At 39.6% G+C, this 144,179-nt stretch overlaps 3 protein-coding genes and 2 non-coding genes across 5 annotated transcripts; 2 read left to right on the forward strand and 3 right to left on the reverse strand.

Moving 5' to 3' along the window:
* Nucleotides 1-18,916: 18,916 nt before the first annotated feature.
* Nucleotides 18,917-19,023, reverse strand: LOC141635990 (small nucleolar RNA R71). Its single transcript, XR_012540637.1, has one exon. It is a non-coding gene; the product is annotated as a small nucleolar RNA R71 (small nucleolar RNA).
* A 23,445-nt stretch (nt 19,024-42,468) lies between these two features.
* Nucleotides 42,469-43,426, reverse strand: LOC141633037 (uncharacterized). The gene is made up of 2 exons (XM_074445534.1): nt 43,255-43,426; nt 42,469-43,025 (listed from the first exon to the last, which is right to left on the reverse strand). The coding sequence occupies exons 1-2, from the start codon at nt 43,424-43,426 to the stop codon at nt 42,469-42,471; spliced, it is 729 nt and encodes a 242-aa protein (XP_074301635.1).
* Nucleotides 43,427-65,805: 22,379 nt separating this feature from the next.
* Nucleotides 65,806-66,633, forward strand: LOC141633038 (uncharacterized). The gene has a single exon (XM_074445535.1). The coding sequence runs from the start codon at nt 65,806-65,808 to the stop codon at nt 66,631-66,633; it is 828 nt and encodes a 275-aa protein (XP_074301636.1).
* A 47,649-nt stretch (nt 66,634-114,282) lies between these two features.
* LOC141634779 (small nucleolar RNA R71) lies at nt 114,283-114,389 on the forward strand. Its single transcript, XR_012539501.1, has one exon. It is a non-coding gene; the product is annotated as a small nucleolar RNA R71 (small nucleolar RNA).
* A 10,584-nt stretch (nt 114,390-124,973) lies between these two features.
* LOC141633039 (uncharacterized) lies at nt 124,974-125,651 on the reverse strand. Its single transcript, XM_074445536.1, has one exon. The coding sequence runs from the start codon at nt 125,649-125,651 to the stop codon at nt 124,974-124,976; it is 678 nt and encodes a 225-aa protein (XP_074301637.1).
* Nucleotides 125,652-144,179: the final 18,528 nt, after the last annotated feature.

Raw genomic sequence — 144,179 nt, forward strand, 5'->3', positions numbered from 1 at the left:
ATTTTATTACATTTTTATGACTAAAATGGGAATTAAAATGCTAAAAATAGTTAAATTTCGTTTCTGACCTTGGAAATTTTATATGACCTCACATGCATATTTTACAAGTTGTGTGTAAAAGGAGGAGTTAATTTGATTTATATTGCATGATTTATGTTTTTTATGAGATAAAGATGGATTAAAAGAGGTAAAATGGTTAAAAATAGTTTAATATCGAAATAAGCCATGATATTTTAATATGATGTCACATGCAAGATTTACAGAGTGTATGTAAATTTGTAGATTAAGAGATCTTCTTTAGCATGATTTATGGATTTTTTAGTAAAAATGGCATAAATAGTGACTATTTTAGCAAAAATTAGCTAAAATGTATTGCATGGCTTGAGAAAATTATTTTAAGTTGCATTAATATCTCACTAATTAGATCTAAAGTTGTAAAAATTATTGGTTTTATTTTCGTATACTTTATACATTTTATGAGATAAAAACGATAAAAATGCAACTATATTTTCTCAAAATTAATTCGAAAATTTTAACCATGATTTTTGACATTATGAGTGTCATGGATTTATTCCAGAATGTTCAAAAATTTAAAATTCAAATTTTGAAACTTTTATGATTTAGTTTGGATTTATTTCATAAATATTGTGTTTTTAAGGTCATAAATGAGCATAAAATTAAATCAAGTTGAATTATTGTCAAAAATTTAGTGATGACTGATTTTTGAGTCCTAAAATGTGTTAGGATAATTAACTTGAGCTTACATGTGATTTAAGTGTTAATTAGTGATTTTAAAAGGTTATTATCACGTATTTCCATGAAATCGGGTTATATGTACGACATAAGTTAAATAGGACGATTTGGCACATGATTTTGCATGATAGGTAAATATTATAATGCTGCATATTTCAATTTTTGAATGTCTTTTATTTATATAATTTTGAATTATGTAATTTTATCTTAGTATGGCCTTAGTTTTAATTAATATTACCCGTAATGAAAGGGAATATTGATTCGGTTGTAATTTAATGTGATCTCGTATCACTTTTATTTTTATTTTTATTTTTATATTATTAGTTTTTCCATTTTACAAATGTATAATAGGAATAGCTTTGTATTTTATTATTATTTGTAATTATGGAGCATCTTCAAAGATGGTGCCATTCGGAAAGGTGATCCGACAAAGATGGTGTCTTGGGAGGCGTGCCACTTGAAGATTCAAAGGGACCAAAGGAGTTGGTTTCCGAATATGTAATAGATTATTTGATTTTCTATTTTAGGAAGGCCATACTAGGAATTTTATTTATTGCTTTGCATTTCTTTTAATATGTTGCATGCATTGCCAAATCGCCATAACAACACATTCAAATCATATCGAGTCATCGACCGTGTCAATTATAATTATCGTAGTTCACCGCTTTAGTTCACTTAAAACGTGATAGATAATAAATTGACAAGACCTCTCACATATAATAATTGAGAAATAGCCTTACCAAAAAGTAGAAACCCATGAAGTACCAATTTCACAAGGGAGTTAATCCGGCTTCACCGTAATACAAACCTTGTTACGTTGGCGAAGTGGGGTAGTAAAAAGTTATTACATCGAAATTTGGATTGAGCTCAACGGAAGTATTGTTGACCGTAGTCGCATGTGTTCCGGGCTAAAGATAAGAATTAGAGTAATTTTATCGACCGAGAGTTCTAAAAGTAGAATCGATTAAAGAGTTAATCCACCGAGTTATATTAATAAAGGTTGAATCGGCTCACCGTGCCCGAGTTGATATGAATTTGGATCTCGGAATCATTTATGTAGTTGGGTGGAGGTCACTATATAAATGCAATGCTTGTAGTTATATTTACGAGTATTATTAAAACGATAGATGTTAATTATTTCATTCATTTCCGTTTTTGTAGTTGATTATACGCAATGAATTCATCTAATACTCCTACACCAATCACCGTTGAAACATGGCTCCAATCATACGATGACAAATGCTCCGATTATGACAATGAAACGATTAGAGAATTACGCATTGGCATTGGTCAGGATGGAAATTTTTGCTTCTTTACCACCTCCACTCCACCCTCTCCAATATTATTGCCCACCACCTTGGAAAGAAAGCCTTGTGAAAAAAGATCTTATAAAACCCAAGGATTCCTTGTTTGAAGAAACAATGAAAAATGTTAAAATCAGTGGGAGTTCTAGCAAGAGTGTCCTTGCAAATGAAAGGAGTGTTGGTATTATTAAAGGGAAGGCAAAAATGGGCGAGAAACCCAAACCTGATTATAAATTGGAAATGGATAGTGGAACTACCAAGACCAAGACCAAGAAGGGTGCCAAATCCTATGAGGAATGTCATTATTGTAATGTTATGGGCCATTGGAGGCGAAATTGCCCCAAGTATTTGGAAGATATCAAAGTTGGGATTGTTACTCCAAGTGGGACTTGGAAATGTGGAAAACAAGAGTGATATGAATCTTCGACAATGAAAGGGAGCTCGGGTAGCCGCCACTTCAAGAGAAATTTATATACTTGTTTTTGCTAATTACTTTGAGTTATGATTTACATAATTGTTATTATGTTCCCACTTAGTCTAAAACATTATTTCCATGTGAGACATGAAAGGATCTATTTTTTGTCCTCAAAGACAATTGTTGTATTTTATTGAAAATAGACATGGATGTGAGCCATGTAACTTATCTTTATGATACACAAGTTTTAGACAGTTCCAACTCATGTAAAGATATCTACATAATACGCACCAAAAGACTCATAACTGGTAATCCAAATGATATGTACATTTGTTTTTTTTTTCAATTAGGTTACGTAAATGAGAAACGCATTAAACGCTAGTGTCGACTAGAATTATTGGACCATTTGATTTTCAATCATATGGAATATGCGAATCTTGTCTCCTTTGCAATATAATCTGTACTTGCTTTAATGGTAAAGGGACACAAGCAAGTGATTGTTGAGACTAATACATGCCGATGTATGTGTTCTAATGAGCATCACCGCAAGGGGAATTTATGACTACTTCGTCACTTTTACCAATGATTTAAGTAGATAAGGGTATATTTACTTAATCAAATATAAAGTGTAGCATTTAAGAGATTTGAGAAATTTCTAAAATGACGTGGAGAAGCAATTGAATAAAGTTCTAACCATTACGATCCTATCGTAGTGGCAAAGATCTAAGTAATAAATTTGATTTATTAAAGATGGGTTATGACCTAGTGTCACTACCCATAAGATCAAACTAATATGAGTTAGGTTTGAGTTGTTGAACTCAATTTTGGGAATTTGCAATCCAAAACGGACAAGTAATTCTCAACGGATGGTTAACCATGAGATACCAAGAATAGAGAGTCTATTAAACAGATGACATGGATAAGACTCGTATATAATCAAGCTGCCATGTTAGGATGGCCTTTTAAAAGCTAATACTAGTCTATGTAAACTCCTAATACTCCGTTAAAAATATATGTTTGCGACTCACAAAGCTATCTCTCATGAATATTGATATATTTCTGAGAGATAGAGTGGGAGTAGTTTCAATCGTCACAAACATCTCTTATAGTTGAAATGTTACTTTGTGAAAGTAATAGAATTATAGAGTGGGAGTTGGTATTGAACTATTATCTATGAAAATAGTATGAGAGCATAGTTCAGTGGGAGTTTATCGCACATGTCTTATTGTTTAAAAATATTACTTTGTGAAAGTGATAGTATCATAACCTTGTTACATACGAGTCGAAGCATTACAATCCGAAAATTGTTACTCAAGAGTAGATTTACTTTAAGGCGCGAGTCTCCTCAAAAGTAAATAGAGCTCCAGAGTACACAAATGCATAAGATTTACATGAAGATGTTGATCAAGATAAATTGTGTTAGGAATTGCCGCATTTCATTTTAATGCAGGATGGCAAATAAAAATCCGCTTTTCTAAAATGGGAATTTAGAGAAGGAAGTGTTTGAAACACAAAATCTTAGAGGAAGATCTAAGAATCCTAACATATTATGCGTAGCTTTCTTAAGTGATCTTAGAAAGGTCTTAAGCAAGCTTTAAAGGATTATACTTTTCGTTCATGTGATTATAGTGAATTGTTTCATTCACATGATTGAAAAATCATGATATACATGAAGTAAAGTGGGAGCTAGAATTATTTTTTTTCCATGTTTTATATGTTGATAACATATTAATTATTGAGAATAATGTACCAATGCTCTCTTCTGGCAAGAGTGATTGGGAGACTAAGAAAAGGTGCAATATACTTTAGATTACCGAATCTATGTGAGAGTATATTGGCATAGAGTTGAGAGTCTTATGAGGATAAGTTCTTTCGTATCTGTTTAACATCAACAAAGTTGAATGGCTTATTCATGATGATGAAAGTGGAATTACTATGATGAAATCATAGTCGTTCACTGAACCCATTAAGTTGTTGATTACATGAAATCGATTTCTAATGTTTCCGCCATTAGAATGATCATATATGCCAACAGACGCACGTGCGGTGATGAAACATATGCCTAGGGCATTATAAGTCAATAACAAGATAATTCCAATCATATGGCTTGAAAGAGCCTTAATGAACATCCTCGAGATTCTTTAGAAGAATTAAGGATTTGTTCATATGTTTGGAGTATAAACTAAGTTACGTTTTGAAGGGTTACACAAACTTTTGTTTTCAAACCAAAAGGGATTTGGTGAAATCCTAGGATGTCTTATTGACAAAGGAGTAAGAGACTAAGAAAGGTGTTTTAGTTTCGCGCATTGCAAATATCTACAAAAGGAATCTGAGTAAATTGTGATAAAATGGTCAACGTAGGGATTAAGAATGAGTCCCTCTACAAATGATTTTGTCACAAGTTATGTGATAACAGTGGGAGCATCTTTCAAGTTAAAAGCCCATGTCTAGCGATAAGCCTAGACAAATACTTAGAAATGAATTCATGTCATTAAGAGATGACATTCAATGGAAATAGCAATTAATAAAGTTGGAATATATGGATATCGGGTATATCCACTTGCCAAGCTTGTATTGCATTTTAACTAGTGTTATAATACACTAAAGATTATAGAATATGAAGTAGTAATAGTGTATTGACTATTCATATGTGATAATCACATTTATCGTTTGAGTTTTATTAAACTCACCCGCTACCTTGTCGTATCCGAATGGGTTGTAGATACAAATTGAACCCCATTAAAGTGAACTGGATTGACATGGTATTCGCCCCTAGTTACTTATATGAGGTGACATCTCCAAGTGACTAGAGTGTGATGCGATTGATGGCAAGTTCAAGTGCCATAGAGTCATATGGGATGACTAGTCGATCACATTGGCAGACTGTATGGGACAATCTGTCGGGCAGTGACCGCTTATAGAGTTCTGGTAATTCATAAAGCCTGGTCGTGGCAAGAGCTACTATAGTATTCTTATGAGTCAATTCTTTTGACTAGAGACTATTCGCCCAAGTTGGCACAACTTCTGATTAGCTTTGATTTATACTCTACGATTTCGTAAATGAGGTCAAACTGGGTATATTTTGGGTTATGATGGACTGTGGTTGAAGGAAGGGAATAGGGCGATAGGAATTGTCCACCCCTTGTCAGGGTTGTTTGAAATCTCAAGGCCACTCGTGGAGTAGTTAACTGGAAATGCGTGGCCACGCTCGGAAGGTATCTATGATAGATAATTCCGGTCAGACAGTTAATCTCCAGATCGAGAAAACCACTCAAGATATGATCAAATGTAAGTACGACCTGCAAGACACCTTGCATTGAGTGGGAGATTGTAATAGGACAAGAGAATTGGTGACGCACACTTGTCGAGGACAAGTGGGAGATTGTTGGGAAATGTGTCCTCAACAATATTGCGATCACATGATTTAAATATCATTATTAAATCTCATATAAAGAATACGTAAGGGATGATTCAATTATATAGTCAACTGATCAACATTAATCGGTAACGATTGGCTTGCTAGAGTTTGACTTTACTGTCGTGGGACGGTGGTGGTCAATTGATCTTTTAAGGTCACACCTAAAAGATGATGCCCTTATCTATAAAGTTAATTAATTGTATGTCGATACAAGTTGATTAATTTCTTAAAAATGAACAATTTATTTTTAATAAGAGGAAATATGTATCTTATGTTAATGTGATTAAATAAGATCATATTTAGTGGATTAATATGTTAATTCACTAAATTATGTTGAGGTTTTATAAATGTTTCGAGGTAGAGGTAATTAGTCATTTACATTTACAAGAGGTGGTGAATTTAACTAACTAGCTATTATGGGACCTATTATATGTTGATATAATGATAAAATATTACTCAATAAGTTGAGTGAATATATGTTTATTAATTTGTGTCATAATTGTTGTATGATCAAATTAATATTTAATTATGTAAGATAATTAAACATAAGACTTATAAGCATTTGTGGGACAAATATTATAAGACAAAAATGGACCATAATAAGTGCATAGGCACTGATTTTTGGGAACATATAGGACACTTGTCCTAAGTCTTCTATTTTGTCTAAAAAGCTTATGACAACCACAACACTTGTCATGCTCACTCTACCATATAAGAGACTATCCATAAAGCATTTGTAAGAGAGTTTTGAGAAGTGAAATTTGGTCTTATTAAGAGCATAGGGCCAGACCACTTTTAGTGGGAAGGAGCTTTTGTTTTTCTAATTTTTCCCTCTCTCATACTCTCAAAATATGCAACATGCAATAAAAACCTCTCTCTTGTTCATAGTTTTTTCCTCTAAAACTTGTGAATTTTGATTCAAATTGTTCAATAAAATTACTAATATTATTAGTGTAATATATGAGTATTAGTCATCAATATTAAGGTAAACTACTAAACAAATATCTAGCAAATATTATTTAGTGGGGATAAGGGATAATATTGGGTGCAATCAAGAGGAGTGACTTCTATACTTGAGGTCTTTGGAGGATCATCCTAATACTCATCATAGCTCAAGAACAAGTGAAGGTAGGAGACCTTACTTGTGCCCATAAACCGAATTTTACAATGTAAGAAACATTGTTTTTCTTATAAATCTTTCATTTAGTTATGCATGCACTAGATCTAAAGAACAAATAATTAACAAGTTAATTAGTTCACTATTAGAGGAGTCTAATAATAGGTATATGAACCTAACAAGTACGTTCTTCACTTTAATCGCATTGTTAGAAAATCCCGGAGTTTGGAAGGTCGGATTTCATCGTTCGTTATACCGTTGAGATCCTTGCGTCGAGGGTAAGACCTATGTACCGTTTTTATAGTATTTCCTTTAAGTTGTTTAAACCCTAATATGGGGATTTGGGGGTTTTGTGTAGATTGTGATTTGGTAGTGTTTATGTGTTTGTATGATAAGAGGAGGTTTTGTAGAAGTGGCTTTTTGATACAGCTCTTGAGACCGTCTGATAGTTGTGCTTTCCAGGTAGGATTTCCTACTCAGTATTAGTCCCATAATGTGATGTTGATGTGTTGTGGTTGATTGAATAATATAGTAATTTTATTGTGACGGTTGTGATTGTGATTGTTTGTTTCTGGTTCTCGAGACGCGTTCTCGACTGAGTGGAGTCACTTGAGGGAGTGGCTTCACGCCCCAGTTTCGCCCTTCGTGGAACCCGCCACGGAATGGGATGTTCACATTAATGGACAGGGCTGGTACAGTGGACAGTCGGTGATTGAGATTGATGGGACTGATGTGATTGTGTGTGTGACGGTGTGAGATATCTGTTTATCGTATTGTTGATATATATATAGATTGTGTGATTAGTACTGACCCCGTGTTGTTGTTTGTAAAACCTGCGGTGATCCATTCGAGGATGGTGAGCAGAAATTGAGCAGGTTTGAGTTGAGTCACATGGGATTGCTGGGATTGCCACTGTCATATGATAGAAGTCTTCTGCTGTAGCTTAGTCGTTTAATAAACTTTACATTTAGTTGATTAGACAGATGGTTTGAGAACTTGTACCCGTATTTTGGGATTTGGCTTGGTTTGTACTTTTCACTAAAGTTATACAATTAAATGTTGTTTCGTTATTGTCTTATGATTATCATGCCTCGGGTAACCGAGATGGTAGTATCCTTATACCTGAGTGGTCCTGGTAAGGCACTTGGAGTATGGGGGTGTTACAAATAGTATCAGAGCGGCGATCCTGAAACCTGTAACCAATAAATCTAATGAATATAGGGAGTCAATTAAAATGAACCCGGGGTAAAGGTTGTAGGAGCTAATGCAAAGGCTTGGGAGACGTCCTGAAGTCGCGAACTTGCCCTACAATTTTGAACCGGTCACATGGGGGGTCTATGTCGAGGTCGTATGCGTTGTTTCTTAGTTTGTGTGTGGATGTGATGAAGTATGTGTAATTGTTGGATGTTGGGAGTAGAAAGTTGAGAATGTGAAAGAAAGATTGAAGAGATATATAGAACTGATGTTGGAATGAGAAGCATGATGCATGTTTACTATGTGGCGTTTAATAACATGATAGAGTTATTTCCGTGATCGTATGAAGAGTTGTGTAGCATTATATGCTTAGTTATGATATAATGTTGGGATTTATAAAGTTGTTTATAATGTTGGAATATGATATAACATGCGGGTAGCGTTTTTGAGTTAGCATGACTCGATCGAGTGGGACTGACTTGATCGGGTGGGTACTTGACGATTTTGAATCCAGAATCGTGTTTTTGGGCACTCGATCGAGTACCTCGGGCACTCGATCGAGTATGGGGTCACTCGATCGAGTAGCCGGGCTACTCGATCGAGTATGTTAGAGGTCAGAAGGTCTGTTTTGGGTCTGGAGTCGGGGCACTCGATCGAGTAGCCTGCTACTCGATCGAGTAGGTTAGGGAACTCGATCGAGTATGTCCTGGGCAGCTTGCTTTCGTGTTTTGAGTTTTTGGTACGTATGTTTATATCCACCCCTTTTCTGATATATTTTCAAGATGCCGCCCAAGAAGAATGCTTTGTATGCGAGAGCTGAGCTTATGAACATAGATGATATCTTTAAGATGTTGGAGCATCAGGATGCTCTTACGGAGGCTTTAAAGACGGTGGGAAAGGATAAGGATAAGGAGAAGGAGGTTGATCACTCTAAAATCAGCCTCTATATAGCGAGGTTTAACCCGAAAGAGTACAAGGGGTTGGGGAGCCTAACCTTCTTGATAACTGGCATAGAGAGATGGAGAACATACTAGATTTGGTTCACTATCCTGATGAGATGAGAGTAGAACAAGCTGCGTTCTACCTGTGGGAAGCAGCTGGTAAGTGGTGGGATACGGTGAAAGTGAGTGCTAAGGAGTTGTATGCGAACCAAGGTTTACCTGCTATACCTTAGGAAGAGTTTCGTAAGGCTATGAGAAAAGAGTTAAATTAGGAGCATGTGAGGAGTAAGTTGAGAGAGGAGTTCGATGGGTTTAAGATGACATCGACATGTACGTGGCCGAGTACTACGGGCGGTTTAATGAGAAGTCTAGGTATCTTTGAGGATATGGGTTTGAGTGAGGAGAACACGGCGGCGAGGTTTGAGAGGGGTTTGACCCCTAAGATCATGGATAAGTTACCGTGGGAATCCTTGCGACGTTAAGGAAGCTTATGAGAGAGCTGGAAGAGCGAGAGGTTAGTAGAGATGGCTCGGGAGAGAGTGGGTGTTGAGAAAAGAAAGTCGAGAGTGAGGGTGGTGGCCAATCTAGTCACAAGAAAGGCAACCACAATCAAACTAGAGGGTTTTCTTCTAGGTCAGGGTTCAGTGCTGGGGCTTCCTTTGGGCGTGGTCGTGGAAGTTTTAGTGGTAGTTGGGGAATGACCTGCTATAGTTGTGGTGGCGTAGGCCACAAGAGACATGAGTGCACAAGTGCACCTGGAACTTTCCGAGAGACTGCTTGAGCTATGCGACCAATAGACCGACTGGATCATGGTCAAACCGGGGAAGTCAGAGCTATCAGAGTGGAGGTAACCGCAACGGCGGTAATTCTTATCAGAAACCACCGACGAACAATAACAACAATCAAGGGTCGGGTGCTAAGCCGACCACATTAGCCAGCAATGTCCAGGGAGGTAGACAGAAGACCAGTGGAAAGCTGTTCATGATGGAGAAGAAAGCAGCTGAAGATGATGCACACGTTATCACTGGTACTTTTCTTGTTAACGGTATTCATACCTTTGTTTTGTTTGATTCGGGGGCGTCTCAGTCGTTTGTATCTTCGAGTCATGTTAAGCGGTTGGGTTTGAGGGTATATGAGTCTCTTAGTGAGGAAGTTTTTATACCTTCGGGTGAGTCTGTATCATGTGGGAGGTTATATAGGGATGTACCTATGATAGTTGGACAAGTTGATCTACCTGTAGACTTGCTAGAGTTTCCTTTTAGCGGTTTTGAGATGATAGTTGGGATGGATTGGTTGGGAAAGTATAAAGCTAAGAGATTTGTCATCAAAAGAAAGTGTCTTTAAGAGGTCTAAGGGCGTTAGTGTGTCTTATCGTGGGTTTCTGGTCAAACCCAAAGTTAAGTTGATTGCAGCTGTTACTTTGAAGTCTTATCTGAGGAAGGGATGTCCTTTGATCTTGTGCCATGTGAGAGATGACCGGATAGAGAGCCCGACAGTTGATCAGATACCAGTGGTGGGAGAGTTTGAGGATGTGTTTTCGGATGAGATTCCGGGGTTGCCACCGAAGAGAGAGATAGATTTCACAGTTGAGTTGAAACCAGGGACGGGGCCAATCTCTAAGGCACCGTACCAGATGGGTCCTAAGGAGATGGAGGAGCTTAGGAGGCAGTTCGATGATCTGATAGAGAAGGGATACGTTAGACCAAGTGTATCGCCGTGGGGAGCACCAGTCCTTTTTGTGAAGAAGAAAGATGGGAGTTTGAGGTTGTGCATAGACTACAGAGAGCTGAACCGAGTGACAGTGAAGAACAAGTATCCTTTGCCAATGATAGATTACTTGTTTGATCAGTTGAGTGGTGCATCAGTATTTTCCAAGATTGATTTGAGGTCGGGGTACCATCAGGTGAAGATTAGAGAGATGGACATACCAAAGACAGCTTTCACATCGAGGTATGGCCATTATGAGTATGTGGTGATGCCGTTTGGGTTATCTAATGCACCGACAGTGTTTATGGATTTGATGAATAGGATCTTCAGACAGTTTTTGGATATGTTTGTGGTGGTGTTTATCGACGACATCTTAGTCTACTCTAAGACTAAGGAGGAGCATGAGGAGCATCTGAGGATTGTGTTGCAGACTTTGAGGGAGCATGAGTTGTATGCTAAGCTGTCCAAGTGCTAGTTCTGGTTAGAGAAAGTTGCTTTTTTGGGCATGTGATCTCTAAGGAGGGAGTAGCTGTGGATCCGGCGAAGATTGAGGCCGTGATAAAATGGGAAGCACCAAAGAATGTTGCTGAGATCAGGAGTTTTCTGGGTTTAGCTGGGTACTACCGACGGTTTGTGAAAGATTTCTCTAAGATAGCTAGACCGATGACAGCATTGATGAGAAAAGAGAACAGGTTTCGTTGGGATGAGAGTTGTGGGATGGCGTTCCAAACATTAAAGGAGCGTTTGACCACAGCTCCTATCTTAGCATTGCCTGAAGGGATCGAGAACTTTGAGGTTTATACAGATGCCTCAAAGAATAGGTTGGGATGTGTGTTGATGCAGAACATTAAGGTGATTGCCTATGCTTTTAGGCAATTGAAGCCTTATGAGGAGAACTACCCTACTCATGATCTGGAGTTGGGTGCAGTGGTGTTTGCTCTCAAGATATGGAGACATTACCTTTATGGAGCAATCTTTAAGGTATTTTCTGATAACAAGAGTCTCAAGTACATTTTCACTCAAAAGGAGTTGAACATGAGACAGAGGAGGTGGATGGAGCTGATTGGCGATTATGACATGGAAATTATCTACCATGAAGGGAAGGCCAATGTTGTTGCAGATGCTTTGAGTAGGAAGAGTGTACATTCTTTGTGTACAGCTCTATCTTTGATGAGGTTGAGAGATGAGGTAGCGAGGTTTGGGATACATATGTTGCAAAAAGGAGATGCCATGGGAGATTTGACAGTGCAGCTTGATCTTTATGAGGATATTCGAGGTAAACAGGCGTTGGATCCTAAGATGGTTGAGTGGAGAGCTGGAGTAGAGAAAGGGACAGTGTCTCGATTCTCCATTCAGACAGATGGTAGTTTGAGGTTCGATGGTAGGTGGTGTGTCCCTAATGATGAGGAACTGAAAAAGACAATCATGACAGAGGCACATTGTACACCATATTCAGTACATCCAGGTGGTGACAAGCTATACAAGGATTTAAAGAACACGTTTTGGTGGCCTGGGATGAAGAAAGAAACAGCAGAGTTTGTGGCCCATTGTTTGACATGCCAGACCTTGTGGTCGTCGCTGTTCCCCTTTAACTCTCTGGCATGTCAAACAACGGGCCACAAACTCTGCTGTTTCTTTCTTTATCCCAGGCCACCAAAACGTGTTCTTCAAATCCTTGTATAGCTTGTCACCACCTGGATGTACTGAATATGGTGTACAATGTGCCTCTGTCATGATTGTCTTTTTCAGTTCCTCATCATTAGGGACACACCACCTACCATCGAACCTCAAACTACCATCTGTCTGAATGGAGAATCGAGACACTGTCCCTTTCTCTACTCCAGCTCTCCACTCAACCATCTTAGGATCCAACGCCTGTTTACCTCGAATATCCTCATAAAGATCAAGCTGCACTGTCAAATCTCCCATGGCATCTCCTTTTTGCAACATATGTATCCCAAACCTCGCTACCTCATCTCTCAACCTCATCAAAGATAGAGCTGTACACAAAGAATGTACACTCTTCCTACTCAAAGCATCTGCAACAACATTGGCCTTCCCTTCATGGTAGATAATTTCCATGTCATAATCGCCAATCAGCTCCATCCACCTCCTCTGTCTCATGTTCAACTCCTTTTGAGTGAAAATGTACTTGAGACTCTTGTTATCAGAAAATACCTTAAAGATTGCTCCATAAAGGTAATGTCTCCATATCTTGAGAGCAAACACCACTACACCCAACTCCAGATCATGAGTAGGGTAGTTCTCCTCATAAGGCTTCAATTGCCTAGAAGCATAGGCAATCACCTTACCATTCTACATCAACACACATCCCAACCCATTCTTTGAGGCATCTGTATAAACCTCAAAGTTCTCGATCCCTTCAAGCAATGCTAAGATAGGAGCTGTGGTCAAACGCTCCTTTAATGTTTGGAATGCCGTCTCACAACTGTCATCCCAACGAAACCTGTTCTCTTTTCTCATCAACGCTGTCATTGGTCTAGCTATCTTGGAGAAATCTTTCACAAACCGTCTGTAGTACCCAGCTAAACCCAGAAAACTCCTGATCTCAGCAACATTCTTTGGTGCTTCCCACTTTATCACTGCCTCAATCTTCGCCGGATCTACAGCTACTCCCTCCTTAGAGAGCACATGCCCCAGAAAAGCAACTTTCTCTAACCAGAACTCACACTTGGGACAGCTTAGCATATAACTCATGCTCCCTCAAAGTCCGCAACACAATCCTCAGATGCTCCTCATGCTCCTCCTTAGTCTTGGAGTAGACTAAGATATCATCGATAAACACCACCACAAACTTATCCAAAGCGCCCAAGATCCTATTCATCAAATCCATAAACACTGCCGGTGCATTAGATAACCCAAATGGCATCACCACGTACTCATAATGGCCATACCTCGACGTGAAAGCTGTCTTTGGTATGTCCATCTCTCTAATCTTCACCTGATAGTACCCCGACCTCAAATCAATCTTGGAAAAGACTTATGCACCACTCAACTGATCAAACAAGTCATCTATCCTTGGCAAAGGATACTTGTTCTTCACTATCACTCGGTTCAGCTCTCTATAATCTATGCACAACCTCAAACTCCCATCTTTCTTCTTCACAAAAAGGACTGGTGCTCCCCACGGAGATACACTTGGTCTAATGTATCCCTTCTCTATCAGATCATCTAACTGCTTCCTAAGCTCCTCCATCTCCTTAGGACCCATCCGGTACGATGCCTTAGAGATTGGCCCCGTCCCCGGTTTCAACTCAACTGAGAAATCTCTCTCTCTTCGGTGGCAACCCCGGAATCTCCTCCGGAAACACATCCTCAAACTCTCCCACCACTGGTACCTGATCAACTGTTGGGCTCTCTATCCGGTCATCTCTCACATGGCACAAGATCAAAGGACATCCCTTCCTCAGATAAAACTTCAAAGTAAAAGCTGCAATCAACTTAACTTTGGGTTTGACCAGAAACCCACGATAAGACACACTAACGCCCTTAGGACCTCTTAAAGACACTTTCTTTTGATGAAAGTCTATCTTAGCTTTATACTTTCCCAACCAATCCATCCCTACTATCATCTCAAAACCGCTAAAAGGAAACTCTAGCAAGTCTACAGGTAGATCAACTTGCCCAACTATCATAGGTATATCCCTATATAACCTCCCACATGATACAGACTCACCCGAAGGTATAAAAACTTCCTCACTAACAGACTCATATACCCTCAAACCCAATCGCTTAACATGACTCGAAGATACAAACGACTGAGACACCCCCGAATCAAACAAAACAAAGGTATGAATACCGTTAACAAGAAAAGTACTAGTGATAACGTGTGCATCATCTTCAGCTGCTTTCTTCTCCATCATGAACAGCTTTCCACTGGTCTTTTGTCCACCTCCCTGGACAGTGCTGGCTGATGTGGTCGGCTTAGCACCCGACCCTTTATTTTTGTTGTTGTTCGTCGGTGGTTTCTGATAAGAATTATCGCCGTTGCGGTTACCTCCACTCTGATAGCTCTGACTTCCCCGGTATGACCATGATCCAGTCGGACTATTGCTCGCATAGCTCTGCGCTGGTCTCTGGAAAGTTCCAGGTGCACTTGTGCACTCATGTCTCTTGTGGCCTACGCCATCACAACTATAACAGGTCATTCCCCAACTACCACTAACACTTCCACGGCCACGCCCAAAGGAAGCCCCAGCACTGAACCCTGACAAAGAAGAAAACCCTCTAGTTTGATTGTGGTTGCCTTTCTTGTGCCTATATTGGCCACCACCCTCACTCTCAGACTTACTTTTCTCAACACCCACTCTCTCCTGAGCCATCTCTACTAACCTCTCAGCTCTTCCAGCTCTCTCTTAAGCTTCCTTAACATCAGTAAGGATTCCCACGGGTAACTTATCCATGATCTTAGGGGTCAAACCCCTCTCAAACCTCAGCGCCAGGTTCTCCTCACTCAAACCCATATCCTCAGCATACCTAGACCTCTCATTAAACTTCATGTAGTACTCGGCCACAGACATTTCAGATGTCATCTTAAACCCATCGAACTCCTCTCTCAACTTACTCCTCACATGCTCCGGTACGAACTCTTTTCTCATAGCCTTACGAAACTCTTCCCAAGGTATAGCAGGTAAACCTTGGTTCGCATACATCTCCTTAGCACTCACTTTCACCTTATCCCACCACTTGCCAGCTGCTTCCCTCAGGTAGAACGCAGCTTGTTCTACTCTCATCTCATCAGGACAGTGAACCAAATCTAGTACATTCTCCATCTCTCTATGCCAGTTATCAAGAAGGTTAGGCTCCCCAACCCCCTTGTACTCTTTCGGGTTAAACCTCGCTATATAGAAGCTGATTTTAGAGTGATCAACCTCCTTGTACTTATCCTTATCCTTATCCTTTCCCACCGTCTTTAAAGCCTCCGTAAGAGCATCATGATGCTCCAACATCTTAACGATATCATCTATGTTCATAAGCTCAGCTCTCGCATACAAAGCATTCTTCTTGGGCGGCATCTTGAAACTATATCAGAAAAGGGGTGGATAAAAACATACGTACCAAAACCTCAAAACACGAAAGCAAGCTGCCCAGGACATACTCGATCGAGTTCCCTAACCTACTCGATCGAGTAGCAAGCTACTCGATCGAGTGCCCAACATACTCGATCGAGTCTCCCGACTCCAGACCCAAAACAGACCTTCTGACCTCTAACATACTCGATCAAACCAAAACACTCAACCTTCATCCCTCTTATTTCGGTCACCATCATCATCATCCACCATGCGACCCACAACCCGATCAAACACTAAGACACACTCATCCAAACCCAAATGCAATACTTCCAATGGCCCATCTCCTCACCCATCTCCCTCTGCCAACCCAAAACCGTTCAATTCCAACCAAAACCGGAGTTCGCCGGAAGTCGAGAGCAAGAAAAGGCGATTAAGCAAGGGTAAAAATAAGGCACATGTTGAGGAAGACGATATGGAAGAAATTCAAGAAGTAATAACTCGTGACGGCGCTAAAAGGACTCTGTTTCGGCACTCTATGCCGAAAGCTACTGTTATGGGTCTTGATCGTCTCCGCCTTACCAAGAAGGAACGGGAACTTGTTCATCATGTGTCCGGTTACGACATACATGTCGGGCGTTCTTACTCCAAAAAGTGGTATGTTAAGTATGAAGCCTTAAAGTTCTTTGATACTTTCTTGAATTTTCAAGGGTGGGTTACAATCAGTGAGTTTTCGGGTCCTGTTTACCCTATTGAAGTCATTCAATTTTATGCAACTGTGTCAATTAGAGGTGGTTGTCTGTTGATGTGTGTCTTTTATATGATGTTTTGCACCTCATTTTACACGCATTTCAGAGCTCATTTGTGTAGTTTAAACTGCCATTTCCCCCATTTCCGTCTACTTTCGTGTTTTTGTACTTTATTGCAGAAATGTGAAGAATTCAACGGAAATTAAGCTAAACCCGTCCCCGACTATCCTGCATTGAAATTGACGTGAAGTATTGACTCGAGGAACGAGCTTGGTGCGCATTTCAAAGCCCAAAAGACAAATCCACGAGATTATAGAAGTCAAGTAGCAGCTAAAGCAGTCGATCGACCACTACCTTCAGTCGATCGACCAACACGCGGGTTCCAGAAACTACTGTACACTGCATAGCAGTCGATCGACCGGTCATCTCAGTCGATCGACCACCCCGCTACTCATACGAGAATTAAAAGATCGAGGAAAGCAAGCCCATTATGTTTAGGTTTTGATAATAAGTTGTTACGTATGTTTGCTATGTAACGTAACCTAGAACATCAGATAAAGGCATCCAGTTTTAATTAAGTTTTTATCTAAGTTTCACCTTCAGCTTTAGAATATCATAGTTAGGGTTTGGAATATTGGTTGCATTGGATTTTCATTCATACTTCTAATCATTCTGTTACTATTCTTCTGCAATTTTCGGTATTCCTTCTGTTCTACTTTCAGTTCATCTTTATTACGTTGTTAGATATAGAATTGTTAGTTAGAATCCAAGCCAATTATCGTTTATGTTAATTGTTTGTTCTACTATTTTTAGCATGAATTCAGTAGTCTTTATCGTCAATATTATTGTTATTTTAGCCATAGCCATGAGTAGCTAAATCAATTGTGCTAGGATGTAGGGGAATTATAGCGTAGGCGGCGTAGTATTAATTTGGACTGAAATCGCGTGTCGTCGATCGATCGATCGCCGGTCGGTCGATCGACTGACCACGTGAGGTTACCTTTCGTTTTAATTGATTTTAATGTTGTATTTAACGAATCGAATGCATGCGACCAGTTAGATGCTTAATTTATGACTGACCCATTAGATCGAAAGATAGGGAAAGTTGTTAGATCACCAATTAAAATGACTAAACTATGCTGAGATCGAAAGATAGGTAAAGTTTAGATTATTAGTCACTTTTCAGGACGAGAGTCAGTATTAGTGATATTAGGGACCTATAGCGAGATCGAAAGATGCTATTTGTTAAGAGTGGACCGAGAGGAACTCTTTATTTCCCGCCTCATGTGTTTGATTTAGACCTGTTTAATATGCTGCCGCTGAAACTATAACGAACCGACCATCCTAGTACCTCTTTTTACACTTGATTTTATATATTTCATTAGTTTACTTTTCTTTTATTGTTATTAGCTATAGACCAAACCCAATCAAACCCCCACCTTTTGTTACCTAAGACCGAATTTAAACAACTAGAAATTACGTCTGCCTCTCTCTGGTTCGACCCGACTTCCGCTAGCTATAGTTGTAGTTGGAGTTTATAAATATTATTTTTGACACCTCACGACGGGTATCAAATTTTGGCGCCGTTGCCGGGGAGGCAATTGTTCTAATTTTTAGTTGTTTTTATTTAGTCTTTCTTTAGTTTAAGGGACTTCCGTTCCTTAAACTTTTCTTATATTCTTTTTGTAGTTTCTTCTTATGCGCAGGTCACAGGGTGGTGAACTAGTACCATTTAATCCTGAGATCTAGAAATCCTTGCGCGAGTTGAGACGATCACAAAGGGATTACCGACAGAGGAAGAGCTGAGTACTCTGTCAAGCTACTATGAGAACGCTCTGTTCGAAGGAGATCCACCTACATCTCCTACTTTAATTTCTTCAGCTGAGACAGTTACTTCTCCAGAAATCCCAGTCATGGCTGAAGAAGCAACAATTGCTAGTCACTCAGAGCCTACAGCTGCAAATCTCTACAAAGGATTCGAACTACGGGGAGGCGAGAAAATTCGAGCCAAAGCCTTCCTATATTAACCTGGTTGAGAGGAACAGTTGGGGAGCGCAAATGAAGATGCAGCCAAGCACATGGAGATTTTTATTGATTATTTTTGCTCTATACCTCCACCGGCCGGTGTGACCCAAGATCAGATCAAGGAGACCATGTTCATTTTCTCTCTTCGTGATGCTGCAAGGGAGTGGTATAGAGATCTGGATCGAGCCGCTCATGGGATCACCGACTGGAATTCCTTATCCCTGACATTCTACAAAAAGTACTTCTCTGCCTCAAAGACGAATGCCATTAGAGCTCAGATCACGAGCTTTAAACAAGGGCCTGATGAGAACTTTCATGAAGCATGGGTCCGTTTCAAGAAAATGGTGCGAACCATACCGCATCATGGGTTCGAAAAATGGAGTCTTTGCAACCAGTTCTGTAATGGGCTGTATGACGATCAGAGGGCTATTTTGGATGCTGCAGCCAATGGCCGATTTGCGGAGAACATGGGAGAGACTAAGGGGTGAAATATCATCGATGATTTGGCCACTCATAAGGCTGAATATGGGAATTAAAGAGGAAACTAGAGGAGAGCTGATGAATCTTCCTCTGTTGCTGCACTAGAAGCTCTCACTGCAAGGTTTGACAAATATGAATTGGGAGGAGCTTCTAAAGGTGGGATATACCATGTTAACGCTTATTTGTATTTTGACGGTCCTTTCGTGCCGTAGAAGATGTGGAGCCGAGGGGCATGTCTCGTAAAAATTGTTCTGTCCCCTTTGAGTCTTGTCGCCTTTCAACACTATAGGCAGACAAACACGTACTATGAGCCGAATGTCCACCCCAACTTGAGGTGGAGTAGCCAGAATGTCCTGAATCCGACTCAACCTCCACAACAGCAGCAGCAGCAACAAGCTTATGTGCCCCCTCATCACAAGCAACAACAATACCAAAAACCTCCTTATGTGCCGCAGCAGCAACAATAATCCCATGGTTCTGATTTTGCTGAGTTTAAGAACTTGCTGTGAAGGAGTCCCAAGCTAGAGAGGCCGGGATGAAGCTACTAGAGAGCCAAATTGCTCAATTGGCTAGTAAGAGTACCACTCGAGCTCCCGGACACTTACCCACTCAAATTGACCAGAAAGAGACCCTGAATGCCATTACTTTGAGGAGTGGGTCTACCCTGGAGGGGCCTGCTATGGTCGAGGATGCCCCTGAAAATAATGAGGCGGAACCGAGTCAAAAGAAAGCTTTAACGAAAAATAACAAGAACAAGGCGTCTACCAGGTATATCAGTCGATCGATCGATATGCGTCGATCGATCGACTGATATGCGGGTTACAAGAGCTTCTGGAACTGTACATCTCAGTCGATCAACTGAGCAAGGTGGTCGATCGACTGAGACCCTTGCTGATATTGAGAAATTTCGTCCTTCAATGCCCGATAATTTAAGAGCCCATTTATTCCGGGGTTCGACAACTCCGAAAGTATTGGGGCAAGACCCGAGTGCTGATGGGTCCGTCCCGATTCTGAAATTCGACCCAATGTCGGTCAATGGCTCACATTTGAGACGGTCTGAGGAGGGTACAAGCTTCAATAGGGAGAAGATGTTGGACTTTCAGCCTAAGTCCACGGATGCCGGCATGCGAGACTTAGAAGAGAGGGCTAAGGTACTTCTCTCATCCCCATATCCAGAGAGACTAGTGCCGGCAAAGGAACAGGTATCTTTCAATAAATTTGAAAAGGTTATTCGTAGTTTGAATGTACAAGTTCCTTTCCTTGAGTTGGTCAATCAAGTGCCTGGCTACACTAAATTCATGAAAAAACTCTTGTCTAAGAAAAAGTCACTTGAAAATGTGCATACTGTCGCATTAACCAAAGAGTCATGCTCTTATTTGTCTCATACTGCACCCCATAAGCTAGAGGACCCGGGTAGCTTTTTTGTTCCTTGCAATATAGGTACCTTCTCTATTGAGAAGGCATTATGTGACTTAGGAGCTAGTATAAGCGTCATGCCTTTGAGTCTAGCTAGGTAGCTTAAATTGACTAGGTTCGCAGTGACAGATATGACAGTACAGATGGCTGACCGATCTGCGGTCCAGCCAATAGGAGTTTTAGAGGACCTCCCCGTCCAAATAGGGAAGTTTTTCTTCCCCGTCGACTTCGTTGTACTTGACATGCCTGAGGATGCCCACATTCCCATTATTTTGGGTAGGCCATTTTCGCACACCGCTTGGTGCAAGTCATAGATGTCGGTCTAGGAACCTTGACTTTTAAAGTGGGCAAGCATTCGTTGTTTTTTTGACCATCTAAGAAAAAGGACCCCATGTGGCTGTGACTTGTAACACGGTTTCGACAAGAAATCGTACTTTGTGCTTCCTGATTTACCTATCTCTATTCCTGTTGTAACCCCTCCGCCCCAGATTGGGAGCAAATTGGAGGAAGATTTGTCTATTTCTGATACTGCAGGAGTTGGTTTGGGGAAGGAAGAGCTGCAAGTCACTCCAGCCGCAAAGAAACCAATCGTTTCACGAGGAGGTCTTGGTTGCCTTAGCTATGCCACTGATGAAGAAGTTGATGACGAACCGGTCAAGGCACGGAAGTCCGACTTGGACTTTGATGAGCAAGAAGAGGTCATTGACTGGGGAGATGACGAAAGTGTATATCCGTTGAGCCATACGGACGTGGAAGCTAAGAAGGGTGCAGCTGAGAAGATAAGCACCGTTGAGGCTACCTCTAGTAGCCAGAAGCCGACGAAGTGGGCCTTTCCGTGGCCGTTCTTGATCAACTACTAGTTGATCACATGTTTTCCAAACTTTTTATTTGCTTTTGTTAAACACTTTTTATTGCTTTTGTGCGCGCGAAACTTCGCATTTTATTTTGCTTGCTTAGGATTTTATGCGTTTTAGACTTTATTTTGGGTTTTGCGCAATTTTGGGCGCGTATTATTGTGCATTTGCAGGTTTTTAGACCTCTTTAGCTCAAGTAATTGAGCAAATACGAAGAAATAAGAAGTAAAAGCAGTATTTTCAGTCGATCGACTGGGTGATGTGGTCGATCGACTGATCTGCAGGTTCCAGGAGCTACTGTTCCTTTCACCTCGGTCGATCGACTGGGTGATGTGGTTGATCGATCGACCTGCACTGCTGTACCTGTTTACAACCTCTCTCCTGCTATGTTTGGTCGATTTGCGGAATTAAGGGAGTTTTCTACTCCACTTTATCTTCCGTCATTTATTTATTTCTTCTTTTTTTTTCTCAATTTTGCACATAATACCGCTTTATTATTGTCTTTCTCGATTTTATGCGTGGTACTTTGTTTGTCTTTTCAGGTACTTATTAGTAGCACTGCTGGCTACTGAAACCTCGTAGCTCACGCTGGTTAGGGGAGGTTTCCTTTGCTGCGCTTAAAGTCTTGTAAGTTCCCGATTTCCACTTCATGTCATTTTTATTTGTTTATTTTCCCGCAAATTCCCATTTCTCTTTTCTTCATTACATGATTTTGCACAATGGGGACATTGTGTGATTTGGTTTGGGGAAGGGTTTTGCGTCGCATATCATTTGCTTGCATTCACGTTTACATTTTGTTTTGCATTGTTTTATTTCATTCTTATATTCAAAAAAATCTCAAAAAAATTGAAAATTTCACAAAATTTCAAATAAAATGCATGTTTATTTTAGCATATAGGTCGAGTCGGAACGATAGTATTTCAAGGATGATATTGCATTTGCACCTATTTTTGCCTAAGCCTTGCTTGATTAACATGTTATTAGTAGAATCATATATGCATAGTCTACGAGTTTTCGTTAATATTTTGCTGAAACTTGAGACTTGACTTAGAAAATTGGCAAACTACATCATATTTCTGAGATTTAGAGCCTATAACTGGTGACATCTATGACTGGTTTATTTAGGAATGTGAGTAGTACTCCTTATAAGACATGTCATATCAATTTGCATAAATATGATCTTAATCTACTTAATACCTGTATTGCATTCGGTCTGTGGTTAGTTGACACATGTGGTAGAGGTTTCCCCTTAGTCGTTTTGCCCATGAACCCCACACTGCCAAAAATAGCCTTTTTGTCCCATTACTACATCCTACATATAGCTTGTCCTTTGTCAAGCTAGTAGTCCGTGTCCTTGGGATTGTTACTTAGTTTTTGGTAGTAAATGCTCTTATTAAGATTTAGTTGGGAGAATGAAAAGAAAGGAAGGAAAGAAACAAAGTTGAAAAGAAAAGAAAAGAAGTGAAAAAAAAATTATTCGAAAAAAGAAAGAAAAAGAGAGAGTTCTGTACTGTTCAAAGCGGTCGATCGACTAGCAAAATTGGTCGATCGACTGGATGGTCCGAGAAGAGAAGAAAATCAATTCGCATAATTCAAATCCGTATCTTTTGGCGATTTTTGCTCCCATGTATTATCCATATCTTATGGGGAGTTAGTTGATTACCTTTATACCTGGAGATTGTGAGATTTGTGCTTGCTATAGCACCGTTTCATTTGTTTTTGAGCAAGAAGTTGGATGTTGCCATATGGTTCCGTTTCGGTACTAGCTTGATCACCTGTACCTCCACTTTTCCATAATTGTTTTGCCTCTTCTTACCCATACCTCACATATCCACATATATACCTCGGCATGTGTCATGGTCTTTTGTTGGTTGGAATGCGTATGTACGGTCATAGAGATTGCTTTCATATTATATTGCAGGCATGTTCTTATAGGTCGTAGTTAGGTGAGTGTCACTACAAATGAGATCTTTCTATCTTTACATTATTCACCTGTGCTTATTTGAGTGATATGAGCGACCCGTAAGAGTCCAATTTGATAAGTCTCTACAGTTGACGGTTCAGTAGTTTTTACGACTCCATAACTCGTTTGCATGATTCATTTGCTAATTGATTGTTGGTTGTGCATTAAACTGGTTTAGGCTTTACATGTTGCATTTCGCTCTGAGATTGAACTCGTTCCATTAGGTCATTAGATCGAGTCTTGTTCTTGCTTGGGGACAAGCAAGGGTTTGGTTTGGGGAAGTTTGATGCGTGTCTTTTATATGATGTTTTGCACCTCATTTTACATGCATTTCAGAGCTCATTTGTGTAGTTTAAGCTGCGATTTCCCCCAATTCCATCTACTTTCGTGTTTTTCTACTTTATTGCAGAAATGTGAAGAATTCAACGGAAATTGAGCTAAACCAGTCCCCGACTATCCTGCATTGCAATTGAAGTGAAGTATTGACTCGAGGAACGAGCTTGGTGCGCATTTCAAAGCCCAAAAGACAAATCCACGAGATTATAGAAGTCAAGTAGCAGCTAAAGCAGTCGATCGACCACTACCTTTAGTCGATCGACCAACATGCGGGTTCCAGAAACTACTGTACACTGCATAGCAGTCGATCGACCGGTCATCTCACTCGATCGACCACCCCGCTACTCAGACGAGAATTAAAAGATCGAGGAAAGCAAGCTCATTATGTTTAGGTTTTGATAATAAGTTGTTACGTATGTTTGCTATGTAACGTAACCTAGAACATCAGATAAAGGCATCCAGTTTTAATCAAGTTTTTATCTAAGTTTCACCTTCAGCTTTAGAATATCATAGTTAGGGTTTGGAATATTGGTTGCATCGGATTTTTATTCATACTTCTAATCATTCTGTTACTATTCTTCTGTAATTTTCGATATTCCTTCTGTTCTACTTTCAGTTCATCTTTATTGCGTTGTTAGATATAGAATTGTTAGTTAGAATCCAAACCAATTATCGTTTATGTTAATTGTTTGTTCTACTATTTTTAGCATGAATTCAGTAGTCTTTATCGTCAATATTATTGTTATTTTAGCCATAGCCATGAGTAGCTAAATCAATTGTGCTAGGATGTAGGGGAATTATAACGTAGGCGTCGTAGTATTAATTTGGACTAAAATCGCGTGTCAGTCGATCGACTGCCCTACCTGGTCTATCGACTGACCACGTGAGGTTACCTTTCGTTTTAATTGATTTTAATGTTGTATTTAACGAATCGAATGCATGCGACCAGTTAGATGCTTAATTTATGACTGACCCATTAGATCGAAAGATAGGGAAAGTTGTTAGATCACCAATTAAAATGACTAAACTATGCTGAGATCGAAAGATATGTAAAGTTTAGATTATTAGTCTCTTTTCAGGACGAGAGTCAATATTAGTGATATTAGGGACCTATAGCGAGATCGAAAGATGCTATTTGTTAAGAGTGGACCGAGAGGACCTCTTTATTTCCCGCCTCATGTGTTTGATTTAGACCTGTTTAATATGCTGCCGCCGAAACTATAACGAACCGACCATCCTAGTACCTCTTTTTATACTTGATTTTATATATTTCATTAGTTTACTTTTCTTTTATTGTTATTAGCTGTAGACCAAACCCAATCAAACCCCCACCTTTTGTTACCTTAGACCGAATTTAAATAACTAGAAATTACGTCTGCCTCTCTGTGGTTCGACCCGACTGCCGCTAGCTATAGTTGTAGTTGGAGTTTATAAATATTACTTTTGACACCTCACGACGGGTATCATCTGTGTGCGGTCGTAAGTGGGACTGAAGTCAAGACCTCCATTGATGATTTTTGTGCTCTGTTTTCGGTTCCTGATGATGGGGCCGAAATCAATCCGAGTGGTTAAAAGCTATTTTGAAGTTTATGCTAAGGGTGGTAGTCGGTTGTTGGCGGGTAACTTGTCACCGAAATTGAAATTCCTTCTTAATGTTTTATGGAATACCGCCGTGCCTCGTCGTGGTGGTAGGGATAAATTGTCGACCTATGAGATGGTTGTGGTCTATCATTGGATGGAGGGAAATAAAGTGAGTCTTCCCTTGTTAGTCTTTCACCGTATAATACAAACCGCTACGCTCGTCACCGAGGACAAGGTTTATACAACTATTGACTTGCCTTACGGTATGTGGGTGTCTCGGCTTTTGGAGGAAAAGGGGGTGGTTAGTCCAAATAGCTATGGTGTGAGTGCTAGGGATGAGATGAGTGATACTCATTTCAAATTGATGAAAATTTCTGCTTCTGGTCCGGAATTGGTCTTTCTCGCAAAGGGTAACACGGATGAGAAATTGGAGGGTTTTGAGGCAATGGAGAAAAAGCTTGATGCTTTTATGATGTCGGTCAATGAAAAATTGGAAGGTCAATCCAAATTATTTGAGGGCTTGGTCTCGGGAATGGCAACAGGAAAGGGTGTTGGATCGTCTAGCTTGGGTGTTACCACTGATGACTTGTTTGCAAGACTAATGGCCTTCGAAACAAAATTGGCCGTGACTCTTGCAGCTACGGATCGTCAATCAAACACAGTTGCGGATTTTACAACTCAAGGCGGAGCTTTGTTGCAACTTGGTTGAGAGGTGCGAGAAGAATTGGGCCAACTTTATGAGGTTATTCGGGGTTTGACTCTAAAGATTACAAATTTTGACATTTGTTTGACGGCCCTAGCAAATAATGTGCGCTCGTGCTTTGATAGTCTTGATTCTCTCGAGTTTCGGACTCGACCTGGTTATGTTGACCCTACCCAAGTTCATCACCCCTAAGCCCATTTCCCTTTTCCTTTTTCCTTTCTCAGCCTAGCACTTTATTTTGCATATTTCACTATTCGGCCCATTTTGGCTTTTGTTCATTCGGCCCACTATGGCTTCTCATATTCAGCCCATATGGTTTATTTTAGATAATATTATGTTGTGTGCTTAGACTACTTATTCTCGTTTTCGTAATTTGTGTTTGCATGACTATTTCTTTCCTCAACTTATATTATTCTAGTTGTTTTATGTCTTGTTCTTGTCTTTTCGATGATGTCAAGAGGGGGAAGAAATCGTATGATTTGAATTATTGCTTAAGCTTGCTCCTTGTCAAGATCTTTAATCTTATAAGGGGTTCCATGCTATAACTTTGAATACAAATAGCTTGTTCTTGCGATCAACTTACTATAACTTTGTTAGTAGCATGTTGGGGGGGGGGGGGGGGGGGGGGGGAACTTGACCATTAGTCACAAATCATAAGAGACTTGCCATCATCAAAAAGGGGGAATTTGTTGGACCATATTTATATAAGTTTTGATAATGACAAGTATTATGATTTGTAATATATACACTTGTGCTTGTAATTGTTTGTTGAATGATGCATATCTTAGTTAACAATTACCTGGAAAGCATGATTGTGGTTATAGCTTATGATGGAATTATCATGAAGAAATTGGAGCTTGGTAATCAAGTTTGGTTATGGTTGTTTTGCCTATAACCATAGAAGACTAAATCAAGCAAAACAATATATTATTTGATGTTCAAGATGAAGAGCCTCTAGATCAAGATAAAGAAAGAAACCTATATTTGAAGATCTCATGAAGATTAGGGATATAGGATCTCATTCTACTAATGGTATGAACAAAATGGTTTTTGAGAAAGTACGGATATGGCTATTTCATCTTTAACCTTACCCATCAAAGTTCTTGGTTATAGCCATGTTATCTATAACCATGAACGATTTATAAGAGAGCACAATCTAAGCTTTAGATTTATTTATTTTTTCGAAAATTAAAGTGATATTTTTACTATATCTTTTCTAGATGAAATTAGTAATATAGATTATGTTAATCCTACTGATTTATCATACAACTTATGGGTATTTATGTAATCTAGGGTTCCTAATGATTTAAAACTAATTATTATTAGGGTTTCAATTAGAGTGAAATGGATTATGGCCATATCATCTTCTAGTCGAAAATATCCTAGTAGTAATTAGGGTTTTAAATAAAAGGTATTTTGTAGATAAAAATAAAAGAATTGACCTAGCCCACTTCATGGATTTTCGAACATAAGGAAGGTGGCTAGGGTTTCGATCTTTTGACCTAGTTCTAGGTTTTTCTACTCCTATAAATACCTAAGTATTTCATTAGAAAAGCAAGACACTTATTTACATTTTAATTAAGAGAAACCTTTGCAAAAAATCCAAGCATAACTCGAATTTAGTTGTTCAAAATTGCAATTGTTTTGAAAACCCTAATTGTGTCTAAAGCAAAAAATTTGGGTGCCTCTTTAAGTCAATCATTCTCGTTCGTTTCATTAATAGGATAATAGTACTCATTGTATTCATACTCATTCATTAACGTGAACACTAGTAGAATCTAGTAGTACTTTCTTATTAACGTAAGATAGAAATCGAGTATTTAACGATACTCAAATTGAGTTACAACTATAGTTAGTTGTACGAGATAGATTGATAATTTTTTAATCCGTAGTAAGGTAGTAAAGTTATTAATCGAGAATAGTGGACGTAGGTTTCGATTTGTGAAACTGAACCACTTCAAAACTTCGTGTGTCTCCTTTATTTACGCATTTATTATTTCATTTTCACACATACGATAAATTAATTAGTCAAGTTTAATTGATAAACTTCGAGTGATTAATAAATTATCAATAAATCGAAAAAGTGGGCAAGAGTTTTACATACTAAATTCACCCCCCCCCCTCTTGAGTATATCGCTATATAGACTCTTCAGCATGCATAACCAAATCGCCGTAACTACACATGCATTTTACTTTATCGAGTCATCGACCGTGTCAATTATAATTACCGTAGTTCACCGCTTTAGTTCACTTAAAACGAGATAGATAATAAATTGACAAGACCTCTCACTTATAAATAATTGAGAATTAGCCTTACCAAATAGTAGAACCATGAGTCCCAATTTCATAGGGAAGTAGGCTCGGCTCACCGGGGTGCTAAATGTGTTACGTTGGGTAAGTGGGTAGTAAATTGTTATTACATCGAAATTTGGATTGAGCTCAACGGAAGTATTCGTGACCGTAGTCGCATGTGTTCCGGGCTAAAGATAAATATTAAAGTAATTTTATCGATCGAGAGTTCTAGAAGTATAATCGATTAAAGAGTTAATCCACCGAGTTAAATTGATGAGGGATGAATCGGCTCACCGTGCCCGAGTTAACATGAATTCGGATCTCGGGATCATTTATAATAGTTGGGTAGAGGTCACTATATAAATGCTTGAAACTTGTTTAAAATGTTTACAAGTATTATTAAAACAATAGATGTTTATTAATTCCTTCACTTCTTGTTTTGTAGTCGAAATCGTTTTCTAAATTGCAATGCCAACTCCAATTTCATCCGCGACCACTAGGTCAAACACTCTCACCACTTCGCTTGGCCGCGGAGGGTGACGACAAGCTTCGTTACCTTACCGAGGCCTCTCCCGCCGCACCTACCGCTAGATCTAGTCCCGCCCCTAGGCAAGCCTATGAGACTTACCAAAAGGAGTCGGCCGCGATCAAAAATGTATTGATCTTCTCTATGGAGGCCGAACTCCAAAGGAGTGCTATAAAGATTAGCACCGCCTATGAGATCTATATGAAACTTGTGACCATGTTTTCACTAGCTCCGAGGATTATTCAATATGAAGCGGCATCCGCATTCTTTGATCTCAAAATTAAGGAGGGCCAAAAAGTTAGCCTTCATGTGCTCAAGTTGATGGAGCATGTTGAGACCTTAAAAATGCAATAGGTAGAACTTCCCGAGGAACTTATCATTGATCGAATTCTTCATTCCTTGAACAAGGTTAAGGCATATGTTCAATTCAGGGTGAATTTTAATATGCAAAACTTAAAAGTTTCCCTCGATGAATTGCACAAAATGCTTGTGCAAGCCGAGAGGGACATGGGGCTAAGTGTTAGTACCACCAAGGATGTGCTCAACATTAATCAAAAGAGCAAAGAGAATTTCAAGAAAGGTGGCCACAAGGGAAAGAAGCAAACTCCCTACAAGAACAAAGGAAAATCTTGTGAAGCTAGCTCCTCTAAGCCCAAGCAGAGTGCCCCGTCCGGAGACAAATGCCACTATTGTAATGGTATTGGGCATTAGAAGAGAAATTGTTCAAAGTACCTTGGCGATATAAAAGCTGGAAAAGTAAAAGTTATTCCAGTAGGTATATTACTATCCCTATCTTTTATGTTTCTAGTCTCAACTTTGGTATTTTGATACAAGTATGATATTTACCCTTTTTATTGTAATTAGGGCATACTAGAAAGGACAAGGTAAAGAAAAGCAAGCCTAGAAGATCTTGAGGGAAGCTAGATGTAGCCGCCCATGGTGCTAGATCGGTGGATGCTTAGGTTTATTTTGTTTGTCTTTAGTTTCATGTTGTATTTTGAAATTTTAGAACTATTTAGATTTCCTCGTTCGACTTGAAAATTTGTTTGTTTCCCTAAACAATAGTTGTATTTTGGATATTGGTCACTTGGTTTGCAACCCAAGTCACTTATTTTATCGTATCGTTTGTTCTAAAATTTGTCATAATACACTACTTGCTTCGAGAATCATTAAGATTTTATCAACTTAAATTGATTATTAGACAAATATAATGATCAAGTCATTATATGTCCATGACCTATGAATTCGATTCTCCTCATGCCCTTGTGACTAAGGTCACAACTTTCTTATGTAAGATCAATTATGAAGTTATGATTGAGTTGTTGAACTCACACAAGGGAACATTACCGACCTTATTTTATACACCTATCAAAATTTAAATCATCTAGTCTATATTATTTTTCCAAATTGTCTCAAACAAATCACTATAAAGTTGATATCTGATATGTTTTCCTCCTTCACCATCATTGTTTGTGGCTCAAAAGCTATCTTTGGAGAAAAAGGTTATTTTTCCTAAAGATCTTCTTGTAGTGGAGACCAAAAGAAGATGTTCTTGAGGGAACTACATGAGGAGACCAAAAGTAGATGTTCTTGAGGGAACTACGTGAGGAGACCAAAAGAAGATGTTCTTGAGGGAACTACGTGAGGAGACCAAAAGGAGATGTTCTTGGAATGTAAGATTTTGATCTATGAAGGGATATAACTAGAGATTTTAAAATTCGAAATTTTACTTAAGAGCCTTATGAAATCAAAATGGTATCTATGCAAGTACATAGATTTATTTGGGATTGTTGAGACGAATCCAAAGTAAATAGAAATTTATGATTATGAGTTGCATAGAGAGACATGTCGATATCTACGAAAGCTAAGTTAATTGTTAGCTATGCTAAAGATTCAAATACATTGCTATACCTCATTATGAAAATGAATAAGTTAGATATTAAAACCTCTTTCCAAATGGGCATTTTGAAAGAAATATGTGAGTGACATATATGGTTTTATCTAAATACTTAGTAAAGCAATGATTATTTCAATTCATGAAATGTTTCGAAAACATGTGGAATTGAGTGGGAGTCGGTGACAGTCATGCTTAGACATGAAGTTTAGCGGGAGCAATCATCCTTCATGAATCACATAACATATTACTCATTGAGAATGACGAGCATATACTGTCTTTTATAAAGAAGTATTTAGGTTTTCAATTCGGGATGATATTGGACATCATGTGAATCTATTAAAACATGGGATGTTGGATTGGCACTTAGATAGGTATCTTATGTTGATAATAATCCTTCATCTTAAAGAAATCAATCAGTTAAGCAGGTTATTCATGTCGATAAATATAGAATTACCATGATAGAGTTATGGTTAATTACTGAACCTAAGAACTGTTGTCTGCATAAATTCGATAACCACTGTTTTCGCCATTGGTATAATCATAAAATGCCATTATACACATGTCCTAGATGAATCACATGCTTGGAGCATGATAAGTCGATTACAAGTTAACCCATATGAGAGTCATTGATAAGCCTCAAGGAACCGACATGAATTCTCAAGAAGAATTAATGGTCTGTTCTGAAGTTTGGAAGGATACTTAGTTGTGTGCTAAGAGGTTACACAAACTCAAGTTTCCAAACTCATTAGGATTTTTAAAAATCCTAGGCTGGTTTTATTGACCTAAGATGTAAATGACTAAAAAGAGTGTTTTATTGTCATCCATTGCAAGATTCTACGAAATGAACCTAAGTACGTTGTGATTAGGCGGTGTACTTTAAAAACTACAAGTACTGTTGTCCACCCAAACCTACATCACAAGTTATATGATCACAGTAAGAGCTTCTTTTAAGTTAAAGAACCTAAGTATAGTATGAAGTCTAGACATGCACTTAGTAAAATTCATGCTATAAATGATAACATGAAATTGAAGGAAATCGCAACTCACAAAGTTTGAACACATGGCATGTTCACAAGCTAAAAATTTTATTACGTTTGTCAAGTGCATAAGTACACTTAATATTATAAGACATGGAGTAGCAATATGGTATTGACTACTCGGGTGTGATAATCACATTTATTGTTTGAGTTATCGTTAACTCATCTTGTACTTTGTTACATCCAAATGGGTTGTTGAGATAATATTGAACCCCATTAAAGTGAACTGGATTAACATAGTATTCGCACCTGGTTGCTTATATGAGGTGACATCTCGAAGTAACTGGAGTGTGATGCTATTGATGGCAAGTTCAAGTGCCATAGAGTCATAAGAGATGACTAGTCGAGCACATAGACAGACTGTAAGGGACACTTTGTTTGGCTAATGACCGCTTGTAGAGTTCTGGAAATTTTTATAGCCTGGTCATGGCGAGAGCTATTATGGTATTCTTATGAGTCTATTTTTCGACTAAAGGTTGTTCGCCTAAGATGTCACAGTTTCAGAGTGACTTTGATTTATATTCTGCAACCTTCGTAATTGGGGTCTAATGGGCATGTTCTGGGTCATGATGATGCTACTAAAAGGGAAGATTGCAATAGGAATTGTCCATCCCCGTCAGGGTTATCTTATATCTCAAGGCCACTCGAGGAGTAATGAACTAGAAATGCGTGGCCACGCTCGGAAGGCATCTATGGTAGATGATTCCGGTCAAACAGTTTTTCTCCAGATTGAGGAAACCACTCATGATATGATCAAATGCAACTACGACCTGCAAGACACCTTGCATTGAGTGAGAGATAGTAATAGGACAAGAGAATTAGTGACGCACACTTGTCGCGGACAAGTGGGAGATTGTTGGAGTATGTGTCCTCGACAATAATGCGATCACATGTTTAAATCTCATATAAAGAATACTAAAGGGAATGTAACATTTTATTGTCAACTGATCCACATTAATCGGTAATGATTGGTCACTAGAGTTTGACATTACTGTCCTATGACGGTGGTGATCAGTTGATCCCTTAAGGTCATACCTTTAGGGAAACATTCTTAATTGATTAATTAATTAATTGTATGACGATACAAGTTAATTAATTCCTTAAAATTGAACAAATGATTTTGTGAGTAATAATACGTATCTTATTGTAATTCGATTAAATAAGATTCGTTCTAAGTAATTAAATTATTTTATTACTTAAGGTTTATTTATTGTTTATGAAACAATTAAAATAAAGAATGAATTGTTTATTATAAATACAAGTAGTTGTGATTTATAATTTTATGACCCATTTTAAGTAATTGTAATTATGAATTACTAGTTAATTTTTGTATGTGATTTATTTTGTTAATATAATGATTTTTAATTTGTTAAAAATGCATTATTTAATTAACATGTCTAGTAACATGTCCAATATGTCACATTACACAAAATTGACATTTGACAAAGTTAAAATGGATCCATATTATCCATGTGTGCTGTGAAAATGAAAGGGAAGGGGTTTATTGTGCCTTAATTATTTAATTAGTGGGAAGCATCATCATTACCTACTAATTATAGGCTTTCATGCATATACTCTTGTGAAGAGCAACTAGCAAAAGCATTGGGCACTCTTCCCATACATGTGTAATTTCCGGCCACCCCTAGTGAATTGGGAGAGTTTTTCTCTTCTAATTCACATAATTCATTTTACATAAGATATAGACTTTGAGGTTAACTTATCTCTCTAATTTTTAGTTGTGAACATACTGGAAAAATCTCACATATCTCTAATATTATTTCTCCATTACTAGAAGTAGTAATCTTATAATATTAGTAATAATTTAAGGAAACTTATACTAATTCTAGTAACAAATTAGTATTTGTATTAAGAGTGTCTCCTTGGTACAAATCTGTATGGAGTAAATCTTGAAATTAGATCTAGGGTTTTTGGGGCATTTGGATTATTCTTTAAGAAAACTAATTTGGTAGGAGACCAAATTAGTATAAACCACTCGGCCCTCTTTGTAAGAATAATCGTTTTTCTTCTTACTTTATAATTTTTGTTTTGCATGAGTAAGTTCCTTTTAGTTTATGACTTAACTAATAAACACTTAGTTATTAGAGGTGTCTAATAAGAGACTAATGAATCTTTCAAGAGTATCCTGTCATTAGAGACTGGATTATGTGTTGGCAGAAGAGCCAACGGTCTTCTTACGACACCTGCAGGAGGAGTGTCAACGCCGTGCAGCTTGACAGTGTAAGCATTCTTCTTGCTCTTGATCTTTTACTTGTCTTTTGAAACTATAGTGATCATAGGAATGACCTCCTGGCATCCTTTTTAGTGGGTGCCGCGACCTTCGGAGGACCACACTGGCGCTCCAGCTTTCATAGCCGACGTTCTTCATCCTAGGACGATTAGGCTTCTTCTGGCGAAGCCCATGGGACCTGTGTGGTACGTGGGTGAGCGGTTGGCTCGGCGGTGCCTCCGAGACGCTTTTGTGGTTCCCATCGATCCTCCACGGATGATGTTTAGGAAGCCTTCAGAGGCTGAGAGGACGACTGACCTCGCAGGAGCGCGTGGTGACACTCTCTTTCTTCTCGAGCTTGAGTACTCTGAGTTTGTACGGGGACGTCCGACATACTGGCCGATCGTGGTAACTGTATCTCTTTTTAAATATTCGAAACTCGAAATGACATATTTGAATATGACTTGAAAGTGATAATCGTATCTTGGCAGAAGATCGAGGTGGCGGGCGTCGAGCCCCCAACTTTTCCTGAGACACTCGAGTACCCTGGGCCAGCTGGCACGACAGTGTTGATGGAGATCCCGTCTTTCACTGAGGCGGTGACAGAGGCTGGACTCGACGAGTGGCAGCATGTCGTGAGGAGGGTAAGCCCCCAGTTTAGGCTTGTACCCTTTTTCTATCTTTTTCAAATAATTGTGTAAGAACACTGTTTTTATACTCGTTTTGAAATATAGGTGACACCGTCGAGGCACGCGGAGATGTGGTGGATGGCCAACCGGCTACCAGCGACGGCCATGGAGGCCCTTTCGAGTGGCCCGCGTCGGCAGGTATGAACCTCCCCTTTTCTCTTTCTTGATATGTATGAACATTTGAAGCATTTTCGGAACATTCCCTCTCTTGCTTGTCATTTATGAATTTTCTTCCTTTTAGAGGGAGCGTGAGCTGGAGTGCGAGCTCGAGGAGTCGCGTGAGGAGACGGCTCGCTTGTCGAGTGATCTAGAGGTTCTATATGCTGACGTTGCCATCCTTGAGGTGATGGTGGCCAAGTTGACGGGTCACTTAGCTGATCATCCGACTAGTCTTGTATTTGGTACATTTTACGCTTTTGGACATGAGCCCGAATTTTGTTGTAAATATAAATGTTTTTGTTGTATATATGGTATGGCCTTCGAGCCATTTCTTGATGCTGGGTGTGAAATGTGCTGGTACCTGCAGGTTAGCTTGGAAACAGGTTTGGCATTTTGACGGTTTACGCTGTCATGCTGCCGAAATTCATATAGAAAAAGCAAGCATAGCACGAAATTTTGATTTCAAATAGAAAAAATGCAACTTGATCAAGTCGAAAAAAGAATAAAAAGATAAAAAGTGCCCCATTTAGTGAGCAAAACGAAACGACTCGACGCACGACGGATAATACGAGTGCTTCCCCCTAAAAAAAAGAAAAAGAAACGCAAATAATTTTGAAAGATTTGAGACTAGGAAATAATGGAAATGATTCCCCAAAATAAGAAAGAATAAAAAATGGATAAGTTTGCATTTTGACGAAATGTGAAATGTCGACATCGTCTCGAAAAGCAAACCCGCATTGAAGTAAGATTCCATAACAAATTTGGAATAAGTGAGGAAATAAGAATTTCCGTAAAAAATAAATACGTATCCCAATAAGAATAGGAAAGTTCAAGCCAACCGAATTTAGGAAAGATCCTTCGCGGAAATTGCAGAAAATTGAGCTGGGGAAGAGGCGCAACAAGAGCTGAGATTCTTCTAAATGGCGCAGCAGTTGCTGCGTTTTCTCCCTAGGTGTTCTCTTCCTGAACGATTTTTGGAAAGGTCGAATACTATAAATAGAGGCCTCGGTTAGCTTCTATTCTCACAATTCTTCCTTCTATTACTCCGTAAATCTTCAAATATAATATTTCTCTAAAAAAAAAATCTTTCACAAAAAAATGGATGCTTTCGAATCCCGACTCAAGGAATGGGCCTATGAGCTTTCAAGCGTGGAAAAGTATGATATGGGTATTATCGGATCCATTATGAGTTTTAAACAGGTGAAGGCGGTAAGACCCTTTCTAGATGCTTGTCTTGCATATTGGAACCCGGAGTATCATGTTTTCGCCTTTCCTAGAGGTGAAATATGTTCTTTTCCCGAAGAATTTGTAGCAATTGTAGGATGGGATACCGAAAGTCTCCTGGTGTTGCCATGTAGATCTGAAGGGTATAAGAATAAGTTTAGGGATCTTCTTGGGGTAACCAAAGCTGAAGATGACCGTCTTATAACTTCCAAAGGTGTCCGGATTTTCGACTTTATTGACCGTTTCATAGACAGGGAAGACCCTTCTATTTCTTATGCTGCGAGGCGCAGAGCCTTTGGATTTTGGCTTCTTCATTGTTTTATCTTGAAGGGTCATGTTGACGCGGAGATGAGAGTTGACCCGCGGTTTTTAGATGTCATCGAGCAAATGGAGCTGCGCAAGAGCCCAGCTTGTCTGGTGTTGGAAGAGATTATCTTGGGTTGGATGGTCGGAAGTCCAATCGTGCGCTCCCGTATCTTGGAAGTCTTATCATTTTACAGGTAAAATGCTCCTGTTTATTCTCTTTTTTGTTTGTTTTCCTTTTCGATAATGGAGACATTAACACTCATGACCTTTCTTGCAGATTTGGTTGATGGAAAGGCTGCGATTAATCAAGCCCCTAGTTGATATGTCTGTATTTCGATCACGATCGATCGTGATGAGGACGAGGTTGTATATGGTTGATTTAACTCGAGTTTGCAACTACTAGGAGAAAAAACTAAAGAATGAAGGAGGTCCGCTGATTAGATGGATTATCCCTTGGTGGAATCTTAGGGCATTGACAGGAGTATCATCCCTTGTTCCCATTCGATCCATTCGTGTCCTAGGATTGGAGTTCATGGTTCATATCTTCCCGGAGAGGCTAATGAGGCAAGTTGGTATGAAGCAGAAGATCCCGAAGCTTGGCACTATTCCACAAGTGGCTTTGGCACATATGTCTAAGACTTGCCGTGAGTGAGCTTTGCGTTGGACTCAAATTAAAGGAACATGTGGTTTATTCCTATCCCGTTTAGTTCACTGTGGGTGTCAGACTCTTATTTGCAGTGGGTCAAGGCTAGCACCTTGGAAGAGCACGAAAAGTTGAGGAAGCATGAGCATATTGAATACAAGATCCGCGAGGTGGCGAAGGAGAATCAGAAGTACTTGACTGCAGAAGAGGAAACCAAAGAATGCTCCTGTTGAGAAGGTGATTGTGGATCAAAATGGGAAGACTAGACCGCGAGAAAGACCGTTGGTGATTACGCAAGAGCGTCCCCCTGGAGGTCGAGACAAAAAGTATGATCAAAATGACAAAGGCAAATGGAAGATGGAAGAACAGGAATAGCCTTAGTCTTTAAATTATTTATTATTATTACTATTGTTTGTAATAAACGGCAGGATTTTTAGAATCCTAGTCTAACATTTTATTTCAGCATTTCATATATTATTTGGCGTATCAATAATAGATGAATTTATCGATTGCTTTCAGTTAGGAACCTAAAATTAGCTCCCTTTATTTATTCTTTCGAATTCCAAGTGCCAAAGAAAATGTTCTTCTATTTACATTTTGATCGGAAATTAATTGGGTTGTGTCCCATGAAGGATTGCCTAGGTATTCATTGAAAATGAAATCAAACCAGAACATAGTTCGAAAATAGAAAATGTAAAAGAATAAATGTTCAAAGCAAGAGCTTGTAATAAATGTAGGGAATAACCATGGTGCTTTACTTACTCTTAGAAAATGCAATTTAGATAGATGACACTGAGGATGAAAAACAAATAATGCCAAAATGCAAGAGCAAGGTGGAATGAATCTTTGGCCTTGGCCGTGTATTTGGTGTCGCAGAAGCGGCACGTGGGTCCCACGTGGCGCGTTTCTAGTCCTATTCTAAGGTAGTATCGTTTTTGTTAGTCTAGATTGGTCGGGTTTGAAAACTCATTTCCGTCTAAATCCGTTGATACCCCGTCGTTGTGAGTACCAAAGATAAAATTTATAATTCCTATTAAGACTAACCTAGGCTAGTGGTAACAGGGTCGAACCACAAGGAGGCAAATGTAAATTCTAGTTGATTTATATTCAGTCTAAGGTAACAATTGTGGGGGTTGAGTTGAGATGGTCTATAGCTAAGAACAAATAAAGATAATAAACTAAAAAGACGGTTTAACAGATAAAGAAAGGGGTACTAAGATGATCGGTTCATTATAGCTTCGGCGGCAAACAAACTAAGTCGATGCGAGTCAACACACGGGTGAGGCGGGAAATAAAGAGGTCCTCTCGGTCCACTCTTAACAAATAGCATCTTTCGATCTCGCTATAGGTCCCTAATATCACTAATACTAACTTTCGTTCTGAAAAGTGACTAATGGTCTAAACTATATCTATCTTTCGATCTTAGCACAGTTTAGTCGATTCAATTGATGGTCTAACAACTTTCCCTATCTTTCGATCTATTGGGTCAGTCATAAAAGGGTATCTAACTGGTCGCATGCATTCGATTCGTTAAATACAACAATTAAAATCAATTAAAACGAAATAGGCTCACGAGGTCAGTCGATCGACCGGGTAAGGTGGTCGATCGACCAACACGCGGGTTAAGGCCGTGTCTAATCTAATGCCGCCTATGCTACAATTCGCCTACATCCTAGCACAAATTATTTAGCTACTCATGCTAAGGGTGAAAACAATAACATTGACGATGAAACTAGCTACTGAATTCATGCTTAAAACGGTAAAGGAAGCAATTAACATAAACAATGAAATTGGTTGCGGGAAACTAGCTAGCAATTCTAAACTATTGATAAAATAAAGATGAACTAAAATTAGGGCAGAAGAATACCGATTTGCAGAGGAAAGATTAGTTATTAAGAACCGAAAATCCAATGCTCAACAATCCCAAACCCTAACTATCTATCAAGAACCTTATGCGGAAACTTAATGAAAATTTCTGAATAGAACTTAGGTTTTAAAACTGAATGAAAACTGAATGAAAAACTTGATATTCTCAGTTATGTTATATAGAAAGTAACGTAGCAATTATTCCAAAACCTAAACTTAACGGGCTTCAAGTTCCTCGGTCTTTTAATTCACGTCTGGAACAGCATTGTGGTCGATCGACTGATCATGGTGGTTGATCGACTGGTCCTCAGTGGACAGTAGCTTCTGGAACCCGAACATTGGTCGATCGACTGAGGGTGATAGTCGATCGACTACTTGAGCTGCTACTTGACTTCTTAAAACTCGTGGACTTGTCTTTTGGGCCCTGAATTGCGCACCAAGCTCGTTCCTCGGGTGAATACTTCACGTCAAATGCAATGTAGGATACTTGGGGACGGATTTAGCTCGATTTCCGCTGGATTCTTCACATTTCTGCAATAATGTACAAAATACGGAAGTAGACGGAAATAGGGAGAAATGCAGCATAAACTACAAGAATGAGCTCTGAAATGCGTGTAAAATGGGATGAAAAACATCATATAAAAGACACGCATCATCCGTAATTCTAACCGCACCCTATGAGAGCATGGTTTTGACTAAATATGAACCGGCCCAATTAGGTTTGAATTTTCCCCTTGGGTCGATTGGTAGAAGAGCTCGAACAGATTTAAGCACTAGATATCCCTCCTTGACGTTTCGAGATTTAACTTTCTTGTTGAATGCTCTTCCAATTCGTGCTGATATGTTTGAACATTATGCAAGGCACGCAGTCTTCGTTCGTCAAAGAGGACGAGTTCTTAATATCTGTCTCTATTCCATTCCGCTTCCGAGATCTAGCTTTCGAGTAAAATCCGTAGAGATGGAATCTCTTTTTTTGGTGTAATGTAAGCTTTTATTGATGATCAAGAAAACATAAGGCATTGGAATACAATGTTGCGACTACTACTTTTACAAGAGATGAACTACTAAAAAATTACATATTCATATCCAACTGTAGTAGCCATCTACGATCTCTATTAGGCAAAATAGGACTAATCTTCTACATTATACGAGCCCTAATCATATTCTTCAAATCAGTAATCATCTTATCAGGTAGAGTAAGAACTAACTTTAGCCTGCAAGAATTCCTTTCCTGCCAAATGTAGTACCAGCAAGCCACATATGCCATTCTGCAAACAGATTTCTGAAGTTTGGAGCAACCAGCATGAGCTCCTTCAAGGCTCATATGTAGCCATTGCTCAATGCCACTAATAATCTGGGAGCTATATGTGCATAACATAAACAAATGTGAATGAGACTCCACATCCTGCTCACATAAGACACAACTATCCTGATCACAAATACCCATTTGCATTAGCTTCTCCCTGGTCTGCAATCCCTTCTACATAACTAACCAACCATTGAAGGAATGCTTAGGCACATTCCAAGAATCCCACACAGTTTTATACCATTGGACATAGAGCGTGGTCTCTGCAGCCAGTGATAACCATTCCCAATAGAATACCCTTTAGAATCAGGCATCAATTGTCCATTAACATAGCCTCCTCTCAAAGTATCCTTGACTCTTCAAATATTCCTCCAATTCCAATTGGAATCAGGAGGAGGTGTATAAGAATGCCATTCTGTACCTTTTAGATAAACATGATCAATCCAAAGGACCCAAAGCCTATCAGCCTTAGTATAAATCCAGTTGACCAGCTTCCCAACAGTTGCAATGTTCCACACCCCTGCTTCCTTTATACTCAAACCTCCCTCTTGCTTACTGCAGCAAACTTTATCCCAGGCTACAAGAGGAACTCTGTGATACTCACTGTCAGCACTCCATATATAGTTCCTGCAGATAGCTTCTATCCTTTTGATAACACTTTTAGGGATTAAAAAGAGAGAGGCCCAATAACTATGGAGAGTATTAAGTACAGAAGTAATGAGCACAAGTCTACCTGCATAGCTGAGTTTACTTGCACCAATACTCCTCACTCTAGTTACAATTCTTTCCAACAGGATGTTACAATCTTGCCTAGTCAATCTCCCTGGCTGAATTTGAATTCCCAAGTATTTAAAAGGCAGTATTCCTTCCTGGAAACCTGAAACGTGAGTAATTTCTTGTTTCCGTTCCTCAGAAACTCCATTGAAGACCACCTCAGATTTAGAGGCATTAACTTTTAAACCAGATGCAGCAGAGAAGGTAGACAAAGCTCTGAACACCAGAATAATGGATTTTGGATCACCCTTACAAAACATAAGGAGGTCATCAGCAAATAAGAGATGGGTAAGCTTCAAACTTTTACACAAAGGGTGATATCTGAAAAACTATTTATCAGTTGCAAATGCCATAATCCTTGATAAATATTCCATGCAAATACAAAAAAAGGAGAGGTGAGATAGGACCCCTTGCCTCAATCCTCTCTTCCTCTTGAAAAAACCAAACTGAGACCCATTCAAGCTAAGAGTATAAATAGGAGAGGTAATACAAACCATAATCAACTGTCTAAACTCCTCAGGGTAATTTAGAGCAATAAGCATGTGATCCACAAATGACCATTCAATAGAATCATAGGCCTTCTGTAGCTGCAACTTAAACATACACCTAGGGGAGGCCATCCCCCTATTATAGAGCCTAATTAAATCCTGACATATCAAAATGTTCTCAAGTATACACCTCCCTTTCACAAAAGATCCTTGGTTCTTACTAATGATATCTGATAAGATCAAGGCTAGTCTAGTGCACATAATTTTAGAAATAGCTTTGTAGAGAACATTACAACAGGATATTGGCCTAAAGTGCTTCACACTAGTTGGCCTATCCAGTTTAGGGATCAAGGTTATACTTGTAGCATTAATCTGAGCCAACATTTTGCCAGTATCAAAGAAATTCGCAACAGCACCACATATTTCATCTTCTAAAAAATCCCAAGAATCCCAATAGAACTGACTAGTGTATCCGTCAGGTCCAGGTGATTTCCCTTTTGGAATACTGAAAACTCTTTTTAACCTCATCTGCAGTGACAGGTTTAGACAAGAGTTCCCAGTGATTCTCTGTATAACAAGGACCCCTACCAACAACATGATTCTGTACTGCAATAACATCAGTGTGATTCCCCAATAGCCCCTGATAATACCTTAGAAAAGCACTTTGAATAGCATCTCCCTCAGTGCAAAACATACCATCCTGGTCTTCAATCTGAAACACTTTATTCATCATCAAGCTCTTCTTAATAGTACGATGAAAAAACGAAGTATTTAAATCTCATTCAATAGACCACTGCACTTTAGCATTCTGTGATAAGAAACTGTCTCTAGCAGCAATAAGTTCTTTCAAATTGTGAGCCAAATCCATTTCCTGTTGGAATAACTCAAGATTCCCAGGGTCACCCACCAACTCCTGCTGAATATATTCCAAGGCAATACTGGCAATGTTGGTAGTATTTTCAATATCAGAGAAGCAATGCTTATTTATAGCCTTAAGGACAGGCTTAAAAGCTTTCAACTTTTTAACCACATTAAACATTTTAGTGCCTTAATAAACATGATTCCAAACACCTTTAACACTGCCCTTAAAACAATCAGTTGTCCCCCACATATTAAAGTACTTAAAACTCTTTTTACCACCAATATCAAATCTTGTATCAACCAGTGTACAGGGAAAGTGATCAAGCAATCCCTCAGGGTGAAAATTAGCAATGTAATCCCCAAACAGTTCCATCCATTCCAAATTCCCCATAGCTCGATTAAGTCTACTATAAACTCTTTCAGTTGCCTCATGTTTATTAAACCAAGTAAATAAGGCACCAGTAGCTGTGATATCTTCCATAAAACATAAAGAGACACATTCTTGGAAATGTTCCATCTCAGCATCAGTTGTATGTCCTCCAAGTCTTTCCACAGGAGACAGAAAAGTATTAAAATCACCCAGCCAAAGCCAAGGATCAGAACAGTGATTAGCCACCCCCTTCAGGAAATTCCATAACTCAATTCTATCATGGAGATCATTAAAAGCATATATCATAGTGAGAAGGAATTTCTTCCCATCTGTCTTAGAATGAACCATCATATGAAGAAATTGAGCACCATAAGCTAAAAATTGAATATCAAAACACTGAGATCTCCAAAAAATCCAAATCCTACCTCCTTTGTGCCAACAACAGTTAGTAGTCACACTCCATCCATCACAAAGAGAAGTGTCTCTCTTGAGCAAAGTAATAGGTTTTAGTTTTGTTTCTAATAACCCAAAGAGACCAACTCCTTGATTGTGCATAAACCATTTGACCACTTTCTGCTTATTCAGGTCATTAAGACCCCTAACATTCCAGAAACCAATGATATGAATTGGTATTGATATAAGGAGGATCCTTCCCACTCTTCACTACCCCTCCTCCAGGAGTAGCTGTGCTCTTTAATGCATCCACAAAAGTATATTGACTTAATCTTCCAGACAATCTGACTCCAACCATTCCACCTTGTCTATTCAACCTCATGATATGTTTAGCAGGGGTAGATTTAACTAATGGAGTAGCTCTAACCTGGTCAAGTGGGGGGAATAAATGAGGTGTAAAAATAGGAGGAGACGATTCAACTGAAGGCTTAGGTCATAATTTGGTCATTTACTATCTTTAGTTTCTCATTTTGCATATTCTTTGAGGTTTTGTCCTCTTTGGTAGGAAAGAAGTGCTAACCTTGCATTTATGAGGCGGAATGGAGCTAAATTGATCATATCCAATGACCAAGCATCAAAGAGAAGACAACACTAGAAGGCCTAAGTAGATAATAAAGTGAAATGTGCAATGATGAAAGGATCCGTGCATCCTCGAAATGATCCTTGCGGATTGTTAAGGAGGAAAAGAAGAGAATCAGTCTGCCAAGGAATCTGAGTGGATCAGGCACGACCCGAGCGTCCTGCAGCACCAAGATCCGGGCATCTTCTGCCCAAGACGAGCGGATTGCAGTGCAAAGATCCGAGCGTCTTCCCCTAGGATCCGCTCGGAACACAAGTCAGAGAGCCCGTGCCACAGCACAGGACGGGCGGATCGTGGCAAGACTAGCACGGGAATCTGCTCATTTCCTTCGAGAGAAGCATTTCCTCAAATATTCTTAGGGACTTAATAGTCATTTAAGCCCTTAGTAACCCTAATCTTTGTACCTAATCTTTAGTATAAATACCCCTTTGTACTACCTAGATTAGCATGCTCTCTTAAGCAATTCTAATCCATCCTTAATCACATTGTAATTCTCTCAAATGATTCTTAATTTAGTTGTAATAAAATTCTCAATATTAATCACATCTTAATCTTTCTTTAATTTCTCTATTCTTCTTCCTTCATTTTGGGTAATTAGAAGATTATTTGGGTTTATTTGGAGGATTGACAACCTTCCATTAATCATCAAGTACTTCTATTATTCTTTGCTTTATTATTTGGAATCATCTTCATAGGTATAATTCTCTCTTAACCTTGTTTAATTATTGTTAATCACTTTTATTTATTCATCATGTTTTGCCTTGTTAGTGATGTGACCATAATTTGAGCATATTTAGCCCCCGAATTAGCCTTGTTCCCATGCTTTTTAGTGCATATTTGGGTCATTTATTATCTTTAGTCCTTTGTTTTGCATATTCTTTGAGGTTTTGATCCCTTGGTAGGAAAGGAGTGCAAACCTTGCATTTTCATGGCAAAATGGAGCTAAATTGTTTGAATTCAATGACCAAGCATCAAAGAGAAGACAAGACTAGAAGGCCTTTTTACATACTATAGTAGATGGGCAATGATGAGAAAAGATCCTTGCATCCACGAGGAAATCCTCAAGGATTGTATGAAGAGAAAGGAAGAAAAGAAGAAAGGAAGAAGCTGACAAAGAATCCGAGCGGATTGCCCACAGTCCGCCCTTCCAGAACAAGCAATCCGAGCGTCTTCTTCAGCTGGACGCTTGTCCAGAACCACCACAATCCGCCCGTCCACCCCAAGAATCCGCTCGTCCAAAAGACCCACAATCCGCCTGTCCCGTGCCCTGGACGCTCGGATTGTGTGACAGCTAATCCGTCTTCTACTTGTTCAATGAAGGATGCGTATATTTTTCAAAGACCGGCAAAAAGGAGACCGGAGTATCTCTTGAGACCGGCGATTCCTCAAGGACTTAATCATCATTTAAGCCCATAGTAAACCCTAATTTATGTACCTAATCCCTAATATAAATACCCCATTAGTCTAATTAGGTTATGATGTTCTTCTTAGCAATCTCTAGTGTAGTTTATATCAATAAAATCTTTCTTTAATCTTGTAATCAACATTTAATCAAGTCTTAATACAAATATGATTTCCTTAATCTCTCTTCTGTTCATCTTTCATTTTGGGTAATTGAAGATTATTTGGGTTATTATTAGGTGATTGACAACCTTCCAATCAATCAGCAAGTACTTCTATTATTCTTTGCTTTATTATTGGAATCATTAGTAGGTGTAATCCTCTTAATCCCTTTTTAATTATTGTTAATCTTCTTCATTTATTCATCATGTTTTACTTTGTTGGTATGATTGACAACCTTGCTAGCATGTTCAACATGATAATGAGTGAGTAGTTTCCTTAGCTAGGGTTAATGGGTAATTAGAGGAAACCAACATGGGGGATGATTCATGCTTAAATTAATATGTTTTCATAGTTTATTTGCTTGCTTGTTGTGATCTCAACTTATGCACATGTTATGTTTGATGAAATGCGAGCCTATGAATCCTTGCATTTTTTGCCCATCACCTATCTTGTCAATGAGACTTGTAAGACATAAACCAACTCGAGTCTCATTAGACCATCCATATAGTCGAGTAGGGAAGATTAAGTTGACTTGTAGGTGTTGTACAATCTAATCGATTCGGCTCCGGGACCCAAACTTTCCTAGGATTGTAAGATATAAACCAACTCGATCCATCACAACAATAATTACTTGCTTATAATTTGAGAATATGTTTGTATGATCAATTCCCATGAATCCCCTATGACCCCATGACACCCTAGTGCCTTTTATCAATTGTTTACATCCCTTTTTAATCATCTTGCTTGTATATTTTTATTTCTATTTAGTTTAGTGATCTTCTACATCAAACCCCAAATTTTGACACCCCTAGACACCACTAGTTGCAATTGAAAATCTCATCTCAATTCCCGTCCCTTGGGATCCGACCTTTACTTGCCTCTTTACTAATTGTAGAGTTGTTTGTGGAGTTATAAATTGTGTTTTGGTCTAGGTGCTTCTAACGACAAGTACCGAAAACTAAACCTCCCAAGGGAGTCCGACCAAAAATGGCGCCGTTGCCGGGGACGGTGTTAACTTGATTTAGATTTTCTTAGATTGTTATTAGTTGTGTCTTTCTTTGCCTTGGGGAAGTAAAGCTCCTCAAGGTTTGTTCTAATTATTTTCGAGTTGTTTGATATTTTGCATGTCTAAAAGATCACAAGGTAACTTGTTACCCTTTGATCACGAAATTAAAAGGACTTTGACAAACAATAGAAGACTTGCTAGGAGAACTTTGAGAGGTATTGGTGGGGTTGGAGATATTCAACCAAACACTATTGAGTTCATTCTCAACATGGGATCAAATGGTATGTTCACCGAAATTGACGACAATCAAACTTGGAACAAGATTGAGGAAATGGCGGTCCATAATTCACAATATAGTAGACCTCGCAAGGCTACTAGAGGAGGATAGCATGAAGTGGACTCTATTACTCAATTGGGTGCTCAACTTAGTGCTCACATTGATACCATCAATTTGAAGTTCGAAAAAGCTATGGCTAGACTTGAAGAAGCCTCAAAATCACCAAAGCATCATGTTAATGCCATGACGGCATCTTCATCAATCCCAAGTGGGATATGTGAGAATTGTGGAACTTTGGGACATGACCAAAGTGAATGTAGGGGAACAAATGAACAAGTGAATGCTTTTCAAGCATACAAGAGTGGTACCCCTTATTCAAATTATTACAATGAAAACACCAAATTCCACCCAAATCTCTCATACAAAAGCAAAAATGTTCAAAACCCTCAACCAACATACACCCAACCTCCCCTGAGAAACCAAAATTAAAGACCCTTTTACAACCAAAACCAAGGTTACCAAAATCAAACTCCATACAATCAACAAAGTGACCAAGGTTTGATGTTCAAAAAGCAGTCCTCCAAATGCAAAAGAATTTATACGTGCATTTTATATAGTCTTATTAGCCTATTTTATGCACGTATTTCTATGCCTTTATCGTGGTTTTATGCTACGAAATGCCCCGAATATGCTACTTTGGGTTATTTGTCTTATTTGTAGGAATGAACCCGGAAGGAGTGAAATCAAGCTATTTACCGTCCGTTAGCATGCATTTGGAGGAAGAGATAATTTGGAGCGGGAAATATTGCTGTCTTGGGATGCGTGAAGGTGTTTTGGGCGCTAAAAGGACAAGTCAAAGTCAAACTGACGAGAATTATAAGCTGCTGAAGTCAATATCCACTTGATCGAGTAGTTTACCACTCGATCGAGTGGCTCTAGGTGCAATAATCAGTCGATCGAGTTGTTTGCTTAGTCGATCGACCAGTTCCTTTATAGCCTTACTCGATCGAGCACTATTCTAGGTCGATCGAGCTGTTTCTGAGTCAAGTTCACTCGATCGAGTGATTTAAGTGGTCGATCGAGTGGCTATGCTGACGGGTTGGGCTTTTAAGCTCTAATTCTGTCATTAGGTTTAATCCTACTCCTATTTTCTTATAAATAGGAGTAAGGGTTGTCATTTGTAAGGATCGAAGGATCACGTTGCTCTTCTCCCTTTCTTTATACACTGTTACTTCTATTCCTGTTCATTTCCGGATCTCTTTAATTCAGTAATTCTTTCTTCCTTTCTCTCCTTTTTAATTTAATGTTTATTATTCTTATTTCCTTTATGCTTGTTTCCCTTAATTCCATGTCTAGCTAAATTCCCCCTAGTATGTTAGGATTAGGGAAGCCGTGGTAGCAATGCTTTAATTGTATTAAATAGATTAGCCCTGCGATAAGAATTGTATTAGGCAATTTAACTGTTATCCGGTCGAATGAATGCATGCAGGAGACCATAAATCTAGTTAACCCCGACCTAGATCAAAAGATTGGAAGGGAAGGCTTGCTTAATTACAATAGGGTATTGCAGTGAGGGCGAAAGTTAAGCTGTTTACGCTCTAGGGCGGTTTAAGGACCGAAAGGTGACGACCATAGCTCTTCTTATCAATAGTCTAATCGCCTTAGTATTCCCGGTAGTATAAGATCTGATAGCTGCCACGGTGGACCGACTCTTAGCATACTCCCTTCTCTTACTGTTAATTCTCTTACTCATTTCCCTTGCCTTAATCTCTAATTTAGTTAAATCAATTCAAAACCCCCATTTCTGTGGCACCCTGACAGACCGAATTAAACAGATAGATAGCAACTTAGCCTCCCTGTGGAGATCGACCCTACTTACCGCTGACTTCTGTTAGTAGTACTTAGGTATTTTATTTTTGGTACGAAACGACAGTATCAAATTTAAGCGCCGTTGCCGGGGAGGCGACGCTTTTTATCTGTATTATTTTGTTTGTCCTTTCGCCTCAAGGGAAGACTAAGTACCTTGAGGCTGTTCTTATCTTTTTCTTTAGTCTTTGTTTTGATAGGCTCACAGGTCTATTAGACAAAGCACGAGGGAGATTATCGAAGGGAAGGCTTGAGTACCTTCGATCCCTCTTGCCAAGATGACATCTGTCTCCCGACTAATTGCTCGGTTTGAAGCCCAAGTGAAAAACCGCTAGTTGGGAAAGGAAGAAATCTTGGGATGTGGTCTTCTTGAGCACAATGCATTTGTAATTGTGCCGCCACATCTACCCCATCAATGGCCACCGCAACAAGATCCTCGTGATATACAGAAAAAAGAAATCGCGGAGTTGAGATCCTTAGTTTCGGGAATTTGGTAGACATATGGGTGCTCAAGTCACCGAAATTCTTTGAGTTGCGAGTCTGAAATTGCTCGGTTAACATTTGGGTTGGTTGCTCGGCAACCAAAAGAGGTGTGCTTGACCAAGAGCGGTTTTTCCCATGAAGAACCCGCTGCCCAATCTTGAAAATGATTTCTATATTTCGGATGACGACTTTCTATCGTATTTCTAGAGTGTATGCAAGGATACCAAAGATCAGACGGGAAGAAAGTCCTCGATCGAGTAATATTTCTTCTCGATCGAGTGACATGCATGAGGAAAGTGCTCGATCGATTGATTTTATTACTCGATCGAGTGAGATGCGGGAGGAAAGTGGTCGATCGAGTGACTATTCTGCTCGATCGACTGAATTGGCCATGGGGAGCTTTAATTCGTCACTTGGGTTCATATTGGATGACGAGTTTGACGATGATGAAGGTTACGGTGAACCTCCCTTACTCACAGCCGAGTCGGTTACACTTGAAGCTGCGATTTACGGGATGGATTCCACTGAGGAGGTTGATGAAGAAGCAGCTGAAACGGTAATTGCTCCTAGCACGGATGAGGTAATGCATTCCTTTGTCAGTGATTCCGTCGTTGAGAGCAACCAACCCGAGGTAGTAAGCGATAATTTCATTATTGTTTGTTTCAACAGTATGTTGCCTCGTTTAATTTGTGCTCCTTCTTTTAATGCTACACCTTCTCATATGTGGACGCATAATTTAACGAATTTTCACCGTCCTTATCATTTCAAGTTTGCTAATCTGAATCGGGACCCCCATATATTGACAATTACTCCCGCACTCCTATATTTTGTGGATAAATTTAGGAGCGCTCACAGGAAATTTGTTCGGCTTAAAAAGTTGAACATTTTCATTTCCTATTTCTTGATTCCACTTTGGTGCTACTTATGCTGTTGTGTAGCACATGCGCAGCTATTTGACAGGTTGCTGCGCGCTTTGAGCTATTTTGATTGTAATTAATTAGAGTGGCTCGAAGAAAAAGAAGGTCGAGCTGGGACCTGACTGAAGCTAGCGCTACCCGGGAGGCAACCCGGCGATTTATTTCTGCATTTTTATTTACCTTAAGTTGTAATAAATGGTTTTTATACCATAGACTATCTCAGTATGCTTGTCTTGTTAGTTGCGGGTTGTTTACATTGCGTTTTTGCAGGAAATACAATGAGAATTACTCGATCGAGTAATTTTTCTACTCGATCGAGCACCTTTGCTGAGGGATTCATTCGATCGAGTGGCAATTCCACTCGATCGACCACCTGCAGAACTGGAACCACTCGATCGACCTAGTTTCTTTTCGATCGAGCTGTTCTTGGATGCCCACTCACTCGATCGACCAATGTTGGACGGATATCGAGTGTTTTTGACTTGGATTAGCTTCATGAGACGGTTTTCCGGGCCCTTAGCAACCTCCCATGTTCATGGTCGGTTTGGGGAGGTCCCCTTATCCGCGCTATTTTGTGAGTTTTTCCGCTTTTACTCTCTTTCTCCTTCAGTTTGCATTTCCTTTCCATGTTTTGGTACAATGGGGGCATTGTACGGTTTGGTTTGGGGAGGTTATGCATCCATATCTGTGTCTGCATATTGTTTTTATTGCATTTCAGTTATCACATTTAATTTATGTTTGCATCGTTGTTTATTTTCATAAAATCCAAAAATCCCATAAAAATAAAAAAATAAAAAATTTGTTAAAATTCAAAAAAAAAAAAATATTCACGTTTACTTTAGCATATAGGTTGAGTCGGAACGGTAGATTTCAATGATGATATTGCACTGCAACTGTCTTTTTGCTTAAGCCTTGCATTAAACTGTTATCTTTTAGCTTTGTCTTTTGCATAATCTACGAGTTAATGTTTAATTTAGCTGAACGAATAGACTTGACCTGAAATTTTGGCAACCTACTTATAATTTCTAAGATTTAGAGCCTTATAAACTGGTGTCATTTGTGACCGGTTTCATGTAGGATTGTGAGTAGTTACTCCTTGCATAACATGTTCATCAATTTGCACGTATATGAAATTCAATTGCTTTTTGCCGTCATACATTCGGGTTAGTGGTTGGTGTCACATGCAGGGAGGTGCTTACATTCCCTTTCTTTCATTTTTACCCATTTAACTCCACATTAGCCAAATTTGCCAGTTGACCCTTTAGCTACATCCAAATTTAGCCTGCCTTGTCAAGCTAGTTTAGATTGTTGTTCTGCGGTATATATTTCATTGTATCAAAATATTGGCGCATACTCTATAGAATCGGAGTTGGTAATCTATGAAGAAAAGGAGGATGAATTGAAAAAAAAAATAAAAGTGAAAGAAAAAGAAAAAGAAAAAAAAAGAAAAAAGAATTGAAAAATGAAAAAAGAAGAAAAAAGAAGAAAAAAATCAGAAAACAAGAAACCGAAAAAAAAAGAAAAATAGAAAAAAAAAGAAAAAGATGTTTAATTATGAGTCGGTTTCTGCTCCTATGTTCTATCTTATATCATTTGAGGAGTATGTTTGGTTTGGTTTGGTGAGATTTTATGCCAAATGAAGGGCATTGTGCTTATTTCATAATTGAGTTGGAAGTGGATGCTGCTATATGGTTTTGTCTAGGTACTAGCTTGATCACCTATACCTCCACATTCCCATAAATGTTTTGCCTTTTCTTACCCATTGCCTCACTTTACCATATTTTTGTAAGCCCTCGGCTGTGACAGGACCTTGTTTGGCTGGAATGTATGTTCGGTAGTTAGAATTGTCTATCATATTAGCTGCATGCATGTTTATGTGGGTCGTAGTTTAGGTGAGCGACTATTTTTCTTTCTCTCCTACATATATATGCTTACCCTTTGCTTCATGAGAGAAGAGTGACCCGTGAGAGTCCATTATTAAAGGTCTTGCAAGGTCGACGGTTCAGTTTTATTATAAACATCTTATAACTCGTTTGCATTTGACTGTTTAGCTATAGGTGTTAGTTTGTCTGCATTAAATTGGCTTAAGTGGGCATTTGTAGCTGGCTCTGAGTTATCTTTTCCGTCCCTTTAGTTGCATTTTAGTTTACTCGGGGACGAGTAAAGGTTTGGTTTGGGGAGATTTGATACGTGCATTTTATATAGTCTTATTAGCCTATTTTATGCACGTATTTCTATGCCTTTATCGTGGTTTTATGCTACGAAATGCCCCGAATATGCTACTTTGGGTTATTTGTCTTATTTGTAGGAATGAACCCGGAAGGAGTGAAATCAAGCTATTTACCGTCCGTTAGCATGCATTTGGAGGAAGAGATAATTTAGAGCGGGAAATATTGTTGTCTTGGGATGCGTGAAGGTGTTTTGGGCGCTAAAAGGACAAGTCAAAGTCAAACTGACGAGAATTATAAGCTGCTGAAGTCAATATCCACTTGATCGAGTAGTTTACCACTCGATCGAGTGGCTCTAGGTGCAATAATTAGTCGATCGAGTTGTTTGCTTAGTCGATCGACCAGTTCCTTTATAGCCTTACTCGATCGAGCACTATTCTAGGTCGATCGAGCTGTTTCTGAGTCAAGTTCACTCGATCGAGTGATTTAAGTGGTCGATCGAGTGGCTATGCTGACGGGTTGGGCTTTTAAGCTCTAATTCTGTCATTAGGTTTAATCCTACTCCTATTTTCTTATAAATAGGAGTAAGGGTTGTCATTTGTAAGGATCGAAGGATCACGTTGCTCTTCTCCCTTTCTTTAAACACTGTTACTTCTATTCCAGTTCATTTCCGGATCTCTTTAATTCAGTAATTCTTTCTTCCTTTCTCTCCTTTTTAATTTAATGTTTATTATTCTTATTTCCTTTATGCTTGTTTCCCTTAATTCCATGTCTAGCTAAATTCCCCCTAGTATGTTAGGATTAGGGAAGCCGTGGTAGCAATGCTTTAATTGTATTAAATAGATTAGCCCTGCGATAAGAATTGTATTAGGCAATTTAACTGTTATCCGGTCGAATGAATGCATGCAGGAGACCATAAATCTAGTTAACCCCGACCTAGATCGAAAGATTGGAAGGGAAGGCTTGCTTAATTACAATAGGGTATTGCAGTGAGGGCGAAAGTTAAGCTGTTTACGCTCTAGGGCGGTTTAAGGACCGAAAGGTGACGACCATAGCTCTTCTTATCAATAGTCTAATCGCCTTAGTATTCCCGATAGTATAAGATCTGATAGCTGCCACGGTGGACCGACTCTTAGCATACTCCCTTCTCTTACTGTTAATTCTCTTACTCATTTCCCTTGCCTTAATCTCTAATTTAGTTAAATCAATTCAAAACCCCCATTTCTGTGGCACCCTGACAGACCGAATTAAACAGATAGATAGCAACTTAGCCTCCCTGTGGAGATCGACCCTACTTACCGCTGACTTCTGTTAGTAGTACTTAGGTATTTTATTTTTGGTACGAAACGACAGTATCAAGAATCAACAAGAGTTTTTCACTCAAATGTAAAAGGATATATAGTCAAGCAAAGGAAATCACCATCAACAACATCCTAGCCGACACCAAAATTTTGGAAACCCAATTGACTCAACTAGCATCTTCAAGCTCACAAAGACAAAAGGGGCAATTACCACCTCAAAGTAATCCCCCGAGACATGAAACGGTTAGTGCCATTCACTTGAGAAGTGGTACGAGGTATGAAGCACCGAAGAAGTAAGTTGAGGATGAATTTGTGGAAGCTAGTGACAAAGAAGAAGTTGTGCAAAACTCCAAGGATGGAGAACCATCAAAAGAAGAAGTTTCAAAGAAAAAAGAAGACAAGGCCAAGGAGAAGGAACCCATTGTGATTAGACTTCCTTTTCCAAGTCGTCAAGCTAAGCCCAAATTTGATGACCAACTTGGAAATTTTATGGAGATTGTGAAGAATTTGGAAGTCTCGATTCCTTTCACGGAATTAATCAATCACGTGCTGGCCTATACAATGTACATGAAAGACATCCTTACGAAAAAGAGGTAGATCCGGAAGCTTGAGACTATCGCCTTTACTAAGGTGAGTAGTGAAATACTTCAAGGGAGTTCACCTCCAAAACTTCAAGATCCGGGAAGCTTCTCAATACCGTGTACCATTGGCGACACCACGATCAACAAAGCCCTATGTGATCTAGGGGCTAGTGTGAGTGTTATGCCGTAATCGGTGAGTAAAAGGTTAGGGATGGGAGAGCTTATATGCACCAATATCACACTCCAAATGGCCGATAGATCGACGAAGACACCATTAGGGATATGGAAAGATGTTCCCGTAAGAGTTGGGAAATTTTTCATCCCGGTGGACTTTGTCATTGTTGACATGGAAGAATACTCCAATAATCCAATCATTCTAGGAAGACCTTTCTTGAACACCGCGGGTGAGGTGATAGATGTGAAGCATGGAGAGCTCACTCTAGAAGTGGGAGATGAAAGCATAACTTTCAATCTTGACAAGACCATGAGAGCTCCCCATTTGCATGAACCATGTTTTATGGTTGATCATTATAGCCGGAAAGATGATAGAAAGAAGTTGGAATTCCAATGGAAGAAGAAAGTCGAAGATGCTCCATCAAAAGAGCAAGTGAATTGTAACAAAGGGAGCTTGAATAGCTCACCAAAGTCAAGCAATGAAGAAGAGGGCCTCATTGGCCAAAACAAGACTGTGGGAGAGTTGTCTCTATCAACTCAAGAGATTTTTAATGATCAAGTAGACGAAGTTTGTGGTCTATGGGACGATGACTTTGAAGGATTTTCAATCCCTACATCGGTAATGATATCGATCAAGACCAACATGAAGGACAACAAGTGCAAAGATCTATTAAGGATCTTTATCATGACAATGAACAAGCTTTTGACTACTTCTTCAAGTTGTTGAGTAACATCAACAACACCTTGGACATGCCCCCATGACATCTCTCTAAGGATGAGAGTTTGGTGGAGTCCTCTCCAAACCACCATTTGTAAATATTTCTAACTCCCTAACTTGCATTTTAATTCTTACATTGCATTTTTGTCATTTTTGGATTGTTATGCCTTGATCAAGATATTTATCATTTTTTGAGAGAAGTGAGGGAGGGACTAATGATTTTATTGATGTGTAGTGCTTTAACTTAGTGTGGGGATAGCAATTGCCTAGGCTATTCATGCCTTCGTAGTGCCCCTACAATGAAGAACACATGATTTGAAGAATGAAAATGACACGGGATATGCAAGTGCATGGATGGTCCTTAATCCGGGTAGACCAAGAGGAATCTGAGCGTCTTTAACGGTAATCCGCTCGTCTTGTAGGAATCCGAGCGTCTGTGGAAGAATCCGTCCGTCCAATTGAGCCGCAAAATTGAAAATTTTGGTCTGTTAAAGAATCTGAGCGTCCCAGCTGAGAAGACGCTCGTCTGAAAGAATCCGCTCGTCTTTGCAGAAAGACGCTCGTCTTTTTGCCAGTGCAGATTAAGAAAATTCGCTGTAACAGAACAGAATCCGCTCGTCTTTAAGGAAATCCGCTCGTCCTGAATTGCAGAATCCGCTCGTCTTCACTGAAAGACGCTCGTGTTTAGGCAAGATTTCCTGAAGCCAAATTGAGCAGAATCCGAGGGTCCCGACAGGAATCCGCTCGTCTTCCCCCTGTAGTTTTGAAAATTTCGGATGCTTTAAATACCCCTTCCCACATTCATTTCATTCATTCATTCATTCAAACACTACCCAAAAACCCAAAAACCCCAAAACCTTCATCCTCTCCATCACCAAAAACAAAATTTCCTCAACCAAATTCAAGAAAATCAAATCAAAACTTCCTTACAACAACAATTAATCACTCCTTTTACAATAATAGTCAATCCAAACACCAAAATCTTCAACCTTTGAGTCGATTTTTGAAATACAAAGGTAAATTCTTTCATCTTAAAATGGATTTGGGTATAATTGAAAATTGAAGATTTTCAATCTTTTCTTAGTATAATCATCAATGGCAAGAACAAAAGGAGCAACAAAGGCACTCAAGGCAAAGGCACTCTCAAAAAGGCAACAATGCCTTCAAGCAAAGAAATTTTCAATGGCTATGGTGGTTGCTAATGCAAACTTGGAAGTTCAACAACAACAAAATCCTCCCTTGGAAGCAACAACATCAACAACTCCGGAAATCGCTCAATTATCAAACTATCCGGATGTAATTTTCATTTCAAACTCCCATAGGGATACATTTTCCAAGTATGCTAAGAAATCCATTCTACCCACCAAATTCATATGTGAAAATGCCTTGAACAAATTGAGTGTCCCTGAACAAACAAAAGCCTTATTTGAAGCCATGGGGTTGGGAAAATTGTTTACTACAAGAGAATTGACATACCCCTCCCTTACCTTGGAATTCTTATGTTCATTGAAAGTGACTAAGGTAGAGACTAGAACATACATCGAGTTTCGCCTTGCCAATGTGAATAGGCGCATCACCTTTGATGTTTTGAGTAAAGCATTAGGCCTTAGTGATACACCTTATTATCACAAGATGCCCGAAAAGTATGACCCCGCTCCTCTTTGGGAGGCAATTTCCGGGAAGAAATTTGTGAGCTTTCATGCTTGTCGCGCTCTATTAGTGCACCATCCGGGCATTAGAGTGTGGCACAAGGTCATCGGGAATACTATAATTGCAAGAAAAGACACTAATCATTTTACCAAACTCGATTGTGTTCTACTTGAGTCGGCCTTAAATGTTGGAAGGGAATTCACTAAGCCTTACAATGCTCTAAGGCTTTTGGTGGAAACATCGCTCAATGTTGATTGTGGTAAAGAAGGCACCGCTTTTATCGTAAATGGAGGTCTAGTTACTCTCTTGGCCAAGCACTTTGACGCAAATTTCAACAAGGATAACACCTATGTGGCGATCAAAGGGGGTCATCTCATTGACATGGATGCCATGATTAACAAGTACAAGTGGGTCAAGCATAACTCTCTTGACACCAACTATGAGTGGCTAACCAATGATGCTAGATCTTTCACTTTGCCTTCCAAGATATGCCGCTTGAGTGCTCATCGAACAAACTACCTACTTCCACTCTCCATGGGCGCCGAATACATCATCCGTCAACAAAGGGGCGAGATTGAAGAGCCCTCCTCCTCCATTGTCACACCACCCTATCCATTCAAATATCAAGAGTTCAAACCCAAAGATGTCGAAGTGGGCAATGACTACATGACTCTACTTATGCAAGAGATGCATAAACAAGCTTACAATGATCGAGTAGATGCATACTTGGCCCAATATCCACCCCTCCTTCATTTAGCTAGGCAAGGACTACTTGATCCTTCATGTCCTTTGCCTAGTTGGGCGGATAGGGAAGTCTTCTTTCCAAGCACATCTAGTGGTGAAAGACCGGGTGAAGATGAGAATGCCGATGATGAGGTTATTGATGATGAGGGTGTTGATGAAGAGGTAGATGAAGAAGAAGAAGAAGAGCCTAATGAAGATGAGCAAGGAAATGCAAGTGAAGATGAGAGTGGAGATGAGTCCGCTTCTATGGAGGAAAATGATGACAATGATGATATGGTGGAGGACTAGCAAGCTTTGGAGGCTCCTACCCTCTTGAGGTTTGTCTACTTCTTTATTTTTTTTCTTTTTTTTTTTTATCTTGATCATAGTTTGGAGAGTCCTAGCAACATGAGGACTAATACCTCGGCTACATTGAGGTGTTCTTTTATTGTTCCCATTTGAAAAATCCAAAACGACAATATATAGTTTCATGCATTGCATCTTGTGTGCATGAACTACCCCAACATTTAAGACATTAGAAATAATGTCTATCTCGGTTTGGGGAAGTACATGCATACGCAACGGGAAGTAATCTAAATTACGCACTCCGTCACAAACAAAAACTCCTTGGCTACCATTTATTCCAAGGTGGTGCTTGCCTTGGTTGGGTTGGATTTGGAGGGATGAGGTAGGATGGGATTGGAGACAAATGTCCTCTTCTCGGAGAAACTCGTGGTAAGCCATTCATTGGAAGAAAAATCGGATCACATCCTTTCGTTATCCACTTGATGCGCTTGTCAACCCCCTCAAGGGTTATCCAATGATGTTGAATGAGAAGAAGATCTTCATTTATCCTCGTGTTTCCCAAAAGAGGAGTATACTCATTATTCTCATTGAATCTTGGGTTGAAATGCTTCGCAAGCCTAGTAATGAGTCCTCCATTCACAATGTGTTTCATTCCATCATCGTCACCATTCCTAAACTTTGCCCATTTCTCGACTAGCACTAGAGGTGCATTGAGGTGGTACACACTTCTTCCTTGAATATTGAGGTAGGATTCCATAAACACAAGGTCTAATTGGTTCACGATCGCCGGATCTCGGCGAGCAAAGAGAGTACCCGAGAGGAATCAATAAGTAAGTCTCAAGATCGGATTTTGAATATGAAAAGCGAGACATTCCTTGTTGTGTACGAAATCCCGGCCGGTCATGGCCCTCCACAAAGGCTCAACACTGTATTTCTTTGGCTTCGATGTTCGGGTAGGCGAAACATCGAGTCCGAACACATTTGCGAATTCTACAAGGGTCGTTATCCTTGAAACATTTTCTAGCCTAAACTCTATGTAAATTGTTTTGTTCAAGGTTGTAATCTTCAAAAAGCTCAGAGACTCAAGCACAAGAGATCGATAAGTTGGTTCATGCATGTGAAAAAGGGTAGAGAGACCAAATACTTCAAAGAGAGCTTTTACTTGGTGATAAATTCCAAGTTTCCTCAAGGTATCATGACATAAAAACTTAGTGGGAAGAATGTTCTTACTTAGAAGCCGGTGGAAGACTAATCTTTGCACATCATTGACAAATTCCACATTTGAGAAGTCATCAAGCCTTGTGAGATCTACAATCTCTTCATGCTCCCTCCTTAAAGTGTTGACATGGGAGGTGGAAGAACTTCCCCTCATCCTTGGTCTTCTTGCATTCCTAAAAGAGGATCTCCTTGGTGCCATTCTTGATTATTGAGCTGGATTCTTTTGATTTGTGAAGAGATAAGGATGCTCCTTGTTGATTGAGTGTTGCCTTTGGAAACCCTAGAAAATTGGGGCATTTTGATTTTGTGGGTGAAGAGAGTGATTTGGATATGTATGGGAGTCATAAGGAGGTGGGTTTTATAATGCAAGTGGAAGGAGTGGTGATGTGTCACTATATGTGTTGTGGGGTGTAATTTAATTAGGGAAAAGTCGGGTCAAAACACCGTGGGAGGACGAGCGGATTCGAGCTGAAGACGCTCGGATTCGTGCTCCTCTGGACGGGCGGATTCTGGGCAATACGCCCGGATTCTGTCACAGCGAAAATTTCCAAAATTTGACACCTCAAAGACGGGCGTCCCGAGCATAAGACGTTCGGATTCTTTTTTCAACGGGACGGGCGTCTTCTTCTGAAGACGGACGGATTCCTTTATAGCGATTTTCCTTGAAATACACAGGTAGAAAGACGGGCGTCTTTCTTCAAATCTGGTCGGATTCTTCAAGACGGGCGTTTCTCCTTCTGAGACGCTTGGATTCAACCTCAGTCCAAAAATCTTCAAATTATCAGCGTAGCGGGACGGACGGATTGTCCTCAGAACGCTCGGATTCCGGCCAGACGGCCGGATTCCAGGGAACACGCACATGTTTAGGCTGTGAATTCATCCTTTGACTTTCTCTCCTCTCTTAGATGCATCCCCACACTCGAAAATTGGTTCCTTCCTTCATTAAAAATTCATTAGTAACCCTCCCTCACTTACGCTCATGAAAAGAGTTCATGCTAATTATTGAAAGAAATGCAATAAAACAATAAATACAAGTTAGAGGGTTAGTATATTTACAAGTGGTGGTTTAGGGAGGACTCCACCAAACTCTCCCTTCGACAGTTCTTTCAAGGATTAGAAGGCTCGAGGTAGGTGACCTCGACCTCTCCAATAAACGCTCCTTCATAGTATGGCTTCAATCTTTGACCATTAACCTTAAACTTGCTTCCATCTTCCGCCTTGAGTTCGAAATCTCCGTATTTTCCAACTTCGGTTATCACATAGGGACCCATCCATCTAGAGTTCAATTTTCCCGGAAAGAGTCGGTAGCGGGAATTGAATAGAAGGACTTTGTCTCCTTTGTGCAAGGCCTTTTGTCGAATTCTCTTATCATGAAGCAATTTCGTTCTTTCTTTGTAAATCTTCGCATTCTCATAGGATTGTAGTCGGAATTCCTCCAACTCTTGGATTTGAATCATCCTCCTTTGACCGCTCAATTTGAGATCAAGATTAAGTGCTCGGATTGCCCAATAAGCTTTGTACTCCAATTCGATTGGCAAATGACATGCTTTTCCATAGACAAGCTTGTAAGGGGAGGCTCCTATGGGAGTCTTATAGGCTGTCCTATAAGCCCAAAGAGCATCATCAAGCTTTGTGCTCCAATCTTTCCGAGTCTTGTTCACAACTTTCTCAAGGATTTGCTTGATCTTTCTATTTGAAATCTCAACTTGACCGCTTGTTTGAGGATGATATCCCAAGCCGGTTCTATGTTGAACACCATATTTGGTCAAAAGAGATGCAAGTTTCTTCTCATGGAAATGCGTTCCTCCATCACTAATGATTGCTCTAGGAACTCCAAATCTTGGGAAGATTATCTTCTTGAAGAGCTTGGTGACCGTTTTTGCATCATCATTTGGGGTGGCAATTGCCTCCACCCACTTTGAGACGTAGTCTACGGCCACAAGGATGTACTTATTCCCATTGGATGTCATAAAGGGCCCTTGGTAGTCGATTCCCCAAACATCGAAGATCGCCACCTCTAGAATGCCCCTTTGTGGCATTTCATTCCTCCAAGAGATATTCCCCGTTCTTTGACAAGCATCGCAATGAATGATGAATTCTCTTGTATCTTGAAACATTGTAGGCCAATAGAAGCCCGATTGAAGAATTTTTGCAACGGTTCTCCTTGCTCCATGGTGCCCACCATAGGGTGATGAATGACATCCTTCCAAGATTCCTTGGATTTCCCATTGAGGGATGCATCTCCGGTAGAGCCCATCACTACACTCCTTGTAGAGGTTTGGGTCATCCCAAAAGTACCTTTTCACTTCGAATAGGAATCTCTTCCTTTGGTTGTGGTTCAAATTTGGAGGGAGTACCTTTCCAACAATATAATTGGCATAATCGGCAAACCATGGGGTGATGTGCCTTTCAAGTTGTGTTTGAATGGCCATCAAAATATCGTCGGGGAATGAGTCATTGATCGGGGTTTCTCCATTTTCATCATGAAACCGGATCCTTGACAAATGATCCGCCACTACATTCTCGGCTCCTTTCTTATCTCTTATTTCCAAGTCAAATTCTTGAAGAAGCAAAATCCATCTCAATAATCTTGGTTTGGCCTCCTTCTTTATCAAGAGATGTCGGAGAGCACGATGATCCGAAAATACAATCACCTTGGATCTAAGCTAGTAGGAACGGAATTTATCCAAAGCATAGACAATGGCGAGAAGCTCCTTTTCGGTTGTGTCATAATTCACTTGGGAAGGGTCGAGGGTCTTGCTTATGTAATAGATGGCTTGAAGAGATCTCCCTACCCGTTGGCCAAGAACCGCTCCAACGGCGTAGTTGCTAGCGTCACACATAATCTCGAAAGGTAACTCCCAATTCGGGGGTTGGATGATTGGTGCCGAGATTAATGCTTCCTTGATTCTATTAAAAGCTTCAACACACTCATCAGTGAATTGGAATTGGGCATCTTTAAGCAAAAGTTGAGTGAGGGGTTTCGCTATTTTTGAAAAATCCTTTATGAAACGACGATAAAAACCCGCGTGACCGAGAAAACTTCTCACCCCTCTAACATTCACGGGAGGTGGGAGTTTCTCTATCACCTCAACTTTAGCTTTATCGACCTCGATGCCCTTTTCCAAAATCAAATGACCCAAAACAATTCCTTCATTGACCATGAAGTGACACTTTTCCCAATTTAAAACAAGACTAACATCTTCACATTTTTGCAATACAAGAGAAAGATTATGCAAACATGAGTCAAAGTCCTTTCCATAAACACTAAAATCATCCATAAAAACTTCCATTATAGTCTCTAAGTAATCGGAAAAGACACTCATCATGCATCTTTGGAAAGTGGCGGGGGCATTACATAAACCAAAAGGCATCCTCCTATATGCAAAAGTACCATAGGGGCATGTGAAGGTGGTCTTATGTTGCTCATCCGGGTGTATAGGGATTTGGAAGAATCCCGAATACCCGTCAAGGTAACAAAAGAATTTGTTGGAGGCTAACCTCTCAAGCATTTGGTCAATGAATGGTAGGGGAAAATGATCCTTTCTTGTTGCGGAGTTTAATTTTCGATAGTCAATACACATATGCCAACCGGTGATCATTCTTGTGGGTATTAGTTCATTCTTTTCATTTGTCACTACCGTGGTGCCTCCTTTTTTAGGTACCACTTGGACGGGGCTAACCCACAAAGAATCCGATATGGATATATGATTCCCGCATCAAGTAATTTCATAACTTCTCCTTTGACAACTTCTTGCATGTGGGGGTTCAATCTTCTTTGGGGTTGAATGGTAGGTCTATGGTCTTCCTCTAGATGAATTCTATGCATGCAAAAGTTGGGACTTATCTCCTTAAGGTCATCTAGACTATAACCTATAGCCTTCTCATGTTGTTTCAATACATCAAGCAATTTTCCCAATTGATCATCATCAAGTCTATCATTAACAATCACGGGTTTGGTCTTTGATTCATCAAGGTAAGCATATTTCAAATTTGGGGGAAGGGGTTTTAAAGTAGGAGTTTGTACCTCCCTTTCCTCCTTTGGAGTTTCATTGAGAATTTGCTCCATCTCCATTAGACATTCCATTCTCATAGCATACTCAACTTCATTTTCATCGACCTCATCATATTCAAATTCCATGATGGGTTCCTCTTGCTCTTGAGCTTGTATAATATCATCTAGGATGGATTGCTCATCTTCTATGGGTTGACATGCTTCCAAAAGGATGTTATGTACTAATTCGGATTGTGCATGAGTAAGTTCTTTGTTAGCTAGAGCGGCCTCAAAAAGATCCACCTCCAATTCCCAATACATATTTTTAGCCTCACTTGCTTCCAAGGCCTCTAATGCTTGCATAGGATCTTTGAAGAAAGGTATACTTAAGTGGTCCTCTACAAAACAATCTATAAAGTCCATCTCGCAAAATATCGAACAACTTGAAAACGATTAAAACAAACCTTGAGGAGTTTTACTTCCCCAAGGCGAAGAAAGACACAACTAATAACAATAAAAGAAAATCTAAATCAAGTAAACACCGTCCCCGGCAACGGCGCCATTTTTGATCGGTCCGTTTCGTGTTCACAATTTAAGGTGTGGTCGTTGGGTCACGTCCGAATCAAAACACAATTTATAGCTTCACAAACAACTCTAAAATTAGTAAAGAGGCAAGTAAAGGTCGGATCCCAAGGGACGGGTATTGAAATGAGATTTCTATTGCAACTAGTGGTGTCTTAGGGATGTCACAAATTGGGTTGATGTTGAAGGTCACTAAACTAAAATATAAATGGAAATAAACAAGCAAGATGAAATAAAAGGGTTGTAAACAATTGATAAAAAAAAGCACTAGGGAGTCATGGGATCATAGGGGAATCATGGGAATTGATCATACAAACATGTTCTCAAATTATAAGCAAGCAATTATTGTTGTGATGGATTGAGTTGGGTTATATCTTACAATCCTAGGAAAGTTTGGGTCCCGGAGCCGAATCAATTAGATTGTACAACATCTACAAGTCGACTTTGTCTTCCCTACTCAACAACATGCATGGTCTAATGAGACTCGAGTTGGGTTATGTCTTACAAGTCTCATTGAAAAGATAGGAGATGGTGGTAAATGCAAGGATTCATAGGCTTAGCATTTCATCAAATATAACATGTGCATGAGTTGAGATCAAAACAAGCAAGCAAATAAAACATGAAAGCATATTAATTTAAGCATGAATCATTCCCCATGTTGGTTTGCCCTAATCACCCATTAACCCTAGCTAAGAGACAACTCACTCATTATCATGTTGATCATGCTAGCAAGGTTGTCAATCATACCAACAAAAGGAAACATGATGAATAAATGAAAGTAATTAACAATAATTAAAGAGGGATTAAGAGAATTATACCTACTAATGATTCCAATAATAAGGCAAAGATAAAAGAAGTACTTGATGCTTGATTGAGATGTTGTCAATCTCCCAATAATAACCCAAATAATCTTCAATTACCCAAAATAAAGGATGAACAAAAGAGAGATTAAGGAAATAAAACTTGTATTAGAACTTGATTAATTGTTGATTACAATACTAAAGAGAGATTTGATTGATATTAACTACTCTAATTATTGATAAGAAGAACATGCTCTTCTAATTAGACTAATGGGGTATTTATAGTGGAAATTAGGGGGATGCATTAGGGTTAACTAAGGGCTAAACTAGTAATTACACTTTTTAGATTGAGCAGGGAGGAGCCGGTATTTTTCGAAGGAAGGGCTTCTTTCTTTGTAGCTTGGAGAAGACGAAATTGCGCTGTAGAGGAATCCGAGCGGATTAGTGTCGGGACGGGCGGATTCTGGCGGTGGAACACGAGCGGCTTTGGAGGAATCCGGGCGGATTGTGGCAGTGCTAACCCGAGCGTCTTGGGATGAAACCGCACGGATTGTGCAGGTGGAGGACGGCCGGATTGTAGTCAATCCGCACGGATTGTTCTTCAGCAAGATTTCTTCTTCTTTTCTTCCCCTTTCTTCATAAATTCCTTGGGGATTTCCTTGGGGACTCAAGGATCCTTTCTGAACATTGCTCATCTACTATAATATGTACAAAGGCCTTCTAATCTTGTCTCTCCTTGATGCTTGGTCATTGGATTCGATCAATTTAGTCTCGTTTTGCCATGAAAATGCAAGATTCTTACTCCTTTCCTACCAAGGGATCAAAATCTCAAAGAATATGCAAAACAAAGAACTAAAGATAATAAATGACCCAAATATGCACTAAAAAGCATGGGAACAAGGCTAATTCGGGGGCTAAATATGCGCTAATTATGGTCACATCAGAATTCCTCCCTTGCACATGAGCTCACTGCCAAATATACTCGTGCTAGAATTACTCCCAAGTGCCTACTAAAAGTTGATATAAGGAAGGCCTTTGATTCTGTCAACTGGGAGTTTATGCAAGCCTGCTTGGTTCTTTATGGTTTCCCTCGTGTTTTTGTGAGGTGGGTTATGAAATGTATCACTTCTCCCTATTTCGCCCTTGCTGTGAATGGAGGGGTGGAGGGCTTCTTTAAAGGACAGAGGGGTCTTCACCAAGGGGACCCTCTTTCTCCTTACAGCTTTGTCCATGCAATGGAGGTCCTTTCTAGGCTACTCAGGGGATTGCCACCTTACCCTGGGTTCTCCTACCACCCAAAGTGTGTGCAGCTTCGCCTTACTCACTTGGTTTTTGCGGATGACCTGTTGGTTTTTACTAGGGGGGACCTCCCATCTGTCATGGCAGTGGCTAATTGCTTGACTGACTTTGAAGCTCTTTATGGCCTTGCTGCTAACCCCATGAAAACCAATGTCTATTTTGGTGGAGTGGGGGAGCCAGTTAAGAAGATGATTATGGATGCTATGGGTTTCAAGGAAGGGGATTTCCCTTTTAGATATCTTGGCTTACCTTTAACCACATCTAGGTTCACTGTTGCGATGTTTCACCCCATGCTTGATAAGATCAGAGCTAAATTAATGCATTGGGAAAATCATTCTCTTAGCTATGCAGGGAAGGCTACTCTGATTAACTCGGTTATTTTTGGCATAAAGAATTTCCGGAGGGCCAGTATCTTGCTTCCTAAGGGTATTGTTAAAAAACTTCAGAAAATCTGTAAAGACTTTTTTCTGGGGCATTGCTGAAGGAAGAAGGAGAATGGTCTTTAAGGGTTGGACTGGTTTTTATCATCCTAGACGGGAGGTTGGGCTTGATATCAAGAAAATCTTGAGCTGGAATAAATTCCAAATGGTAAGATGGATATGGAAGCTGATTTATAAACCCACCTGTCTTTGGTCTGCCTGGTTTACTCATTATATGCTAAAGGGTGAGTCTATCTGGCATGCTACAAGCTCTTCTACTCAATCTTGGTTCTGGAAATCAGTGTTGCTCATAAAGGATATGCTACTTCAATTGTCTAGACAATCTACTGCGGCCAAGCTCTTAGCTGATTGCACAAAGGAGGGTAAGTTGCAGATGGGTATGTTATTCCAGCTTCTTAGGCCTAGAGCACCTGCTGTCAGTTGGTATAGGACCATTCATGATGCTGCTGTTCTTCCTAAGCATGCTGTTATTGGTGTTCTGGCTTGCCAAAATAAGCTTGCAACTGTTGATAACCTAAAACATCGTGGCATTCCTTTGGCTAATCGTTGTGTACTATGTGGGCAAGATGAGGAAAGCATTCAACATCTTTTCTTTGCGTGCAATTACTCTACTCAAGTTTGGGGCTCTGTTTGTCATTTGATTGGTACTTTTAATCCTCCATCCTCCTTGCATTTACTGCTTCGCTGGTTTAAGCAGTATAATAGAGGGTGTGCACGGGTGAAAGTTGCTAGGAGATGTATATTGGCGACTACCATTTATTTGCTCTGGAGAGAAAGAAATGCTAGGATTTTCCATGACAGAGGCTTACCTCCTACAGTTCTGATTAGAAAAATCTCTTATATTGTTGCTACTCAGATGTATCACTATTCAGTAGGTCGATAATTGTTGGGTTTTGTTCTGGCTTGTTGCCAAAGTAGCTTATTAGCTTATCTAGTAGGCTTTATCTGTGGCTAAGTGGGTCTTGTAATGTCCTGATTTTTAACTTAATGAGAAGCCCCCCTGCATTTACTGCAATAATAATAATAATAATAATAATAATAATAATAATAATAATAATAATAATAATAATAATAATAATAATAATAATAATAATAATAATAATAATAATAATAAAAATAATAAAAATAATAATAATAATAATAATAATAATAATATTAATATTAATAATAATAATAATAATAATAATAATAATAATAATAATAATAATAATAATAATAATAATAATAATAATAATAATAATAATAATAATAATTATTATAAAATATAAAAAATAAAAAATAAAAAATAATAATAAAATAATAATAATAATAATAATAATAATAATAATAATAATCATAATAATAATAATAATAGGACATATTATATTATAAGGAAATTTCTTAGTAATTTCATAATTCTTCTTGTCTTTACTATATATACCATGTCAACCTATTCATAAATCACTTATTCACTTTTACAACATCGCATAAAAGATAGAGAGAAAAGAGAGAAAAGGGAATTGGATAATTAATTTGGGGATTTTGCATCTACTTCCATTAGATTCAATCTTTTACTACGTAATTTGCCTTTAATCTTTCTAAGATTCAATTGTTCATCTTTTAGACTTAAATTATAGTAGATTATGGTAGAAGTCGCACTTAATTACATAAAGATTAGGTTAAACATGCTTAGGTTAAAAGAAAGAAAGTTACAGCAATTAAGTAAATCTGTGAGTTGTCTTGAACGAATTATCAGACCGTTTTAAATTTATTATCTTCAAAAACGTAAAGAATAAACTGAGGTTATTTTCACGTCTTGTTTATGCCTGTAAAATTTCGTAACAGTTGACCGTGTATATTTTTCAGAATAATTCGTTATGAACATGTCGACTGAGAATCCGCGAATGCACTAGCAACCTAAAGTTTATTTCGTAAACCTAATTTATAAATTGAAACATGGTTGGGTCTTTTGAATACATTAACTTTGAAGAGTTCAGATGATGCTAGGCATTGGAATTTCTCAAAAATCATATGTTAAACTTGTTTTTGAATCGATACTTTTTATGCGACAAAATTCGTCAGTATTTATAAACCTTGATAAGTATGGAACTTAAGGAAGTTCTATTTCACAAGAACTATAGATATGTGTCTTAGGGTTCCAACCCCATTGTTCTTGCATCGTTTGGTTTTTTATTGAATTAATTATGAATTTATAGTGAGACTGAACTGTGCTGCAAAATGATAGAATTAGAGATTTAGCTTTGAAGTTGTCAAAAGGAATAGGACATGATGGGTATAGGATGTAACACCCCCATAGGTCGGGACCCTTCGTCTAGGCCATTCCCATCATATTAAGGTATCACAAGCCTTGGTTTCCCAAGAGTGTAGTGCGAACTACAAGTAAAGAAGTAATTTAGATAACATAAATTGTTAAGTTGTAGAGCTAAGTGATCACAAGTTAAGGGATATAAAAATCATCCCATTAATACAACCAAATCAAATGGAGTCTAAATGTCAAAAGCTGGATAAGAACAAGTGAGGACAATGAGGTAGACCGCTCCCAAGCCCGCTACTCAACACATGCACCTGTCAACACTGCTCCCCATATGGGCGGAAATCACCATATGGTTCATCACAGACATTCAAACCCAAGTGTTAGCCAATGATATGAATGTTCAATAATAAATAAGAGATGCAACTAACTTACTAATTTAATGAGGTATGTAACATGACAAACATCCACCAAGCTCATCTCCTTCAACCTTGACTAGGACACACCCACGACGTCACCAAAACCACTAAGGTACTCGGAACACGTCCGTGGTACCGGGTCCGAGTGAGACTCGAGTCTCCTGCCAGACAAAATGCCTCAACGCATGAGTCCCTCCATAACCCAAGTACTAATGTGGACATTCCCTTGGAGTGGGAAGCTCCAAGGGAGACTTGAGCGGAAGACGGTTTCCCAACCGCCTTCCGTCTCCAAAACCATCACCAACATCCTCCAAGAATCTCCAATGTCAACAATTCACTAACACAAGAACAATTAACCAAACAAGCATGCCATTAAATTCATACAACAATCAAATCATGCTCATAACTACATTAATTCATTTTCTCTTCTTTTAATTGCTTATTAACAAGTTATAGTGCAACATAATTAATGCTAGAGTCATTCACCATACTCGTTCTTCCCAAAATCATTATGAGACCACAATATGTACCAAAGCCTAATTATCCAACACATGTTATAATGCAACTACTATGAGATAAATATAATTAATGATATTAAATGCACAATTAAACACTCATAACACCATAGCTAAGTAGAGAAACCCTACCTTGAGCTTATCTTCACAATCCCACAAGCTAATCCCTAGAAATGCTCCTCAATGAAGCTTCCTACACATATTAGTTATTATAATTAACACTACAATCTATTATAACAACATACTAACTAAACCCTTGAATTATTCCTCTTAAATTCTTAAACCCTAATTAATTATGGTGAGACAACTAAACTAAGTAAAGTTATTAAAACAAGATTAAGAGATTAAACTCTAGGTTAACTTACTACCAAAGGTGGATGAACAAATGGCAAAAATTCTCCTCTTGAAAGACTAGGGTTTTTAGAGGATTGAAGGTGCGTAATTTTAGAGAGATAATTGGGGATGTAGAGAGTGGTGAATAGTTGTTTAGGATGAGGTTTTTGGTGGAGGAAATCTGAAAAGATAGGGTTATAAAAGCGACATTTCACCAAACATTTCCCGTGTAAAACTCAATCGATCGGCACTCGGTCGAGTGGAAGCCCACTCGATTGAGTGGAGGCTCCACTCGGTCGAGTGACCGACCTTCCAGGCTTTCCAGCCTACTGTATTGGATCACTCGGTCTCCGACTCGGTCGAGTGGAGCTGCACTCGGCCGAGTGGTTTATCTACTTGGTCTAGTTATACTTAAATAAATACGAGTTATTACAATCTACCTCCCTTAAAAGAACTTCGTCCCCGAAATTCACTCCCGACACTAGGTATGGAATATAGTCCCCCCCCCCCAAAGATGTACTAAGGCGAGTCGGGATAAATATAAGATTAGTGTTGACCCAAATGTGACGTTAGAACTACATATACGAAAAGGGAAAGGAGCGAAGACTCTATTTAAAGTACTTGCGTAGTACGCCCTACCCCTCTAGAAACATGGTTACAACCCCGTAACCGACTTATAGCTGCTCGAAAAGGTGAGGGTATCACTCCTTCATGTTCTCCTCAGCCTCCCAATTGGCCTCCTCCACAAGGTGGTTGGACCACAACACTTTCACCAAGGTTGTCTTACCATGTATTGTCTTCCTAACTTTTCGGTCTAGGATTTCTTTGGGTGTTTCCACATATGTTAGGGCATCGTCAAGTTCAATCATCTCCGCTTCAAGTACGTGAGAGGGATAATATGTACTTGCGTAATTGAGACACAAGGAATATATTATGAACTCGGTCCAAGGCCGGTGGAAGTGCTAAGCGATAAGCCACTTCCCTGACTCTATCCAAGATTTCATAGGGGCCAATGAACTTTTGGCTCAACTTTCCCCTTTTTCCAAATCTCATGACTCCTCTCATGGGTGAGACCTTGAGTAGTACCTTGTCTCCTACCGCAAATTCTATGTCACTCCTCCTTAAGTCGGCATAGCTCTTTTGCCTATCTTGACTGGCTCTCATCTTTTCTCGGATTATATGGACTTGATCAACCATGTCTTGTATCATTTGAGGCCCTAAAATCACGGCTTCGGTACTATCGTCCCAACATATCAGACTTCGGCATTTCCTCCTATATAAAGCTTCAAATGGGGCCATACCAATGCTAGCATGGTAGTTATTGTTGTAGGAGAATTCGATCAAGTGTACCCTTTCTTTCCACGAACCTCCAAATTCTAGAACACAAGCCCTCAACATGTCTTCCAACGTTTGAATTGTCCTTTCCATTTTTCCGTCCGTCGCGGGGTGGATGGTCGTGCTCATTTTCAGTTGAGTACCCAAGGAGCTTTGAAGCTCTTGCCAAAACCTTGAGATGAACCACGAATCTCGATCCGAAACAATGTCTTTTGGGAATCCATGAAGTTTGACCACATACTTGCAATATGCATTAGCTAGTTCTACCTTGCTCCATGTATCCTTCATTGGAATGAAGTGAGCCAACTTGGTTAGTCTATCCACGATAACCCAAATCATATTGTTCCCTTTTTGGGTCCTCGGTAAGCCTACTATAAAGTCCATTGAGATTGACTCCCATTTCCACTCCGGCACATCCAAAGGTTGCAGTTCCCTTGCGGTCTCTTGTGCTCCCCTTTTACTCTTTGGCAAGTCAAGCATCTTGCCACAAATTCCGCCACTTCCCTTTTCATATTCGGCCACCAAAAGGTCTTCTTGAGGTCTTTGTATAGCTTGTCACCACCCCGGGTGCACCAAGTATGGTGCATTATGAGCTTCATTCATTATCTTCTTCTTAAGCTCTTCATCACATGGCACGCACCATCTCCCTTTGAATCTAAGGCTCCCATCCATATGTAACTCAAACCTTGAAGGCTCCCCTTTGTCTAACACTCCTTTTCATTCTTGGATCTTCACATCACTCGCTTGTCTTTCCCGAATTTCCTTATACAACTCGGGTTCTAAAGGTAAGTCTCCAATTGATTCCCCCTTATCATATGAATGCCCATTTCCTTTACATCTTCCTTTAATCTCACCATGGACAAGGCGGTACACAAGGAGTGCACCGACTTCCTACTCAAGGCATCGGCCACCACATTAGCTTTCCCTTTATGGTAAAGTATTTTCATGTCATAATCCCCAATTAACTCAATCCATCTCCTTTGCCTCATATTCAACTCCTTTTCGGTGTAGATGTACTTCAAAATTTTGTGGTCGGAAAACACCTTAAAGGTTGTTCCACACAAGTAATACCTCCAAATCTTCAATGCAAAAATAATGGCTCCAAATTCTAAGTCGTGAGTCGGGTAATTCTCCTCATAAGTGTTCAATTGTCTTGATGCATAGGCTCTGACCCTACCATTTTGCATAAGTACACACCCCAAGCCATTCTTTGATGCATCGGTGTAAACCTCAAAATTTTCACTTCCTTCCGGCAAGGCTAAAACTGAAGCCATGGTTAGGCGCTTCATTAGAGTTAAGAAGGCCGTCTCACAACTTCCGTCCCACTTGAAATGGCTCTTCTTATTCATTAGCGATGTCAAAGGTCTTGCAATCTTAGAGGAGTCTTTCACAAACCGACGATAGTACCCGACTAGATCTAAGAAACTTCTAACCTCTGTTACATTCTTGGGTGCTACTCACCTAGACATGGCCTCAATCTTGGTGGGATCCACGGTAACTCCTTCTTTTGACACGATATGGCCCAAGAAAGCCACTTTCTCTAGGCAAAACTCGCACTTACTGAGCTTTGCATAAAGTTGGTGCTCTCTCAAGGTTTGCAATACTATCCTTAGGTGTTCCTCATGCTCCTCTTTGGTCTTGGAGTAGACCAAGATATCGTCAATGAATACCACCACGAACTTGTGCAAGTACGGACTAAATACCCTATTGATAAGGTCCATGAACGCGGCCAGTGCATTTGTTAGTCCAAGCGGCATTACCACGAACTCATAATGTCCATATCTTGATCAAAAAAGCGGTCTTTGGGATATCCTCATCTTTGATCTTCAATTGGTGATAGCCCGAACGTAAATCAATCTTTGAAAACACTACGGCTCCACTAAGTTGGTCAAACAAGCCATCAATCCTTGGTAGAGGGTATTTGTTTTTTATGGTAACATTGTTCAACTCCCTATAGTCAATGCACAATCTCAAAGTTCCATCCTTCTTCTTTACAAATAGAACCGATGCTCCCCAAGGTGAAACACTCAGTCTAATGTACTTTTTGTCCGCCAATTCCCGGTGTTTTTTCAATTCTTCTAGCTCCTTTGGACCTATCCGGTACCGGGCCTTAGAAATCGGTCCCGCACCCGGTCTCAAGTCCACTCCGAACTCCACTTCTCTCGGTGGAGGTAATCCGGGCAATTCCTCCGGAAATACATCCTCAAATTCTCCCACCACCGGTATATCCCTAGCTTGGGGCCTCTCCACACTAGTATCCCACACGTTACATAAGATCATTGGGCACTTCTTCTTTAGGCAAGTCTTGAGGGTCATCACCGAAACTAGTTTTACCTTAGGCTTGACTAGGTAACCCTTGTATTACACCCTAATACCCTTAGGTCCTTTCAAAGCAATATTCTTTTGATAGCAATCTATGTTGGCTTTGTGTTTTCTCAACCAATCCATTCCTAGAAATATCTCAAACCCCTCTAATGAAAATCCTAAAAGATCTACCGGAAAATTTGTTTTATGAATTAAGATGGGTACTTCTTTGTAAATCTTTGAACATGTAATAGACTCCCCCGATGGTTGGTCACGTCATCTTTGGCTAGTCGCCCTCCCTCAGTCCTAAGGTCGGTACACGGCTCCTAGACACAAAAGAATGTGTGGCCCCCTGTAGATACCCAGTATCTGCTGAGACTCCAAAAAACACCCGATGATTATCGGACTACAACATGTTTTGGAATCGCGGCGTTTGATCGACAGTTTGTGTACAACTTTACGTCGGAAAACATAAAATGATTTCGAAAATAAAACATCTCAAAAAATTTCAAAAATACCTGGAATGTTTAATGCACGACGACGGGGTCGCAATGACACTAACTAGCGTCAAAACCGACACCGGACCAAAAACCGACTCAAAAATTCAAATCCCGACTCCAACAACGAGTCAAACCGAGTCAACCACAAAAAACCAAACATTTCAAACCTTCTACCTTAAGTTTTCTCGAATTTATGAATGGTCAAGTACCAAACATGTGACTACAAAACCTAGGATAGAACAAATCATGATTGCGTTTGTTGTGAAAGTGACAACACAACTCGAAGAATCGCGACGTGGCTCGCGCCTCTTTGAGCAGCCCAGGTGGCCACGTCGCTCAAAACTCACACAACCACTCATTCTCCTATAAATACCCCTCAAATGCCACCCATTTGAGACTTACGCGAGTGTCCGCCCCCTCTTTCTCCCTTAAAATTCTCGACTCGACTTCTTAAGTCACAACCCGACGCGTATTTACGACCTACCGATCGTAAACACGAGCCTTACACATTGTTTGGTACCGTCATCGTGCATTAAATCACTTGACCGACCATTTCGACCACTACACCATCACTAAACATTTAAAACACTCTTTTTACTTACCAAAACGGTTTTAAACCGAGTTTTTTCCGATCAAACGAGTTATTACAGTTACGTCGGTCACTCGCCATAAGCAAACATGTAAGTATGAGGGTGTAAAAATCCTCTTTTATTATGTTTTCATTTGTTTCATGACTATAACATGCTAAAACATGCATAACATGAACCAAAACATGGAATAAATGAGCCAAAACTGATTTTTGGTCTGAGGCAGAAGCCCCTTAGGTCGCCAACTGGCCCGTGCGTAAATGGGGTGCTCAGACCAGAGATCAACCGTGTTTGTTCTCGTCATTTCCGTTTAATCCATCTTCATATTTGTAATCGGTTTTTCACCATTTCAAGTATTTTCGAACCCTTTTTATTTTATTTCACTTGTTTTAACCATAAAACATTTTTCACCCTTGGTTCCTTGTACCATGACGGTTAAATCCGTGTTTCGGTGATAATTTTTGGTTAATGACATTGAAAAGGTATTTTAAAGCCTTTTATTTCATTTCTTTACATTTTCAAACAAACATATTAGTCCCCAACACAAAGTCATCCTTGGTTCTACATACCATGCCGGATTTTAACCCGGGTACGATGATGAGTATCGACTAATTACATTCAAATGGACTTAAGACAATTGGTGCATAATAATTTTCAAAACTATTCATGTCAAGTTTGTCAAATCGAACCCAACACCGAATATTATCCAACTAATGGTGATTATTCGAGTCTAGTTCTTCAAATCAACAAATGCGGTCTAAACGACCCCTTCAAATCAAACCGGGTCCAAATAACCATTTTTAATACGTTTTATAACGTTTTCTAAAAGGCCAGAACACGGCACATAAACCGTGGGGCTAACCCGCGCCTAAACAGGCTCTCCATTTCTCATTTTCAAAACCAGAGGGAGGCCCCTTACACCGCTGGCTGGCTCGCGCCTCATATGGCCGTCTGGTACAGGGCCTGTTCCCTTCCAGCATTAGTCTAGAACGATCCCGACTCCGGTTAACCCGGATATAGGACGGATCAGATTACTATTCAAAAACATATTTGAAAAATGCCTTACTAAGACAAATGGATCATGTTATGCACCCTAAACCTAATACGGTAAATGGATGTTTAATTTCCGTCTTGCATGCAAATCAATCATTAATAAAACTCGACATCTTATACTTGATACTTGGATTAAATCAACCGACTTAGAAAGCTCTCACATGTTAGGTTTAAATCATTGGATGCACATTCATGCATTTAAACCGTTTTATCAACTTTTGCATTCAACCAACCAAGATCGATCAGTAGAGGCCGCTAAACGCGGGCGGGATTGGGTGTCTGATTAAAGGGCTTTCCAATACGTACCTTCACCTCTTACTCAGAAACTTTGGATAGTGGACGACCTTATCTAAGGCGTACGAGAGTCATTCTAGAGATAGGATGCTAAAGAGGGACGATTTCCTTATCTTTAGTGCCTATGTCAAACGCTGCTTTGTGCTTCGATTTGACCGAGATATAAAGTGGATTTCGGACGGGTTCCAGGCATCCCACAAATGATTGGCGGCGACTCCGAACATCTCTAATCGTTTCGAGACCCTTACCGAGACGAAACCGACCGATCTAAAACGATCCGGTCGAAAGCATTTTTATGCCGCCGAGCGTGGCTTTCAAAAAGACCGCTGCACGTCCACAGATCTAAGTGGGCTCGCAGGTGGCCTTTGACCGTAGATCGGTAGGTGGCCCAAATCCACAGACCGAGACGTGGCCCATGTCCACAGATTGGCGACTCCGCTGGGGAAAACTAGGACACTTACGTCTTTGTGATTCCTAGATGGTGAGACTCGAATGAGGTCTTGGTTGGAATGCATTAATTGATAGTCTGGTCACGGTCGGGTTCCTTGTCTGGGCCCACAACCTAACCCTTTTCGACCAATTGCTCGTCTTGTCGGCGTGAGTTTTCTCATCCCCGCCTTTCGAATCCCGATTGAGTCAAACATACCATTGATGTTACACATTTTTTTTCGTCAAAGAGCTTTCATCACTTTCGAGCACGAGGATAGGGCACCCTCCTTACACATTTTGTTTGGATTGGTATCCCTCTCGCAAATCGGGGTTTGATTGCTTGGTGTGTAACCCACCCTTTTAAGCCAAAACCCGTGTCAGCATAATGCATAATATAATGAAACTGTGAGTGCTTATGTGCTACTTTATCATAAGTTCTTCCGTGTCATTTTAAAAATCACCCTTTTCGCGCCGTTATAATGGCCATTTCGAACCTCGGTCTTTCGCCGACCATTGCACGCCTTTCTAGGCCGTCGTAATGACGATTTTCAAACCCGGTTTTGTATTACCATTTCAACACGCCTTTCTAGGCCGTCGTAATGACGATTTTCGAACCCGGTTTTGTATAACCATTTCAAACACGCCTTTCTAGGCCGTCGTAATGACGATTTTTGAACCCGGTTTTGTATAACCATATCAACACGCCTTTCTAGGCCGTCGTAATGACGAGTTTTTTCAAAACCTGATTTTTTATAACCATTTCAACACGCCTTTCTAGGCCGTCGTAATGATGATTTTTCAAACCCGGTTTTGTATAACCATTTCAAATCACCTTTTCACACCGTTATATTCGCCGCGTCTAGACACGGACTTTAATCCCTTTCGCGCCGACAATGGCTCTTTCAAAACCCGAGAAAAGCACACACCCTCTTCTCGGACACTTTCGAGATCCCGAGGACCATACACCGTCCCCGAGACCTCTTCTAACATTTCAAACTCGATTTTAAAAACATACAATTTTGAATTTCAAAAACCGTCTTGGGAAACGATGCACCGTTTTCCGAGCCGATTCAAACTCAAATCTTCTTTTCAAATAAACTTAAGACGACCCTTTCAACTGATCGACTTGCGGAGATTTCTATCTTCGGAAGCCGTCCGTTTAAGCGACAAATGAATCTTTTTGAAAATTTCTATTTTCGAAAACTTCAGTCCACCATTCCAATTCCGCCTCGTGTCTATCGAGTTAAAGCAAACGTACTTATGGGTCTTTACTTATGAGTCGTATGACCACGAGACCCGTCCAACGGCGTCACGCCGTCATGTTGGACTCGTGTCAAAAGTTCGGTCAAACACCGTCTCGTCATAAATCGAGTCAGCACCGAGGGACCACACACGGTCACCCCCGTCTTGTTGAGTCTGATCTTTATCTCGTCCTTTGCGTTGTCTGCGTTCAGTCTTGGAACTGTGTTGGATTGAGTTGTAATGTGAGCCATTTTTCTGCCTCAGAGCCATGGCCCCGTCTTCAGCTTCGTCCAACAACAATGACAACAACAGAGATGTCACAACTGATCAACTAGCCAGCCTGCTTACCGCTCTTAAGGTCACCCTGGATCGCGTCGAGACCCGTATCGATGCCCTGGAGAACAAGCAAATTGGGGAACATAATGCCCCACCTTTGACTGAAACTGAGAAGAGGCTGAAACTCTTGGAAGAACAGCTCCTAGCCAGGGGTAACAATATCCATCTTGAGAACAACCGAAGGTTCGAACTTGTTGGGGACCAGTTACCTGACAACTTCACCCTGACCGATGTGCCTAAGTTCAAGGGAGTGGAGGACCCACTCAACCATATCCGTGCTTTCAAGGACTACATGGCCATTAAGGGGGTCAAACAGGAGCTTTTTACCCGGATCTTCCCATCCTCTTTGGAGCCAATTCCTCGCCAATGGTACTACTCCCTTGATCCGAAAAACCTTACTGAGTTTGCCAAACAGTATGCCGACAATGTCGAGATCCAGGCTAATACCCATACTCTCGAGGTGTTAAAACAGAATGATAAAGAAGGGTTCACTGAGTTCCTAACCCATTGGAGGAGGGTGAGTACTCAATTGGTCAGTAAGCCGAGTTAATCAGCTTTGGTGGAAAAGTTCGTCAACAATCTCCGCCCGGTTTATGCCAACCTACTAAGGTATCAGAATATCAAGACTTTTCAAGATCTGCAGATTCTGGTGACGCGTATTGATGACGACCTCTAAAAGGGTGTATTAGCCAAGACTACTGGCAGAGGTTACCAGGGATCCACCTCGACCAGATCTCGCCCTTACGGCCAGACGAACAAGATTGATGACGTCAACCTCGCCGAACCATCTGCTTAGAAAACTGAACGCCCCCAGAGAGTGTTCACCAACATAGGGTCGACATATGCAAGTGCCCCGAAAAGGCTCATGGACCAGGGGAAGCTACAACCTATCGGACCCACCCCGGATCCGACCGATGCCAAGAAGTCCCGGTTCTGGAACCCCAGTGCCTACTGTCAGTATCATCGAGGGAAGGGACATGATACCGAAAATTGCTTCAAGCTCAAGCACCTCATGCAAGACATGATTGAGAAGGGAGATTTGCCCTTACCCCCCACCAACTAAGTCGAATAACAAGACGAATCCTTTGGGAATCCATGCTATCTCTGATGATGAGCCGACCCTAGACTCCTCTCACCTCATCCTGCCAATTGACGACGAGGTGAATGCTTTGGAAAAGAATCCTTCAGATGAAGTGTTTGTGTTTAGTGCTGCCACCATGCTCACTATGTTTCAGCAAATTGAAGAGGCCATAGCCAGCCTCTCTGAGAGAATCACCCGACTCATCTTCAATCCACCAACACCGCGCCAGAGGGAGAATTCCTCAAGCATTCAAAACTACCCACCCCAGGATGCATTGCTCCCGCGACCATTCTGGCTTAGACCTCACGAAAATCACCCTCAAAAAAACTACCCTTAAAATAACTACCCTCACAAAAACCATCCTCACAAAAATATTCACCACAAGAACTACCCACCGAGGAATACCCCTCCAAGGTATCCTCGAGACTCCGAAATTAACGGCATATGGAGAGATGATGTTGAGGATGTCTATATCATCCCAGGGAAGAAAAAACGGGCGAATGATATCGGACATATCACCCGGTCCGGACGTCCCTATCAGAATCCGAACAATCCAACGGTCGTTCCAACAACGAATGACCAAATCGTCCCAGAGGTGGACACTCAACCAAAGGCTCCCGAGAACTCAATTATGAAACAGCTCCAGAAAGCGAAAGCCGAAATCTCAATTTGGCAACTGATCGCAACTTCTTTTGAGCATCGACAAGCCTTGCTGCAGGCCTTGGGAAAATTAACCGTGCCCTCCACCTCTTCCTCAGAAGAAATAGTGGCGCACATAACGAGGGACGCCCCTGATCTGAATAACCTGGTCGTCTTCTCCGACGAGGACATCCCTCTGTTTGGAGCCAATCATAACCTGGCCCTGTACATCACCGTACAATGCCTCCAGAAAAATATACCCATGGTCCTCGTGGATGACGGTTCCGAGGTGAATGTCATTCCTCTTAAGACTGCCCACAGGCTGGGTATCAAGGAAGCTGACTTGGTCCCAAAGAATCAAGAAGTACGTGCCTATGACGGTACTCGTCGCAAGGTCGCCGGGGACCGTCGCGACCGGAGCACTGGAAAGACAAACCAGTTTTCAAGTGGTCAACATCGACGCGTCTTTCAACATGCTCCTGGGGCGTCCCTGGATTCACGCCGTCAAGGGGGTCACATCAACTCTCCACCAGAAGATTAGGGTCCCCTTCAACGGGAAAACGATCACGATTCCCTCTTCCCGAATCAAAGCAGTTATGAGAAAGGGGATGGCCTCCCAAGACATTGAGGCGGACGACGATGAAATGTGGGGTTTCCAAGCCCTAAACACCATGATGAGAGTGTCGTTGGGGCTCTCAATCAAACACATTTATAATACTCAACATACAACTAGTTAGCGGTAAGTCGAGGTCGATCCATGGGACGGTGTGCTTTGGGTTCTAAGTCTATCTATCTCAATTTATGCTAGTGTCACAATTTGGTTGGGTTTGTAGTTGTGTTCTAGACTAATGCAAGCAATATAGTAAAACAAGCAATAAAAGAAAAGATGTAAACAATTGATTAAAAGTGCTAGGATATCATGGGGTCATGGGGAATTCATGGTGTTGATCATACAAACATGTTCACAAGGTTGCAAGCAATTAATGTTGCAGAGAAACCGAGTTGGGTTATATCTTACGGTTCTTAGGAAGAGTTGGGTCCCGGAGCCGAATCGATTAGATTGTACAACACCTACAAGTCGACTTACTTTCCTCCTAATCAACTTTTATGCATGGTCTAACAAGACTCGAGTTGGTTTATATCTTACAAGTCAAGTTGAATAGATAAGAGATGGTTAAAATGCAAGGATTCATAGGCTTAGCATTTCATCAAACATAACATGTGCATAAAGTTGACATCACAACAAGCAAGCAATTTAATCATGTGAACATATTAGATTAAGCATGAATCAATCCCATGTTGGTTTCCCTTAATTACCCACTAATCCTAGCTAAGTAACTACTCACTCATCATCATGGGAAACATGTCATTAATGGTGTCGATCATCACAACAAGTATAAACATGATAATAGAATGAAGAAATGAACAATAAAGATTAAAGAGTAAAGGAATTATACCAAACTTGAGGTGATCCAAATAATAATGCAAAGAATAATAGAAGAAACTTGATGATTGATGGAAGGTTGTCAATCTCCCAATAATAACCCAATAATCTTCAATTACCCAATAATAAACTTGAATAATAAACTTGAACAATAATTAAAGAGAGATTAATGTGTAATTTGTGGAAAGATTAAAGAGTAATCTATTCTAATCTACTCCTAATCTAATCTAAAGAAGGATTTTCTACCCAAAAACCCCATGCTTGATTAATTACAAAGATGGGGTATTTATAGTGGAAATTAGGTGGGATGCATTAGGTTAACTAAGGGCTAAACTAGTAATTACACTTTTGAGATTTGAGCAGGGAGACTCCGGTATTTCTTGAAGGAAGGGAGTCTTTCTTTGAAGCTTGGAGAAGACGAAATAATGCTGTGAAGGAATCCGTGCGTATTGGGGTCGGGACGGACGGAATCTGGCAAAGGAATCCGAGCGGATTCAAAAGAATCCGGGCGGATTCGGGTGGATGAATCCGAGCGGATTCAGAGCAGGACGCTCGGATTGTTTAGTGGAGACGGGCGGATTTGAGACAATCCGCTCGGATTGTTCTTCAGCAGTGGTTCTTCTTCTTTTCTTCCCTTTTTGCTCATTTCCATTTTATTCTTGCGGGATTGGTCTTTAGTCCTTCCTTCCTCTTCATACTAGTCCATCTAATATCGTCAAGTAGCTTCCAAATGTGTGCGAAAGACGGGAATTTCCGCCTTATTATCTCCTTTTCTACAAAACATATGAAATGCGATATAAAGCAAATAGGAAGGTTTTGACGGATAAAATGGCCATGAAATGCTATAATAGTATGCAAAATAGGCACAATTAGGGGACTAAATGTGCGCAAATAATGTTCACATCAAATATCCCCAAACCGAACCTTTACTCGTCCCGAGTAAAGAGGTGACTAAGACTAGACCTTTATTTAAACTAACCTAATAACATAGCCGATATGAGACAATTAGCGGGTCTCACTCCGCCCCTTCAACTCACAACAAGACAACCATGAGGTAGGATGCCTTCTTGCAAGGCAAGGTGGGGCTTGCCAAAAGGGCGATACATCCAAACATTAAAGCACACAAAATCAAGTAATGGATGCATCTACAAAAGAATAGCCACTATCCTCATCTAAGTGGCGGAAATTATCTACAAGGGAAGCAATTCAAGGGTACACAATCCTTCATAGATGCAATTTGTTCAAACTACTAAGCCTAGAAGGATACCAATAAATCACCTCCAAAATGTGTCAAGCTAGGGTACCTTTGTCCTCAATCGTTAAATGCTTTTGTCAAGAGTAGACTCCCTATGGTGTTAGAAACACTGGAGGATCGCGGAATTCCCCCTCTTGCCTAGACAAGAAGAAGGGTCGTCCCCTCTCTACCATGCACAAAAATGGATACGATGGATAAAGGGATCGATAGATATTTGAGTTTCACTTTGGGAGTTTGCTTTTGTTTTTGTTTTTCCCCCCAATTTCATTTGGCATTTGACATTTGAGAACACTTTCTTTTTGCCATTTCTTTTGATTTTTGGCATTTCAATACTTGACAACTTTTTGCATTTCTTTTTGAACATTTTCAAAGTCACCCCAATTAGTAACGAGGGTGCCTTGTATTTGAAGCTTAGGAGTTCTATTTTTGCTCCTCTTTTCATTTGATGCATTTTTGCAAACTTTCTTTCACTTTTCATTTCATTGAACTCAAATTGATTTCTTTTTGTGCCCATTCCCTTTTTGATGACAAAATGTATGGTAGAACATGGATGAATGATAGAAGTATGCATGGTTTCAAGGGTCACCTTGGAATAAACGGTAGCCAAGGAGTTATCACACCACAAGGTACTCTCGACTAGGCCTTAAACCATGGGTCAAAGGATACTAGCATGACACATCCTAGGGTGTTTTACAAGTATTCTACAAGCAAAGTCTTAAGAATAAAAAGCATCTACTAGGGCCTATATACACTTGTCAAGCTTCCCAAGTAGACGGTTTCGCAAAATTATTCTAACATGGAAACTACATGCCAAGATGCAACTAACATATAAACATCCTAATGCAAATGATTCTACCAACTAGTATGCCAAATAAACTAAATGCAATCCTAGGTTCACATTGTTTTTACCGCATCAATCAAAATAAAGCCACGTAGTCATTAACATAAAGAGGAAAAAGGAGATTGGAAAGATCATACCATGCGGTCTTCAATATCCTCATGTCTCGGATGTGGCGTAGTCGATCAATGTGAACAAGGATAGAACAAACACAATATATACAAAACAATATATACAAGACTACACTACAAAAGGAAATAAACATGTTTTTGGCTTTTTAATTTTCAAATTTTTATGGGTTTTTGATTTTATGAAATTAGAAGACATATTTTTGTGATTTTTCGAAATTTTTCAATTTTTATGCATTTTTGGAATATAAATTCCCATCCCCCACTTTATTTTGGACATTGTCCTCAATGTACATGTAGGAGTAGGAATAAAAAGAAAAACATGTTTTTGGATTTTTGATTTTTTTGAAATAAAGTACAAATGCAATATGATATGATATGAATGCATGCTCTAACTAAATGCAATTCTATATGACATATATAACAAATGAATGCAATTTAAACTATATTATATGATGCATGATTTCTAGTAAACTATGGTCACCTATGATCAAACCTCCCCAAACCGATTTAAACACTATTTCTAGTGTAGAAAAGAATAGGATTGGTCATTAGTGACTATGCATGAATTCTAGTCTATATGCTACTATCTACATGAATCATGTGAGATATATATTACAATGCAAACTAATGTAAATGAATTTAACTAATGCAAAATGCAATATGAAATATAATACACATGCAAGCTAAATGCTATACTAAATGCAATGTAAATATAAAAGAGAGAGGGAGAGATGGGTATCATACAAGTGGAAGTGGTGAAGTAGGCCTCTTTCACTCGTCATCCTCATCTTGGTCGTAGCCATAACCATGAGAGCTTCCGGCTTGATCATGTCCCGGAGCTTGGCCCCAATATCCTCCTTGGTCAAAATCTCCTCCTTGTCCCGAGTACCCTCCACCTTGGCTAGAATGCCCTCCATCGCCGCGACTCCAAGTTTGGTCCCCATAATTTGGGAACAAGAGCTCCGGTTGTGCCCAAGAGGGCTTAGGACCATTGGGGTCCATATACCCTTGTTGAGCCATGTTATAGTAATGGGGGTAGAGGGCTAAGTAGTTGTCTTCCCTCCCTTTATGCACCCCAAGGTCCACTCTATTCATGAGTGCCATCAAATCATTAATACCCGGGGTGTTGGGGATTGCCGGTTGGAAAGGGGTATGCGGAATAGGGTAAGGTGGGATAGGGACGTAGGAAGGTGGGCGCATTTGTATGCCCGGCCCTCCACGAGGTGGTTGACGGCGTGGCTCCTCCCTTTGAGGGGGATTTTCAAGAATTTGGATATCAAGGAGGTAGCTTGGTGGAGGAGAGTATGGACTCAATCTTGGGTCAATGCCCGGTATCTTCCATCCTTCAAGGATCATTAAAGTGCAACCCTTGGTGTACCATTCCACACTCCCATCTTGAGTGTAGTTGCACCATCGGTGACTATAGAAGATGGTGTGCTCATCAATCAAAGTCCTCCCTTCAAGAGGAATATAGGCCCCTCGGGCATTGAACCCGGGACAAAGGTGTTTAGCCAAAATTGTAATTAGACCTCCCATCACGAAGGTCTTAAGTTGAGATGTCCCTTGAGCAAAGTCATGGAACCTAGTGAGTATCTCAAGTGGCGTATTGAAGTTATAACGCCTCACCGCTCGAACATTCAAATAAGACTCAAGAAAAGTTAAGTCGATGAGAGTACACCGATCTTGCTCGTACCTCCCATTGATGCACCCGGCTACAAAGCGTTCGGTGAATCGAATCACCGGATGTTGGATAGCAAATGTATAGCAACGCTTTATATTGGTAAAGTCCCTCCCGGAGATAGCTTTCCAAAGAAAATCCACATTAAAATTATCGGGCTTTTTGGTATAGGCGGTGGGTACTTGAAGACCAAAAACATAGGCAAATTCCTCAAGAGAAAGAACATGGTCTCGGTTGCATAACCTAAACTCCATGCCTAAATTGTTGCGGGCATCCGCTATAATGCGAAGGCTACTCAAGAACTCAAGGGTGAGACTAAGGTAAGTCTCTTCATGAGCATGGAAAAGGTCCCCAATGCCAAGGCCATTGAAGAACATCTCGGTAGGGTACCTTATCTTAAGGATTTCCAACACCCTAGTGTCAACAAATTGAGTAGGTTCGTATTTCTTACCTAGAAGCTCGACGAATTTTTCGCGGTGGTCGTCGGATAGGAAGATCACTTCTTGGAAGTTGTTGAGTTGTTCAATACCTCACCTCATTATCACATCACGTGGTGTTGAAGAGGATGATCCCTTGCACCTCTTCCCGATCGATTCAATCAATTTCTTGGCCTTTCCCTTGGAACTCATGTTGGTGATGGGGGTGATGTGGGTGTTTTTGAGGATATGAAGGTGATTTTGAGGATTGAAGAGAGTGTTTAGGGTTTGGTGAGATGAGGAAATGAGGGAGAAGGGGGGTGTTTATATAGAAGAAGAGGGGAATCCGAACGGATAGGGTTGGACCTAACCCGTTTTTCTCGTTTGAACAGTACAATCCGAGCGGATTGCAGTCGGGACGGGCGGATTGATCAGGATGGGCGGATTTCGTACGGGACGGACGGATTGATCAGGACGGTCGGATTTTTGATAATCCGCACGGATTATAGCGCAGATTAAAATCTTGCTTCTGGACGTCATTTGGGACGGGCGTCCCGTGAAGAGGACGGTCGGATTGTCTGGGACGGGCGGATTTCTTTGAATCCGCTCGGATTCTGGCTCAATTTCAGCTTTTCTTTTCCGTGGGCCCTGGACGGGCGGATTTGCTTGGATCCGAGCGTCTCTGCTTCTCTTTCCTTCTTCTTTCTTCTTTCGTGAAATGATAAACCCCTTTTCACCGATTTCCTCTTTTTTCCTTATCCTTTTCTGAAATTTGCTTAGGAAACATGTGAGATGACTCTCTCTCTCTTCTCTCTTATGCAAGAAATTAAATGCAAAAATAAAATGTACAATATTATACAAAATAAAAGGGTTCAAGAAATATCTTACAAATGGTGGTTTGAGGTAGGACTCCACCAAACTAGTTCAATTTGTAACAATTCTTATCCATAGAGCTCAAGGCTCTCAACAAAAGGTCAAAAGCTTGTGAACAAGCTCCAAACAAGCATAAGTATGGGTTGCTCCATTTGAAAATGAAATTTGGCCAAGGAGGCTTGTAAAATGCTCTTTTTCTTGTCTCCTCCTTAGCGTTAGAGCTTTCCCAATGTTTCAAGTAAACATATTCATGATTCTTGTTAAGATTGAGCTTGAAGTGTGGTTCATTTTCATCCGTGGACTTCCACTTACCAACTTCTTCTTCAATTTTGGTGATGATGATAGCATTTTGATTCTTCAATCCTTCCAAGGTGAAAGGAGAGTTTTCATGACTTTGATGATCGGATACCATAGGAGTTGAGATTATGGGTGCCAAATCTTCACAAGTAGCCTCACGAGCAATTTTCTCTTTGAGCTTTTTTACCAAATAACTCTTGTAAGACACTTTGGCTTTTTGAAGAAGATCTAACATATCCTCTTCAATGATCATTGGCTCCATGATAGGTGCCAAGTGGTCTTCGTGAAGGATAAAGGAAGGACGTTCTTCTTCATGATAAGGTATCTCAAATGTCTCAAGGATAGGCTCCTCAAGCAAGGTGATATTGTGAATCCCTCCTCTAGGTTCATCATCATTGTTGCTATTTTTACGTAAATCATGAATGGGGGCTTTATCTAGCTCCTTTTTCAACACCATAACGTTCACATTAAAGGACACACCTTCATACTCGCAAAGGTTAAGAACATTTGGTTTGCTCAGCCTTATGTCTTCTTCATCAAACACAACACTCTCATAGTCACAAGAGCTCAAGGAACTTGGCTCCTCCCACTTTTCATCTTCCATGTCAAATGTCACTACTTCAAACTCGCATTTATGCTCAATATCCAAAGAACGGTGGTGAGGGGTTGCTTGGGATTCTTTTAATTGGGCAATTTGAATCCCCAATTCCTTTCTTTGGATAGCGATGTTTTTAAGAACATCTTCTTCTTTTTGGCTCTCTTCTAGCATTTGTTTGAAGAAGTTTTGTTGGTCTCCCATCATTTGGAGGATCATGTTTTGAATGGGTTCATTTCTTTGTTGTGGGTGGGTGTGAAAATGGTTGTATTGTGGTATTTGAGGTTCATTGTGAAACGGGTATTGAGTGGGTGGTTGTTGTTGATATTGGGTGTGGTAATTTTGGTGAGAAAAATTGGGGTAGTGGTTAGGATTTTCGTTGTACAAATAGTAAGGTAGGTTTGTGTTGACTTGCTCCTCAAACTCCCCATACCCATAGTCATACTCAAAAGTTCCACCACATACTCCATATGTCAAGTCTTGAGTCATCATCACTAAGACAAGGAAACAACTACAAGCATGGAAACTACACAAAAACGGTAAGAACAATCCTTGAGGAACAAGTTCCTCAAGGTGAAAGCACAATTAAAATAGACAAACAAGTAAGAACTTAATCACATAGCACCATCCCCGGCAACGGCGCCATTTTGATGAGAGTGTCGTTGGGGCTCTCAATCAAACACATTTATAATACTCAACATACAACTAGTTAGCGGTAAGTCGAGGTCGATCCATGGGACGGTGTGCTTTGGGTTCTAAGTCTATCTATCTCAATTTATGCTAGTGTCACAATTTGGTTGGGTTTGTAGTTGTGTTCTAGACTAATGCAAGCAATATAGTAAAACAAGCAATAAAAGAAAAGATGTAAACAATTGATTAAAAGTGCTAGGATATCATGGGGTCATAGAGAATTCATGGTGTTGATCATACAAACATGTTCACAAGGTTGCAAGCAATTAATGTTGCGGAGAAACCGAGTTGGGTTATATCTTACGGTTCTTAGGAAGAGTTGGGTCCCGGAGCCGAATCGATTAGATTGTACAACACCTACAAGTCGACTTACTTTCCTCCTAATCAACTTTTATGCATGGTCTAACAAGACTCGAGTTGGTTTATATCTTACAAGTCAAGTTGAATAGATAAGAGATGGTTAAAATGCAAGGATTCATAGGCTTAGCATTTCATCAAACATAACATGTGCATAAAGTTGACATCACAACAAGCAAGCAATTTAATCATGTGAACATATTAGATTAAGCATGAATCAATCCCATGTTGGTTTCCCTTAATTACCCACTAATCCTAGCTAAGTAACTACTCACTCATCATCATGGGAAACATGTCATTAATGGTGTCGATCATCACAACAAGTATAAACATGATAATAGAATGAAGAAATGAACAATAAAGATTAAAGAGTAAAGGAATTATACCAAACTTGAGGTGATCCAAATAATAATGCAAAGAATAATAGAAGAAACTTGATGATTGATGGAAGGTTGTCAATCTCCCAATAATAACCCAATAATCTTCAATTACCCAATAATAAACTTGAATAATAAACTTGAACAATAATTAAAGAGAGATTAATGTGTAATTTGTGGAAAGATTAAAGAGTAATCTATTCTAATCTACTCCTAATCTAATCTAAAGAAGGATTTTCTACCCAAAAACCCCATGCTTGATTAATTACAAAGATTGGGTATTTATAGTGGAAATTAGGTGGGATGCATTAGGTTAACTAAGGGCTAAACTAGTAATTACACTTTTGAGATTTGAGCAGGGAGACTCCGGTATTTCTTGAAGGAAGGGAGTCTTTCTTTGAAGCTTGGAGAAGACGAAATCATGCTGTGAAGGAATCCGTGCGTATTGGGGTCGGGACGGACGGAATCTGGCAAAGGAATCCGAGCGGATTCAAAAGAATCCGGGCGGATTCGGGTGGATGAATCCGAGCGGATTCAGAGCAGGACGCTCGGATTGTTTAGTGGAGACGGGCGGATTTGAGACAATCCGCTCGGATTGTTCTTCAGCAGTGGTTCTTCTTCTTTTCTTCCCTTTTTGCTCATTTCCATTTTATTCTTGCGGGATTGGTCTTTAGTCCTTGCTTCCTCTTCATACTAGTCCATCTAATATCGTCAAGTAGCTTCCAAATGTGCGCGAAAGACGGGAATTTCCGCCTTATTATCTCCTTTTCTACAAAACATATGAAATGCGATAGAAAAGCAAATAGGAAGGTTTTGACGGATAAAATGGCCATGAAATGCTATAATAGTATGCAAAATAGGCTTAATTAGGGGACTAAATGTGCGCAAATAATGTTCACATCACACCATAACTGATGAATTAACGCCCTCTGATTGTGACCCGTTCACAAACCTCACGGTCAACCGTATTATGATGCGTCAGGGTTATTTCCCGGTTTGCCGCTCAATCCACTGAAGGACCCATTGCCTCCCTTGAAACAGCCTAAGGTCCCCAACATTCCCTTTGGGCTGGGATACGAACCCACCGACGAAGATATCCGGGAGATGAACCTCCTAATCCGAAAACGCAAGAAGCACGGGGTTATCCTCCGTCCCTATCATCTGACTCTCAACGGATACTTTGTCCCCAAGGGAGAGTCTGACCCCTACCATGGCTTTCCGGAGCCAATCTATGACTCTGTGGCCAAGGCTAGGTACCCGGGAGTGGAAGTCTTCCAGGACTGCTACTTTATCCCCGACAACATCGAAGCTGCATCAACTGAGTCCAAACCGTCACCATGCCTTCTTGACGGATAAGCTGTCACACTCCTCTTTGGGGAAGATAACGTCAAACACCTCGACTATGAGGACATCATCAACATCGCCCTGAAGGACAATTAATTTGATCCAACCGCCTTGATCTCCGATACTGACCCGGAGAAAGCCACCCAAGGCAGGAGGATGGCCGTCAACTGCACCGATCGCCAAGGCCGCATTCTCAAAATAACAACTGGAGAAGGCCCTATGTTCAAGGAGGGAAGTGAAGAAGGATCTGAGTCTGAGTCTGAGTCGGAGTCAGAGTCTGTCGTAGCTCCTAACGCTCCTGATGTCTCAGTCAAAGTCCCCTTTCCATTGTTTTATCACAAAGTCGTGGCTGATTAATAGGCTGAGTCTACTAGGGTCACCCCCATTCCCATGAATGGTGACAACCTGGAGCCTGTTCTAGGAGCCACTTCCTCTATTGTGTCGCCTCTGACGGACCACGAGATGTCTGTCCTTTCCGAGCTTTTCGCTCGTGTCAACTTAATGAACGCTAAGTTTTCTTATGACTCGTCTCATTTTAACTGCAATGCCATTCTGAATGACTGTGAGGAATTTGACTTGGTGACTACCCACCTCACCTAGCCAAAGAACATGACAAACGGGAAACCAGAACCCCCATCATTGAGGAAACCGAACCTATTAACGTCGGAACCGACAATACACCTCAAGAACTTAGGATAGGGACAACCCTGGACCCCTCGGAAAGACAACAATTCATTGACCTCCTCTACGAATACAAGGACGTGTTTGCCTAGTCTTACAGAGATATGCCTTGGATTGACCGAGAAATCGCAGAGCACCGGATACCCATTAAACCCGGGGCTAAACCTGTGAAACAGAAGCTACGCCGGATGCGTCCTGAGTGGGCCCTAAAAATCAAGGAAGAAGTGGATAAACAGTTCAAGGTTGGGTTCATCAAAGTGTCTGAATACTCTGACTGGGTGGCCAACATTGTGCCCGTACCAATGAAAGACGGAAGAATTTGGGTTTGCGTCGACTTCAGGGATCTGAACAAGGCGAGTCCAAAAGACAACTTCCCTTTGCCACATGTTGACATTTTGGTGGACAACACTGCCAAACATGCTCTCCTATCATTCATGGACGGGTATGCTGGGTACAACCAGATTAAAATGGCTGAGGAAGACATGTACAAGACTGCGTTCACTACACAGTGGGGTACATATTGCTACACGGTCATGCCTTTCGGTCTCATCAACGCCGGGGCAACCTATCAAAGAACCGCTACTACTCTCCTACATGACATGATGCACAAGGAGGTAGAGGTATATGTCGATGACATGATTGTCAAATCAAAAGAACGGGATGACCACATGAATGCCCTCCGGAAATTCTTCGCTTGTCTGCGGAAATACAACTTGAGAGTAAATCCTCAGAAGTGTGCATTCGGAGTCACCTCCGGAAAACTCTTGGGACATGTCGTCAGCAAAAGAGGCATTGAGATTGATCCAACCAAAATCAAAGCCCTTCAACAAATGCCTCGGCCTAGGAACGAGAAGGAGATTCGGGGATTTCTCGGTCATGTCCAATACATCAGCCGGTTCATTGCCAAGCTCACTATGATTTGTGAACCGATATTCAAAAAGCTTCGTGCCTCCGATCACAGCGATTGGGACGACGACTGCCAGAAGGCCTTCGACAGGATAAAGAAAATCCTATCCAAACCTCATGTCCTCATGCCACCTCAACCAGGGATTCCTCTATCCCTATACCTGACTGTTACCAATACAGCCACGGGAGCAATGTTAGCACAAACAGTTGGCAACGAAGAACGAGCCATCTACTTCATCAGCAAAAAGTTTATTGAGTACGAGACGAGGTATACCTAGCTGGAAAAGACATGCCTTGCCCAAGTATGGTCAACAAAAAAGTTGCGGCATTACATGCTCAGCTACACGGTCCACATCTACTACAAGATGGACCCGGTTAAATACATCTTCGAAAAACCCGTGCTAAACGGAAGGCTGTCTAGATGGACACTCATGCTGTCCGAGTTTGACCTCAAGTTTGTACCTCTTAAGGTTATCAAGGGAAGAGCAGTTGCCGACTTCCTAGCAGAAAATCCTGTCAACGAGGATCTAACGACCGACACATGGTCACTTCCTGACGAGGACATCCTTTGTGCCGACTCCGACGCATGAGACCTATACTTCGATGGTGCATCTAATCTGAGAGGCTTCGGGGTAGGAATCCTTATAATATCACCAGAGGGAGAACATGTTCCGATCTCGGTCAAGCTAGACTTCGCCGTCACCAACAATGCCGCTGAATATGAAGCATGTCTCATCGGCCTACAAGCAGCCATCACACTTGGCATCAAGAGATTGAGGGTCCACGGCGATTCCTCACTCATCATCAAGAAGGTATCCGGATCATGGAAAATCCGATCTGACAGCATAGCTCCCTACCGAGCAAAGATCAATCAAGAGGCCGAATTCTTCGACCAAGTCGACTACTTCCACTTGCCACGAGAGGAAATTCAATTTGCTGATGCCCTAGCAAAACTTGCCGCACTCATCAACATACCTGACGACATTACATCAATGCCCTTGTGTGTCGAGAGATGGAGCGAGCCAGCCCACATTTGCGCCATTATCAACGACGAGGAAAGCCATGATGAACCTTGGTACCAAGCCATCCTCAATTACAAAACCAAAAACGAATTCCCTCCCAACTCTGATCAAAGAGGACAAAGAGCCATCCGTTTACTGGCATCACAATTCGTGATAAACCAAAATCAAATCTACAAAAGAACACCGCAAGGAATTCTTCTCCTTTGCATCGACCATCACAAAGCCAAAAAAGTCATGGTACAGGTTCACGACGGAGAATGTGGCCCTCACATGAGCGCAATGATGCTTACACGGAAAATCATGCGGCTAGGTTACTACTGGACCACCATGGAATCCGATTGCCGTAACTACGTATAAAATTGCACCAATTGCCAAATCTTCGCCAATATACAACACATACCACCATCCCTTTTGTACACCATGACATCACCCTGGCCTTTCTCAACCTGGGGCATCGACATCATCGGGAAAGTCAACTCGATAGGCACCAAGGGGCATTACTTCGTCCTCGTCGCCCAGACTACTTCACCAAATGGGTGGAAGCGCAGTCATATGCAATCTTGACCGCCAAACAAGTGGCCATGTTCATTCAAAACAACATCATCTGCCGATATGGGGTACCCCATGAAATCATCAGCGATCAAGGCTCTCACTTCCGGGCGGAAACTCAAGCTTTGCTGGACAAATACAAGATCAAACGGCATCGATCATCCCCCTACCATCCCTAAACCAACGGAGCGGTGGAGGCAGCGAACAAAACTCTTATCAGCATTATGAAGGAAATGCAAGACAACTACCGCGATTGGCCGAGCAAACTCCCATTCGCACTCTGGGGATACCGAACCTCCATTCGAACACCGACAGGCGCCACACCCTTCTACCTAGCATACGGTATGGAGGCGGTTCAACCGGTAGAGTTAAAGGTCCCATCTCTACGCATCCTACTGGAGAGTCAAGTCCCTGAAGCGGAATGGACCCGTCGAAGGTACGAACAACTCACTCTTCTATACGAACGACGACTCAACGCCTTGCACAACGTCCAGCTATACCAACGACGTATACAACGGGCATTCAACAAGAAGGTCAAACCCAGGAACATCCGGGAGGCCTACTTGGTCCTCAAGTCAGTTCGAGCACCATCACCCGTCGATCCGACATGAAAATTCAAACCTAACTGGGCCGAACCATACCTGGTCAAGAAAACACTTTCGGGGGGCGCAGTGAGACTGAGTGACCTAGATGGGGAGGACTTTACAAACCCGACCAACTTAGACCAACTCGAGAAATACTACCCTTGAACCATAGTAACCAACAACCTAGCCTAGTTTTACAACTAGCAACGACCTCAACCCTTTTCAAGTCAAGTTCCTCAACGTGTTCTGATTTGAAATTGCATGTTTTATCGAGTCTAAGCTGCGGCACCTTGCCCGTTTCGAATGTCCTTTGATCTGTCAAAGGCAACGTCCATTTGCACTAAAACAAAACAACCCCCTGAACTACGAGCATGGTTTGATTTCACCTCTTCAGGTGAATACCTAGGCAGTCCCACTTATGCCAGTGGGATACAACCACAAAACCCAATTCAAATTCACAAGACATTTCGAACTACGATCATGGTTTGATTTCACCTTTTTAGGTGGATACGTAGGCAGTCCTTTCTTACACAAGAAGGATACAACCATCCCCAAATAAAAAAAAAACAACCATCGCCACATACAAAAATCCCTATAAAAAAAAAAGAGAAAAGGAAAAACCATTCCCTTTTCCACAAAAATACAAAAATGAGCCTTTCTCCCTTTCCACAAAATACCACTTTCCCAAGTGCAATTGTTTAGGACGATTCAAATTGAATTGCCTTCACCAAATGGATGGAAGAAACAAGCGTTCACAATTTTCGACACGAGCAATCCTCTTATTTAATTAATAATGGGAGGGATTATAATTTCAACAAATAGAACTCGACGACTCTACAACTTGTCGGAGCTAAGGTGTTAACTAAAACACCTCACATAATAAAACTAGCACAAAACGCACAATAACTAGCTAGTACAACATAATAAAAAACTCACAACACTACTACAACATAATAATAAAGCGGGTAATGGAGGTCTTCTATCTTCCATTTTACCCTTGCCTCTTCCTTCGGGGGTACATCTTCCCCTTGTTCTTCTTGTTGGCCCGCCTAGCATGGATTTCCTCCTCGGAACGGATCCTCAACGAATCTAAGACGGCGACGGCCTCCGATCTAGCACAAGATCCCATATTCGACCAAAGACGAGCCAATGCACGACCCACCATATTCTTGGGGCCGGAACTCCTCCTCTTCGGTGGTCTCATCACATCGGGAGTATATCCATCAACATACTCCTCAAAGAAGGCACGGTTGGCCTTGCCAACCTCTCGATACTTCAAGTCGACAACCTCGTCCTTGCGAAATTTGGATCTCTCTTCCAAGGAAGGAGCACGTGACCACTTGACATAAGCGGGAGTCACCCATGTCGTGGCAGCGGGGCTCGGCACCTCCCAAAGCGGCCGAGTGGCCCACCACCTTTCGAAGAACTCCACAAGCTCGGAGTTCCGGAAAATATTCTCTTGAACAAGAGTATCTTGAGCGGGCACCTTTTGTTGACGCCCCATTTGCCTCATGAGCCTTTCGGGATAAATGAAGGAAACAACCTTCAAACCCACCACCATCAAAGAACGAGGACTAGCACCCGAAGCGGACAACCCCGTGAAGGACCTCAAGTGCCACCACGGCACCACCCAACGGATATGAGGACCACTCTCCTCCGCCAATCTTGCGGCCCAATAAGCCTCGGTGGAAGCGAAACTATCCGGGTACAACTTCTTCCTCATGGTAAGGTGACCGAAGGAATAAGAAGAAGAATCAACCGGAGGCTCTACATACCTTAGCCTCTCCAATAGCCACACTTGAAGGATCCTTGGGGATCCGAAAGAGAGAGCTTCTTCATAAGAGCCTTCCTTGTACAAAGCTTGGATAATCTCTCTAAGCACCAACCATGATGGATCTCTACCATGCTCCATTTGCTCAATCACATGGATAAGGGTCATGCTATCATGGCATCTTGGCCCCTCCTTCTTCAAGACATCAACAAAGAGGTACACATGGACAAGGCAAAATGCAAGAGCCCTTCTCCTAGCCACCTCCGAGACATTAACATCTAATCGGTTTGAAAAGATGTTGATAAGAGCCAACATTTCCACACCATGTGGAGCAAGAAGAAAGTTGACTTGGCTTGTTGATAAGCCCAACATGGAACGGAATTTCTCCTTGTAGCACAATCGAGTTGGAGGAAGCACCGGAACACAACCCGGCCACCCACCAATGGCTCCAACTTCTTCGGCAAGAGGGCAAATTTCGCCTTTCGGGAACACGAAAACATGATTCTTCGAATCCCAAAACCGAGAACATGCTTCAAGAAATGAAGGTTGCACCTTGACTTGACGAAGCACCAACAATTGACCAACTCCCATGCAATAGAGTTGATACTTTTCGGGAGGCGACAAATCCCGGCACCATTGTCGCAATGCGTTCTCGAAAGCATCCATGAAATACTTTTGTGGAAGAAGAAGAGGTTTTGTAGAGAGGATTTTGTGTTTCGGATGATGAAATAATAAAGCGCAAACGTCCTTATTTATACAAAATGATCAGCGCATTTTTCAGAAAAAGGGGAGAGCCGGCTTCCATCGCCAGGCTGCTCGCGCTTCTTTGAGGCTTCTCCAGGATTCCCGCTGTTGACTTGTCTCTTTCAACTTGCGCTTTCATCTGACACCTCAAACCTCCCGCCGTGAAGCTCGCGCCTCTTCGGGATGATTTAGGATATTTTGTGTTTCCTCACACTCACATTTCCTTATTTTCGCGTTTTACGAAATCCGACACGGTTTCCATGACGCAGCTTTAAAATATACGGATTTTTCTTTCTTTTTTTAAGGAGGGAAGGGCTAGTCGCCCCGATCCGCTATGGATCGTTTCCATGTCAGTCGAAATTCCGAAAATTTTTCGCTTTTTCGCAATTTTTCGGCAAAAATCAAAATCGAAGATTGATAACACGACATCAATTTTCCTCAAAAACTCAAGCACTCACAAATTCGAGTCTTGACCCTAAAAACCAAAAAATCAAATATACTCGCAAAAATCCTTTTCTAAAATTCTTTCCTGACGATTTGAGTTTGATTTTTTCGAGTCAATTTCAATAATTTCGATGCAAATTAATTCACAACACGAGGTAATTGCTCAAATTTTCAAATCATTTCCTTTTGAATTCCGAACGTGACGATTCGTCACGGAAATTTCAAAATTCATTTCAAAATTTCAATTTTAACTTCAAGTCATCTTGGTTAATTTTGGTTTTCAATCAAATGCTTCTACGTGTTTACGTTTATGCGTATGTGCTATCTGTTGCTTGTTTTCTACACTAACGACGCAGAAACTAGTGCAAAGCAAAAGGAGAATCAACAGCCGACAGCGCTCCTCCGAAACACAATACATAAAAGCCAACAAATCGCAAAATAAACCACAATCCAAAAACACATATATACAAACCGCCTCACGCAAAATACATCGACACGCGTTCGATACAAAACAACTGACCATACAAACAGGGTTCAGTACAGACATCTATCGTACAGACACTGGCCTAAAACAACCGTCTATCATACAGACACTGGCCTAAGACAACGAAGTGAGGGCTATCTGCCCCCTACCGAACTAAGCACTCCCTACCCTTCCGATCAGAAAAGAAAGGGAGCAACATAGGGAACAGAGGAGAAACAACGGAAGCAGAGGTGATTACCATTATGGTAATACCCCGTTCCTGCTCCACGATAAAAAAGAAGACAGTGTCTTGCAGACTTCGGATGATGAGGAGGCCAAGAACCATGATGCGATGCACCACTCCGGTGCTGACCCCCAATCATCAGCCATCCTGTCTATGAGCCATAACGAAAAAGACAAACCGGCCACGTCAGCTGCCTCTCCTCCTCTACGGAAGCATCCTCCACCACCGCCTCAAATCCGGCAGCTTCTTCGGTCGTTTCTTCCCCTCCAGGATCGTCCTCCTCCTCCAAAACCTTATCAATGGACCCCATAGGTCCCAAACGATATCCTATTATCAAAAGAACAAACAAAAAACGTCAGCCGAAATTTCGGGATTACGACGACATGAAATGGATAAATCCAAACAAAAACAACAACAACCTGCAATACAAAACAAGGGCAATCCCGCCCAAAAACAAAACCATTCACAACAAACAAACAACAACGACTCGCCCATCTTTTCAAGCAAAAGACGAGTTAAACCACAAAAACGGCATTTCAAGACCCCTACAGGGTCCGCCAACAAACCAAAATACATTCCCGACACAATGGGGTATTTTTTACGGCTCAAAAAGGCAATTCATACGCTAATTTGAGCCCAAACCGGTCAAAATTCAAAAACGACCGCAAAAAGGCAGGCGTAATTTTATCACGCCTCAAGGTGACCCAAATTACCAATGAGGTCCATTTCAAGGCAAATTGACTCAATTCAAGCATAAACAAACGCTTATTTTGTCAGACATAAGACCATCACAAAAGGCAAAAATCCAATTTTGCCCACAATATCCAACGAATGTCCATAAATGGCGAATACGGGTTTTCCTAACTACAATGCAACCTAGTGGGACCCACGACCCAAGCAAAATAACTTGGCATTGCAAAGTGAGACGGTTTCTCACCTCACTCACGTTTTTCGAGCATAAGGAGCGGGAACGGGGATCAAAATGCAACCTAAAAGCACCCCTATACTCCTAAACAGGTTTCTAAACTAATGCAAGCATCAATTTCACTCGAAATGGGCTCAAACAAAAACGCCCAATTCAATTTTTGAGGGTAAAATCCGCCCTAATTCAATCAAGCTAAAGATCAACAAATTTGAATGGATTCAAGAGGAAATACTTACCTTGAGATGACATGGTTGATAATGGCACGAGTGGAAGCTAGTGAAGGTCCTTCAATGGCGATTTTCGCAGGTTTTGTGTCGAAAATGAAGAAGGCGGAATGATGAATGAGATGCAGTCCAACCTCGCGTCTTTTTACAGAAAAAAGGGAAGCCCCTTTGGTTCGCCAGGTGGCTCGCACTTCAATCAGAGGTCCCTTGCTTTTTCAGCGAATTTTGGGTTTTAGCCCATTTTCCACATAACAAACTTCGAATTTTCATTTGACGATATAAAAAATCGTCATTTTCTCAAAACCAGAAACAAATAGTGAAAATTCAAATTCACTATTTTCGGAGGCTTTAAACGACGGCACATAAACCGTCACTCCAATCAAATAGTGAAAATTTAAACTCGCTATTTTCAAGCAAACGGCGACCAAAACCGCCGATTTCAAAAATAATATTGAAATCAAATTCAATATTTCCCTCCAATTTCAGAAATAATAGCGAAGATTCAAAAACCGCTATTTCTTCAAATTTTAAGCGACGACGATTAAAACCGTCATGCTCAAAATAATAGTTAGAAATTGAATTCCACTATTCTCATCAAATATCAATGACGGCACATAAACCGTCACTTCGATCAATAGTGAAGATTCCAAATTCACTACCAGTAGGGGGCTTCCTCGCGGAACCCGCTCATTCCAAAAACAATGATAATGAAAATCCAAATTCACTGTTTCCACGGCGGCATCACGAGTTTGCTACTTTCAAGACAAGCCCTTTTGACGCGGCTATTCCCTTGATTTATTACTCGACTACCATTGGCTGGCGAGCCTTTGTCCACAACCTTTTAAGGGCAGATCCCGAAGATGCCTCGGGTACATTTCCTTACCATTGGCTGGAGAGCCTTTGTCCGCAACCTTTCAAGGGCAGATCCCGAAGATGCCTCGGGTACATTTCCTTACCATTGGCTGGCGAGCCTTTGTCCGCAACCTTTCAAGGACAGATGCCGAATATGCCTCGGGTACATTTTCTTACCATTGGCTGGCGAGCCTTTGTCCGCAACACCTCAAGGACACGTCCCGAAGATGCCTCGGGTACATTTCCTTGTCATGGCTGGCGAGCCTTTGCCAGAAACCCTTCAAGGACAGATCCCGAAGATGCCTCGGGTACATTTCCTTGCAACAGCTAGCGAGCCTTTGTCCGCAAACAAGCGAGGACATATCCGAAGATGCCTCAGGTATGACTCCTTCCTATGGCTGGCGAGCCTTTGTACGTAGTCTAACGGACTTTAAACGACCCACACGGATAGTCGACAGACTCTAAACTGTTCCCGGCGGCAGGTCCTTGACTCGTACCCTCGAGTCGCCTTGGCGTCGCCCTTCCCGATGACAGGCCCTTGGCCCGAATTCTTTCGAGCCGCCTCGACGTCGCTTGGGTCTCCAGGTTGTAATCTTCGATTGACCTGGGGGCTCTACTTTGACTTTCGCCCTGTCCAAGCCTCAGTCAAAGTGGGGGCTCTGTAGATACCCAGTATCTACTGAGACTCCAACAAACACCCAATGATTATCGGACTACAACATGTTTTGGAATCGCGGCATTTGATCGACAGTTTGTGTACAACTTTACGTCGGAAAACTTAAAACGATTTCGAAAATAAAACATCTCAAAACATTTCAAAAATACCTGGAATGTTTAATACACGACGACGGGGTCGCAATGACACTAACTAGAGTCAAAACCGACACCGGACCAAAAACCGACTCAAAAATTCAAATCTCGACTCCAACAACGTGTCAAACCGAGTCAACCACAAAAAACCAAACATTTCAAACCTTCTACCTTAAGTTTTCCCGTATTCATGAATGGTCAAGTACCAAACATGTGACTACAAAACCTAGGATAGAACAAATCATGATTGCGTTTGTTGTGAAAGTGACAACACAACTCGAAGAATCGCGACGTGGCTCGCGCCTCTTTGAGCAGCCCAGGTGGCCACGTCGCTCAAAACTCACACAACCACTAATTATCCTATAAATACCCCTCAAATGCCACCCATTTGAGACTTACGCGAGTGTCCGCCCCCTCTTTTCTCCCTTAAAATTCTCGACTCGACTTCTTAAGTCACAACCCGACGCGTATTTACGACCTACCGATCGTAAACAAGAGCCTTACACATTGTTTGGTACCGTCATCGTGCATTAAATCACTTGACCGACCATTTCGACCACTACACCATCACTAAACATTTAAAACACTCTTTTTACTTACCAAAACGGTTTTAAACCGAGTTTTTTCCGATCAAACGAGTTATTACAGTTACGTCGGTCACTCGCTATAAGCAAACATGTAAGTATGAGGGTGTAAAAATCCTCTTTTATTATGTTTTCATTTGTTTCATGACTATAACATGCTAAAACATGCATAACATAAACCAAAACATGGAATAAACGAGCCAAAACTGATTTTTGGTCTGAGGCAGAAGCCCCTTAGGTCGCCAACTGGCCCGTGCGTAAATGGGGTGCTCAGACCAGAGATCAACCGTGTTTGTTCTCGTCATTTCCTTTTAATCCATCTTCATATTTGTAATCGGTTTTTCACCATTTCAAGTATTTTCGAACCCTTTTTATTTTATTTCACTTGTTTTAACCATAAAACATTTTTCACCCTTGGTTCCTTGTACCATGACGGTTAAATCCGTGTTTCGGTGATAATTTTTGGTTAATGACATTGAAAAGGTATTTTAAAGCCTTTTATTTCATTTCTTTACATTTTCAAACAAACATATTAGTCCCCAACACAAAGTCATTCTTAGTTCTACATACCATGCCGGATTTTAACCCGGGTACGATGATGAGTATCGACTAATTACATTCAAATGGACTTAAGACAATTAGTCCATATCATTTTCAAAACTATTCATGTCAAGTTTGTCAAATCGAACCCGACACCGAATATTATCCAACTAATGATGATTATTCGAGTCTAGTTCTTCAAATCAACAAATGCGGTCTAAACGACCCCTTCAAATAAAACCGGGTTCAAATACCCATTTTCAATACGTTTTATAACGTTTTCTAAAAGGTCAGAACACGGCACATAAACCGTGGGCTAACCCGCACCTAAACAGGCTCTCCATTTCTCATTTTCAAAACCAGAGGGAGGCCCCTTACACCCCGGCTGGCTCGCGCCTCATATAGCCGTCTTGTACAGGGCCTGTTCCCTTCTAGCATTAGTCTAGGATGATCCCGACTCCGGTTAACCCGGATATAGGACGGATCAGATGACTATTCAAAACCATATTTGCAAAATGCCTTACTAAGACAAATGGATCATGTTATGCACCCTAAACCTAATACGGTAAATGGATGTTTAATTTCCGTCTTGCATGCAAATCAATCATTAATCCAACTCCACATCTTATACTTGATACTTGGATTAAATCAACCGACTTAGAAAGCTCTCACATGTTAGGTTTAAATCATTGGATGCACATTCATGCATTTAAACCGTTTTATCAACTTTTGCATTCAACCAACCAAGATCGATCAGTAGAGGCCGCTAAACGCGGGCAGGATTGGGTGTCTGATTAAAGGGCTTCCGAATACGTACCTTCACCTCTTACTCAGAAACTTTGGATAGTGCACGACCTTATCCAGGGCATACGAGGGTCATTCTAGAGATAGGATGCTAAAGAGGGACGATTTCCTTATCTTTAGTACCTATGTCAAACGCTGCTTTGTGCTTCGATTTGACCGAGGTATAAAGTGGATTTTGAACGGGTTCCAGGCATCCCACAAATGCTTGGTGGCGACTCCGAACATCTCTAATCGTTTCGAGACCCTTACCGAGACGAAACCGACCGATCTAAAACGATCCGGTCGAAAGCATTTTTACGCCGCCGAGCGTGGCTTTCAAAAAGACCGATGCACGTCCACAGATCGAAGTGTGCTCGCAGGTGGCCCGTGACCGCAGATCGGTAGGTGGCCTAAATCCACAAACCGAGACGTGGCCCATGTCCACTCTGCCGAGTCAAATAAAACAAAGCATGGGTAAGAGTTAACAAGAAATATACCAGATACGACGTGGGCGTCTTCCTCGGCTCTCCTCTTGTCCATGGCAAAGAGCTTGCCACTAGTCGTGGGTGCTTCTTGGACCGTGCTAGCCGATTGAGTTGGCCTATTCCCGGATGTATTGCCGCCCGCATAGCTTGTTGCCCTTGATGGTGTTCCCCGGTTTAAGTTTCCCCGGTTGAAGTTTCCCCGATTGTTTCCGCCATTGAAGTTGGTATTGGCATTCCTTTGGTTACTCCAAGCCCCCGAGTACCGGTTGCTTGCTCCACTTTGGGAAGGGGTGTGGTAAGAGTTTCCTTGTCCAAATCTCCGGTTATGTCCCTTTTGAGCACTAGTGCATTCCATCGTTTTGTGACCGAGGCCACCATAATTATAGCACCTTAACCCTCCTCCTTCACTACCGGCCCTATTCCTATAGTTGCTTGTTCCACCAAGGCTATTTCCTAGTGCTCCTCTCGAGTATGACTTGGATTAATTAAAAGTAATCTTCTTAGGGTTGATACCCTCCTTCACATTCATTCCTCCTTTTCTCCCTGGACCTATCCTTAGCATCCTTGGCAACACCGAGTCGCCTCTCCGCGTTACCGGCCCTAGTATAGACTTCTTTCACACTAGACAAATCTCCGGGTGTGAGCTTCTCCAAGAGCTTGACGGTCAAACCTCCCTCAAACTTGAGAGCCAAATGAGATTGGCTAAGGTAAAGGTCCTCCAAGTAAGTAGCGAGCTCACAAAAGCTGATGTAGTAGTCTTGCACTGTCATAGCATCGGTCATGACGAACCGGTCGAATTCCGCTCGAAGCTTGCACCTCACGTGCTCGGGGATGAACTCATTCCTTATTTTCATCTTGAAATCGGCCCAAGGGATGGCGGCTTCGCCCCTCTCTTCATAGAAGTTCTTCATAGCTTCCCGTTCCTTGTACCACCAACCTCCCGCAAGTCCTCCCAAGTAGAAGGCGGCTTGCTCCACCTTAAGCTCTTCCGGGCGCCTCACTACCTTGAACACATTCTCCATCTCTCTTACCCAATCTCTAAAAAGGCAAGGCTCCCCCACCCCAATGTACTTGGTGAAGGCCTCGTTTGGAGCAATGAGCTGCTCCATTTCCTCCTCGAACACACGAAGCGGAAATGAAGGAGTCCTTGCACGAGGTCTTGGCATAATGTCTCTTCAATAAGTATAACAAACGTCAATACATGCCTCAAAACACGAGCCAATGGGTATTAACCACCATACAGGTCCACTCGGTCGAGTGGTGAGCCCACTCGGTCGAGTTGTGTCCCACTCGATCGATTGTCTCAACAATCAGAAGGTTCCCCAAAATCCTCAGGGGTCCACTCGATCGAGTTGTCTCACAGCTCAGTCGAGTGCGATACACTCGGTCGAGTGAATCCTTCACTCGGTCGACTGCCACAACAATCAGAATGGTTCCAGAATTCTCTCATAATCCACTCGGTCGAGTGGCCATAATACTCGGTCGAGTAGGTCAAACTCGATCGAGTGAGACCTTCACTTGGTCGAGTGTGGCAACTTACAGGAGCTCTTTTGATTCTGGAATGGCATCCACTCGGTCGAGTGCTTTCTAGTCGACCGAGTTCCTCTCTTCACTTGGCCGAGTACTCTACATAACGGTCATCTACTCATTCTAACTCACATAAGTCCACATATAACCCTATTCACATGTTCCTATACGCAAGCACGGGAGAGGATATAGACATATGCACAACTTATGACATACGTATGACGGTACTTAACACATATACTTACTATTATACATCCCACATATATTTCTCAAAAGTCTAACATCATTGAGCATATTATCATGTAGGACATCACCAAGCATACTAAATTACACAACATCAAGTAAGAAGTATGCAACAATCATATGCACCAAACACGTCCCATTACCCACGCGTAGTGACCGACTCAAGTTAAGAGGGAAAGTACTCAACCTTGAGACGTATCCCAAGCTTGTCACAAACCCTCTAAAACTCAAATCGGGTTTATTTTAAATTGACTCATCCTAGTTCATTGGTTCATTGGTTAGGCTCCAAAACCGTCGCTCATGATACCGCTTGTTAGAAATATTTATCTCATTATACTCAACATATTCATATATGTTTCAATTTAATTTAGTCATAAAATTAATTAGATCTTATTCATGCAAACAAAAGTAAATATAGAGAAGAAATCGTTTTCTCACCGTATAATTTTCGGATTAAAAGGGCACCAACAAGATCTCCTTCTCGTTAGTTCTTGAGCATTCTAAATAATAGATGATCTAGTATTAGGATTAGTCTTTACTTAAATTTTTGACACAAAAATTACTTGTTCTCTCTTGTTTTCGGTTTAGAGAGAATAGATGATGGAGTTTTTATTTCTCTAGGATTTTCACAAAAGATAGAGATGGATACATTTCTTACACTAGAAATATTATCTCAAAAAGATGAATGAATTATTGAAAGAAAAAACTCTTTTCTTTTCTCCTATAGTGGCCGAAATTATTGGCCTTGGGTAGCATGCCCAATGCCTTTTATTTTTGCTCTTCTCAAAAGCTAGGTTTGCATGGCTACTAGTTAGCTTCCATCATTGTGTTTTCCACTTAAACAATTAACACAATTTTTTTACTAACTCCCTCTAATATTTCGGTATATATCAATAAAATGGGAGGTCAATTTTATTTTGTCATTTGTCAATTTTGTCACATGTGACGTGGTACGTGACATGTCACAATGTAATGTATTATTAACATATTAAAAATCAACATACTCATAAAATATGTCATTTACAAACTCGACTAGTAATTCGTAATTACTTGTACCAAAATAGTTTATCAATTATAAATCACAACATCTTGTCTTTATAATAAATCATTCATTCAATCTCAATTCAATATCAATTGTTTCGTAAACAATAATTTTATCCAAGTAATAAAACAATTCGAGTACTTAGACCGTATCTAATTTAATCGAATTACAATAAGACACGTTAACTTCACTCACAAAAGCATCCGTCAATTTTAAGCAAATTAATTAACTCGTATCGGCATACGATTTATTAAATAATCAATTAAGAGTATTTCCCTATAGGTATGATCTAAGGGGATCAACTGATCACCACCGTCGCACGACAGTAATGTCAAACTCTAGTCAGCCAATCATTACCGATATGTGTGGACCAGTTGACTGTAAAATTATTACATCCCACATGTATTCTTAAAATGAGATTTAAACATGTGATCATCATGATCGACAGTTGTGATCGCATTATTGTCGGAGGACACATATTCCAACACATTTAACATACATAATCATGAGAACAAAGTGTTTGTGGCTCATGATGCTGTCTTTATAGAAAGGAGGTTTATTTCTAAAAGACATAGTGGGAGAAAATGTTGAAGAGCCACAAACTGAGCATATAATGCAGGAAAAATGTTTCCTCCTGATCAGATTAAGTGTTTGTTTCTTCAGAATCTACGAGGTCAGGTAAAATTCATCACTCATCAGGGGCGATGATATAGTATTACTTTTATAAAGTGACGAAACCTGTAACTTACAAAAGGATTGTTTCTTGTTTTAACTCTATACAATGGCCTGAAGCCATATTGATCAAAATGGACTCCAAGTGTAATTATCAGTAAATGAATTGGTATATTTACATGAAGAACTTAGACCTCCTCGTGTAGTTGACTTGGATAAAACATAAAGATTTTTTCAAAGCTTGATTGGTGAAAAAGGGTTTGCACCAGTTGCAATGCTTCGATGAATTCGGATTATATTGGCAATTATTGCATTTCATAATTGTATGATTTGACAGTAGGATGACAAAACCATCTTCTTGTAGGTTTTGTAGATCCTTACAATCATAAGACTGTATCTAACTTAAGAAGAACTCCTGGAGTTGGAATATGTGTTTGATCATGTTATAAAACATTTCTCGAGATGTCGAGGAATTATGTATGTACATGAAGTTTAGTGGGAGTATGGTGGTATTATGAGTCTTTTATGTTGTTGACATATTTATCATTTGGAATGATGAAAGATTTAGGAGAATATTAATACATCTTAAGTATCCAGATTTATAGAGATAAATCAAGGTAGGATATAGGCGTTTTATCAGGAGTCTTATATAGATGAGATTCTTGACTGGTTTAAACAAGTTGAACTCATTAGAATTGATTACGTTTGCTTTCGTTGCTAGATCAATTTAATACGCTATGATGTATTATTGTTATAACAATTCATATGCTTTGAGTATTACGAGTTGTTATTAATCGAAGTTAAGTGAAGGCCACTTAATATCCAGATCGGTTATCCTTTAGTACGTGAGTGATAGGACAAGAGTTTGTCGTCACACATCCAATCAAACACAATTTATAACTTCACAAACAACTCTACAATTAGGAAAGAGGCAAGTAAAGGTCGGATCCCAAGGGACGGGAATTGAGATGAGATTTCTATCGAAACTAGTGGTGTCTTAGGGGTGTCACAATTTGGGTTGATGTAGAAGGTCATTAACTAAATAGCAATGAAAGTAAATAAGCAAGATTAAATGAAAGGGTTGTAAATAATTGATAAAAAGCACTAGGGTATCATGGGGTCATAGGGGAATCATGGGAATTGATCATACAAACATGTTCTCAAATTATAAGCAAGCAATTATTATTGTGATGGATTGTGTTGGGTTATATCTTACAATCCTAGGAAAGTTTGGGTCCCGGAGCCGAATTGATTAGATTGTACAACACCTACAAGTCGACTTAATCTTCCCTACTCAACAACATGCATGGTCTAATGAGACTCGAGTTGGTTTATGTCTTACAAGTCTTATTGAAAAGATAGGTGATCGGTAAAAAATGCAAGGATTCATAGGCTCACATTTCATCAAACATAACATGTGCATGAGTTGAGATCAAAACAAGCAAGCAAATAAACCATGAAAGCATATTAATTTAAGCATGAATCATTCCCCATGTTGGTTTGCCCTAATTACCCATTAACCCTACCTAGGTCATTACTCACTCATTATCATGTTGATCATGCTAGAAAGGTTGTCAATCATACCAACAAAATGAAACATGATGAACAAATGAAAGTAATTAACAATAATTAAAAAGGAATTAAGAGAATTTTACCTACTAATGATTTCAATAATAAAGCAAAGAATAAAAGAAGTACTTGATGCTTGATTGAGAGGTTGTCAATCTCCCAATAATAACCCAAATAATCTTCAATTACCCAAACTAAAGGATGAACAAAAGAGAGATTAAGGAAATAAAACTTGTATTAAAACTTGATTAATTGTTGATTACAATACTAAATAGAGATTTGATTGATATTAACTACCCTAATAATTGATAAGAAGAACATGCTCTTCTAATTAGACAAATGGGGTATTTATAGTGGAAATTAGGTGGATGCATTAGGTTTAACTATGGGCTAAACTAGTAATTACACTTTTTAGATTGAGCAGGGAGACGCCGGTATTTTTCGAAGGAAGGGCTTCTTTCTTTGAAGTTTGAAGAAACGGATTTGTGCTGGGCTGGAGTCCGTGCGTCTTAGGCACGGGACGGGCGGATTCAGGAGCCTCTGCCCGGGCGTCTTCAAGGGAATCCGGGCGTCTTCTGGGCTTGCTGCCCGGGCGTCTTTGAAGGAAGACGCACGGATTGTGCTGTGGAGGACGGGCGTCTTCCAGCCAATCCGCACGGGTTGCTGGTCAGCTTCATTTCTTTCTTCTTTTCTTCCTTTCCTTCATAAAATCCTTGGGTATGCAAGGATCCTTCCTCAACATTGCTCATCTACTATAATATGTACAAAGGCCTTCTAATCTTGTCTCTCCTTGATGCTTGGTCATTGAATTCAATCAATTTAGTCTCGTTTTGCCATGAAAATGCAAGATTTGCACTCCTTTCCTATCAAGGGATCAAAATCTCAAAGAATATGCAAAACAAAGAACTAAAGACAATAAATGACCCAAATATGCACTAAAAATCATGGGAACAAGGCTAATTCGGGGGCTAAATATGCGCTAATTATGGTCACATCAAATACCCCCAAACCGAACCTTTGCTCGTCCCGAGTAAAGAGGTGACAAAGACTAGGACCATTATTTAAACTAACCTAATAACATAGCCGATATGAGACAATTAGCGGGTCTCACTCCGCCCCTTAACTCACAACAAGATAACCATGAGGTAGGATGCCTTCTTGCAAGGCAAGGTGGGTCTTGCCAAAATGGCGACACATCCAAACATTAAGCACACAAAATCAAATAATGGATGCATCTACAAATGGAATAGCCACTTCCTCATCAAGTGGCGGAGGCAACTAAGAGAGAACAAATTTAAGAGCATATAATCCTTCACAAATACTAGTTCAACAAATTACTAAGGCTAAGAGGATGGCACTAAATCACCTCCAAATGGTGTTAAACTAGACTACTTTCGTCCTCAATTTCCAAATGCTTTCATCAAGAGCGATCGGATGGTGGTGGAATGATGATCCCTCTGATGCTAGTAGCATATGACATGACAAGTCTCGAATTCTCTACAAAATTAAAGGTCATGGATCGTCCCAAGCTCGACAAAGTGGCTTGACAAAAAAGCTTTTTGGGAATGAAATGCTCAAATCGTTATAAACAAAGGGTGGATATGACTAGTATTCAAAATTTGACCTCATTTAACTTTCACATTTCAAAAATTTAAGATGGGGTTTGTCCCTTCCGGGCTAGTGTCCTTTTCTTTCGCCAATCGCTTATTAGGCAACCGGTTAACCTCTAAACAATAGCTTTTCGGGGTGATAGTCACTCTGTCTCTGGGCGGTTGAATTCACAACCGTGTGGGGGCCCAATTCAATGGATCCCTCTCCAAAGCACATCGAAGTGGTACGCCTCCATCAAAACAACTAAAATTTCTCAACATTTCATAACATTTGAGGTTTCCTTAGCAATAAATTACTTCCACATAACAAAATCTTCGAAATGAGCACTTCAAACTTATTGATAGAAAAGTATTTTTGGGTTGCCTTACCACAAGGTCAATCAAGGTCACCTAGACAAGTTAACCAAGTCCACATCGCATCACGGGGTTGGAATAGGTGACTCACATGCAAACTCTTGACTAGGCTTTGGGTCATGGGTCAAAAGACACTAGTATGACACAATCTAGGGTGTTTTACAACCATTCTAGTAAGCAAAGTCTTAAGTTGAAAAAGTATTTGTAATGGCTTAGTTGCTCTTGTCAAAGTTCTCAATTAGGCGCTTTTCAAAATATTTCATCTAAATGCAACTATATGCCATGATGCAACTATTATATACATCCTAATGCAAGTGATTCTATCAACTAATATGACATATAAACTAAATGCAAGTCCTAAGTTCACATTTTTATACCGCATCAATCAAAATAAAGCCACATAGTCATTAACATAAAGAGGAAAAAGGAGATTGGAAAGATCATACCATGCGGTCTTCATGATCCTCATGTCTCGGATGTGGCGTAGTCAATCAATGTGAACAAGGATAAAACAAACACATATATACAATAATACATGACTACACTAAAAAGGAAATAAACATGTTTTTAGGTTTTTCCATTTTCAAATTTTTATGGTTTTTCGAAATTTTTCAATTTTTTTGGATTTTTGAATAAAATCCTCTTCATCCTCTTCTTCTTCTTCACTAGCTTCTTCATCAATGTTATCATCAACCTCTTCATTACCGACAACCTCATTATCACCCGGAACAACCGTAGATGCACTCGGGAAGAAGACTTCCCTATCCGCCCAACTAGGCAAAGGACATGATGAGTCAAGTAGTCCGTGCCTAGCTAAATGAAGGAGGGGTGGATATTGGGCTAAGTAAGCATTTTTCCGATCCTCGAAAGCTTGCTTGTGCATCTCTTTCATGAGAAGAGTCAAATAATCATTTCTTGCTTCAACGCCTTCCGGCTTGAACTCTTGGTACTCGAAAGGACAGGTTGGTGTGACAATGGAAGAGGAGGGCATTTCAATTTCACCCTTTTGTTGTCGGATAATGTACTCGGCCTCTTTTGAAAGGGGAAGTAGATAGTTGGTCCGGTGGACACTCAATCGACAAATCTTTGAAGGCAAAGTGAAAGATCTAGCCTCACTAGTGAGCCATCCATACTTGGTGTCAAGAGGGTTATGGGTAACCCACTTGTACTTGTATATCATAGTATTAATATCAATGAGATGACCAACCTCTTTCGCCTCATACTTGCTATCTTTGTTGAAGTTTGGATCAAAGTATTTAGCTAGGATAGTGACTAGGCCTCCATTCACAATAACGGCGGTGCCTTTCTTATCACAATCAATATTTAACCATCTATCCACCAAAAGCCTTAGAGAGTTAAAAGGCTTGGTGAATTCCCTTCCAATGTTCAAAGCCGACTCAAGAAGAACAAAATCAAGTTTGGTGAAATGGTTGGTGTCTTTTCTTGCAATGATGGTGTTCCCTATGACCTTGTGCCACACTCTAATGCCCGGATGGTGGACTAATAGAGCGCGACTAGCATGAAAGTCCTCAAATTTCCTTCCGTAAATCGCCTCCCAAAGAGGGTCGGGGTCATACTTGCCAACATTCTTAAAATAACTCGGTGAATCACTAAGACCCAAAGCTTTACCCATTTCCTAAAAGGAGATGCGCCTACTAACATTAGCTAGACGAAACTCGATGGTCTTCATGGTCTCAACCTTGTTAACTTTCAAAGAACTCAAAAATTCTAAGGTAAGGGAGGGGTATGTCAATTATTTTGATTCAAACAATTTCTCCAACCCCATGGCTTTGAAGAAGGCTCTAGTTTGCTCAAGGACACCCAACTTATCTAGGGTATCTTCACAAATAAACTTGGTGGATAGAAATGATTTCCTAGCAAACTTGGCAAAAGTGTCCCTATGGGATTTGGAAATGAAAATTACCTCCGGATAGTTCGAAAGTTGAGCAATTTCCGGAGTAGAAGATGTTGTTGCTTCCATGGGAGGTTGTTGTTGTTGCATTTCCAAGTTTGGGCTAGCTACCACCATAGCCAATGCTTTCTTTGCTTGAAGACTCTTTTGTCTTGATGAGAGTGCCTTTGCCTTTGGTGCCTTCGCCTTTGTTGCTTTTGTTGCTCCCTTAGTCCTTGCCATTGATGAATAAACCAAGTAATGAGTGAAAAATCTTCAATTTCTAGTGCACCCAAATTGATTTAAAGATGAAAGGCTTTGCCTTCATGAATTCAAAAATCGACTCAAAGGTTGAAGATTTTGTGCTTGGTTTTGATTTTTGTTGTAAGAGGAGTGATTGATTTGTTGTTAAAAGGATGTTTTGATTTGATTTTGGTGAATGTTGTTGAGGAATCTTGTTTTTGTGATGGAGAGGATGAGGGTTTTGGAGTTATGAGTAGTGTTATGAATGAAGGAATGAAGAAATGAATGTGGGAGGGGGTTTATAAAACCCAAAAAATTTGAAATGCAGGGGCAAGACGGGCGGTTTATGCTCGGGACGCCCGGATTTGGCCTTTTCTGGGTTGGGAAAAACTCGCCTAAAGACGGGCGTCTTTCAGTGAAGAAGCTAGGATTTGCAAACACAGGACGGGCGTCTTCTACAGAAGACGGGCGGATTCCTTTACAGGGATTTTTCTTGTTTTCCTCAGCCAAGAAGACGGGCGTCTTCCTTTCAGGACGGGCGGATTTTTAAAGACGGGCGGATTTGAATGCAGGACGCCCGGATTCGTTGACAGTCAGAAATTTCAAATATTCAGCTCATGTTGGACCGGCGTCTTCTACGCAATATGCCCGGATTTCCTGAAGACGGGCGGATTCTCCTGAATCCGCTCGGATTCGACCCCTTTGTACCCGGATTCAGTTCCATCCTTGTACTTTGCCAATCCCTTGTCATTTTTCCATTCTTCTTCATATCTCGTGTTCTTCATTGCGGGGGCACTACTAAGGCATTGTTAGCCTAGGCAATTTCTATCCCCACACTAAGCTAAAGCACTACACATTAATTGAAATTATTAGTCCCTCCCTCACTTCTCTCAAACATGATAATTATCTTGATCAAAGTATAAAAATCCAAGAATGACAAAAAATGCAATATAAGAATTGAAATGCAAGTTAGTGAGTTAGAAATATTTACAAATGGTGGTTTAGGGAGGACTCCACCAAACTCTCATTCTTGATGAGATGTCAAGGGGGCATGTTCAAGGTGTTGTTGATGTTGCTCAACACCTTGAAAAAGTAATCAAACGCTTGTTCATTATCATGATAGAGGTCTTCAATAGACTTTGGCCCTTGTTGTCGGTCTTGGTCGATGGCATTACCAATGTAGGGATTAAAAATCTCTTCAAATTCGTCATCCCAAAGACCACATACTTCATTAAGTTGATCATTGAAAATCTCTTGATTTGATGGAGACAACTTTTCCATTTCCTTTTCTTGGCCAATAAGGCCATCTTCTTCATTGCTTGACTTTGGTGAGCTTTGCAAGCTCTCTTTGTCACAATTCACTTGCTCTTTGAATGGAGCATCCTCAATTTTCTTCTTCCATTGGAGTTCCGACTTCTTCCTTTCATCCTTCCGACTATAATGATCGATCATAAAACACGGTTCATATAAACGGGGAGCTCTCATAGTCTTGTCAAGATTAAAAGTTATACTCTCATCTCTCACTTCTAGAGTGAGCTCTCCATGTTTCACATCAATCACCGCACCCGCGGTGTGTAAGAAGGGTCTTCCTAGAATGATTGGAATGTTGGAATCTTCCTCCATATCAACAATGACAAAGTCCACCGGGATGAAAAACTTCCCAATTCGTACGAGGACATCTTCCCATATCCCTTATGGTGTCTTCGTCGATCTATCGGCCATTTGGAGTGTGATATTGGTGCATTTAAGCTCTCCCATCCCCAACCTTTTACTCACCGAGTACGGCATAACACTCACACTAGCCCCTAGATCACATAAGGCTTTGTTGATTGTGTTGTCGCCAATGGTACACGGTATTGAGAAGCTTCCCGGATCCTTTAGTTTTGGAGGTGAACTCCCTTGAAGTATTGCACTACTCACCTTAGTGAAGGCGATAGTCTCAAGCTTCCGGATCGACTTCTTCTTTGTGAGGATGTCTTTCATGTATTTCGCATAGGCCGGTACGTGATTGATTAATTCCGTGAAAGGAATTGAGACTTCCAAATTCTTCACAATTTCCATAAACTTTCCAAGTTGGTCATCAAATTTGGGCTTGGCTTGACGACTTGGAAAAGGAAGTCTAATCATAATGGGCTCCTTCTCCTTGGCCTTGTCTTCATTTTTCTGTGAAATTTCTTCTTTTGATGATTCTCCATCTTTGGAGTTTTGCACAATTTCTTCCTTATCACTAGCTTCCAGAACTTCATCCTCAACTTGCTTCTTCGGTGGTTCATACCTTGTACCACTTCTCAAGTGAATGGCACTAACCGTTTCATGTCTTGGGGGATTACTTTGAGGTGGTAATTGCCCCTTTTGTCTTTGTGAGATTGAAGATGCTAGTTGAGTCAATTGGGTTTCCAACATTTTGGTGTGAGCTAGAATGTTGTTGATGGTGGTTTCCTTTGCTTGACTATCTTTTTGCATTTGAGTGAAAAACTCTTGTTGATTCTTTTGCATTTGGAGGACCGCTTTTTGAACATCAAAACCTTGGTCATTTTGGCGATTGTATGGATTTTGATTTTGGTAACCTTGGTTTTGGTTGTAAAAGGGTCTTTGATTTTGGTTTCTCATGGGAGGTGGGGTGTATGTTGTTTGAGGGTTTTGAACATTTTGGCTTTTGTATGAGAGATTTGGATGGAATTTGGTGTTTTCATTGTAATAGTTGGAATAAGGGGTACCACTCTTGTATGCTTGGAAAGCATTCACTTGTTCATTTGTTCCCCTACATTCACTTTGGTCATGTCCCAAAGTTCCACAATTTTCACATATCCCACTTGGGATTTATGAGGATGCCGTCATGGCATTAACATGATGCTTTGGTGATTTTGAGGCTTCTTCAAGTCTAGCCATAGCTTTTTCAAACTTCAAATTGATTGTGTCAATGTGAGCACTAAGTTGAGCACCCAATTGAGTAATGGAGTCCACTCCATGCCTTCCTCCTCTAGTAGCCTTGCGAGGTCTACTATATTGTGAGTTATGGACCGCCATTTCCTCAATCATGTTCCATGTTTAATTGTCATCAACTTCGGTGAACATTCCCTTTGATCCCATGTGGAGAATGTTCCTTGAATCTTCATATAGACCGTTCCAAAATTGTTGTACCAAGAACCACTCGCTAAGTCCATGGTGAGGACATGAGCGACAAATTCCCTTGAACCGCTCCCAAGCTTCATACAAAGATTATTCATCCCTTTGCTTAAAACCCGTAATTTGAGCTCTTAGCATGTTAATCTTTTCCGGTGGGTAGAATTTTTTGTAGAAAGCTAGAGCCAACTTCTTCCAAGAATCAATTCCGAGAGTGGCCTTATCAAGGCCCTTCAACCATTGTTTCGCGGTGCCAATTAGAGAAAAAGGAAATAAGACCCATCGAATTTGGTATTGAGTTACACCGGTTTGATAAATCGCATCACAATAGTCACAAAAGGTTTCCATATGAGAATGAGGGTCTTCACTAGGCATCCCCCCAAATTGTCTCCTTTCGACTAATTGGATAAAGGCGGATTTGGCAATAAAATTTCCGGTCAAATGTTGTGGTGTGGGAGTACCATTGGGTAGGTTCTCCTCGGTGGGTACGGAATGTGATGAAAACTTAGGCATTGTGGGTTGATTTTGTGTGGTATTTTGTGTTGGGTTCTCCTCACCTTCTCTTGCAAAAGGGTTGATGAACTCAATAGTTGGTTGAATATCCACAACCTCACTAATACCTCTCAAATTCCTCCTAGCAAATCTTCTATTGTTTGTCAAAGTTCTTTCAATTTCACGATCAAAAGGTAACAAATCACCTTGTGACCTTCTAGACATGAAAAATATCAAACAACTCGAAAACAATTAGAAAAAACCTTGAGGAGTTTTACTTCCCCAAGGCAAAGAAAGACACAACTAATAACAATATAAGAAAATCTAAATCAAGTTAACACCGTCCCCGGCAACGGCGCCATTTTGATAGGACAAGAGTTGGTCGTCACACATCCAATCAAACACAATTTATAACTTCACAAACAACTCTGCAATTAGTAAAGAGGCAAGTAAAGGTCGGATCCCAAGGGACGGGAATTGAGATGAGATTTCTATTGAAACTAGTGGTGTCTTAGGGGTGTCACAATTTGGGTTGATGTAGAAGGTCACTTAACTAAATAGCATTGAAAGTAAATAATCAAGATGAAATGAAAGGGTTGTAAACAATTGATAAAAAGCACTAGGGTATCATGGGGTCATAGGGGAATCATGGGAACTGATCATACAAACATGTTCTCAAATTATAAGCAAGCAATTATTGTTGTGATGGATTGAGTTGGGTTATATCTTACAATCCTAGGAAAGTTTGGGTCCCGGACCCGAATCGATTAGATTGTACAACACCTACAAGTCGACTTAATCTTCCCTACTCAACAACATGCATGGTCTAATGAGACTCGAGTTGGTTTATGACTTACAAGTCTCATTGAAAAGATAGGTGATGGGTAAAAAATGCAAGGATTCATAGGCTCACATTTCATCAAACATAACATGTGCATGAGTTTAGATCAAAACAAGCAAGCAAATAAACCATGAAAGCATATTAATTTAAGCATGAATCATTCCCCATGTTGGTTTCCCCTAATTACCCATTAACCCTAGCTAGGTCACTACTCACTCATTATCATGATGATCATGCTAGCAAGGTTGTCAATCATACCAACAAAATGAAACATGATGAACAAATGAAAGTAGTTAACAATAATTAAAAAGGGATTTAAGAGAATTATACCTACTAATGATTCCAATAATAAAGCAAAGAATAAAAGAAGTACTTGATGCTTGATTGAGAGGTTGTCAATCTCCCAATAATAACCCAAATAATCTTCAATTACCGAAAATAAAGGATGAACAAAAGAGAGATTAAGGAAATAAAACTTGTATTAAAACTTGATTAATAGTTGATTACAATTCTAAAGAGAGATTTGATTGATATTAACTACTCTAATAATTGATAAGAAGAACATGCTCTTCTAATTAGACTAATGGGGTATTTATAGTGGAAATTAGGTGGATGCATTAGGGTTAACTAAGGGCTAAACTAGTAATTACACTTTTTAGATTGAGCAGGGAGACGCCGGTATTTTTCAAAGGAAGGGCTTCTTTCTTTGAAGTTTGAAGAAACGGATTTGTGCTGGGCTGGAATCCGTGCGTCTTAGGCACGGGACGGGCGGATTCAGGAGCCTCTGCCCGGGCTTCTTCAAGGGAATCCGAGCGTCTTCTGGGCTTGCTGCCCGGGCGTCTTTGAAGGAAGACGCACGGATTGTGCTGTGGAGGACGGGCGTCTTCCAGCCAATCCGCACGGGTTGCTGGACAGCTTCATTTCTTTCTTCTTTTCTTCCTTTCCTTCATAAAATCCTTGGGGATGCAAGGATCCTTCCTCAACATTGCTCATCTACTATAATATGTACAAATGCCTTCTAATCTTGTCTCTCCTAGATGCTTGGTCATTGAATTCAATCAATTTAGTCTCGTTTTGCCATGAAAATGCTAGATTTGCACTCCTTTCCTACCAAGGGATCAAAATCTCAAAGAATATGCAAAACAAAGAACTAAAGACAATAAATGACCCAAATATGCACTAAAAATCATGGGAACAAGGCTAATTCGGGGGCTAAATATGCGCTAATTATGGTCACATCAGTGAGAAGAACTAAGGATGTAAAATCAAGTATTTTAATATAATTTATTTGATTTTGTGTAAGGAGTTACACGAATGCTGGTTGAATCTTCTGTAAACAGTTACACATATACCATTCATAAAAAAAAAACACATAGGGATTGTACGGAATCTCGTACTGGCTATGAGGAGTTGATCTGCTGGAAGAGTTTCAGGCAGTTATACATTGCGATTTTACAACGGAAATTGAGTACATTATAACATTTAATGTTGCAAAAGGAAGTAGTTTGGATTTAGCAGTAATGCAGGGACTAGAAGTAGTTCATGCAACCGCATATCCGATCCTAATATACTGTGATGACAGTGGGAGCTATTTTGAGGCTTAGGTGCCCTAGTCTAGAGTTAAGTCTAAATATGTACTTAACTGTGTTACATGTAATATAAGTCATGTGGAACAAAGGGAAATAACAATTTGTTAGTTTGATGAGACGAGGTGTCATTGATTTTAAACAGGCCTTGATGAAGGCTAAACATGATAGTTATGTCGTTTCAATGTTGTTGAAATATGGTAATTGAATTGCTGTAGATTTTATGATGTGTAATAATCTGATAGTGTATCAATTTTACATATATGATAATCACATTTATTGTTTGAGTTTTTTGAAACTTTTATATATATTCAGTACTTACTGGATATTATTTTATACTTTGTTAAATCTGAAAAGGTTGTGAGACAATGTTGAACCTTTCATGTGAACTGGATTAACATTGTATTTTGTCGTTAGTTGCTTAATGAGGTGACGTTTCGGAGTGACTAGATTGTAAGTCGATTGATGGTGAGTTCCACCACCATAGAGTCATAGAGATGACTGGTCGATTACATAGGCACAATGTAGAGACATTTTGTCGGACAGTGACCATTTATAGAGTCCTTAATGTTGCCTGGTCGTGGCAAGGATTTCTATTTATTCCTTTGAGTCAATTCTTTAGACATGCGACTATTTGTTTGAGTAGGTGCAGTTTTCCGGTGGCTTTGGTCTTTGTCCTAGGTCACCCCGTAAAAGGAGGCTGAAGGACATTTACTAGACCATTGTGATCTGTATCGAACGAAGAAAATAGGTCAACATGATTGTCCATCCTCGTCAGGGTTTATTATCTCAAGGCCACTCAAGGAGAGGTGACTGGAAATGTGTGGCCACGCTCGGATGAGATCTATTGTAGATTAATCGGTCAGAGAGTCATTCTCCTGATCGAGGAAACCACTATATGATATGATCACATGCAAGAACGACCTGAAAGACATCTTGCATTGAGTGGGAGATTTAACGAACAAGAGAATAGGTAGATCACACTTGTGTCGAACAAGTGGGAGATTGTTGGAGTAGTGTCCTCCTCAATAGTGCTTCTACATAATAAATCTCGTAAAAGGAATATCAAGGAAATAATATTATATGATTGTCAGCAGGTCAACGTTAATCGGTAATATTTGGCTGACTAGAGTTTGACATTACTGTCGTGTGACGGCGGTGATCAGCTGATCCCTTTAGGTCACACCTATAGGATGATGCCCAAATGGATAAATTAATTTTTTATATGAGATAGAGTATAATTAGTATCTTGTATATATAGACTTTTTATAAGTCGTGTGAATATATTATTTGATGACGAGTTACGAACTCGGGCCAAGGGGATTTATTATTTAATTATACGATAATTAATTAATAAATATTGATTAGGATTTATTAATTAATAGTTAATTAATTAATTATATACGTTGTGTGTGTCTTTTGAGGCAGAGGTAATTAGCTATCTAAATTTACAAGAGGTTGTAAAATTGGCTAATAAGGAGTACATTGATACATTTTATATTGATAAAATGGTCTAATGATTACTTAATAGTTAAGTGGTCATTAGTGGTTAACTTGTGTTATTTAAGTGTTAAATAATCAAATTAATATTTAATTATATAAGATAATTAAATATAAGGCTTATAAGCATTTGTGGGGCAAATGTCGAAAACCAAAATAGACCATATTATGGCCACATACACCGGTTTTTAGGAGACACAACAAGTGTCCATAGAGTTAGAATTTCCAACTCATGTTTGTCCCCTTAATATGCTATATATATACCCACTCATACACACATATGAGATGCTGAATTTTTAAGGGAAAAATCCTCAAAACTAAGGCCTCCTTGGCCGTGTTCTTTACATGGAAATTGAACAATTATTGTTCAATTTTCATCATCTTTTCTTCACCATCTTTGATCAAAAGTTGATCACAAATTATCAAATTATTCACACCATAATAATACACATGAACTAATATTATTAGAGTAATAATATTACATAATATACAAGGTTATACTACTATTATTAGGGCTGAGAAAAATCGGTTATCCGCTCCGGTTTTGCAAACCGGTTCGGTAACCGGTTTTAAAAAATGGTTTTTTTTTCTAAACCAAATCCACTTCGGATTAATCCGGTTAACCGGTTTTTTCGGAATTTAAAAACCGGATCTGTAAACCGGTTTACCCGCTCCGGTTTTTATAACCGGTTTCAAGAAAGATCCATAATCAAATGCATAGAAACACATAGAAAAATTAGGTTACCGATTTGAAAACCGGTCTCCGGTTTGGTGGAGTATGTGTCCTCGACAATAATGCGATCACATGTTTAAATCTCACATTAGGAATACACAAGAGATAGTAATATTTTATTGTCAACTGATCCACATTAATCGGTAATGATTGGCTGACTAGAGTTTGACATTACTGTCGTGTGACGGTGGTGATCCCTTAAGGTCATACCTCTAGGGAAACATTCTTAATTGATTAATTAATTAATTGTATGAGGATACAAGTTAATTAATTTCTTAAAATTGAACAAAAGAATTTGTGAGTAATAATACGTATCTTATTGTAATTCGATTAAATAAGATTCGTTCTAAGTAATTAAATTGTTTTATTACTTAAGGTTTATTTATTGTTTATGAAACAATTGAAATAAGAATGAATTGTTTATTATAAATACAAGTAGTTGTGATTTATAATTATATATCCATTTTAAATAGTAATGGTGAATTACTAGTTAATTTTTGTATGTGATTTATTTTATTGTTATAATATTTTTTAATGTGTTAAAAATGCATTACTAAACAACATGTCAAGTAACATGCCCAATATGTCACACTACACAAATTGACAATTGACAAAGTTAAAATGGAGGTCACCTATTATGAGGTAAATCCGAAATAAAGGAGGTGATAGTGGGTGTTGTTTTATCAATTATTTTAATAAGCATGCTTAAGGACATAATGATGTGCCTTTTGCATAAAACAAGAAAACACCCTACCCCATACTTGGATAAGAGTAAAAGGGATTTTGAGAAGATAAAATCCTCTCCCCTATGAGGCCAAAACGGGTGGCCTCCATAACACACTCAAGGAGTGTAGTTCATTATTCATTCTTACAAAATAATTATATTGATAATTTTTCTCTACATTCTCTCTAGATCTTGTGAAGAACTAATATGAAAGAATAACTCACATATCTCTAATATTATTCCCATTACTAGTAGTAATATACAATAATATTAGTTGTTAATTTTAGGGTACTTCTACTAATTTCTAGTAACAAATTAGTAAAAGTATTAAGAAGGATTTCCTTGGTACAATCCTTGAGGAGAGATTCTACTATTGAATATTGTTCATCCATTAGGAAAGCTCAAGAACTAAGTAAGGTAGGAGACCTTACTAGTGCCCTAATAGTCGAAAATACATATGTAAGGAACCGATTTTTCTTCATTCTTGTATTTTGTTTTGCATGCATAAGATCTAGAATTAATTTTATAACTAAATTAATTTATCACATATTCAATATGTAAACTAATGAGTTTATTGAATCCCAATAAGTGGTATAAGAGCAACAGGGTTGTTGCATGCAAAATCGGGTTAGTTTTTCCGAGTTAATTTGTTAACAAATAAAACTTGTTATTTAGGATTTATGAAGATAAATCATGAAACAATTTTGCATGTTAAAAGTTTCCTGTCATAAATAGATTTTATGTCATATGGGACAATTTATGGATTTTTATTGTTCATTTTATATATTATTGGCATTAAAATGTGATTTTTATGAGAAAAATGTCATTTTGGACGAAAAATAGCTAAACATCGAATTTTTCAGTGGTTTTTGGATATTTTTTCACATATATTATCTACTGATGGTATGTTAAATCTCGTGAATAACTAAGTTATTTTGCATGAAATATGGATTTTATAAGCTTAAATTGAATTTAAAGGGTTTATTAGGTTAATATGAGTTAAATTTAAAATCTGGTCATGAAAACATTATATGTAGTCACATGTATTTTTACTCGGTGTGTGTAAAAATCTTAGATGGATTGAACCCCTTATGCATTATTTATGAATTTTTGAGTAAAAATTCAATAAATAGTGACGTATATTAGCCTATAATGCTAAAACATATTTCATGACTTAATAAAAACGTCCAATGTTGCATTTTATCCCAAATTTTCAGATCTAAAAGTGAAAATTTGATTAAAATTAATTTTCTCATATTTTAATGATCATATTTGATATTACCGATAAATCGCAACGATGTTTTTCTTGGAAACTCTTCGAAATTTTTAACCTAAGTTTTCAACATTATGAGTGTCAAGGTATTTTTGCATAATGTTCATGAGTTTGAATTTCAAATTTTGAAATTATTTGGAGTTTTTATAATTTTATTTGGAGTTTATAATATAATATTGTATTTTTTGGTCCATAATGAACAATATTAAGGAATCAAGTTGAATGATTGTCAAAGTATTAGTGAAGACTATGTTTTGAGTCCTAAGATGGTTAGGGTAATTAACTTGAACATAAATATGGATTTATGAGACATTTTGTGATTTTAACAAGCTTATAATCACGTAAATCCATAAAAACCGATAAAATTTACGATATTGTCTCTTAAAAGGCGATTTAGCATAAAATTAAGCATGTTCATACATATTATAATGCTGCATTTTATTTATGATTGTCATAAGTTTATTTTATATAATTTTTGAATTATGTAATTTTACTTAGTATGGCCTTTGTTTTTAATTGATATTACCCGAAATACATGGGAATATCGATTCGGTTGTAATTATTGTGATCTCGTATCACCGTTTTGTAATTTAATAGATTTATTTTATTAAAAATGTATAATAGGAAATTATGTAAGTTTTATTTATTACTTGTATTTCCCGGAGTTTCCATGAAGACGGTGTTACCTCGAGATGCGTGCCAAGACCGAAGTTCAAGGGACCAAAGGAGTTGGTTTCCAAATTTGTAATACTTTATTAGATTTACATTTTAGGAAGGCCATACTAGGACTTTATATTTATGTTTTGCATTTTCTTTATATGTTTGCACGCATTGCTAAATCGCCATAACTATACATGCATATCATTTATCGAGTCATCGACCGTGTCAATTATAATTATCGTAATTCACCGCTTTAGTTCACTTAAAACGTGATAGATAACAAATTGACATGACCTCTTGCTAAATTAATAATTGAGATATAGCCTTACCAAATAGTAGAACCCATGAAGTACCAATTTCATAAGGGAGTTAAGCCGGTTTCACCGTAATACAAACCTTGTTACGTTGGCGAAGTGGGGTAGTAAAATGTTATTACATCGAAATTTGGATTGAGCTCAACGGGAGTATTCGTGACCGTAGTCGCATGTGTTCCGGGCTAAAGATAAATATTAGAGTAATTTTATCGACCGAGAGTTCTAGAAGTAGAATCGATTAAAGAGTTAATCCACCGAGTTATATTGATAAGGGATGAATCGGCTCACCGTGCCCGAGTTAATATGAATTTGGATCTCGGGATCATTTATCATAGTTGGGTAGAGGTCACTATGTAAATGATTTACATGTTAAATTATTTACAAGTATTATTATAACGATAAATGTTTTGTTTTCATTATTCCATTAATCATTTTGTTCTAATTCTTTACCTCAAATTATATACGATATCATTTCGATTTTAGTTCAAATCTCCATTAAAACAACATAACTAATGACAAATTAGAATTTTCTTCTAAAAACCTCGTATTATCCATTGCAAGGATCTCTTGTGAAGAGTATCGATAAAAGTTATTCGTGATCAAAAGGGTTTTTGATTTTTTACTAACATATCTACTTACAATAAATTGTTTCTCATGTGCTTAATTGAGTTAAGTACTTTGAAACATTAAATCATTTTGGTGACTAGATTTGTTAGAAATCTGATGTGACCATAATTAGAGCATATTTAGTCCCCGAATTAGCCTTGTTCCCATGCTTTTTAGTGCATATTTGGGTCATTTATTGTCTTTAGTTCTTTGTTTTGCATTTACTTTGAGGTTTTGTGTCCTTGGTAGGAAAGGAGTGCAAACCTTCCATTTCATGGCAAAATGAGGCTAAATTGATTGAATTCAATGACCAAGCATCAAGGAGAGACAAGATTAGAAGGCCTTTGTACATACTATAGTAGATGGGCAATGATGAGAAAAGATCCTTGCATCCCCGAGGAAATCCTCAAGGATTTTATGAAGCAAAAGCAAGAAAAGAAGAAGGAAGGAAACTGTCTGACAATCCGAGCGTCTTCCTCCACAAGACGCCCGGGAAAAAGCTCCACAAGATGCCCGTCTTCCCCCTATGGACGCCCGTCCAGGAATGCCCAAATCCGCCCGTCCCGTGCTAAAGACGCCCGGATTCCTAGACAGTTCCATTTCGTCTTCTACAAGCTTCAAGGAAGGATGCACATCTTTTTCTAGGACTGGCGAAAAAGAGACCGGAGTCTCCCTAGAGACCGGCGATTCCTCAAGGACTTAATCGTCATTTAAGCCCTTAGTAAACCCTAATTTATGTACCTAATCCCCACTATAAATACCCCATTAGTCTAATTAGAAGAGCATGTTCTTCTTAGCAATCTTTAGTGTAGTTAATATCAATCAAATCTCTCTTCAATCTTGTAATCAACATTTAATCAAGTTTTAATACAAGTTTTATTTCCTTAATCTCTCTCTTGTTCATCCTTTATTTGGGGTAATTGAAGATTATTTGGGTTATTATTGGGAGATTGACAACCTTCCAATCAAGCATGAAGTACTTCTCTTATTCTTTGCTTTATTATTGGAATCATTAGTAGGTATAATTCTCTTAATCCCTTTTTAATTATTGTTAATTACTTTCATTTATTCATCATGTTTCACTTTGTTGGTATGATTGACAACCTTGCTAGCATGTTCAACATGATAATGAGTGAGAAGTTTCCTTAGCTAGGGTTAATGGGTAATTAGGGGAAACCAACATGGGGAATGATTCATGCTTAAATTAATATGATTTCATAGTTTATTTGCTTGCTTGTTGTGATCTCAACTAATGCACATGTTATGTTTGATGAAATGCGAGCCTATGAATCCTTGCATTTTTTTACCCATCACCTATCTTTTCAATGAGACTTGTAAGACATAAACCAACTCGAGTCTCATTAGACCATGCATATTGTTGAGTAGGGAAGATTAAGTCGACTTGTAGGTGTTGTACAATCTAATCGATTCGGCTCTGGGACCCAAACTTTCCTAGGATTGTTAGATACAAACCAACTCGATCCATCACAACAATAATTGCTTGCTTATAACTTGAGAATATGTTTGTATGATCAATTCCCATGAATCCCGTATAACCCCATGACACCCTAGTGCTTTTTATCAATTGGTTACATCCCTTTTAATTCATCTTGCTTGTTTACTTTCATTGCTTTTTAGTTTAGTGATCTTCTACTTCAAACCCCAACTGTGACACCCTTAGACACCGCTAGTTGCAATAGAAATCTCATCTCAATTTCCGTCCCTTGGGATCCAACCTTTACTTGCCTCTTTACTAATTTTAGAGTTGTTTGTGAAGTTATAAATTGTGTTTTGGTCTAGGTGCTCCTAACGACAAGTACTGAAAACTAAACCCTACGAGGGATCACGACCAAAAATGGCGCCGTTGCCGGGGACGGTGTTAACTTGATTTAGATTTTCTTGAATTTTTTTTTGCAAGAAAGGCCAGCCATCTTATTCATCCATTTGAGCGAATAATAGGCAAATTCTTACAAAGTATAACCAATAACTTAGACCTCTAAACATTAAGAAGCTCAACTATCTCATTCTTGTGAGAAGAATGAGTTACATGAATCAGTCTTACACTAACTAGGTGTTGCACTCTCCTAATTATGTAAGGTATGTCATGTTCAATGCCTTGAAAAATTCTGAGATTTCGCTCTTCCCATAAACTATAAGCTAGTGCAGTCAAACAGCTCGTGAACCACCTAGCTTTCCAATGCCTCCTCACATGCTTACCAGCTATCCAGTTTAATTCATTCCTCAAATTCATAGTACGGCCAGAGATCTTCATCCATTGCAGAAGACTTTGCCATGCTTCTGTAGAAAATGAACACTGAAAGAAGTGATGTTGATGCGTTTCTACAACAGCTTTACACAAGATGCACCTATTAACCAAATACAGTCCCCTGTAGTTAAGTTGATCAATAGTAGCCAATTTACGCTGCTGTGCTAAAGTCACAATAAAGCTGTGTTTTGGGAGAACTGCCCTATTCCAAATAGCATTTACCCATCTAAGCTTGGTTCCTTGTTGCCTGAACTGATCATAAACCATTGAAAACTGAGGCTTACCATGCTTGATACAGCTCTGCGGGAAAGCTCTAGCATTTGCAGCACTCCCAGTTCTCTCCAATAGCTCATCCCGAACCTTCAGAATACTTCTCCAGCTCTCAGAGTGATAAGGTTTGACATCCATAGTTCAAAACTCAGCATGTTTGATGTTATATGTATAATTGCAGATGACCCAAGAGCTGTCAGAATGTCTCTCAATCTCCCAAATCCATTTACAAAGGATGCACTTATTCCATGCTAGTACTTCCTTAATATTGAAACCTCCTTCCCTCAGTGGCATACAACTATAAGCCCAGCTTTTTAGAATCAGTCTCCGGTGGCCTTCCTCTGAGTTCCATAGAAAATTCCTGCAGAACTTAGTAATGAGTTTAATAACTCCTTTAGGGATCAGTAAAGTAGAACACCAGAACTGTTCTAGCCCAAAAATCACAGTGTTAATCAAATTAATTTTGCCAGCATAGGAAAGTTGATGAGTGGACCAATGATGCATTGCCTGTTGTACTTTCTGAAGAAGATCTGCAAACATTGCCTTATTCAGTTTGCCCTCATTTAGAGGCACACCTAAATAACTAAAGGGAAAACTTCCTTCAGTGTATCCAGTAGCCCTGAGTATTTCTCCTTGGATATCCTCCCTTATCCCTCCCATATAAATACTTGTCTTCTCAGGATTTGCCTGTAACCCAGAAAGTTGAGCAAACATCCCAAGAGACTGAGTAATTGCCCTGACAGATGGAGTATCCCCTCTGACAAAAATCATTAAATCATCTGCAAAAATCAAGTGATTTAATCCAATTCTACCACACTTGGGATGATAAGAGACTTGATGTTGTTTATGAATCCCCCTTAGAATACGAGAGAGGTATTCCATGCCCATAACAAAGAGAAAAGGAGACAGTGGGTCACCCTGTCTCAACCCACTTTCTCCTTTAAAGAAACCAGCTATTATACCATTGATTTTAAGGCTAAACCAGGTAGAAGTTACACATCCCATAATCCATTTCTGGAACTGAGGTGGAAAATTATAAAGTTCAAGCATCTGACCTCGAAAACTCCATTGAAGGGAGTCAAAAGCTTTTTTAATATCCACCTTAATGAGACATCTAGGGGACACTCCTTGTTGGCCATATCCTTTAATAAGGGATTGAGTGAGCATGATATTCTCAAAGATGCTTCTCCCCTTCACAAAAGCTCCTTGTTCAAGTCCCACAATGTTTGGTAAAAGAGGCTTCATGCGTTCACATAGTATTTTACTCACAGTCTTGTAAAACACAGTAAAACAAGCAATAGGCCTATAGTCTATGATTGTGGAAACTGTCTGTTTTTTAGGGATCAAAGCCAATAGAGTAGTGTTAGCCTGCTTAGACATAACTCCAATTCTGAAGAAATGTTGTATAGCACAGCAAAAATCATGTTTAATCATAGGCCAGGATTTCTTGAAAAACTGAGCAGAAAATCCATCATGTCCAGGACTTTTATTGGAGTCAATGGAAAACAAAGCTCTCTTAATTTCCATTTCCTCAACTGGTTTGCAAAGATTAGGCCATTCAGAGTCAGGCACCTGAGACCCTCTCAGCAAACTACAATCCATACCAATTGTCTCCACCTTCTTACCCAATAAAGCTTGATAATATTCCACAAAAGCTTGATTAACATTATGAATCCCATCTCTGATCTGCCCATTCCTGTCATGAATCTTCCCAATTATACTTTGGTTCTTCCTAATAGCAATTCTGGAGAAAAAATAGCTATTAGGGGCATCATTGTGCTGAATGCTTTGCACCTTAGCACGCTGAATTAAGGAACTTCTCCCAGTCTTCTTTAAACTCAAATAAACTTCCAACATGATTTTCTTATTGACAAGCAGCTCAGAAGTAAGAAGGTTCTGATGGATTTGATATTGACAATCCTCCAGTTCCTTCTTAGCTTCCTGAACTCTTTTAGTTAACCCTGCAAAGTGAGTTCTATGTAAGGATTGTAAGTTATGCCTAACATTTTTGAGCCTATCAAACAGCCTAAACATAGGATTCCCCCTCACAGGAATTTCCCAAGCATTCTAGACAATAGTATCATAGTCAGGATAATCCTCCCAACAGTTCAAATTGCTGAATCTTTTAGTAATTTTATAATTTTCCACCACCAGGATCAGCAAAGGTGAATGATCAGAGATCCCAGAAGGTGAAATGGTCACCTGAGTATTTGGGTATGCCACCAACCAACCAGGATTCACCAAAGCCCTATCAAGCTTGGACCAAATCCTTTCATCCACATCTCTTTTATTTGTCCAAGTGTACTCACAGCCAAAGCTATGAGTGTCCTCCAACTGACAATCAAGAAAACATTGATTAAAATCCATTATTTCAGAAAGAGAAGGAGGGTTTGGCCCAACCCTTTCCTCAATGTCCCTAACAATGTTAAAATCCCCCATCAGTATCCAATTAGCAGCAGTATTATGCAGCTGTCTAAGTTCATCCCATAAGGCTTTCCTATCATCTCCATCATTGCCCCATAAACAAAAGTAACATTCACAACCTTGTTAGATATATGGTGCAGCAGTTCCAAGTGGATCAGTTGATCATGTACCTTAGAAGAAATATCAGTAACTAAGCGAATCTCTTAATAATTGCAGCAGAATTATTATACTTTACTCTAGTCTCTAATAAACCAAACACCTCTATTTTATTAGTAGATAAGTAACCCCTAACTTCCTGCTGCTTTATTAGGTCGTTGAAACCCCTAATATTCCAAGAAGATATGATCATTGAATTTTATCAGGCTCCTCCTCCTCCTGAGTGACCACCAAATTAGTGTCCAATAATAAACCCTCAGTATGTAGCACTTCATATTTGTTGTTTAGAGTAAGAACTTGCTGCTCAGTTTCTACCTCAATCCTGGCAACACTCAAGTGAGCCACTGCCACATCCTCAGTCCTAGATAGACCTAACACCCTGCATCCTGAGCCCTCCCCTTTATCATTTGGGGAAGACCTAACCTCCAAGACAGTAGAGGAGGAGCCTAGTCCATGACATTCTGAGCTCCTGTCAACTGTCTTTGAAGGGGTCTCCTCACCAGATTTAGGGGGATTATGGCCTAGCAATGGGCTTCCTGAGTCCTTAGCAACTGGGACAGTGGAGTGAGTCACAGGGCGTTGGATTGGTCTGTATTCCTTTCTCATATCATCCAGCTTCTGATTGATCTTAGTGAATTTACACTTCTCTTGTACATGACCCAATTTCTTACAGCAATGGCAATAATGAGGCAGCCATTCATATATAATACGTTGCTGTGTGAGCCCATGATATGGAGTCTGGAGTTGCACAGTAGTGGGTAACTCTTCAGCTACATCAACTTCCACCAAAACTCGTGCAAATGAGAGCTTGGATTTGAAAGTTGTGGGAAGATCTGCAAACAAAAGTTTCCCTACAACACTTGCCATCTTACTCAAAACATTTTCTAACCACATAAAAGGATCTAAGTCAGGGAAGAGTATCCAAGCAGGAACAATGGATACAGAGTCCATTTCCTTAGAAAACCTAGGTGACCATTTCTTCAGAACCAAAGTACTGCTGCCCATATTCCAAGGTCCTCCCTTAAGGATCTCATTCATATCCTGCTCAGAGAGGAACCTAAAGCTGTACCATCCTTTTTTATAATACTGCACAATAGGTCTGTCAATATTCTTCCAGTACTTAGCCACATATTCATCAACCTGTTTAAGTTTAGGTTTGGCTCCTAAGAAATTCTCCATCAATGTGTTACTCCAGAACTTAATCTCATCAATTACATCATCCTCAACGATTTCAATCGTCTTAGATTCAGCGCTCTTATCATAATAGTACAAATTCATGCCTTGTTTAGGTTTCGCCACCATGTTCCATGGCTTCGCAAAACCGATTCCAAGTTCAGTTGCAGGTGGTGGAATTTCAGAACTAGAAGGTTTATCAGATTCCTTTCCCAAATTATTTCCAGCAGGTTTATCCAATAATCCAGTTAAATTGAGTAATTGACCAACTGTTTCAGGAGTATTGATACCTGAATTGTCCTCAGTAACAATTGTTTCCGCAGTAATGGTCGGGGCTTCCAGTCCTCAATACAATCCCCAGTTTCCAAAGTGTCTGTAACAACCGCCGAATTATCATCTACAGCCTGTTTATTACGAGCTCGTGTCTTTGCCATGGTGCAAGCTGAAAAAAGAAGAATAAATGGACGTGTTTTTGATTTTTTTAAGGGTTTTCTTGAGGGGGAAGCTTTCTCTCTTTCCATGGCTTCGTTGATAGTTTTAGCATAAGAGTAACTCTGATTTAGTAATTAAAAGCAGAAAAAATGGACGTGTTTTTGATTTTTGATTTTCTTGTATTGTTATTAGTTGTGTCTTTCTTTGCCTTGGGGAAATAAAACTCCTCAAGGTTTGTTCTAACTATATTCGAGTTGTTTGATATTTTGCAAGATGGACCTTATAGATTGTTTTGTAGAGGACCACTTAAGTATACCTTTCTTCAAAGATCTCATGCAAGCATTGGAAGCCTTTGAAGCAAGTGAGGCTAAAAATATGTATTGGGAATTGGAGGTAGATCTTTTTGAGGCCGCTCTAGCTAACAAAGAACTTACTCATGCACAATCCGAATTAGTGCATAACATCCTTGTGGAAGCATGTCAACCTATAGAAGATGAGCAATCCATCCTAGAAGACATCGTACAAGCTCAAGAGCAAGAGGAATTCGTCATGGAATTCGAATGTGATGAGATTGATGAGAATGAAGAACAAGTTGAATATGCAATGAGAATGGAATGTCTAATGGAGATGGAGCAAATTCTCAATGAACCTTCAAAGGAGGAAAGTGAGGTACAAACTCCTACTTTAAAACCCCTTCCCCCAAATTTGAAATATGGTTATCTTGATGAATCAAAGACCAAACCCGTGATTGTTAATGATAGACTTAATGAGAACCAATTGGGAAAATTGCTTGATGTATTGAAACAACATGAGAAGGCTATAGGTTATAGTCTAGATGACCTTAAGGGGATAAGTCCCAACTTTTGCATGCATAGAATTCATCTAGAGGAAGACCATAGACCTACCATTCAACCTCAAAGAAGATTAAACCCCCACATGCAAGAAGTTGTCAAATGAGAGGTAATGAAATTACTTGACACGGGAATCATATATCCCATATCAGATTCTTTGTGGGTTAGCCCCGTTCAAGTGGTACCTAAGAAAGGAGGTACCACGGTGGTGACAAACGAAAAGAATAAGTTAATACCTGTTGGAATATGTGTCCTCCGACAATAATGCGATCACGACTGTTGATCATGATGATCACATGTTTAAGTCTCATTATAAAGGATACAATTGGGAAGTAATATTTTACTGTCAACTGGTCCACACATATCGGTAATGATTGGCTGACTAGAGTTTGACATTACTGTCGTGCGATGGTGGTGATCAGTTGATCCCCTAGGTCATACCTATAGGGCAACACTCTTAATTGATCATTTAATTGATCGTATAACGTTACGAGTCAATTAAAATATTTAAAATTGACAGAAGATTTTGAAAGTATTATTTACGTATCTCATTGAAATTTGATTAAATGAGATACAGTCTGAGTAATCGAATTGTTTCATTATTCAGATGAAATTATTGTTTAAGGAAACAATTGAAATTGAATGAATTATTATAAATACAAATTGTTGTGATTTATAAATTGGTAAAATATTTTGGTACAAGTAATTATGAATTACTAAGTCGATTTTTATATATGACGTATTTTTATTAATAAGTTGATTTTTAATATGTTAAAAATACATAACAATTTTATATAACATATGACATGTGACATAAGACAAATTGACAAAAATAAAATGGATTCCATTTTACACATATGTACCGAAATTAAGGAGGATTAAGGATAATATTGTGTTTATAATGTGAGTGGTAAACACAATTATTACCTACTAAACTAGCCATGCAACCCTAATGCTCATTGTGAAGAACAACTCTTGCATGCATTGGCTCCCTCCCATGCCCTCTTCCACCCGGTTTTTTGAGATGAAAAATCACTTTGGTTTTTCATCTTATTTTACCTAATATACACTAAAATGTAGTTAGTGTTTTATTCATTATTCATTCATCTAAAATTTGAGTTTTAGAAAGATAAAAACTCTTCTTTCTCTTCCTTCTCTCTAACCGAAAAATAGAGAGTTCCATAATATTTTTGGGTCAATTTTTCTTGCAAAATTAATATTGTCTAGTATTCATAATATTAATTTAAATTAAGAGTGTGCTTTGGGTATTAAGCTTTGGGAGAGATCCTACACTTTGATCTTAGTTCTTCCACTAAGGAAAGCACAAGAACAAGAGAGAAAGGAGATCTCTCTTGTGCCCATATAAACCAATATTCCAATGTAAGATAAAGATTTCTTCTTTATATTGTTTATAAGTTTGCATGCATAAGATCACCATTAATTTTATGACAAATTAAAATATAACATATAGGAATATGTTAAGTATATAGATCTACTTTTCCTTCAATCGGTATCAAGAGCCATGGTTGTTTGCATGCAAATCGGTTAAGAGTTTTTCCGAGTTATAAGATTAACATATAAAACTTGTATAATTTGTGTTATTATGAAATATCACGAAATTAATTTATGCATGTTAAAATTTCTGGTCCTAAAATGTTTTTAGGATATTTTGGTTAATTTATGGATTTTTATTGTTCATATTATACAATAATGGCATTAAAATATGATTTTATGAATAAAATGTCATTTTCGGACTAAAATTAGCTAAACTTTGGAGATGACCTGTAAATTTTCATAATTTTTTAAAATATCGTTGTCACATATATTATTTTGAGATGACCTGTAAATTTTCATAATTTTTGGACTTATGCTCGAAAAATGGATTTTTCATTCTTTAAATCGGATTTAGATGTAAAATAGGTTAATATGAGATAAATTTCGAATCTGGTCATAGAAATTTAGTATGTTGTCACATGCAATTTTACAAGATGTGTGTAAAATAATAGGCTATATTGAAGTCTTTTTGCATGATTTATGGATTTTTGAAGAAAAATAGCATGAATAGTGACTTCATTAGTGAAATATTAATAAAACATACTCTATGACTAAGGAAAAACATCATATGTTGCATTTTATTATCTTTTTCAGATCTAAAATTGAAAAGTTGATGGATACAATTTTTCTCATGTTTTATGATTATTTTTTTAAAACCGATAAACCGCAACATTGTTTTTCCGGATAAATGTCGAAATTTTTAACCTAAGTTTTTGAACATTATGAGTGTCATGGTGTTTTTTCCAGAATGTTCATGAGTTTAAATTTCAAATTTTGAATTTATTTGAAATTTTGTGATTTATTTGAAGTTTTAAGCTTATTTTTGTAATTTAGGTCCATTAATGAACAATTTTAGAAATATGAGTTAATTATGGTCAAATAATTAGTGAAGACTAAATTTTGAGTCCTAAGAGGTTAGGGTAATTAACTTATGCATAAATATGAATTTATGTAATTTTTGTGATTATAAAATGTTGAAATCACGCAAATCCGTAAAAACCGAGTAATATACGATATTGGCTATTTAAAGACGATTTAGCATAAATTTGGGCATGTTCATACATATTATAATGCTGCATTTTATTTATGATTGTCATAATTTTAATTTATGTAATTTTGAATTATGTAATTTTTACTTAGTATGGCCTTAGTTTTTAATTGGTATTACCCGAAATGTATGGGAATATCGATTCGGTTGTAATTTATTGTGAACTCATATCACCGTTTTGTAATTTAATAGATTTATTTTATTTTAGTTACAAATGTATAATAGGAAATTATGTAATTTATTATGTAATTTTATTCATTTCGGAGTTCCCAAAGACGGATTTCTTAAAGATGGCGATACATAAAGACAGTGTTACCTCGAGATGCGTGCCACAACCGAAGTTCAAGGGACCAATGGAGTTGGTTTCCGAATATGTAATAGTTAAATAGTTTTTCTATTTTAGGAAGGCCATACTAGGATTTTATTTTTTACGCTTTGCACTTTATTTATATGTCACATGCATCGCTAAATCGCCATAACTAAAACATGCATCCTCATCTAATCGAGTTCATCGACCGTGTCAATTAAAATTATCGTAGGTTCACCGCTTTAGTTCACTTAAAACGTGATAGATAATAAATTGACATGACCTCTCGCTAAAACAATCAATTGAGACATAGCCTTACCAAATAGTAGAAACCATGAAAACCTATTTCGTGAGGGAGTGCACTCGGCCATACCGGGGTACAAACCTTGTTACGTAGGGGAAGTGGGTGATGAATGTCTATCCACCGAATTTATATTAATAAGGGGTATTTCGGCACACCGTGCCCTAAGTTGATATGAGTTTGGATTATGGACACATTTATTCGAAATTTGGGTTATACTCAACGAAAGTATTCACGACGATTTCCGGATGTGTTTCGGGCTAAAGATAAATATTAATGTAAATTTTATTGACCAAGAGTTCTAAAAGTAGAATCGATTAAAAGGTTAATCCACCAAGTTATGTTAACAAAGGGTATTTCGGCACACCGTGCCCTAAGTTAGTATGAATTTGGGTCTTGGAATCATTTATCTAGTTGGGTAGAGGTCATTAGAAAAATGCATAAAACTTGTTTAAATTATAAATTTTTACGAGTATTATTATTAAAACGACAATTGTTTTACTCCTTCTATTTTGTTTTGTAGACCACTTCTTTTTCTCATAACAAATGGCAACACCAACCCCTAACGCCACGCCTCTCGCTAATTCATCATGGCTCCGATCCTTCATGGATCGATGTAAACTTGAAAAGAATGGGTCAAATTTCTCCGATTGGGATGCCCAACTCAAATTAGCCGCCCAAGGTGACGACAAGCTTCGTTACCTAACCGAGGCCTCTCCACCCGAACCTACTACTAGGTCGACCGCCGCCACTAGGGAAGCATATGAGGCTTACCATAAGGAGTCCGCCGCAATGAAAAACGTATTGATCTTTGCGATGGAGGCGGATATCCAAAGGAGAGCCTTTAAAATGGGCACCGCTAATGAGATTTACTCCAAGCTTGTGACAATGTTTTCACAAACTCCGCGGATCGTCCATTATGAGGCGGCCGCAGCATTCTTTGATCTCGACTTCAAAGAGGGCCAAAAGGTTAGCCCTCATGTGCTCAAACTTATGGAGCATGTCGAGACCTTGAAAATTCAAAAGGTTGAAATCCCCAAAGAACTCATTGTAGATAGGATTATACACTCCTTGTCCAAAGTCAAAGCATATGTTCAATTCCGGGTGAATTTTAACATGCAAGACAAGGATGTGTCTCTTGAAGAATTGCACAAGTTACTTGTGCAAGTCGAGAGGGACATGGGGTTAAATGTGAACCCTGCAAAGGATGTGCTTAACATAAGCACTAAGAGCAAGGGGAAGTTCAAGAAGAATGGGAGGAAGGGTAAGAAGCAAACTCCCACTTTCACCAAAGCTAAGGCTAATGATGCTAGCACTTCAAAAATCAAGAAGGGTCCTCTTGATAAATGTCATTATTGTAATGGTATGGGACATTGGAAAAGAAATTGTTGCAAATACCTTGGTGATATTAAGGCTGAAAAGATCACTCCAGTAGATAAATGACTATCCCTTCTTTTATGTTTCTAATTCAACTATGGTATTATGATACAAAGTTGTGATAATGTATCTCCCTTTTTATTGTAAATAGGGCCTCCACCAAGCAAAGACAAGGGAAAGGAAAAGCAAGCATGAGAAACCATCAAGAAGCTAGGAATAACTTTCATGGAGCTTTGCTTTTTATTGTCTTATTTTATTCATGTTTTGAATTTTAGAACCTTTAAGTTTCCATGTTCGATATGGAAAGGTATTTTGGATAATTGGTTGTATTTTGGATAATGGTGGCTTGGTTTCCAACCCAAGTCACCCGTTTTATCATTTTATCCTTTGTTCTAAAATTCGTATTTAAATGCTTGTTCTTAGAAACATATAACTTAAAGTGATCTAATAGACAAATATAATGACGGGATTCATTATATGTCCACGTGCTTAAGGCTTGTGTATGATCATTTACAAAGTGATTTTGAGTCTATGAACTCTCTTAAAGGAATGTCAATCACCAAGTACACTTACGAAATCTAAAACTATTAGTCAATCTATGAGATATTTCTCCTTATACTTCAACATCATTATTTGTGTCTCATATGCTATATTTGAATCTCTAGTGTATTTATTCTAAATATAGAGTGGGAGAAAAATGAGGACACAACACACGAGGCAAGATAAATTTGTGTACTTGTGCAAATGAGATCTACGCAAGAGAGAATGAAGGTATATCTATTCACATAGTATACCCAAATAGATGAGATATATGGTCTCAAGTAAGTTCTATATGACTTAAGAGACCAAGTGATGTAATCATACGAGTATGTTCTCAAGATAACTACATGAGGAGACCAAAAGAAAGTTTTGGAACAAAATGAATAATATAAAGTCTTAACTAGAGTTTTGACTAGTTTATGAAAAATTTTGACCAATAGTTTCAACCTTGATATTTACTTAAGAGCCTAAATGAATCAAAGTAACATCCTAGTAATAAGTGATATTTATGACTAGAGGTTGCAAGGATTGATATACCGATATCCTCAATTGCTAAAGGTTAAACCATGCAAAAGTCATTACTTAACTTCATTATGAAAATGAATTGGTTAAACCTCCTTCTAAAAGGGATATTTTGAAGGACGTATGTTAGATATTACTTATATTTAATAAATGACATTGCCACACATCATTATGACATGAATGTGTTAGAGATTTAAAATCTATTTCCATAAGGTTAAGATGAGACCTCTTCGAAATAGGAATTTTGAAAGGATATGATGGGAACATATATGGTTTCATCTTAATAACTTTGCAAAGCAACATACATTCCAATTTTGAAATGTTTTCAATTGAGTAATCAATTTCGAAACATGTGGAATTAAGTGGGAGTTTAGAAATTATCATGTGAAGACATGGAATTTAGTGGGAGCTAACATCCTTTGAATGTTTACAACTCATTACTCATTAGGAATGACGAGCTAATATCTTCTTTCACAAAGAAGTATTTGATTTTTCAATTATGGATGAATATGGACTATGATGAATCCAATTACATCAAAAGATATTGGATTAGTATTAAGAAATACACATCGTATCAACATACACATAGGTTATTCATGTAAATGAAAATGGAATTGCCATTAGTAGTCATGGTCGTTCATTGAACCTAAGAACGGTTGATCTCATGATTATTAGTAACTAATGTTTCCGCCATTAGAATAATCATGCGCATGTCCAATGGTGAATCATATGTATGAGAACATGATGATTGGCAAGCCATACAAGAAACGTCATGAATTCTCGAGGAGAATCCGATGAGCGATTTCAGTGTTTGACAGAATACTCTGTTATGTGTCAAGAGGTTGCACATATTATAGAGAATCCGAACACACGTAAAGATTTATGAAAATCCTATACTTTTCAAGCCAAAAGGAGAAATAGGAAGTTTGAAAAGATACTTAGTTGAAGTAAGAAGTTACTCAAAACTAATCTTTCCTAATATGCAAGGACTTGTGCGAAGTGCTAGGCTAATCATCTTAACAAATTGTTGCAAGACTCTACAAAACATATACCTAGTGCATTGTGTGTGGATGGAGTACTTGATCAGTACAAGTTATATCATTCACCACAAATTTGTTCGTTATATGATAACCGATAACGAAGTTCCTTCAAGATAAAGAACCGAAACCAAGGTCGGGAACCTTGATGTGTACTTGGTAAGGTTCATGCTATGAGTGATAACATGAATATAAAGGATAATACGGTTAAGAAGTTTGAACACATGGACACGTAACATTTTAAACTTCTATTGCAATCAACGAGTGTTTACACACTTACGATATGCATCACAAGGTTGTAATATGGTATTGACTACCCATGTGTGATGTCGACATTTGTCGTTTGAGTTATTATTACCTCACCTTATACTTTGTTACATCCAACGGGTTGTAGAGACAATTGAACCCCGTTTAAGTGAACACGGATTGGCACTGTATTTGCCCATAGTTACTTGTATGAGGTGACGTCTCGAAGTGACTAAAGTGTGATGCGATTGATGGCAAGTTCAAGTGCCATAGAGTCATGTGAGATGACTAGTCGATCACATAGGCAGACTGTTAGGAACATTTTGTCGGGCCTTATGACCGCTTATAGAGTTCTGGCAAATTTATATAGCCTGGTCGTGGCAAGAGCTGCTATAGTATTCAAATGAGTCGATTCTTTTGACACAAAAGACTATTCGCCTAAGATGGCACAGTTTCAGATTAATTTTGATTTGTGTTACTACGACCTTCGTAAATGGGGTCAAATGGGCATATTTTGGGTTATGATGGTTGTGGCTAGTTGAAGGGAATGAGTGCGATAGGAATTGTCCACCCCTAGTCAGGGTTATAACAATATCTCAGGGCCACTCGAGGAGTAATGAACTGGAAATGTGTGGCCATGCTCGGAATGTATGCAAGGTGGATAAATCCAGTCAATCAGTTATTCTCCAGATCGAGGAAACCACTCTCGATATGATCACTTGCAAGTACGACCTGAAAGACACCTTGCATTGAGTGGGAGATAGTAATAGGACAAGAGAATTGGTGACGCATACTTGTCGAGGACAAGTGGGAGATTGTTGGAATATGTGTCCTCCGACAATAATACGATCACGACTGTTGATCATGATGATCACATGTTTAAGTCTCATTATAAAGGATACAATTGGGAAGTAATATTTTACTGTCAACTGGTCCACACATATCGGTAATGATTGGCTGACTAGAGTTTGACATTACTGTCGTGCGACGGTGGTGATCAGTTGATCCCCTAGATCATACCTATAGGGCAACACTCTTAATTGATCATTGAATTGATCGTATAACGTTACGAGTCAATTAAAATATTTAAAATTGACGGAAGATTTTGGAAGTATTATTTACGTATCTCATTGAAATTTGATTAAATGAGATACGGTCTGAGTAATCGAATTGTTTCATTATTCAGATGAAATTATTGTTTAAGGAAACAATTGAAATTGAATGAATTATTATAAATACAAATTGTTGTGATTTATAAATTGGTAAAATATTTTGGTACAAGTAATTATGAATTACTAAGTCGATTTTTATATATGACGTATTTTTATTAATAAGTTGATTTTTAATATGTTAAAAATACATAACAATTTTTTGTAACATATGACATGTGACATAAGACAAATTGACAAAAATAAAATGGATTCTATTTTACACATATGTACCGAAATTAAGGAGGATTAAGGATAATATTGTGTTTATAATGTGAGTGGTAAACACAATTATTACCTACTAAACTAGCCATGCAACCCTAATGCTCATTGTGAAGAACAACTCTTGCATGCATTGGCTCCCTCCCATGCCCTCTTCCACCCGGTTTTTTGAGATGAAAAATCACTTTGGTTTTTCATCTTATTTTACATAATATACACTAAAATGTAGTTAGTGTTTTATTCATTATTCATTCATCTAATATTTGAGTTTTAGAAAGATAAAAACTCTTCTTTTTCTTCCTTCTCTCTAACCGAAAAATAGAGAGTTCCATAATATTTTTGGGTCAATTTTTCTTGCAAAATTAATATTGTCTAGTATTCATATTATTAATTTAAATTAAGAGTGTGCTTTGGGTATTAAGCTTTGGGAGAGATCCTACACTTTGATCTTAGTTCTTCCACTAAGGAAAGCACAAGAACAAGAGACAAAGGAGATCTCTCTTGTGCCCATATAAACCAATATTCCAATGTAAGATAAAGATTTCTTCTTTATATTGTTTATAAGTTTGCATGCATAAGATCACCATTAATTTTATGACAAATTAAAATATAACATATAGGAATATGTTAAGTATATAGATCTACTTTTCCTTCAATACCCACAAGGTAGATCACCGGTTGGCGTATGTGTATTGACTATCGAAAATTGAATTCCGCAACAAGGAAGGATCATTTTTCCCTACCATTCATTGACCAAATGCTTGAGAGGTTAGCCTCCAACAAATTCTTTTGTTACCTTGACGGGTATTCGGGATTATTTCAAATCCCTGTACACCCGAATGACCAACATAAGACCACCTTCACATGCCGTTATGGTACCTTTGCATATAGGAGGATGCCTTTTGGTTTATGTAATGCCCCCGCCACTTTTCAAAGATGCATGATGAGTGTCTTCTCCGACTACCTAGAGACCATAATAGAAGTTTTTATGGATGATTTTAGCGTTTATGGAAAGGACTTTGACTCATGTTTGCATAATCTTTCTCTTGTATTGCAAAAATGTGAAGATGTTAGTCTTGTTTTAAATTGGGAAAAGTGTCACTTCATGGTCAATAAAGGAATTGTTTTGGGTCATTTAATCTCGGAAAAGGGCATCGAGGTCGATAAAGCTAAAGTTGAGGTGATAGAGAAACTTCCACCTCCCGTGAATGTTAGAGGGGTGAGAAGTTTTCTCGATCACGCGGGTTTCTATCGCCGTTTCATAAAGGATTTTTCAAAAATAGCGAAACCCCTCACTCAACTCTTACTTAAAGATGCCCAATTCCATTTCACTGATGAGTGTGTTGAAGCCTTTAATAGAATCAAGGAAGCACTAATCTCGGCACCAATCATTCAACCTCCAAATAGGGAACTACCGTTCGAGATTATGTGTGATGCTAGTAACTACGCCGTTGGAGCGGTTCTTGACCAACGGGTAGGAAGGGCTCTTCATGCCATCTATTATATAAGCAAGACTCTTGATCCCTCCCAAGTGAACTATGATACCACCGAGAAAGAGCTTCTTGCCATTGTCTATGCTTTGGACAAATTCCGTTCCTACTTACTTGGATCCAAGGTGATTGTCTTTTCGGATCATCGTGCTCTCTGACATCTCTTGATAAAGAAGGAGGCAAAACAAAGGTTGTTGAGATGAATTTTTCTTCTTCAAGAATTTGACTTGGAAATAAGATACAAGAAAGGAGCCGAAAATGTAGTGGCGGATCACTTGTCAAGGATCCGGTTTCATGATGAACAAGGAGAAACACCGATTAATGACTCAATTCCCGACGATATCTTGATGGCCATTCAAACACAACTTGAAAGGCACATCACCCCATGGTTTGACGATTATGCCAACTATATTGTTGGAATAGTACTCCCTCCAAATTTGAACCACAACCAAAGAAAGAGGTTCCTATTCGAAGTAAAGAGGTACTTTTGGGATGGCCTAAACCTCTACAAAGAGTGTAGTGATGGGCTCTACCGGAGATGCATCCCTCAATGGGAAGTCCAAGGAATCTTGGAAGGGTGTCACTCATCACCCTACGGTGGGCACCATGGAGAAAGGAGGACCATTGCAAAAATTCTTCAATCGGGCTTCTAATGGCCTACAATGTTTCAAGACACAAGGGAATTCATCATTCATTGTGATGCTTGTCAAAGAACGGGGAATATCTCTTGGAGGAACGAAATGCCACAAAGGGGCATTCTAGAGGTGGAGATCTTCGATGTTTGGGGGATCGACTACCAAGGTCCGTTTGTGACATCCAATGGGAATAAGTATATCCTTGTGGCCGTAGACTACGTCTCAAAGTGGGTGGAGGCAATTGCCACTCCAAACGATGATGCAAAAATGGTCACCAAGCTCTTCAAGAAAAAAATATTCCCAAGATTTGGAGTTCCTAGAGCAATCATAAGTGATGGAGGAACGCATTTTCATGAAAAGAAGCTCGCATCTCTTTTGACCAAATATGGTGTCCAACATAGAACCGGCTTGGGATATCATCCTCAAACAGGCGAACAAGTTGAAGTTTCGAATAGAGAGATCAAGCAAATCCTTGAGAAAGTTGTAAACAAGACCCGAAAAGATTGGAGCACAAAGCTTGATGACGCTCTTTGGGCTTATAGGACGGCCTATAAGACTCCCATAGGAGCCTCCCCTTACAAGCTTGTCTATGGAAAAGCATGCCACTTGCCAATCGAATTGGAGTACAAAGCTTTTTGGGCAATCCGAGCACTTAACCTTGATCCCAAATTAAGTGGTCAAAAGAGGATGATTCAAATTCAAGAGTTGGAGGAATTCCGACTACAATCCTATGAGAATGCCAAGATCTACAACGAAAGGACAAGATTGCTCCATGACAAGAGGATTAAGCAAAAAGCCTTGCATAAAGGGGATAAAGTCCTTCTATTCAATTCCCGCTACCGACTTTTTCCGGGAAAGTTGAACTCTACATGTATGGGTCCCTACGTGATCACCGAAGTTGGAAAATATGGGGATTTTGAAATCAAGGCGGAAGATGGAAGCAAGTTCAAGGTCAACGGTCAAAGATTGAAGCCATTCTATGAGGGAGCATTTATTGGAGAGGTCGAGGTCACCTACCTCGGGCCTTCTCATCCTTGAAAGAATCATCAAAAGGGAGAGTTTGGTGGAGTCCTCCCTAAACCACCACTTGTAAATATACTAACCCTCTAACTTGTATTTATAATTTTATTGCATTCCTTTAATTATAAACATAAACTATGTCCATAAGAGTAAGTGAGGGAGGGTCACTAACGAATTTTGAATGAAGGAAGGAACCAATCTCCAAGTGTGGGGAAGCATTTATGAAAGGGAAGGAAATCAAAGGAAAAGCCGCAAGTAAGGAACCCGAGCGTCTTCCTTGGAATCCGCCTGTCCAGCGGGAATCCCGACGTCTTTAGCAGAATCCGTCCGTCCATTTAGGCTATGAAATTGAAATTTTGGGAATGTCGAAGAATCCGAGCGTCCCAGCAGAGAAGACACTCGTCCTGAGGAACCCGCTCGTCTTTGCAGAAAGACGCCCGTCTTTTTGCCAGCGCATTTCAAGAAAGGTTCCTGTCTTAGAATCCACCCGTCTTTGGGAAAAGACGCCCGTCTTCTTTCAGAAAATCCGAGCGTCTTAGGCTTGAGACGCTCGTCTTGGCGGCGTCATATTTTTGGAGAATCAACTGTGACAGAATCCGGGCGTCTTCCCTCAAATCCGCTCGTCCCAAAATGCTGGAATCCGAGCGTCTTATGCTCGAATCCGCTCGTCTTCCCGCGGTAAATCAACCACGATTTTTCCTAATTTTATTACACCCCACCACACAATTTGTGACACATCACCCTTCCTTCCACTTGAATTATAAAAACCTACCTCCTTATGACTCCAAAGCATAACCCAATCACTCTTTTACCCCACAAAATCAAAAAGCCTCAATTTTCTAGGGTTCCAAAGGCAACATTCAATCCACAAGGAGCATCTTTATACTTTAACAAATCAAAAATTTCAGCTCAACAATCAAAGAATGCCACCAAAGGGATCTTCCTTTAGGGATAGGAGAAGACCAAGGGTAAGAGGAAGCTCTTCTACCTCCCATATCAACACATTAAGAAGGGAGCATGAAGAAATTGTGGATCTTACAAGGCTTGATGACTTCTCAAATGTTGAATTCGTCAACGATGTGCAAAGACTCGTTTTCCACCGGCTTCTTCGTAAGAACATTCTCCCTACTAAATTTTTATGTCATAATACTTTAAGGAAACTTGGGATTTATCATCAAATGGAAGCCCTTTTTGAAGTGTTTGGTCTCTTTACCCTTTTCCACATGCATGAGCAAACTTACCGATCCCTTGTGCTTGAATTTTTGAGCTGCTTGAAGATTACAACCTTGAATAGAACAATATGCATAAAATTTAGGTTGGAATGTGTTTCAAGAATGATGACTCTAGTGGAATTTGCTAATGTACTTGGTCTCGATGTCTCGCCTACCCGGACATCAAAACCGAAGAGATATAGTGTTGCACCCCTATGGAGGGCCATGACCGGCCGAGATTTCATGTACATCAAGGAGTGTCTAGCTTTCCACATTCAAAATCCTATTTTGAGACTCACTTACCGGTTCCTTTCCGGCACTCTACTTGCTCGCCGAGATCCGACAATAGTGAACGAACTTGACCTTGTGTTCATGGAGTCTTATCTCAATATCCAAGGAAGGGGTGGGTACCGCTTCAATGCGCCTCTTGTGCTACTCGAAAAATGGGCGAAGTTTAGGAACAGTGATGATGATGGGATGAAACACATTGTTAATGGAGGGCTCATTACGAAGATTGCAAAGCATTTAAATCCAAAATTCAATGAGAATAATGAGTATGCTCCTCTTTCCGGAAATACAAGGATAAATGAAGACCTTCTTCTTATTCATCATCATTGGATAACCCTTGAGGGGGTTGATAAAAGGATCAAGTGGATAACGAAAGGAAGTGATCCAATCTACCTACCAATGACCGGCCTACCAAGAATCTAACCAAGAAGGGGACCTTTATCACCAATCACATCCTACCTCATCCATCCAAACCCAACCCAAGCAAGGCAAGCACCACCACCTCCAAATCCCCAACAACAACAACAACAAGAGCAACAACCTCAAGATGAGAAAATCAAAGTGCCTCCCTACCCATTTCCTTATCAACGGTACAACCATCCCAACCCCTTTATCCTTCCCCGT

The sequence above is a fragment of the Silene latifolia genome, chromosome Y (assembly GCF_048544455.1).
Source record: "Silene latifolia isolate original U9 population chromosome Y, ASM4854445v1, whole genome shotgun sequence".
NCBI lineage: Eukaryota > Viridiplantae > Streptophyta > Magnoliopsida > Caryophyllales > Caryophyllaceae > Silene > Silene latifolia.

Bases quoted from the DNA above. Each gene is read 5' to 3' on its own strand.
- LOC141633039 (XM_074445536.1), bottom strand. From the start codon at position 125,651: ATGGATGTCAAACCTTATCACTCTGAGAGCTGGAGAAGTATTCTGAAG.
- LOC141633038 (XM_074445535.1), top strand. From the start codon at position 65,806: ATGGTCTTTAAGGGTTGGACTGGTTTTTATCATCCTAGACGGGAGGTT.
- LOC141633037 (XM_074445534.1), bottom strand. From the start codon at position 43,426: ATGAGGTTGAATAGACAAGGTGGAATGGTTGGAGTCAGATTGTCTGGA. The intron at 43,026-43,254 runs GTTAGGGGTCTT...TTCAATTTTTAG, and splicing joins ATATCATTGGTTTCTGGAAT to CTTATGGTGCTCAATTTCTT.